This window comes from Parus major, chromosome 2, assembly GCF_001522545.3.
Source record: "Parus major isolate Abel chromosome 2, Parus_major1.1, whole genome shotgun sequence".
Lineage (NCBI taxonomy): Eukaryota > Metazoa > Chordata > Aves > Passeriformes > Paridae > Parus > Parus major.
Genome location: NC_031769.1, coordinates 79,977,106 through 80,086,474, shown reverse-complemented (window position 1 = coordinate 80,086,474; position 109,369 = coordinate 79,977,106). Strand labels below are relative to the sequence as shown.

Genomic DNA, 109,369 nt, shown 5'->3' with positions numbered 1-109,369 from the left:
GATCACTGCTTCAACAGAACCACATCTGTCACTCCAGGAAAATTGCAACCACCATTTAATCAGACTGCTACCAACACTCTTACCAACAGGGTGTATCAGGTCATATTCTGGCTCTGTCAGTAGTTTCTTTTTTTGTACTACTGCATTTTTATTTTAATTCTCCTAGTAAATAATTGTTATTCCTATTCCCATATCTTTGCCTGAGAACCCGTTCATTTCAAAATTATAATAATTCAGAAAGGGGAGGGGTTTACATTTTTCCATTTCAAGTGAAGTTCCTGCCTTCCTTAGCAGACACCTGTCTTTTCAAATCTAGACACCCAGAAATCATACAACCTCATGAAACAGAGGTGATTGACTCTGATCAGCCTGTAGTAACTCTAACCTTTAGACCATAGCTCACTTTCCCCTGGACACTCTTTTTCCTGTTGCTGCAAACACTTGAGAAAAAGTAATGACAAAGTTATTACAAATCTAAGCCCTTCTGTACTTCTTTCCTAGTCAGTGCTGCAGAAGCACAGGTAGTAGCACAGATGCTGTTATGGAACACAATTATAGTGACTATGTGGACCATTCTCCCTAACAGATACATTTTCTTTTTGGCGACATTCATGGTTTTAAATGACATAGAACTGAACTTTGCCCTAGGAAGTTTAATTTAATTTGATTGGCAGTCATAACCTCTAATAACATCTGGAAGGTCAAGATAAAGGTTTCTGGCAAAATAAGATTGTTTCTGTTAAATATTGAGGATAATCTCTAACTGATGTCATCTGCAGGGATATTTTCACAAAATTTTAAAGACACTGGAACCAACATGTCCTCAGAAGCACTTCAGTTATACACAGTCACTTGATGATGGTAATATTTCACATCACACCCTCTATTACCAAGAAGATCAAAGTTCTAGAAGCAGGAAAAAAAATCTTTCTAATCTAATGACACAAATATCTAACTATCTAAAAGGTTCACTTGGTCATGATGAAAGTGTTTTAGGTAAAGAACTGTATAATTCAAATGATATGACAGTTATTAGGAAAGTGATATTCTGAAATACCAGTATAACTTTTTTTTTTTTTTTTTTTTTTTTTTTTTTTTTTTTTAATGCAGGCGGTCTCCACCAAGTAACCGCAGCCACAAAGCTCTGACTCCCAAGTAAATTAATAACAGCCATTTACTCCATTCTCAGCATGACCCAACCTCGGCAGGGTCCCAACCAAACTGATAGGGCCTATGTTTTAAATAGAAAATCCACTGCAACACGTGGAAAGATCCCTGCTGTGCTTAAGAAATATAATTTGTTGAAGCACATTCTACAAATTTTGAAAAGAGCCATGAAGTTCTGCAAATATTTCTTTACTCCATGAAAATGGTTTGTGTTAATTATCCAAGTATTACCTGGGTTCTTGAAATCTAAACATATAAACAGCCTTGACTGTCTTTTCAGTCAGACTCATTAAACAGTAGTATAATTTAGACTGGGTTTTTTACCTCATGTCTCACTTAAAATGCTAGTCAAAATATTTTTTTCTTGGTTGAAATGTTTATAATCCATAGAACAAACCCCAGTGCATAGCCAAGCATCTTCTTCAAAACAGTTTCCAAAATAAACAGGTCTGGAGCCTGTGTCATGGCTGTGTCTGATGGTGCTCAGCCATTATGCCCATCCCTTATGTTTGGTGCAGTACTACTACACATTTCATAGCACAAAACATTAACCACAAATCACATATTCATTCAGGAAATTTGACGCCTCCATTAGCTACTAAGCATAGCCCAGGTTTAGTAAGAAGCAAGCACCATCTGAAGGGAAATACATTGTTCAGTACTTCATATACTGAGGCATCAGAGTCATTATTTAGTACCAGTGCAGCAGCCTGGGCCAATCTCCTGGTGCAGCAGCAAATGTCATTACATTCACAGTACATCTGAGAGTACTTCTCTCCATCTTCATTCCATGAACCTATAGCCATAGCAGCTATCTGCTGGCTAGGGATGGTTCAGGAGATGTCATGGCAGAACAGCCACTGACCAGGAAGCATGTGCTCTAAAGCCACTGCAGTACACAGGGAAGATCCAGGCTGCAGTGTTTTTTATCATGTGTTATTGTAGTCTGCAAACCTCTGTGCTTTCTGATTGTGTCAGGCCAATTTTCTGTGGGCCATACTTTGTGCTACACACTAAAGGGTCTGTTCTGATGGTTTTTCTCCTGCCATGGAAGCTCTGGGCCTTCCTAGTGGTGATGCATTATTTAGGAACTAGATACATGTTCACTCCAAATACTGTTTGGTTTGTCAAGATAAGCTGACATCCACTTGGATTTACTTAAGATAATCCACTATGTTTTCCACATTTTTGCAACTTGCTGTTCGTAACTAACTGAACCAATTTTGTGCTGAGAGTCAGGTGAGAAGCTGAGGGGAAAAAACTAGGATAGCACTGAAAAAAAAACTCCAAAACAACTAGTTAAGAAAACAAATGCACTTTGAAATGTTAATCTACAGAAAAATTGAGAAGCAATAGTTTTTGCTGTTTGGTTTTTTCAACGCTCAGAACTTTCAAAATAACTAAAAATGTATGAGAGTCATTTTTATGAAGCCATTTAAAAATTTTAGGGAAGATGAAAATGTCACAGTACAAATGCTGGATAATTTTCATTTTGCAATTATTATTTTATATTCTCTTAATATAACTCTTGAATAAAAATGCATTATCTAAATGTTTAAGTAATGTAAAACCCAAACAAGACTGTATTGAAAAGAACCTTGTCCTTTTTTCTACTGTTTCTATCTACACTTATAAATATGTCTTTCCTTTTGCCACAACCTTCTGTCATTTAGGGTTATATCTATTACCATCTTCAGTTTACACCTGTACAATTACCATATTTCCTATATTATCTAGATAATAACTTATATGGAACAGATACTTTTTTTTTCAGCATATTTGTTCAGCGCCTGCTGGCAGTAATGCTTGACCTTGTTGAGAGTCAAAACTAACAATAACCTTCTAATGTCTTTCTTTATCAAAAATTAAAAGCCACTTGAGCCATGGATATTTCTTAGGCAAAATACACCGACATATTACTAAATAGACATTAATAACATGTTCACCAAAAACACCAAGGAGGCTTAGAGATGTTTAATTTAATTTAACTTACAATAACATACTATAGGTATTTTTTTTTTATTGTTTAAATTATAATGGTCTGCCTCCAACTCACATTTACTGGTAAGCAATTGCATAGCCCATACTGAAACACTATATATGAACAACATTTTGGGATAAATTCTCTCTAAATGCTGAGAAGATGGTACACATGTAATGTTTGTTAGGTAACTTAAATGGCTGAACAGACTGATATGTACAGGAATGAAATTATTCACTGGCAATATAAAGCGACTCCTTTCAAAAGCTTTAATTGAATTTAAAGAAGCCTCCCATGAGAGACTGAAATTGGAGAATTATATACATTAATCTTGCCATGGTCTTTAATGCGAATTATAATTTAGAGACTTTTATTGACATTTAATTTACATATATCACAGCAGAGTAACAATGACGTAATGAATAATGGTTACATGCTTGGGAAATAAAGAGTGGGAATTAGGAAAAGGCCTGGAAATTGAAATTCTCATTTTCTTGGCTTTTTCTCCTATTTTTTTCCATTGATTTTTCCTTGCTCTGACAAAATTAGTATTACAGCATTTCTCACATTCTCAGTGCTATGGTGGCAGATTTTTAATAATCCAAGATAACTTGGTGACACTGGAGCAAAGTGAGGCTCAAAAATGAGTTTATTTTTAAAATAAACAGCCTTTTTATCTTTTAAATTATAAGTAGGAATTTTCCCACCTTGTCTTTCAGAGCAGAAGGACACAGAAGAGCTGAGTATGGTAGTCTAGCCCAAGAGTATTTTACTGCAGGACTTTACTGTACTTATTCAGCTACTGGAGAACTATATGAAGCCTTCACTTTTTCAATTGTTTTGCGTACACAGGCCAGTATCATACACTACACCAGCTTGAAAAATGTAATTTTGAAGGAACTAATGTGGTTATAGTTTAGGCAAATAGAATTATAAAACTGCAAATTAGGCATGTGCTGCCTCTGCACTCTAAATTCAGACTTGAACAACCAACCACTCTGCTGCTGACACGAAGCCCGAAGGCTGAATGCAAAGGATTTAATGATTGGCTGGACACAAAGGGTCAAACGGTAAAGAGAGCTCAGGGTTGCTATGACAATCAACTAGAGGGGTTGAAATAGCTGCCACAATGGAACGCTAAGTGCACGCATACATTTCATCAGGATGGAATTCCTCTTTACCCTGATTAAAATTAAATTGTTTTCTTCCTTAACAATATTCCTGCCAACTCAGCAGAGCCCGAGCGACATCTCTCAGTGCAAGTACAAAGTTTTAATGTGCACTGCTATGTAGGACAGACAGACATGGAAACATAAATTATTAAGCTGAGAGAATTTTGTGCTTTACCAAGCGGTTTATTCGCTCTGTTGGAATGCCCCAGCTCAGGAAGGCACGGTGAGATTTGACGAACTGCCCAGGTAACCGCTTGATACTAAGGAAGGACGGCTGTTTCCACACATCCCTGATCCCGGGAACACTGACTCTCTCAAAATCTGCTCAATTTCACGTAGGAATGCAGCGTTTCTCTCCGGTTTGGAGAAGAACTTAGAACAGATTTTGGCTACATTTTGTCCGATTCCCGTGGTCTTCCCCGGCCCGACTGCTGCTCTCGGCACGGATGAGCCCGCCCGCTCCCACCCGAGCGGCAGGGCCGGGCCGGGCAGAGCTGTAGGGGCAAGTGCCGGGTCCTGAGCTTCGGTCACAATAACCCCAGGCAGCACTAAAGGCTGGGGGAAGAGTGTCTGGAAAGCGGACCGGAGGAAAAGGTCATGGGGATGTTGGTCAACAGCTGGCTGAACATGAGCCGTGCATCTGTCCAGGTGGCCAAGAAGGCCACCGGGCTTGGATCAGGAATAGTGTGGCCAAAAGGATCAGGGCAGTGATTGTCCCTCTGTACTCGACATTGATGGGGTCACTCCTCTAGTGCTGTGTCCAGCTCTGGGCCCTGTTGCAGTAGTGTCGCAGTGCAGCTGGTCTGGACTGGACAAAGTAAATCTAGCCATAACACAAATTTAATCTAGCTAGCCTAATTCATGTCTGAACCACTGCACACCACTGGCCAGGACGCTGGGCAGGGAGAGAAGTATCAGCCAATGGCTGTCTAGCCCAGGAAATTTGAATTGAGTATTTGAGCTCTGAATAACAAGGCTGTTTTGTCTCATGAACACCTGGAGCACGAGTCGTGGATCTTTGTCTACCCACCTACAACTGTCACGATACAGGGCCCCTCAATTCAGGGAGGATACTGAGGTGCAGGAAAGTGTCTGGAGAGAAACAGTGAAACCAGTGAAAGATCTGTAACACCAGTCCCCTGAGGAGTGGGTGGAGCAGCCAGGGTTATTTAGCCTGGAGGAAAGGTGGCTCAGAATTATCATTCTGTGCAACCACATGGAAGGAGGTTGACATGGTCGGCATCTTCCCAGACAAACAGTGAAGGAGAGAAGATATAGTCGCAAGATGCAGCAGGGAAGGTTCAGATTGGTCATTATGAGGAATTTCTTCACAGGAAGAGTGATTGGGCATTGGAATGGGCTGCCCGGGTAGGTGGTGGAGTCACCGTTCCTGGAGGTGTTTAAGGAAAAGCTGTATGTGGCACTCAGTGCCATGGTCTAGTTGTCATGGAGGTGTTCGTTCACAGGTCGGACCCGATGACCTCGCAGGTCTTTTCCAAGCCAATTGATTCTGTGTTAGCCGAGAGTGGGGCAGTCCCGCAGCAGTGCCCGCCCTGCCCCGTCCCGGGCCCCTCCGGGGCCTCCTTGCCCACGTGCCCGGCAGGCGGCGCTCGCGGCGGGAGAGCGGCGCTCCGTGCCCGCGCGGCGCTCTATGGCCGCGGGCTCGGCGGCGCGGCCGGTCCGTCCGCTTGGCACGCGGCCCCGCCCCCTGCGGTCACACCACCCGCCCGGCCGGCGCTGCGTCAGCCCGGCAAGATGGAGACCGCCGAGGAAGGTACAGCGCTCGCCCCGTCACCGCCGCCACCGCCAGTCACCGTGCGAGGGCTCTGCCGGGGCAGCCTCGGGGAGGGGGGGGGACGCGGGGGGTGTCACTGGACCCCCTGGGCGGGCCGGGGGCTAGTGACACCCCGAGTGGCTTCTCGCACCGGGGTTGCAGGTGCCCGGGCCCCGCGCCTCCTCGCACCGTGCCGTGCCTGCCGTGCCGCGGGGGCCAGGCCAGGCCGGGCCAGGCCGAGGGGGGCAGTGTGTGAGGCGGCGCGCGCGAGTTCCCCTTACATAACCACGGACGGGGGAGGGGGGGAAGGGGGGGCGGTGCCGGCAACACCTGGAGCGGGGCTGGGATGGGCCGTACCTGAGCACTGGGCCTGCCGGAACTTTCCGCTGGCCGCGGCTTTGCCTGGGGAACTGGGAGTCCGGGGGTGAAATGAGAATCCGGGGCGGAAAGCAACAGGTGGATTGCGCACGCTGGAGCAGCGGGAGAAGCGGCGAGGAGGGCACTTACCCGAGCTCACTCCTGGCCGGTCGACCCTGTCGGACCCGGCCGGCCGTGTAGCCCAGGGAGTCATAAATTTCCGCGTTTGGCTGAATAGTAATAGCTGCTCCTTTGACAATACTGACTTTGTTGCGTGTGCTGGGCAGTCTGTTTGAAAAATTCAGATATGCGGGAGTTGACATGTTTCTCCGTCTCTTTTGCAACAGACTAATACATAGTCACTTATCTAACTTAAAAAAAAAAAAGATGTCAAAGATATCATAGTCATGAGAGGGGTTTTATGTGTAGTATTCATTTTTAAGGATATTGCTTTATTTGAGATCAAACATGGATATATTTTGTCAGCACTTTCGTTACGCTTAGATAATCACAAAATCACAGAATTGTTAAGTTGGAAGGGTCCTCTGGAGTTCATCTACTCCAACTCCCCTGCCCAGCCAGGGTCAGCTAGAGTGGGCGACATAGGAATGTGTCCAGGTGGGTTTTGGATGTCCCCAGAGAGGGAGAGGAACTATGTAGTTCAAGCAGGTACTGGAGAATTTTCATAGAACAGCACTTCATATTGTAGCATAAACCAAAGTAAGTAAAGGATGTTTGTTGTGCTATGTTTCTTGCAGTATTTGAGCTTTGCCATCTCAAACATTGAGTGGAAATACATATTGCAGTAGCAAGGCAGTTCCAAGGAAAGCATTTTCCATCTTGGCTTTTGTTACTTTGGCATAATTTTGAATGTAACTTTTTATCAGGTGTCACTTGATTGGATTGAAAAAAAAAAAGTGCTGGAATAACATGAGCCACTGGATGAAATAAGACAGCACTGTTATAGTAGTGTCCTTTGGGTTGTGCTGTAGACATCTTTCATACCCATGATCATTGATGGTTGATCAAAATATTACTCTTTCTTAAATCTGACACTTAAAATTGCTTGGTGCAGCTCTGTATACCAAGTCACTTACACAGATGAAATCAACAACAAACTGAAACTTTGATCGCTTGTTCTCTGGTTGCCCAGAACAAACGGGATTTTTTGCAAACTGTGAAGTGGATACTCTGAAATGACCTCCTGATCCTACACCACTCCAGCTGGTAAATCCATCTCGGTGGATTTAATTCAAACAGCATAGTTGATAATTAGTTACAGGGTGTTACCAGTGGTAGACTTTGTTCATACCTGACTTAAGTAGGTGAACAGAAAGATCATTAAGACAAAGAAGAGAAAGGTTTTAGGTACGTCTTTAAGGCATCATCTTCTTTAACTAAACCTTTGTGTTAAAGTCCACACTTGAAATTTGGACTTTTCTGGTTTTATATATAAAAACACAGAAAGGCACATATATATGCAGCCTTAGATATTATAGTGTGGCCTTACCAATGTTGTCCTCAAAAGTTCCCAGTGGTAGCATGAACGTAACCAGTCTATATACTCACTTTCCATAAATACCACTAGAATGTTACAACTTCTTCTACAGTTTCAAACCTCAGATGTACTATTATAACTTCAAGGGGCTTGCCAGAATACTGAAGAGACTTCTCAAGGTTAGAAAGCTCTGAACACCAGTAGGAACAGGAGCAAAGACTGTGTTAGTGCCTCGAGGAAGAGGAAATATGTTATTATTGTGTGCTTGAACTTCTGCTACTAAGTGTCATATGGACTTTCTGAAATGGTGATTGTCCAGTAACAGTATTATGTCTATTGTGGTTCTGATGGGCTTTGTGCATGACTGAACTGTATTGTGGAGCTAGAAAACTGAACTGCATGGTGAGAGCCTCAATAAGAGAGGCAGTTTGGTGTCATGGTCAGACCTAAGTGGAAGCTGCTTCACCTCAGAATGAATGTGAAAGTTGCTTCTCTGCAGCACTCAAATGGACCAGATACCTGGTTTTGCTGAAGAGAGGTAATTCTGGTTCTTTCTAGATAAATCACTTTGTTGCTAAATAACGTAATCTTAATTTTTTTATATTCCAGTGTTGAATTCAGTTGGAGAAATAATAGGCAGTGAATCATTCTCTGGGGGAACAGGAAAGAACTTATTATTCAAGGTCATTTTTTCCAAAACACATGCATGGAGAACAGAATGCAAAGTGTATGTGTACATAGAAAAACAGTGACTCTTGCATGGTGGAATTACCCTTGACCATGGCTGTGGGTCATAAAGTGCATAGCTTGACATATTGACTCTCAGCAGTGCTTACCGATTTGAAGTTATCGGTTGGTTAACAGTCCAAACAATTACACTCATAATATGTTTATTTGGATTTATAAAACAAGTTGAAATATCTAGAAGTTATCATGGCTTTGAAAAAATAAAATTTAGGTTTATTTTAATAAACTATCAGGCACTTTTTTCTCAAGTAAAGAATTCTTTTGCCCACAGTAATGCAAATTGCTTTTTCCCGAAAGTTTTGACAATAAGTGAGCAGTTTGCTGTGGGAGTCAACACACCATTAAATGAGCAGATTCAAAGAGCAGTGGGCATCTTTCAGGGAACAGTGTGCTTTTAGCTTGCTTTCATTGGTGCCAGAGTATCCTTAAAGCAGTAGTTTTATGTGCTGTCTCATGCTTGTCTGAGCCTTTGTGAGGCTGATCCAGCCTACAAAGTTGTCAACCTGCTGTAGTGAAACAGCTCTGTTGGAAAGTATGAGGGAGGAGGTGGGCATGCCACAGCGAGTGGGTAGGGGCTGCCTGCTAGTTGGAGAGACCTGTCCTGTGCAGTCATCTGGAAGTGATCTCTGGGATAAAAGAATCGTTTGTTAAGAGAAGTAACAGTTCTGGTCATTCTTGTCAGCAGAGGAACCAGGGACTCCTGATGTTTGCAGCAATACTGCAAATCATCGCTGTTCAACATGTCAGTGATGGAAGTGCTCTTTATGTCTTTGTAGCATCACTGATGAGATATTGAACCTGTTTCTGTTACATATAGGTTTTCATGCTGCCTGAATGAATTCACTCAAACAACACTTACATAGATAGGAAATTGTTTGAATTGAATAATCTGAATTCTTACGCTTGATGTGTTAAGCTGTTGTAATACTCTGTTAAACTACGGATATGTTCATAATGCGACCTTTCTTTAAAGTTTTTTCTATAAATTTCTTTATAGAAAAAAAAATCAATCTTTGGTGCCTTTTGGAAGTTTTTGTCAAAAAGCATTAACTTTTGAAGATTTTGGCCAAGAACAAATATAGATGATTCAGACTTGAAATTGCATATTTGCAGTAGTCTCACATCAGTTGGTATTTCTTTGACAAAGATATCTGATAGGCATGTGTTCCACTCTGGTATGTTTGCTGGATAGAGGTTGATAGAGAAATAATTAACAAAACTTACATATTCTATAAAAATGGATATTTTATGTTCATTTCCTTAATAGAAGTAAAAGGAAGAGTCAAGGGAAGATACCATGCATCTGTCAGACAGATAAAACTTGATTTTTATTTCTATTTAATTGTGTGTTTAGAGCTCTGGCTAACTGAATGGTATTTAAAATAGACATGTCTTCTTTAGAGGGATAGGTTTATGCTCCCTTCTTTATCCACAAAACCTCTTGAAACCTCTAGTTGCAAGAAAATGTCAAAAATAGGGAATAAAGAAGGTGCGGAACCTATGGGAATATTAATGAACTTATGAAATAAGAAATAGAAAAAGTGTCTTTTCATGTTGTACAGTAGGCTATGTCCAAACAGGGTAGCAAATTGCAAAATTTCTATGTCTGTTTGTTATTTTGGATTTTTCCCTTTCATCAAGAGCACATCTGTGTTAGGTTCAAGAATAGCAAATTGCTTAAGGACATAATTAAATCTCTTATGTTCAGCCTCTGTTTAACTTTTACCAAACTCAGATGGAATTTTTCTATTTCAAAGTATCCACTTTCAAGAAAATTATCTTTAACAGTTTGTATGTTGTTTTAGTGATAACTCTTTAGGTAGAAGACATATTCTCCTGTAGTTTTACGGTATCTGTTTCCTAGAAATCCTAAAATTTTTTGAGATGTGTTTTGAGTTTATGTAATGTGATCGGACAGATAATGTTCTTCTTGCTCTTTCTGATGATCTCCCAGTCTCCGTCTTCTATCAGATGAAATCTGTCTTTCTTCTTCTTTCAATTTATTCTGGCTTCATTTTGTTACATGGTAAAGTTTCTAGAATGTAATTGAGTAATTTGTCTTGAAAATCTGAGTTCTTTAAGCAGTAGTGTAATAAGATTTTTGTCCTTGTTAGCAGATATATGCAGAGTGTGTCGGTCGGAAGGAACTCCTGAGAAACCCCTCTATCACCCATGTGTGTGTACTGGAAGTATTAAATTTATTCATCAGGAATGGTGAGTGCTGTCTGTGTGTTTCTTAATTTTTTTTACCTAATGAAAATATATAAACATGTTTCTAAAAATACTTTAAGTCTTCAGGTTAACTAGTGAAAAAGATCCAATTTTCAGTAGAAATGTATTAGGAATTTTGATGTTTCTTACATGATAATTCATTACAATTCAAGAAAAATTTAGTACTTATGTATGGAAACAAGGCACTGACAATTATTTGTGTTTGGAACTGTAGTTCTGATTGTATGTCAGCTTTATGAAAACTGAGTAGAAAAATCAATGTGTTTGGGGCTTTTTTTGCCCACTTATAGATGTGAATAGAAAGAACATCAAACCTCACAGGAAAAAAAAAAAAAAAGAAACCCTAGTGCTTTTTAGTCATTTTTAGGTATGTTTGATCACGAAGTGCTAAAGTAAAAACTGTATTTCTGGTCTATATGGTCATTTCTGATAGTATTTTAATAGTCCTTCTTTCACAAATACAGCTGTTCTAAATCTTAGCTGTGTGCATCTATATGTCATATCTTGAAGTATTTATAAGAACTGGTGTCCCTGGTGGATGTCCATGCCAGGATATCTGCTTTGATCAATAACATAGTCAAAAATGTTCTTTACCAACACTGTGACATATGTCACAACTTTTTCTACTGTTTGAAGCTTACTTGATGGCCTAAGTGGACTTAATAAACATGCTAATATAAGTCCTGCTTGATAGTACAAATATCCTGATATAAGTGTGAAAGCACAGAATTGGTGTGTTTTCCTTAATGGAGGGATAGGGCTGAGAGATGTATAGCATGTGTTAATGTGATCACTTTTTATTGCAGCTTAGTTCAGTGGCTTAAACACAGCAGAAAAGAATACTGTGAATTATGTAAGCACAGATTTGCTTTCACACCAAGTAAGTATGCTTTACTTGCTCCTATTTTTTTTCAGAATTTCTCTCACATAGTATCTATGAGGTGATTATTTTTTCCTTCAGTGTTGTAGATCCAAACTTACGGCGTAACTTCTATATTCTTGTTTCAATTGCATTTTTTATGCATGTTGTTGCACACTTAATTGCTTAAATAATGAATAATTTGGTTCTTTTCATAATATTTTCATAATCTTGGTATTTCAGTGATTTTTTAGTTGTTAAGGAAGAAGACTTTTTAGGTTTGTGTGAAAAGAAAAAAGGGAATCAAAAAAGTTTGTAGCATTGGGATCTAGGAAAAGATGATGAGTCATTCTCTAAGCTAAATACACTTCAAATGCGTGTTACTATTGATTAGAGGAAGCTTAGTTACTGTCTTTATTAACAGAGGTGTTCCTGCAGAAGTTAATTCTTTACTGACACTGCTGTTGCCAGTACAGCTTGTAATGTACTTGCAGGTTATGGACAGGAGAGAAAACTTAGTTGAGTTAATATGGCTCATTTTTCATAGAAGCTTTGAAATTTGTAATAAGGAACCACTTTGTTCCTCATGCTGTAGAGTGTATCCTCCACATTCTGCCTCTAATAAAGATCTGCTTTATCCTCTGCTACACACTTGTCACTCCCCTAACTGAGCAGACTCAGCTGATAAGGTTTTCTTCTTGGCTTCCCACATTGCAGTGTGCTTTTTCGACCCGGCTTCACACAGTGGTTAGTATGTTGGGTACCCTGCACAGATTCCTCCTGCCCTTCCTACCCATTGGGTCTTGTTTCATTGTTTCCTTCACACCCAATACTTATGCAGTTAGTTTTCTTATTTTCTCTTATCACTCTTTCTTTGGAAGATAGTGTGGCTGTCCAGTCTGGAAACTGGATCTGCTTGTGGGAGCAGGGAAGGAGTCACCATTGCTGGAGAGAGAATGATAAGGCAGAAAATAAAAGGGTCTTAGGTATATATATATCAGTCATCCCAAGCAATCCCAAGTTGGATCTGGCCTGTAACCATGCCAGGTGTAACACACTTTCAGATAAGTTGATTCACCATGAAATGTAGTCAAATAAACACATGCATGTAATTAATATCTGTGCTCCAGCAGACAAGCACTAATAGTGTAATAGAATATTAGTGCAGCAATACCAGCAACTCTCTCTTGTTTAGCTTGGTTTGCTTGCTCAGGCTGTTGCTGTCATTCTGTCAAAAATGCTAACTTGCTAGTGTAACTTCTTGTGTGTGGAGTATTCATAAACTATTTCTAGTGCATTTATTCTCTAAGTACTGTAACATTTGTGGATTTTTTTAGCACCTGAAGTGCTAGTTTAGTTATTGTTTTGAAGGAAGGAAAAAGGAGAAGATTCAGCTAGTATTTTGGCAGGAGTACAAAGGAACAAATTTTTTTTTAATAATAGCATAATTCTCTAAATGTGTTTAGTCATGTAGGTAAATTACTTGATTTCAAAAATTTTGTATTTTAAAATTAATTCCTCTTCTGCATTTCTACAAGTTAAGAATTAATACAACTATTAAAAAAGGTAGTTTTTGACATTTTTTCATTGTCAAGGTACTTGTTAACTTTTAACTTGTGAGTTTTCTTCCTGAGTTTTTAAAGAGTACCTACTCTGTATTCTTTTCCTCCCCACACATGCGCTTTCTTTTGTCGTGTGCAAGGGTGTGCTTCTATTGATGTTATACTAAACATTCATAAGCACTGACACATTAAAGAAAGTGAGGCTGTATTTCCCAAGAAAATGCAGTTATCAAAAATTCTCTGTTCTGTAGGAGGTAATGTTAACAAAAATACTGTCAAAAACACAAATATAGAAGCAGACTAGGCTGATCTTTGTCTGAGGATTGGGATGGGTTCATTTTTGTGCTTCCTGTGCAGCTTCATTTCTGGTATGTGGTTCATACAATGTCACAAGCTTAGTTAAAACAGACTGTAAAACTAAAGGAAGCTATATGAGTAGAGTGTTCCTTATCATATAATTTAGATATTACATTATTGAAAGATGTATTAAACTGATTTATTTACCTGTTTAAACTTTTAACACAACAGTCCATAGCTTCAGCATTTCTAGAACATCTAATTTGAAAAAATAAACTTCTGGAATAAAATACTACATGCTGGCACAGAATTCAGTGTGTCTTCTGCCAGTTTTAGTGTAGAGTGTACACACAGCTGAGATTTATATGAATGTTATTTCCTGTATTTGTTAGAGCTGTGCTTGCCTGAGAAGGAGTGGAGTTTTTCTTCTTTTACCTTGGTGGTCTGAACCAAAGTCTGCATGTGTTTGAAGGGTATAAAACACAGAAACATAGAATGGTTTGGGTTGGAAGCATCTTTTAAAGATGATCTAGTCTAACCTAAAGAATAACTCACAAGCCCTGTTTTACCAAACAATTCAATTTCACCCAGGCGCTATCAAATATATGTTTTTTACTTATGAGTTACCCAGTCTTATTTCATGATCAGTGCATGACGATGGCTGAGGTGGCATATAAATGGCTTGCAAATCTAGTAGTAAATAAAAAATCCCTGGGTAAGAGGGTTACAAATATGATGATTCTGTGTTACAGGCTAAATGGCAGCTTCTAAAGGTTCCCTTGTGGTTTTCCTGCCTTATTTGTGTAAGAGCATACTTTTGTTATATTGTCTGTTTTGGAGAGGTAAAATTAATGATTGTGTTCCTGGAAAAGTTAAGCTTACAGGAAGGGAGGGGAAGGTAGAACAAAACCCCACCTCCTGAAAACAACCAAACAAAAAAAACCCACTCAATTTTAGAATTCACAACTAAATTAGCAGTTACACTGGTAGTGTAGGTGTGACCTAAGTATCCAAAAAACTTTCTAGTGGCTTTTCCATAACCTGTACAGCTCAAAGAAGTTGAGCTAAACCTATGAAAAACTCAGCCAAAGTCTGTTTGAGTTTTTTGCTGTAATAGAAAAAAAGACAAGCTATTGTTTCAATTGGTCTCTAGTAGAAAGATATTTATTTGGAGGAACTGTGGTAAACAATGCAGGAATTTGGTTTCTCAAACTGTGTTAGGAAAGATTACTGGGATGGAAAGTAAGGGATGGAGGTGTGGTGAGAAGGATGCATGTGCAGAAGCAAATGTGGAGGATGGATGCTGTGGTGGCAGGGGTCAAGGTCTCAGGTCGCTAAGTAGTGGGGAGTGGATAATGGGAGGTCCAGTGTGGACAGAAAATGGCACTGGATGACCGACACAGGTGGGGAGGTAAGCTATGAGAATCACTGTCAGCAAGCTTCTGTGGTGCAGGGTGCTTGCACACCAGGGGTTCCTGTCATGCTAGGAATTCCTGCATTTCATGCACCTAAATGTTGTGGGACATAGAAGGATTTTACCTTATCATCATGGTATAAAGCTTCCAGTGGAAAAAGCTGTACATATTTTGAGGTGTGCACAGGACAGTACACAGGAAAAACAGCTTTCTTCCCACCCTCAGCTTGTGAAATCATCAAAAATCACTAATTTGTTAAAATCTGTGGGCTACAGCTTGTCTTCTGAATACTACCTACATTGTGCTTTTATTTGAAAAAGCTCTATTCAAACACTAAAGCCTCTAAAAAAGTGAGCATGCAAAAATCCTAACTTTTATAAGCACTTTCTGCTTTGAGGTAGAATGTATATTCTTTCTTGCAGTTCCTTGTGTGTATAATTCCTGGAAGATGCATTTTTAATTTTTTTTAAAAAAAAATTCAAACTTTTTCAGTTTAACAACTGGTCTCTAACAAATAAATAATTAATACAAAGTTAATGTTTTCTGTGTAGTCCTTGTTGCAGTGTTGATCAAAATGTATTTTTTTGAAAACAAGAATGTTCTCAGAGTATCTACTGAATTGTCTGAATGGTACCATAAATATTTAACATACATACTCTAAATAGATACTCTTTTGCACCCTTGACAGGTTTTTTGTCTCCTGTGGCAGAAATTTTCCAGAATGTTTGTTCAGTGTGAGCTCAGATCATTAGTTAGACTTCGGCTGGCATTTTCTATGGTTCCAAATTGTGTACTAAATCTGTTTCTGTAACAAGTAAATTGTAAGATCGTGTCAAAATAAGTTTGTGTCCTGCTTTCAATTTACTGCTCTATGTTCTCACAGCTACAGTTCCCTAGTGTTATACTTTTAGTGCTTTCATTAATTCCTGTTCCTTGTCAGATACCTAGTAAATTGCAAGCTTTGAAATTTCCAACCAGTTACTACTTGTCTGAGTACTATTTTGTTGTTACTTTGTGTCAGTTATAATCCACATATTGCTGAAATTCACCAGTCTCTCTCCATTTTTTGACCACTTTGGGATGTTGATACTGTTTGTCTGTGTTCTTGAGTTACCTTTGCAATTCATAATCTGGGGGAAATAGTGGAGAGAAAATTTCTTTCTCCTGCAGAGGCTTCCTCTCTATGACTAGTAAAAGGGTAAAAGGATGATTTGGAATGCAGGTGAAGGGGCTGCAAGTAGATAGCATAAAGCAGTATTTGTTAGACTCTTAAAGGATTGCTCGAAAGGAAATTAAAACTTCTTTCTACTTGTTCTTTCAAAAATTGAGTTTCCTTATGGAGTTCGAAGTATGTAAAGTTTTAAAAGATAGTCCGTAATGTTAAAGTCTTCAAGCACAGATATTTCCAGCATAGCAAACCTCCAGGCAGCAATGTCTTTGTGCAACTCCCGAATATAATTTATCTTCTTTATTCAAATCTGATATTGATACTGTGCATTACTACTTCGAGGTATCCATTTAAGTGTGTAGAAACTATGTAATGAAATTGCTAGATGTTTTCTAATTGTTTGCAAAAGTAGACTTCATCACTTTTTTTCTTGGCTTTTGGGTAGGGATGGGCTTATGCAACATACAGGTGTTGAATTTCAAAAGTCAAGAAGATATAGTATTATGAAAATATCTGTGCAGTATGAGAGATTTGAATTGTGCTCTGTAATAGGAGCACCCTTAGAAGGAATCCTACATGATATGAAACAGATATCTGTTGAAAGTCAGTCATTGTGTGTAAATTTCAATGTCTGTGGATATTTAATGAGTTCTCTTCAATTTTCCTCCCTGTGCTGTTTTTATTTTGCTGGGTTTTTTTTTTTTTTTTTTTTTTTGGTCTGTGCTCTTGGATAGCAAGTAGAATCTAAATTACCTAGCACAAACAAATGGATAGTGTGCAAAATTGGCAATTGCTCTTGTTCCTTGTACCCTTTCCATGAACTAGGTTTATAAATAACAGAGGAATCCTTGAGGTAGTGTTGAATGAGAGTGATACTGATTTTAGAATCTGCTTTTTCTTGAGTTTATTTCTAGATAATTGGAATTTACAGTTTACAAATAAAGCTATTTTAAAAACTTCTCTTAGGTCAAAAACTGGCATGGAGCTTATTAACTTTCCCATTCCACTCAGTACACAATGAAACAAATGTGTTATGTGATTTTTTTCTTCTTTTGTTTGTTTGGAGTAATTTTTGAGAATATAAAATATACTTATTCTTATAGTAACTTTTGTCAGATACAAACAGTTTGTAGTTGGCAGGACTTTTACATAAATGCTTATTTAAAGCACTCTTTTCTACAGTTTATTCCCCAGATATGCCTTCACGGCTTCCAATCCAAGACATCTTTGCTGGACTGGTTACGAGTATTGGCACAGCAATACGATACTGGTTTCATTATACACTTGTGGCCTTTGCATGGTTGGGAGTAGTACCTCTTACTGCATGTAAGTATTAATTTCTGTACATAATACTTATATACACAGGGAAATGTGCCGCTTCCTGCAACAAAGTTTTGTGAGACCATTATTGTTTATTAAAAAAAAATTTCAAAGATGCTTTTTCATTTATTTTGACCCAGAAATTCTACCTGTTTGACTCTTAAACCAGTAGTGCAATTCAGAGAGGTGTTAAGACATAGGAGAAAATGCATGAAAGAGCTTTTAATTGTCTTATTTCAGTAAAATGCCTCAATGATCTTTAAAATCTGCATGGAAGGTTTTATTTTATGCCATTTATTAATATTAGGATAGAAATGTTGTTCTGTTTTTGTTAACCATCTATAAATGAAAGTGCAAGGTTTTTTTTAATGTGAAAAGTAAAATTCATTTACATTCATGGACAAGTAGATTTGTAAAACTCTTAAATCTCAAAATCATGTAAGTAGCAAAGGAATTCAGTGGAAAAGAGAGCACGCATTTAAATTACTCTAGTATCCAGTTTGAAATTTAATTTCCAAATAGAGATAGAAAATGAGCTATGGATGTTTCAACAAGCTAAGAATACACAGAAAATGGAGAAAGGCAGAAGGGGTATAGTGTTCAGTCAAGGAAATAATTGGAAGTGCATCTTTACAAACTACTACACTTCTTGAACAAAAGAGCAAGAAAAATGCATCTCCCCAGACAGTTTCTCAGTATGTTCTGTGTTTCCATTTGTAGCTGGCACAGGTTTAGTTTGAGAATAGCTCAATATTCTCACCTAATTTTCTGAAGTAGACCATATACATTGATGGCCTGCTTTTTAAATACAAGTCATGGTAAAAAGCTAACATTTACTAGCATCAACTATTAATCTATAAAAGAGCTACTTAAAAGAGATGATAAAATGGTGATGATCCTTTGCACATTATACCCTAACACCAGAAGTTTGTACACATTCAAAATATGATTGAGCAAATTAAAGGGAGAAAAATTCTATCAAGGATTAATTAGATGTGAGATACTTTGGTATCGGAAGTGAAGTGTATGAGAATGTACTGAAGAAGTATCACTGCAAGTATCTTTAACCTGCTTCCATATTCTTCCTTAGGCATCCATTACTGTGACCAGTGCTGGACACAGGTCTAGATGAATCTTTGGTCTAATCTAGTATGGCAGTTCTTACACTTTGAATGTGTGCTTTTTAAGATGTGCAGCTAAAATACAGCTTTTTTTCCACTTGGTTGTATATGGTCTTGAGTTCTGTTCATGCACTGAAAGTTGAGATTTTCTTCCATGTCATAAATTTCATTGGACACCAGGTGAAAAGAGGGTACCTGGGGTCCTTTCCAAGTGAAGCTATAGCTAAAATTTAATTTATATCAAGCTTCTGTTTATTCATGCAGGTCGTATCTACAAGTGCTTGTTTACTGGCTCTGTGAGCTCACTACTGACACTGCCATTAGATATTCTGTCCACGTAAGTACTTCAGCAGATTGATGCAAAAACCAGTTTTAGTCAGATTACCCTGAAAAAAGAAACTTTGGAACTTAGTGTCTTTTTCATCCAGTTACACTTATCTTCTACCATCTTAATTAGTAACTGCCCTTTTACCTTTGCACAGCCAGATGTATGGACAACACCATTACAATAGAAATAATTTCATTTTGGAGTTCCATTATTCAGTATCTTTGGAGCTGGAAAACCGACTTTACAAAGCAGGCTCTGTAAAATGAATTATGAAAATTTGTATTTGATGTAAAAAAAACTTAAGCTGCAAAATTACACTTAAGAATGAAAAAAAACTCATTTCCTATGGTTTAAATCAGATACACAGTAGAATATTAAGAAGTGTGTCACTAATAATGTAATTTTCTGTTTTCTTTGTTGCATTTTTATATTTTGAATTTAATTTTATTAATTCTGAGTCTCTTATATGAGAGGGATTATTTTTTTTATCAGATTTCCTTCTAGCTGATACTTGTATTTTTAATGCTTCAATCACCATCTGCTATTGCACATTGTCTTTCTTTGTCCTTTTAAAATCAGTTTTGCCTAAAGAATCAGTAAATACCAAACAACAGATTTTCAAGCTGCCTTTTACTTTCTCATTATCTTGAACGTGAGAAACTGAAACTGAGTTTAACTATAATCACCTGTACATCAAACAAATATGTAATGAATTTTCTCTGTGGTTCAGCTAAGCCATCTCAACTGGGCTATTTGATTTGAGAAATTAGGTCAAGTTGCATTTAACTAATTTTCATTATTGGAGAGGGATGCTTGTTTCTGTTTAATAGCAGTATATTTCCTGTAATCTCTGTAGTGTGGATTCTATTTTTATTTTTTGGGGAAGAATCTGAAGCAACTGAACCTAAGGCACCTCATGTCTATTACAGAGAAAATAGGGGAATGAAGTATTTGTCAGATTTTAATGGTGTGTGAAACTGTTTTGACATCTGTTCCCTTGGCAGAGTCAATTACAGTAGCCTCTTGTGTCATCTTTTCTTTCTGGATTTCATGTCCCTATGGTATTCAGTGTGCTGTGCAAGCACAGGTGTGCAGCTTCAAGGGGGACCAGATAGAAGCTTCTTTGGAGATGGCAGAGTCCTATGGTGCCATGTTTCTTACATGTTTTTAAGAACATATTACAGTTTTCCAAGGAGGTACCTGAAATTAGGGATAAGAATTGCTTAAGATGCTTTTAGATACCTCTTGAATTGCATGAAACTCTAGGTTGGCTGGCTGAACTTTGCTTTGCTGCTGCTATACAATTATATATGACCTGATTAATTAAGATTTTTAAGTTACAGAGATAATATCTGCGGTAAAATGCTACCTGAAATGTGGAGCAGTTGAAGGGAAACCCTACAGTTCCATTCTTCTTGTTCAGGTAGCTCAGCAGATAAAATGCTTAGGTGGATTGGATATTTTGCATTTGGCCATTTAAATAAACCTGTTACTATATCAAACCATTTATGCAGTGACTATTGTGTTTCCTCTGCTGTTCTGGAAGATTGTTTTTTCTAAACTACTGTAGTCTTACCAGCATAATATTGTTTGGGTTTTTTTGTTTTGTTTTGTTTTTTTTCCCAGGGAGAACTTACTGGCTGACTGTTTGCAGGGCTGTTTTGTGGTGACATGCACTCTGTGTGCATTTATCAGCCTTGTATGGTTACGTGAACAGATTGTCCATGGAGGAGCACCACAGTGGTTGGAACAAAATCAACAACAGCCACTCAATGGTGTTGGTCAACAAAATGAGGTAGAACTTACTGCTCATTAGTTCACAATTAATTTTGAAAATGTGGTTTTGGGAATAAGTACTTTATCAGAGCACAACAGTAATGTTATTTTACTTCAGGGTGTCTTTATTTGTTAGCAGAAGTTGAACATTTGTTCCTATATAAACTTGGTGACACTACTGTTCAGTTTTTGAAGTTGTTTATTGTGTAGCATTGCATAGATTATCTCTGTATCTTTACCATATTTTAAGATAATTTTATGCACATAAAGCTGAATTCTCAGGCATAGTCAATGAAGATGCAGCTTGCTTTTATTTTGTCTTTTTCATAAGTATGCTCTTCGTGAGGCAACAATTCACTGCTCTCAAAGCAATTGAAAGTTTTGGTTGACACCACTGAAGTTGAAGCTCCTCTGTCCTCCCACTCCCAACACACATATATGTACTCCTTCAGTGCTTTCAGGAGCCTTTTGAGTGGGAGAAGAGATAATATAAGCAATCCATGCATAGGGAAGAAATAATTAAAAATATTATTTCCTTTTTAGTAAATGTCAGTTTTTAAAAGACAGAGATTCTCATCTTGATGACTGAGTTAGATTGGCCTTGAATTATTATCTTTCTAATGTAATGATAGTTTCCATGACAGAGTTCCCCTCTATTAAGCACTGGTGAGACCACATCTGGAGTGCTGTATCCGGTTTTAGGGTCCTCCAGTACAAAAGAGGCATGGACAGACTGGAGTGAGTGCAGTGAAGAGCCGACAGAAATTATTAAAGCACTCAAACATCTGACATGATGAGAGGCTAAGAGAGTTGGAATTGTTTAGTTTGAAAATGCAAATGCTCAGGGTGAACATTATCAGTCTGTATAAATACCTGATGGAGGGCTATAAAGAAGGCAGAGCCAGAGCTGTCTTGCTGGCATTGAGTGACAGGACCATAGACAGTAGGCTTAAATTAAAATGCAAGAAAATTCCATTTAGATTAATAAAAAAAAAATTGCATTTTGTTTGTGTTGGGTTTGTTTGGTTTTTTTTAGCACTTCTACTGTGATCACCTACTGGGACAGGTTGCTCAGAGAGGTTGTAAAGTTTCTGCACTAACCCTGCCATAGTTGACCCTGCTCTGAGTAGTTGGGCTGGCTAAATGATCTCTAGAGGTCCTTTCCTATCTCAGCTACTTTGTAAAATTATCTGAATGTTTCTTTTCCTGTTTTTAAAGGTTTAGCAGTCCCAAAAGTAATTCTTACCTAGAAAGTATTTTATTGATTTTCTTTAATACAGTTGAGTTTCATATATATATATGTGTATATATATATATATGTATATGTATATGTGTGTGTGTGTGTGTGTATATATGTATGTATGTATATGTATATATACACACAGGATAAAAGCATGAAAAGAGCTTGATCAATTTAACCAGGTACTAAATTCTGTTTTTGTAGGCTCAGGCTGCTGTAAATGGAGGTGTTGAAAATGCTGTGCTTGATCAACCTGCTAACCCAGCTGCTGAGAATGTAGTTGTAGGTGAGAACCCTGAAATTCAAGAGGAACAAGTAGATGAAGAGGAGGAAGATAATGAAGATGAAGAGGATGCTGTAGCAGAAGATGCAGCAGATGCGAACAATGGAGCACAAGGTAACAGGTGACTCACAACGTTAATGTTCTAGTTCTTATTAAGTATAAATTAATTAAATATAGAACTGTTGTAATTGAAGGAAGCTGTGTTAATTCCCACTTCAGCTTATTTATCTTGGCTTTGCAAATTTCCTGCATTTTGAGTGCTGAAGCATCTGCTTGCTGAAAAGCTGTTGGCTATTGATGAATATTATGCACTCAAGTCTTTTTGTTCATTTAGAACATAGCATAGAGTGGTTACATCTTTTGAGCGATCTAACAGCTGAAAAAATGGCCATTGTCTCCTCAGATGACATGAACTGGAATGCTTTGGAATGGGATCGAGCAGCAGAAGAGCTTACTTGGGAGCGAGTGAGTAAGAATCATTTTCTTGAATTTAATTATTCAGCCTCATACTTGAAATGAGTAGTATTGCTGTGTTAAAATGTGTTTGGGACAGATTTGAAAATTATTCTTTTGTAAGAGCCTTTAGTGACCTAGAAAAGTTGTTACATTATAAACAAAATTTTGTTATGTTTCATCTTAACCATCAAAGAAAGTATTTCTTTGATTTTAAGTCTAGTAGTGTCTTATACGTATAAAGTATAGTAGCAGTTTAAAACATGTTTTTGTAGTCTTTTCTGAAGTCTTCCACTTAGTGAGGTGTAGAACTGACTTGCAGCTTGCTTTGAGGACACTGGGCCAAATTACGAGTGCACATATGTTGCATTAGATATAGTTTAATGCTTAATTTTTGTATTCGGGAAAGCATTAGACAAAGGAAAAGAGAAATGGAAGTTTAGGTTTCTTTGCAAAAATCAAATGTGTTTCTCTAAAAATAATGGAGCATTTTAATGTAACATGGTTTCTGTATTGTTTATGGATCTTCCATAACTAGAGCATGACATGCATGTACACTGTAATCATGGAGTAGTGTAGAGGCCCAAGAATTAGGTTTTTGTAGCTAGTCTAGAAGTAGCCAACATCTGAGTTCAAAGCTCACCATATGCAGCAAAATGTGCCTGAAGGTAGGGTGCAGCAACTTCATGTTATTTACCAGCATCATTACTAGGCTGTGCTATAGTTGTTGCCTCAGTTGCAGGGTAGCAGAAATACTTTTCTCCTCATGAGTGGCACATCTTGATATTTGTTTTGTATCTACTGAAAGCTTCTTAGTGTGTTTTGAAAGATATTCAATGAGAAATGACATACAAAAGTTCAGGTTCCTGAACCATTCTGGTTTTTTTTTTCCAGGATGAAAGTGTTGTATTTCTGAACACAATTTATTTACTAGAAAGTGCTGATATATTCCTAACCGATGATATTTTGTTGTCTCTTCATGAATATAGAAGTCAGTTTCAGCATACACTTAGAACCACTTTCAATGTTATGTGCTGACATAGGCAATAGATACATAGTTTACATTTAGTATCAAAATTGGGGTAGGCTCTTTCATTATGTCATCCTGTAAAAATACTATGCAAGTTTTCTGAATTTTCAAACATTTTTGCACCTTGGTTTGATTTGTAAAATATATGTAACTCTTATATCTTGGAACTTAGTGCAAAGTCCTCGTACAAAAGAGTCTTGAACATGGAACTTTACAGCGGTAATTGTGAAGTAGGAGTGTCTGGATTGAAATAGTAAGATAAACTCAAAGTGTGGGGAAAGGAGATTTTTTTATTTTTTTTTTTTTAATAGATGCTTTATTTTTGGCTGCTCTGTGGATGTTTCCTGTAACAGCTGTGCTGGGTGATGAAGTATTTGTTTCCCATCTTCCCTAGCTGTAAAACAATTCTGTTCAAAATAACATACAGTGTATCAAATTATCCTGTAGTAGTTGCTTTTATACATCAAGGATATAACACTAACTTTTCTCAGCACAGCATAAACTGATATTTTGCAAGTAGGATGAAACAAAGATTTGCTCTTGTATTTAAATATTGGGGTGATTAAACATGTACCTAAATAGCCATTCAGTCACTACAATATTTTGTAAATACAAAATCTTTGTCAAAAACTTCAAAGTCTTGAAGAGAAATGGCTTATAAATTAATTGAATATATGCTTGGTTTGACGCATATAGATACACGTGTATTCAGATATTCCACATGTATATCACTGCCTTTGAAAACCTGAGTTTACTGTGTTGAATGAGAATTTAGTTTCTCTTTTTATCTGTAAAAATTTATGTCCTGATACTGTTGGGTGAGCCACAAAAAAAGCATTTGACGTTACTAGACAATAAAAGTCAATACAAAAGAGGCTTATTTTAGATTCAAGTTCCTTAGTTTTTCTGATAAATAAAAATAACTTTCTTATCTTCACAGATGCTTGGACTTGATGGATCTCTGGTTTTCTTAGTAAGTGCAGTCCTGCTTTTCAAGAATTTCTACGGAAGGATTATTTTAAGTGCCTGTATTTTTTAAGATACATAATTGTATTTGGAGTCCTTATTTTCATATAATATATATATTGCTTTAAAAAGAGTTTCATATAATGTTATGTTCAAGCAAACTGGGTTTTTTAGGAATTTCACAAATTATAGTGGGGGGGTGTAGCATAAAAGTGGAATTTCTTAAAAGATGTAGATAACTTTGAATCACTCCACTGTAAATGAAAACTAGACCTTTTAAAAAGTGCACACTGAAAATACATATCTGTTCTAATCTTACGTTTTGCTCTTTATTATAATTAATTAAAATACTGTTCTCATTCAAATACGTTCTATTTGTCCTCATACCACCACTCTTAATATGAAATGTGCAAGTTCTGGTGATAACAGACGGTTGAAAGAAATTGAGATACGAAAATCAAGTCACTTATTTAAAAAACTGACATTTATGTGCTGTTTGCTTGTCATCTTCATTCCTCTTTCCTCCATGCTCCTTACAGGAACATGTCTTTTGGGTGGTGTCTTTAAATACGCTATTCATACTTGTCTTTGGTAAGTATCATTTTCTCTTAGGTTTTAAAATGATCCTTCATTGTGAAGTGATAGTGCAGGTCAGTTTTAAGGCCGTTCTAGAAAAATGAAGAAGTGACATCTGAAAGTAGAAATAAAAATTAACTGGCAAAATAAATCACAAATATTTATTATTTTCTGGTGTTGTCAATTTAAGTGAATAGACTTAAAATAGGAAACCTAACAGAGCCTTAACCAAAGTGTTGCCTTTTTCCCAACCTGGAAATGAAACTCAAGGTAATTTTAGTAAGGAGGCAATGTAAAAGGGGATCTTTATTTTAATACCTTCAAAGGTATTTATGGAAAGGTGTCCATAAAAGCCCACCCCCACTGGGGTGCATACATTTTTATAGGTTTTAGGAAATTGGCATAATTGATAAAAAGCACCAATTAGGAGGATGAGTGGTGATGCAATTCCCCCCATGTCAAGCCCCTTCTCTGGAGCCCCCACTTCAGTATTAACTGTACTTCGTCTGTGAAATGTATCTCAAAGAGTTGTTCTCAGCCTTAGTTTCCAGGAAGAACCAAGATAGGATAGGGGCCTTGTACTTCCCGGTGCTTGGAGCTCTGGAATTCGTTTTGTCTTTCTGGTTAGGGAAAGGCCATGGAAAAGTACTCGGAAAACTAGCCACTAATACAATAGGTGACAGAGTTACAAATAGATGTGTGAAGAATAGAGAGAACAGATTAAAAAAAAGGGCAAAACCCAAACAGCATCAAAAGCATAGAAAATAATATTTATTTCTAATTGTTAAACTCAAGGAGGACTCTCATGGAATTTAATTTGTGAGGAAATGAATATTTTGAGGAATGGCTAAGAAATTTTCTTTTTTTTTGCCTTATAGTTTTTACTAGATAGAGTATTTTTCCATTAAGAATCCATTCTTGGAGCTCAAATTGGAAGGGAGGGAGGTGTACAAGAATGTAGGATTTTAGTGACAAGGTGAAGCATAGTATACACTTTAAGAGATACCAGACAAAAATACAACAAAATTGCACTTGCTCTGAATGATCAGTTTAGAAAATATTTTTTTGTGTTGTTTTGGTGTTTTTAGAGTGGTCTTTTTTGGCAGAAGGGTTTGAGGTTGAAAAACTGAAGTTGTAATGTAGATAAGTCTTTACAGACAAAGTAAAGCTCTCAATACTGAATCAGTGATTTGAGCATCTAGATACTGAAACAGAACAGCAAACCAAAAGAAAATAAACATGACTGTGCTGTATATTTAATTCAAAAGAAACTGTAACTGTTCTAAAATAAGACTTGGAAAATACTTGAGTTATTTTTCTGATAATTATTCTATTTTAATCTGTAGTTATCAGAAATAAATAGGGTTTTTTTAAACTGCTATAATACATAGGCTTTTTTAGTAAGTAGATAATAACCTTGAAATTTCTAAACCATGGACTAAAATTCAATAATAAATGAGTAATAAGAATGATTGATGAGGTTGTCATATAGAAATATTTTCAGTAGCTGCTTTGCTAAGTGGGTAACTCGCAAATAGAGGAGAGAAGAGAATGACTTTCCTAAGCAAGCAGGAGGTCTGGGAATTTAATGCATGCCTCTCAAGCCTATTTCTAGTATCCTTCCTATTAAGTAATGCTTCTTAATTTACAGCTGCCAAATCCCTAGTAATTTTTAATTACAGTACTTGTGAGTTCTGATGTCAGAGGAGGTACTTTATAAAAGAAAAAACAGAAGGAAAGCATTTCTAACCTTAATTAGTGGTCTAGAAATTCTCCTTGGACAAATTAATTTCAACTTAATTAATATTTTTATAGCTCGTTCTTAGTACTCACAGAGGAGTTTTTACTCCTTTGTGCTTTCTTTTTAAGGAATCTATTAAAAAATCTCTTTTAAATAAAGTTAATTAGAAAACATGATAAACTTTCCACTATATTCTCATAAAACGTGAAAAATGCAAATTTTAAGTCATTAGCCCAATATCTCTAGGAGTTGTGAGTGTGGTCTTTTTGATTTCACTTTTCTTTCTCTTGTTCTTACTAGGCAGGGAGAGCTTGGTTCCTCCCTTTATCTTTTACATGTTTGCTCTTTCCAGTAACTGCTGATTTTCCTGAAAGAGACACAAATTAAAACTTTTCTTGTAATTGATTAGGGTAATATGAGTCCTGCTGAATCTTTTCCTGTAGGTTTTTTTTTTGTTTGTTTGATTTTTGGGTTTTGAAGTTGGGATTTTTTTGTATGTTGGTCATACAGAAATGAGGGATTTCCCACAAATCCCTCATTTAAGGGAATGTTTAGTCTATAATAGCTCCCAGAGTAGACTACCATGATGTAGTGAAGACAATATAGGTGAAAATAAAAGTTTGCTTTTTCTACAGCCCCTTTACTTTATACTGATGCCCTCTGCTCCTATAAAAAAATCAGTGTTGAATTCTGTAGTCCTTTGTAACTTGATTGGAAGACAACAGAGTGAGATAAAATAACTAAAAAAATTGATTTTGTTGCAAATATGCAGGTTTCTAAAAATGGGGAAGTGCTGTGTTTTCTAATGCATTTCCCCTGAAACATCAGTCTTGTCAGGAGTGAGTTCTCTGGAATTAACAGTTTTCAGTACATTAATTCAAAGTAAAAGACTTTTCAGTCACTTCTCATCCCTTCACTGGGTGTCATCCTTCTCCCCCTCCTTTCTCTTTGCAAATTTCTGCAGGGCTTGCATTTTTCACATTATTTTAAGTAATCTTAAAGTACTAGAACTGAAGCCTTGCTAAAGCAAGTCCCAGCTCACCAGGCTCTAAACTGGCTACTGGAGTCTTTCAGTGAATGGGGATACCAGCTTAGTACACAACACTGAGAAACTGAATTAATTTGCACACCGCAAGATGAAGTAAGAAGGAAAAGACTATCCTCTTATTCTGTGTAGTTGTATGTTGTTTTAGTCCTTAAGGGCAAATTCTGACGTGATTTTCAGTGTTTGTAAAATTATATAAATCTAACACTTCCAAATACTTGCACAGAAATTAGTTTTTGTCCTTTTTTTTCGTAAAACTTATGAGAAGTAGACTAATACCATGTTACAGTATTCATCCTGCAAATAAGGCTTCATTTAGCAGCTTTCATGGCCTTTTTTTCTCCTTTCTGCTTTACATTATACAGCATTTTGTCCATACCACATTGGTCACTTCTCCATTGTTGGCCTGGGCTTTGAGGAATATGTGAGTACTGTGTTATAATTTCAAAATTAAAAAGAAACTACCACTGTTTATTCAATCATGATATTTTTGAAAAATTTTTCCACTTCTGTTTGTGGTTGCAAAAGTAAGCTGGAGTATGTCTTCTTAGTAGTCCTTCAACCTTTTTGAATCTGTGATTAAAAATGTTGTCCCAATCTTTTCCACTTCCTCCATTACTTACATCTCAAGTGAGGTTTCTTACTGTTTTTAAAAACTGTGTCTTCAGGGTTTTTTTAACAGCCTCTTGTTCCTTGTGTACATTTTTTAATTGTCTACTAATTTTCATAGTGGATGATAATAAGTAGGGGAAATAGGGGATGAATGAAACAGTGTAAGGTGACACTCTTTGTTTCATATATTGAGGTTGTTTTGAGTTTGAAGAAAGTAGTTGTAAATGTAAACATATATTCTTGATGAAGATACAGAAATAGTAGTAGATTATTAAAATATATAAAAACTAGAGAAACTTGGCATTCTTCTTGAAGAGTTGAAGTTTGGAATTTAGATCTCCTTTTTATGTAACTAAGATTCTAAGAGACTCATAAGCTTTCCTCTTTTTTCCTCTTTGCTCTAGGTACAAGCATCTCATTTTGAAGGCCTGATTACAACTATAGTTGGATATGTTCTTCTAGCAGTGACTCTAATTGTTTGTCATGTATCCTTTTGTCAGTAGTTACCTGGTTCTGATTTACATGTAAATAATTTTTATGGCTATGCTTCGAGGAGGTGCGCACATGATGCAGGTGCACTTAACTCAGCATTTTTCTTTGCTCTTTTGGTGAAGTTATAAGGAAAGGTCTCTTCTGTTCTCTTGGATATTTAGAAGTTATCAGTGTGACTGCCAGCTTTCAAATACTTGCACATGCTTAACAATACAATCAAAGGTTTTTATGCTTGCTTGAAGGTCTGTCTGAGGAGAAGAGTGTAGAATTGTTTTTCCTCGCTACCCCTATGCTTCTGCTGTGGACTGTAGTTGCATCAGAGAGATTATAAAAGGGGAGATTATGAAAATATGGGCAGTATGACAGGAAATTTATTCAAATATTTTTGATCCTGCTAGATTTTTTGAATATGGATTATCTTAGTTTCTTTGTTATGTCTCTAAACTACTGAGAGTTTGCAGCAAGAATTTCTTTCTCATTATTACTTTTTTTGAGAAAACTACTTTCACTTAGTTGTAGAAAATAAAATCCTGGAAGCTGGAAGGATTTATTTGGTCAATTTATTTGGTCAGCAAGTAAGAAGGCTGCATTCCAGCTGCATGGCTTTTTACACCGGCTTCAATTTGAAAGAATATACACTTGTTAGCAGTTCTCTGTTCAAAAGTACACAAAGTTAACATCAACTTTCTACATCAGTATACCAATGTGCAGTGCAAGTGTAAAACTTTAATAGATTAGCATGTAGGCCTTGCATCCTAAAAAAAAACCCAAAACAAACTCCCAAAGTGCAATATGCATCCAGCTTTTCTCAGAAAAGGTGAGAACTTGATTTAGGCAGCAGGGAAAGGAAAGCTACTATTTAAAGTAGGTCTTCAGTTTTTAAACATCCTTATTTGTGGCAGATTTTTTCAGAGACAACTATTTATTTCTTGAGAAAACTTCTGGTTGCTTAATTTAAGAAGGGATATATTACTAATAATTATTTACTTAAATTATTATATAATAATTATTTATTTTACTTTTGCATGTTTGGGAGTGTTACCTAGAACACTAGAATGTGACTTCCAGAGTCACAGCCAATTTTGAAAATAGAACTCTGATAAAACACATACTTACTATTTCATTTTTCTCTTTTATAAAATTTCCTGTTGCTAAAAGCAACATAATACACTGATTGATATTAATTAGACTGTTACAAAGTGTTTCCCAGTGGTATTTTCTTGAAAAAGCTATTCAGGGTTTGGCAGCACTTGTTAAATTCCAGCGATCACGTCGTTTACTAGGAGTTTGCTATATTGTTGTCAAGGTAATCCTAATTTTTTGCATGGGGGGAAATAAAATCCTCTAAATTTAATCTGACATTATTTTCTTAGCAATTTTTGTTAAACTAGTGAGATGTTATTTTCTCTCTTTCCCTAAAGGTTTCCTTGTTAGTGGTGGTTGAAATTGGTGTGTTTCCTCTCATTTGTGGCTGGTGGTTGGATATATGCTCCTTGGTAAGAACAGAAAAAAAATACAATGAAATCTTTTGTAACAGTGTTTTTATTTGAAGAAAAAAAAAAAAAAAGTTCTGATGAGAAGAGGATTGTTAATACAAGTTTGAGGGTACTCTTCTGTTTTCATAAGCAGCATTTCCAGAGGGAATGGGTTTCTTAGGTACTGACTGCCTCACTCTAATTTTGGGGTTTTGTATGTTACTAAATACAAATTAACGTGTTGTTACTAAAATAACAAGATCCTAATCCTTTTAAGTGCAGTTACAAGACCACTGTGATAATGAGTTTACTTATAGGCAGACTTGTGTGCTGAATAAACCTCTTTACATAGCCATCTTGTGTGAAATGGTAATGACTTTGTATTTTAAGTTGTCCAGCCTCTTTCTGTTTTGGAAAAGATCCTTGCTGCATTTGCTTGGAATTGAGGACTGTTTTTCTGTCCTGAAAAATACTGATTAATAAATTTATTAATATAAATATTTATAAATTAATTTTTTCCAGCCTTAGTAGAAAGAGAATTTTACTTAGGAATTATTTGCTTCCATCGTAGTGCCACTTTGAATTGATTTATAACTTATGTAGAGTCCGTTAGTGATTGATTGACATATCTCTTTTTCCTGTCAAAAAAATAAATTGATCTTTATTTGCTGTTCTTATCATAAAGTAGTTCCTTTTTTCTCTAATTAAATGGTGTATTTATGTGTTAAAGCAAACATTTAAATTTTGCTTAATAGTTTATAAGAACTAGGGTAAACAAAATGAGAAGTTGCAGATGTTTGCCAAACTCTATTCATATTTACTGCTTACCTTCTAGGAGATGTTTGATGCCACTCTGAAAGACAGAGAATTGAGCTTTCAGTCTGCCCCAGGCACCACAATGTTTCTGCACTGGTTAGTTGGAATGGTTTACGTCTTCTATTTTGCATCCTTCATCCTTTTGCTCAGAGAGGTAAGTCTGCAAAAACAAGATTGTTATTTAACACAGTTTGAGGCTTACATACAGAGCTGTTAAATCTTTCATGTGTGGGTATTGCTGCTAACATTCTTTGTGTGTATGTTGGATTCAGTTTTATGTAAAAAGGGCTGCCATGCTGGTACTTACTGCAGTGGAAAAATCATGATTTTAAGTATATTTTACTTAGAGATTTTTAGTTTACAAATAGCTGTTAAATCTGAGTGTTGCCTTCAAATTCAAATATGTTTTAGTTGTTTAAGATCAGTCAGTACTTGAAAATTAATCTCGTATTTGATTATTGGTTCTCTCCTTCTCTGTGATAATACTTTCTTTGTTCTATTTTGGTGCGATTTTGGTGAATCTTGTTCTAATTCTAATTCCCCTTTTACATTAAAATTTATTTTCTGAAGCAGTGTTTTCCAAAATAATACAAATAAATACAAAGATTATATTCTCCTCATACATTGTTTTCTATTCCGTACTTTAGGTATTGAGACCTGGTGTCTTATGGTTTCTCAGGAATTTGAACGATCCAGACTTCAATCCTGTGCAGGAAATGATTCACTTGCCCATCTATAGACATCTCAGGAGGTTCATCTTATCAGTGGTAAGGATTTGCCAGAAAAATTTCCTTATTTGGAAAGAAAGCTTCATATGCTGTCTTCCACACACAGTACTGTGTACTTTAACATTTTCGCCATGGAACTGAACTGGTACTGGAACAGGTAGCCAACAGAATCCGCATCTTTTGATACTCAAACTCAACTAAGGTTCTGAGCAGCCTGTTGTATCTGGATCTGCTCAGAATAGGAGTTTGGGGAGAGTTGATTGGAGTTCAGGGATCTCTTCTAAACCAAGTATCTTATGCAAAGTCACAGAAAATGTTTATGTACTTGGAAAACAAGTGTTTATTATTATGGATATTGTAAATCACATAATTTTCATGATGCCCTCAAATACTGCAGTAAACATTGTGTGTCCAGTTCACCCAAAATAGTTCAGCAGGGAAGAATAACTTTCTACCTAAATTTAGGATTGGATTCTGCTGCTCTAGCCAGTGGTGTCTGTTTCTAGATTATCATTGTAAGATACTGAAAACAAGGAAAGATTTTTTTCCCTTTACTTGTTTGTCTGAGGTTTGCTGAGCAGGCAGTCAAGCGTCACACATGGACTGTGTAAACTGATGCACCCAAAACATTCTTTGATGTACTTTATTGTTACATCTAAAGTGCTTTGGGCAGTGAAAGCTCAAGAGAGATCCTGGTTCTGTTAGGGAGCCCTTCAGTATCTGAGTGGAGTTGACCTTTCCACCTTTTTGAGCATTTTATCCTTGGATAATTGTAATTCTTCACCTGCCTGAAATTTCGTGGTACATCAGGTGGCCCAAATACAAGCAAAAATCTACTGGTTGCTCTTGGTCTCCCGTTGTCACACTGTGTTGGAAGGGGCGGTTACTTGAACTTTTGATTTGCTTAGCAAATTCAGAACTTTCACTAGCCTCATGCTGGAATATGGGATCCAGAATGGTAATCATTTACCATTTCAAAGAATAAATCACACCTTTGAAGCTCTATTTATTTCTGTGTATTTAAAGAAATGTCTTGCGTATAACATAAACTATTAATTTTCAGGAAAATAGGATTCAGTTTTTCTTTTTGACATAGTTAAACACAATTTTTTTCACGTTTTTACTCTCTAGTGGTGCATTTATATGAAATGTAAGAATGTGTTTTAAATGTATTTAATTTTTCATCTGGTTCCTTAAGGAAACAGGATTCATAAAAGTGCATTGTCTTCAGGCATTTGATGTTCCTACTGAATTTTGGTCTTTCAGCCAATTTGACGTGTGAGGAAATAGGAACTGAAAGGTCTTTTCACGCTTCAGCAAGTTGCTTAAAAAGTCAGCCACCTAGAAAAGAGAGGAATACAAAATAAGTAATCCTGGTGTTGGGGAAAGAAAGAAAGAACACTCTGACATTGCTTTAATGTTGTCAAGAAGGTTATCCTGGTGCTTATTCAGCTGCAGTCCTATTTGGTGAAGGCATCGTAGTGTACCGGTCTGTCTGGGATGGAATGGATTTTCTTCCTACTGGCAAATGTCTTTCTGCACCTTGAATTGGCAGCTGAAACAGCGTTACCAACAGGCCTGTTGGCTATGGCTGGACAGTGCTTGCACAGCATCCAGGCATTTTCTTTGCTGCTCTGCTCTGCTCCCTTACCTCCAGTGAATAAGCTGCAACCTGGGAGGAGGGTATCCCTGGAACAGCTGGCCCAAACTGACCAAAGGAATATGACATTATGCTCAGCAGTAAAAGCTGTGCAAAAGGAGGTTGGGGGGAATCTTCATGGTTATGGTGTTAGTCTTCCTGACTCACTTAGAAATTCCTGATTATCTGTCTGCTGATGGGAAGTAGAATTCTTCTTAATGTTTTAATTGCATGCTTGACGCTTTCTCTATTAAATTGCCATTATCTCAGTCTTGCCTGCCTTCTGTTTTGCATTCCCCTTCAGCTGGAGAGGGGATTGAGCCAGCAGCTGGGTAGGTATTCAGCTGTTTGCCAGGGCTAGCCCACCACATCCAGGAAACATGTCAGATATGGGTGGGAAAATAGGTTTGGTTGTTTCTATTTGGACTAACTTTTTTACTTTCCTATTGCAGATTGTCTTTGGATCAATTGTACTGCTCATGCTCTGGCTTCCTATACGCATTATTAAGTATCTCCTGCCTAACTTTCTTCCATATAATGTTATGCTCTACAGGTGAGCATTTATTTTTAAAAATATTGGGGTTTTTCAGTGTTTCTATAAATGGAAGAAGTGTATTTGCACTCCCTGAGCATTAAAGTGACACTTTTTGTTATGTTGTTTTCAATTAATCTAATCTTCATTGTTCTAAGAGAAGTAAAGGGTAAAGGACATGGCTGCATCATACAGTGTGACAAATGAAAAGCTACTTGAAAAAAAAAGCATTTTGTATTCCTTCCATAAAGATAACTGTACAGGGCTTTACACATTCAAAACACTTCCCATTTCAACTTTCAGATAGTGAAGTTCCTTTTGTGTTTGCCTTTTTAACACACTCATTCCTGATTGTCATTGCTTCAGGAGCAAAATAATATCTGTAACTACTTTTTTTTGAATGATAGCATTTTTTCTCTATTTCTGAATAATAATTCAAACTAATGATAGATGCAAATAGAGAAGAAAACTGTATTCTTAGATACAATCTTTCTCAATGTATTTTTTCCCTTAATTTCTTATATGCCAAAGTGCCTAACGCTCTGCTCAGGGTGGTATATAGGGAAAAACTTGAGCAAAAAACTAAGAATTTTCTTTTTTGGCATCCATTCTATTTTTGTATTGTGGTGGCATTAATAGGATTCACTGTAAAATATTTCTTTTAGAATGTTCCTTATATTTGATTTCCTGCTCTTCCCATTGTTTCCAGTGATGCTCCAGTAAGTGAACTTTCCCTAGAGCTGCTGTTACTTCAGGTGGTGCTTCCAGCTTTGCTAGAGCAAGGACATACAAGACAGTGGTTGAAAGGTCTTGTACGAGCATGGACTGTTACTGCTGGATACTTGCTGTAAGTACAGAAATCCATAATCGGCTACAACCACTGTGCCTAGTTTGGTCTTTAAACATGAAGGCAACTTTCCAGAAATGCAAACAAACAGGTTTAATAGCTCTTCTACAGATTAATACATGGTGAAAAACTTGTATAATGATTGCTTGCTTCTAAGCAGTAAATGTACCTACTTGTGGACTAGCCTTTGACAAGTAATTCTTCTGGTACACTATTAGAGCATTTGCTTAGTGAAGGAGATCAGTTAAAGTATGACTAACATCTTCTTAACTCCCTATTATATGAAAATAAAGAGATAAATGTCAGCAGTGTGTTTCCATGAATCATCTGAATAGAATTCATATTCACTTTTTGCATTTCTTGGTCTATAAGAAGGAAAAAAAAAAGAAAAATTATTTAAAACATTGAGCTGAAGAAGTAAACAACTTTAAATTGGAATTTTAAAGTTAAATGTTCAGACTTCAGAAAAGGATAAAACCAAACCTTTTTCAAATAAAGTAAATTATTGTACTGCCAGGCAGAGTTTGAGCACTTGAAATTATTTTTTAGTTCATCTGTTGTTTGCGAAATTAGTCAAGAAAAAAGTAAGGTTGATTTTGTTTCTGTACGGTTTTCAGTTTAATTTCAAACTATATTGGCATTCTCCCACCATGTTGCACTCTTAGAATCAAGAATTATTCTTTGCCAAGTTATATCTAAAAAACTGAGTGAATGAAAGACTTCAATCTAATCCAAAATATTTATTTATTTATTTGGATAATATTTATGTTTCTCATAAGGAAACTTTCCTTACCCCCTCTTCTCTTAGTTTGCATTTCAAAAAAGTTTTAAATTATTTTCCAAGTTTTGAATGTGTTTAAGTATAGTATAGTATAGTAAGAGTTCTGGAGATGATGATAGAAATGGCTTTTCTTACTCCAGTGTTGCAGCTGTTTTGCAAATTACCTCTTCAGCAATTTTAGTTTAGCACAGATGAAAATCTTTTGCTTTGTTGTTCTCAAAAAGCAAGCTGTGGGGTAGATGTCATTGCTAATAGAATATCTGCACAAATATTACTCTGCTAAAGCTGAGGAAAATGAAGTCCTAAATGTTCATTTTTAATCAGACTCAAATTTTTCTAATTTGTATTTGTGGAAAATATCAACAGAATAATTTTAAAGTGGATTGATTTTTTTTTCTAGGATTGATATTCTTAAAGAGTTGTCAACAGGTTTTGAGCAATTTAGAATCTTCTTGAAAAACTCTGCCTGCCTCTGTACTTCTGACAACGCATCCATAGCAATGCAGCATTGTCCTTGTATGATTTAGGTTTGAAGGCCATTGTTTCCTATAGAGCTTAGTGACAGTATCATAAAAGCTGTTGGTGGAGCTGTGTGCTTACATGAACTGAAATATCCATGCAGTTTTCCTTTCATGTGCACAACACCTTTAATTAGCAGGTGGTGTTTTTAAAGCAGTCAGGCGGATAAGTGATCTTTCCATGTAATTGTATTCCAACTGCATCCACACCAGCATTTTTCTTCTAAATTGTGATTATGATGACATTGAATGCGTTACCAAAAAAGGCTTATTTTACTTCACTAAAATTCTGGCAGTTCTCCTGTGTTAGATTTGTACAACCTGTATGGATTCTGAGTAGGCCTATATTTCTGTGGAATATATGAAAGTTTCTCATTCATATCAAACAGAACAAAACTGAAATTTCAATTGTTACAGGGATCTTCATTCTTACCTACTTGGTGATCAGGAAGAGAATGAAAACAATGCAAATCAGCAACATAACAACCAGCATGCTCGCAATAATAATGCCATTCCCGTTGTGGGAGAAGGTCTCCATGCAGCCCATCAAGCCATACTTCAACAAGGAGGACCTGTGGGTTTCCAGCCTTATCATAGGCCTTTAAAATTCCCACTCAGGGTATGTATACCTAACACATCAAGATGAAAGAAAAAGGCATTCGAGAACTTTCTTTTTTTTTCCTAAGAAAGATTTGGCCCATTGTCGCTGTTGGACGTGAAATGATTCACACAGACACAGCTCAGTGTGTGATAGAAAGAAGAGTGATTTATTCTGTGGTTTCAGTATTTATAGATTCTCGACAATGACCAGGTATTGGATAGTTAGGTTACCACCTTCCCAACCACACTAGTCATAAGAAATGCCCATCAAAAGACATTTCTTTAATGGAATGTATAAACATCTATGTTTATAGTTACTTTCCTGGGAAAGTTGCTAGAAACTATGAAAACAACCTCATAAGGTTTAAAAAGGGCGACAGCCCATTTTATCACAAGTCACCTGCTGGGTACTGTTTTATATGGTTTGCAGCTTTCTAAAAGTTATGCTCAACATTGCAGTTATGCTCACATAAGGTTTTTTTCAGCCTGTAACTTAAGACCTTCAATTACAATTTTATTTACAGACTCCATATATGTTGAGTATTATGTGTCAGTTGATGTCTTGTTTTCTTCACAGTAAGTAATGGAGAGAAAGACAATAAGCCCCTCTCAACAGGTTGTTCAGGTGTGCCTCTAAGAAGGCATGGCTTTCAAGGGGACATACTAATTGTAGCTGAAGTGTATTTTAAACTATTTTGCTTTATTAAGGAAATAAACAGAGAACTTTGTTTGCTTCTGTATTAAACATAGAAAGTCATTATAATAATACTTGAAAGTTCTAAATCCCTAAAATTAGAAAGGAAATTTTATTGGCAAATACCTATATTTCTAGAATAATATACATCTTAAACTAGGTAACTATTTTGTTGTTAGCAGAACTCTGAGTTAAATATAAACTTCACCACAGCTCACTTACTGTGGCATAGCTGAAGAATGGAAGTCACGGCTAACATTAGGTCACTATGGTATTGCTTCTGAAGGTTCCTTCCTTTATACCCAAATGTCAAGGAAAGTGTGTGCTCCAGATTTAACTTTCTTTTGGTAGTCTGTTGGGATAAGGTATTGACTTTCCCATAGCAAGCTTGCTTGTTGTGTGGCTTTGATGATTAGTGAAGCAGAGCTTCATAGGGCCTGGTGCTTGAGAAATATTTAAAGATGTCAAGTATATGGTAATTCTCTGGTAAGATGGAAACCTGACTGAGGAGCAACCAGCTTCACTGTCAGCTTCTGGTCACAGAAACCTGAGTACATCTGGAAGAACTTTGTCAGCAAGGTTTCCTGTATCAAACCATTCCATGCTCATACGGCATACATAGGTAGAAACCTTTTAGGATTATTTGAGAGTCATTCTGCTCAGTGCAGAAATTAAGGGATGATTTTTTTTTTTTTTTTTGTGAGACAACAAAGAACTTTAGTCATTCTGGATTCAAGTGTTACTTTTTATCATTGGAACAGTTGATAGAAAGTCTTAGAAATACACAGCACTGCAGGTGTTCTGCATGTACCGTGGTTAAGTTTCTTTTTGCTGATTTATTTATACAGTGAAACATCAGTTAATATTTGAACATCCTAGTTTAGCTGGCTTTCTAGGATGATGTATTTTTTATACTGGGGTTTGTTGGGGTTTGGCTAAGTAACTTTCTTATTGACTTCTCCTTCTTTTTTTTCCCCTTTTTCAGATATTTCTTTTGATTGTTTTCATGTGCATAACATTACTGATTGCTAGTCTTATCTGCCTTACCTTACCAGGTAAGTCTATTATGATTAACTGTCATTAAAAACAACTCATGCTATGCCCACCCATGGAAGATGTTTTGAAATCATTGTTTGAAGTCAAAAGGCAAAAACATGGAAACTAGTCTCATTTCTAATCATTTGTTATCAAATTGCAATAATCTAAAAGTCGAAATGAAAGAGATTGCCATTCCCTTTTTGCTGTAAATAATTTTCCTGAGGGCTTCAGCTGCTGAGACAATCTCAGTAGTATTGAATGAAAAAGAGAAACTAGCACCTATTTTACTGTTTTGAGAAGGAAAATAAGTAGTTAGTTTTCAGGTCTTCTGTAGTATTTTCTTTAATTAATTATTCTGAAGGTGTCATTATTGAGTACTGTGAGGAGCAAGGGGTTGGACTCAATGATCCTTACGGGTTCCTTCCAACTTGAGATATTCAGTGATTCTGTGATCTTGACACATCACTAGATTTTGTGAAGTGGCATGTATATCACTTTAAAATGTCTGAGTAAGTACTTCAAAAACACTTAGTATTTTTTTTAATAATTTAGAATGAATGTTAACCAGCATAAATTCCATAACCTGCCTGCTGTAATGCCATGTAATTTACACCTTCTTCTATTAATGATACTGTCTTGGTTTGAAAAGACAGGTGTCTGCTAAGGAAGGCAGAAACCTCCCTTGAAATGGAAAAAATGTAGACCACCCCCCCCCCCCCCCCAAATTATTATAAACTTGAAATCAAGATGCTCTCATGCAAAGATATGGGAATAGGAATAACAGTTCTTTACTAAGGAAATTAAATTAAAATAAAAATGCAGTAATACAAAAAAACAAAACAAACAATAAAAAACTATTGACAGAGATTCCAACCTGACACACCCTGTTGATCTGTGTGTTGGTAGCAGTCCAATTAAATGGGAGCTGCAGTCCTCCTGGAGTGGCAGATGTGGTTCTGTTAAAGCAATGATCCTGTAGAAGGTTGTCGTCTTCCTCTGAAGATCCAGTGATGCAGTTGGGTCCACTCTTTCCTCTGGAAGGAAGTGGAGAAAGGCTGCTTGTGGTGTTCTAAATCTCAGATTATATTCAAGTAGGAAGGCTTGGCTCCTCCCCTTGGGTGGAGCATCTCACAATGGGGTGATGTAATTTTATCAGTCATGCAGTAAGACTCAATGGCCCATTAACGGAGGCTATCCCTCTGGAGGGAAGAGATAAAGAGCACTGCTCTACCTGGTTGTAACAGCTGGTAATAGAATACATACTTTTGGCTACATCTTGCATTGCAACCCAAGATAGATATTAAAGTCATTAATGTGTTGAGATCAAAGTTATAAATTCCGTGATCGTTTTAGTTGTAGGACATAAAATAATTCCACTCAAATACTAGGGAAATGAAAACACTACTAAAAAATTAACTGTAGCAAATCGGTCTCCCATTTTTGTCAGAGAACTTCAGAAGCCTCATCAGTAAGTCTTATAAAATTATACGAGGCAGTGAAACAACCCAAAGTTAGTTCATATAATTTAAGTTCAAGCTTACACACTAATATATGATTGCAGTTCTGGAGATCAGTGTTTAGGCTCTGAACAGTTCAGTGCTTTGTTTTGCTGTAGCTCAGGTCCCATTGCTGCCATAATGAAAATTTAGGTGGAAAAGGATTTCTATGTGTTTATTTGGCATCATATCTGAAAGTGTTTGCATAGTGCTTCACACATTTATGTGTTACGGGTATAGTATCAAAATAACTATTTCATGTTGAATAATATTTATGTAGGGATATTTAATATAAATTCGCTAAGTATTTTTTTAATAGGCATCCTTCCCTAATATGTCCAGAAGCATTACTGTATTTAATAGTGCTTGTGTTTTCAGTGTTCGCTGGCCGGTGGTTAATGTCATTTTGGACGGGGACTGCCAAAATCCATGAACTGTACACAGCTGCCTGTGGTCTTTATGTCTGTTGGCTGACTATCCGAGCAGTGACAGTGCTGGTTGCCTGGATGCCACAGGGTCGTCGAGTCATTTTCCAGAAGGTCAAAGAATGGTCTCTCATGGTGAGTCTTGAGAAAAAGTTCTACTGAATTATCAGAGAATTAGCTAATGGAACTTGTTTCATTTTTTGCTTGCAGGCTTTACTCTGTCATGTATATTTCATATTGCTTTTCAGACCATTTTGAAGCTTTTGCAGCTTGCATTCCCATTGCATAGACTATTTTTGAAGGCAATCAATGTAAATATGCTTGTGTGTATATATGTTTAAATACATATATATATGTATCTATTTTTCTATTTTCCTTTAAAAGTGAACATACTGCATTATTATCCTATGTGTTACATGTTCTCAAAGACATTTACTTTTTATATAAGTCTGGAAGCTTAACTATTTACTTGTTTAGTTACATGTAATTTTCAAATGGAAAAACCTTATAAAGCTGATAGATGATGACAATGTCTCTACAAAGTAGCTTGATGCATGTTTTCAGAAAGATCTTTATCAGCTGTTGAATTTATATTGTTCAAATAAAAGATATTTTCCTCAAAAATACAAATTTTGAGGAATTGAGGTTCTCAGCATGAAAGCAAATTTATACCCCACCTTTTTATCTTGGTTTTGTTTTTGAGGATTTCTGTAGTAGATTTCTTGCCAGTTCCTTTAAACATCTATAGCATAAATGGTATCCTGTCCTGCACATTTTAATGTACTTATTGCGTTGTTACACTGTACATGCTCTTCATGTCCTAATTACCATGTTTCCCAAATACCTCATCCATCATTTTAAGATCTTAGCTTCTTCAAGTAAATTCAGAGCTAAAGCATAATTTCTACTTGCTCTTTGACCCTTCTCCGTATCATGCTAATTAGGTCAGGCTAGTTTTTTATGACGCAGTTAAATTGAGAATTTCAGAATAAATAAAGATCCAAGCACAGTGTTCTGAGTCCTCCATGTTTAACTCAAATATTCCATAATGACAGAATTTTTAAGGTTTGTTTTGCACCAGAGAAAATTTGGCAGTTTTGGAAAAATTCTTCAATTTCCCAACATATGAGCATATGCAATGTATTGAAGTGCCATTGGATAGTATTCCCTATTGATAACAGTCAGTATGATGTTATGATTTAGAACTATATGAATACTAGAAGATACAGTCATGTTTTTTTTCTGGAATTCCTATTCCTATGGAATAGGACCCAATCTTGAAAACTTGCATTGCAAAACAAGCAATAGCAAAAATTATTTCTAGGGGTGTATATGTGTGAAATAGAGGTCTCTGTAGCTTTGGAGTTTTTTCACCAGGACTGTGTGTTTATGTAGTTCAAGTTATATTTTTGTGTTTAAAAAAGAATCCTCTAGTAAACATACTAATTAAATGTCTTGTTTTTTTTTAGATAATGAAGACACTGATAGTGGCTATACTGCTTGCTGGAGTGGTTCCACTTTTGCTTGGTCTTCTGTTTGAACTGGTCATCGTTGCACCTTTGAGAGTTCCTTTGGATCAAACACCTCTCTTCTATCCTTGGCAGGTCAGTTGCTCCCATTCTTTTGCTGCTGTTGATGTAAGGAGTATGGGCTGCCTTGTTTCATGTGATTTTGGTGCTTCAGCATATTTTCCACAAATATGTTTGTATGTGGCAGAGAAAAGCCAGTTTGGATGTGAGGATTATTTGAACCAAAAGGATATGCTGAGGAATTTAAACTGTGAAAAGCTGAACTGTTGTGAGATGACCTCAAAGGCTGCGTTTCAGTGATCAGCTGCTTTTCCAGTAACATAATTGTAAGGATATGTAAGAAGTTAGTATCTCTCTATGTATGCACAGATGTACATACTCTTAATAGTTTTGAAAAGCTTTTTGCATACAGTTATGCAGGAAGAGGTTAAATTTTTGGTTTTTTTTTTCCTTGTAAGATTTTAATTCAGTGATGAGGCACATTATAAATGTAATTTTTTTATGATTTAGGATCATGCTGATTTTGGGCTGAGTTGTCAAATCACTAATGCAAAATTCTGAGGTAGTTGTGATTTATTGCTCTTCAGTCAAATATCACAGGCTGAGTGCAAATTTCTGTCCTGCAAGTTGGGAGACAATGTGAAGATGCATTAGATTGACTGACAAATGCTTCCATCACTTAGGCTGAATTATGAAAGAGGTCATAACTCAAAGAAACTCAACTGAGGGGACCATAAATCAAAACATCTAGAATGCCATTACTAAATAACAAGAAAGTGTGACAGTGACTTTCTAAGGTGCCCTAAGCTTTCGTTTACTTTCAGTATCCAAATGTTTAAAGCCATAATGCAAGGAAGAATTTGGCTATTAATTTAATTATTCTATTACTTTAAAATCCAAGTATATTTTTGAGCTGAGTAGATGACCAGAAAATCAGGACATCATATAATTACAGTGGTAGAAGATTATGCTTTCCAAACAGTTGTGGAAAGAATTTGTAATGCTAGAGTTTATAAAAATTCTTTACTATTGCATATTAATTCTTTAAAAGTTTTAAAATAAGTATACTGAAAACCTTCATTTTCATGTAGCAGAATTTCTTCAAAATTTAAGATAAGTGGGATTTTTTACTTATTCTAAATCAACAAGAAGCTATCAAAATTGAGACTAATTTCTATTTTTCCCAAAAGAGAAGAGGGTTATACAAAGGTTACATGCTTAAATAAACATGAATAAACTTTAACTGGTGCTTTTTTGTAACAATTTTAAATTTTTTTTAGAATTTGTTAACAAAAGTTGTCTTTTTAAGTAATTGATGAAAGAAAATGTACTTCCCCAGCACTTTTAGAAACGTTATTAGTCTGTGATGTCCCAAGTATTACCAGTTCTCAGCTGTTTATTCTACTTTATCAGCCTATGTTTTGCATTCTATTTTTGATGGATTTTATTGAAAATCTCTTAGAAATATCTGTAATACAGAAAGACTGGACTTAGGATGTGAAGTGTTTACTAGAAGCCAGTAGTTATTGTGGCAAATTCCATGCCATATTAATTGCAGTTTATGTTAAAACATACATTTTCCTCCGAATAGTATGACTTTTTTTGTGAAGAGCATTGCCTTGCTTTAAGCTTCTCTTACATCAGGTAGAGTTTGGGGAATAATTAAACTTCAGAAGAAGGAAAGGAATTTGTTTCCTGATGCATGTGAACATCTTTGTATCTTTTTTCTATTATTTTGTAAAGGAAGGAAATTTACTTCCTTTTGTGTAAATTAGTTGTACCAGAATGTTAGTCAATTGCTTTAAGTCTGATTTTTTTTTTTTTTATTTGCCTTTGGTTTAATAGTAGTAGTGATTTTCCAGGTCCCAGGAAGCTAAATTTACAGATGCCAGCTAATCTTGAGAGCATCCTCTTTCTCACAGGAATGTGCAGATGATGTTGTCTTTTTGAAGCAATGTCACATGTAAATGGAAAAGTAATTATATTTTCACTTATAAGTAATATTAACACATTTCTCTTAAAGCTTTTGGTTATCTGACTTTTTAAAGATATGTTAATGCTAACACTGTAAATTTTTACAAAATTAGGATTGGGCTCTTGGAGTTCTGCATGCCAAAATAATTGCTGCCATAACATTGATGGGTCCCCAGTGGTGGCTGAAAACTGTTATTGAACAGGTAGGGAAAAATTGTCCATGTGAATTATCTGAATAATACATTTTTTATGTTTCTGATTGTGTGTCAGAAAACAGTTTTACTCGTGCAGTAATGGAGTAATCAAGTAAAATTCAACTATTATTGTAAAAACCTTTTAAATATTAAGTCTAATCCATTAAGGTACACATAACAGTAAAACAAAAACTCAGAAATCTGAATTTAAGAAAATGCTTTGTATACATACACGCATTTTTATCAGTTTTGTAATAAAGTAAGAAAGAAACATGATTGTTTCTTCAGATGAAGTCAATGTGTCCAAATACTTGTCTGAATATTGAACAGTATTTACACCCACAACTCAAAACCACAGAATTTTGCTTTCTCTGTGGCTGTAGGCATTACCCCATTCATAGATCAGACGAGATGAAAGACAGCATTTCTGTTCCCCTTTGAGATTATTAAGCAACATGGAACAGTTTCTCTGAGCAGTTCAGAATCACGTCGCCTATTGCTTTGTCAGAAGTATTTTTTCTTGGTTATAACCATTAAATTCCATGGTTGTCATCTCAGTGAAGTATCTCAATTGTTTGTCAGAAGGTAATTTTTCAGCCCTGCACTGTATGTGATGCCTGTGGTGCATGTGTCAAACCTTGTATACAAGGTGCCTCTCGTGGTTAAGTCTAGCACATGGTCCCAGTTATTAGATCACTTCAGCTGTCACACTGCAGAAATATTTTCTTAGTCTGGGAGTATGTTTTGATGTATACCACGGCTCCCTCTTCCATTCTGAATGCTCTCCATGGGCCTTTTCCACACTCTCCTGAACCTTCCAGGCTGTAGGACAGAGGCCATTGTTTAAGCTGCAGCTGATAGCCATTCAAAACTGGTCTTTTCCCATGCTTAATCTGGTAATGTTTTGACATTAGCTTCTGCAGAAGCTTAAGAATTGTGGAGGCCTTTTTTTTCAGGTATAGACTCTACATACAGAGGCTCTGGTCTGCCCCAGCAAGTACAAAATTGGATCCTATTTTCTGCCCATTACAAAATCTATTAATTTATTCTATTAGCATATACAGGATCCTCTTCTAGGAAGTTAACAGCGCAAAATGATCCCAGGTCACCCACAAAACCATTGTCCACAGCTCTATTAAATGATCTTTCAGAAGGTCTCTTGCATTCCTGCAACTGAATCACAACTCTGTTCCAGATTAAATTGGTCTCTTGGGTATTGTTTAAATGATTTCCTGGAACCCTCATGATGTAAATTGGCAGAGAGTTTTTCCTTCAGCTGTGGTCATGGGAACACCCATTTCCTTTCATAAGGAGAATTGTGTAAAACCTTGTAATTAGTGCTGTAAGTACAAAGCAAGGCTTTCTTGATTGATCTGTTCTACTTCTAACTTATTCCATTTTAGGTATATGCAAATGGGATTCGTAACATTGACTTACACTTCATCATCCGTAAACTGGCAGCACCCGTAATCTCTGTCCTCTTACTTTCCCTGTGTGTGCCGTACATCATAGCTTCTGGTGTTGTACCTTTACTGGGTATGTATGCATTCAGAACATCTGTTTGTCATCTCATGGTTTACAACAGTGTAAGTATGTTTGTGGAAATAAAACTTCAAGCCCTAGTTTATAAAAAAACCAACACAACAAACAAAACAAAACAGTCAAATTACTTCTCTTCTGCTGACAAAAGTAAATGTTTAAAGACTTCCAAGAGTCACACCATGTTCCAGTAATATTGACCGAATGCTTCTTGAACCCTGTCAGGCTTGGTGCTGTGACCACTTCCCTGGGCAGCGCGTGCCAGTGCCCAAACATCCTCTGGGTGATCCACCTTTTTCTAATACCCAACACAAACCCTTCTCTAACACAGTTTGAGGCTGCTCCTTGGGTCTTGTCCCAAGGACACCACAGAAAAGATTTGGTCAAGGTTCACCACAGAAAAGAAATCAGTGTCTGCCCCTCCCCTTACCCAAGGGGAGGAGCAGACACTGATTTCTTCTCTGTACATTTTAAGTATCTAGGTAGTTTGGGAAAGGAATGCTTAATTAATTTCTTCTTTGGACAATCAGCCTTTGATTTTAGTCACTCTAGGAGCTATACTGAGCTGAGGCCATCTTTTCTGACTTGTCAGATTCTAAATGAAGCTTATAACAGGTGAAAATCCTGGGTTTCTTTTGAGGTTTTAATAGTATTAAAATGTAAATTTTAAATAATATAGGGTTTTTTCAGACTTTCCTATCTTCTCATAATTAAGGTAAATCATTTGATTAGAACCAGGATAGATAAGCTTTTTCATCGACTTGTCTTTTACTAGTTAGTTTTGATACTAACATGTTCAAGAAGTCCCATTTTATTCTGCAGTCTCACTTGAATGCAGACTTTTATTGTGTTGACTTTTTGATACAAGGAGAAGTCAGTAAGCAGATGAACAGAAGTTAAACAGGCAAAAAGAACTGATAAGCCCTTTTTTTTCCTACTGTGGATTTTCAGTCTGTTAATGGAAAACATTTTGCTCGTAGTGCTTCAGATTAAAAAGAACAGCAGCTGTCATGTTGGATCTCTGATGTAAACGGATGTGTAATTTATTTCACTGTTCTATTGAAGTTACAGTAGAACTAAAAGTATGGAAGCACAAGTAGAGGAGCAGAAATATGTGAGTTAGTTCAGCAGTATTAGAATGTCGAAGGATTGTATCTTGTTTTGTAGGAGTTACTGCTGAAATGCAGAACCTCGTTCAGCGACGGATTTATCCTTTTCTGCTTATGGTGGTGGTTTTGATGGGAATTCTGTCATTCCAAGTCCGCCAGTTCAAGCGCCTTTATGAACATATTAAAAATGACAAGTGAGTATATAGAGGGGTTTTTTTTTTCCCTTTATATATATCTGTATATGTTTGATTACTTCAGGTTGTATTCAGATGTTGTAGATACTTAGGACTAAAATGGTTTTTAATAAGTTTTCTAGACAAATGACTCTTTAAGACAAACTGTTCTTGGCAATTGTTTCATCTGTGATTCCAGTAGATAAACACAGGAATAGACTCCATAAAGGGAAGACACTCCCCCATGTCTAACATGAATGTGTTTTCCCACAAATGAAGCTGACTGTCTCATCTGTAGTCTTGAATGACAAGTGAATGTCATGACTTACAATATACCTGGAAGTTAAAGTCATGTCTCAAGCTGCTGCTTATAAAACCAGTTCTTCAGCCTTTTCTGCATAATGGTTTTCTTACTCTTACTCTTCCTACTCCTTAGTCCAACTAACCTGTTAAAGAATATTCAGTTGATTTGATAGTTTATCCTTACCAAATTTTGTGTGGTTTTCTGATGTTTTCAGTAATTATTACTCTGTTTTGCTCAGATGCCTAATGAATATAATTTTCCTGTTATTTTCTTGTTGTCTTGCTTAGTTTAACCTTTTTTTTGGTGTTGTTACATTATTTTTGGTGTTACCCTAGTTACCTTTTTTGTGGGTTATTAAGAAGATTAGCAACTAATCTTGCTAGGCTTCTTTTGCATTGAAAATGAATAAATTAGTTTTGTTCTGTTCATATCCTGAGTTTCCCCATAAGAGTTTTGCTTTCCAATAACTACAAAAGGAGTCAAACCTAAAATAGGCTTCTTTGAATATTAAATATTAAGAAGCGACTGAAAAGCTGTAAGTGAAAATTAGTTTGGTATTAAAAAAGGTTATTAAATGTTGTAACATCCTTGCAGACAAGAAATTTGTATGACTTAATTTTCTCATTTCAGGAAGTAAGCAGACAGTCATGCCAGCCAGTAGAGATCTATGCTTTAGAAATATGTGTAATTACATCTTTTCATGTAACAAATTTTAAAAGCATATACAAGTGTTTGTGACATTCTATAATGTACAAAGTGCATGATGGTTGTTGGTTATGGTACCATGAGAAAAGGAGCAAAGTGAAAAGGTTTCTAAAGGAAATGACAGATCTCAGGGGAAGAATTCATAGGTGTATAGGGCTCTTGTATACACATGACATGCAAATAGGAAATATGAAAAGGAATTTGGGTGGCAAAAAGTGTGGATCAATTATATAGAGGAAGAAAGCAATAATGTGAAAGGCACGAAAACTGTTAAGGTGCTGAGATAGTTAAATTCTGTTTCAATATCACACTCAAGGAGTCTTGTACCCCTTAAGCTTTCCATGGAGTAGCATCAGGATATTTTCTCTCCCTTTAAGAAAGATTAAGCAGCAGCTAAAGCTCTTCCTTTACAATTTATATAATAATTTTTTATTGAAATGAATAAACTACTTTGGTAGCAAAGGAGATCAGAGTGGATTTGTGTTACAAAATAGAATTACATTGTGTTAATTTCTGGTTTTACTGTGATCCCAGGTACCTTGTTGGACAACGTCTTGTGAATTACGAACGGAAGTCTGGTAAACCAGGCACATCAACAACTCCACCTCAGTCTTCACAAGAATAGATGGTCATATTAAACATCTTGACCTTCCCTTTGCCTTTACATGTCCTTTTTTCATTGACTTTTCTCCTCTTTCGATATCTCTCCCAATAATACTCTCAGCAGTGTTTTGGCTTCTGTTGGTAGCATCCAGATAGCAGTTAAGGCTCTGTCTCTTATCTGCATTTTCTGATGTTGTAAATGCTGTCTGAGGTCTGTATATGTGTATATAGAAGTGTCCTGACACCCTAAATCCTTGGATTAAAAGGAATGTGCATTGTACATCTTTTAAAAGTATATTAATTTATTAAATCTAGTTGTCACTTTATTTTGGACTGCTGTTCTGTTGACAATGTGCCACAAAGCAATAGTGTGAAGAGGCAAGATGTTTTTATAAAATTTGGAGCTTACTTTATGGTGTTCATAAAAGCTCTTATTGTTGTAATACAGTATGATTTTTCATGAGTGGTAAGAACACGTAGAGAATATGAAAAGTAAATAACTGTCTTAGTCAGCAATGAAGTTGCTGTGTTGAGAACATAATGAACTATGTATCTTGCTGTCCAGTCTTTTTTTTATTATTTTGTATAACACCAAAGCTGTTGTACATTTTTCTATTGCCTGATTGTTTTTCATGTGTCAGAGTTTGTAATATTGTACAGTTGCTGTTAAATCAAGAAAACATTTCCTCTTCTGAGAATTCAGATGTACTTGTTGAAGCTCAGCTGGATTTTTCTATTTGGTTGAAGGGGGTAAGTGGGTGTTTGCTTTGGGATCAGGATTTCACTAATTGAAACAGTAAGTAAAAATGTACTAAGGCTAGATGATGGAAGTACTTAAAGGTACCGAGAAAAATTAGATAGGTTCACAACTTGTAGCAAATTTCTTGTCAATATTAGAATTTTTCAGGATCTCAAGAAAAGGGATTAACCTTAACTGATGTGCTTACACAGCAGAAAGAGCATAGTGTAAGCAATGTCCTGAACTGATCCTTAGTTAAAGACCTTGATATCTTTTTTTCTGTAAGTTACCAAAGTTGAAAATTGTCGTATGAATTTTATATTGCACAATTACTTTTTACAAAACCAAACCAAAAAAAATCTCTGAATTAGTCACTGCAAATTTTTATGGGAATAATACTGAGGGATAATACTGATTTATCATGTACCATTTATGGCCTGATGGGCAGGGGAATACATATCTTATTTAAACAGGCAAGGAAAAGTTAGCAGATTTCTTTGCAAGAACACAGTCAAACAAGAGCCACCAAGTCAAGTCTCTGTTATTTCTATATGTAGATAGATTTCTTTTGCAGTAATGTTTGGGGGTGGTAGTTATGTAGATAAAGAAAATGCATAACAGTATCACAAAGCTTTAAGTAGCATCAGATCACATTCTTAGATTGCAGTATCTTTCCTGGACCAGTGTGGAAAATATGAATATCCATTGCAGTATTGAGAAAAGTGATGGAACATTGGATGAACATTTAATTTGCTATTCAGTACACTCTCCTTCAGTATTCTGTACTTTACTATGTGTGTATGTAATTAATCCTTGAGAATCTGGCAGGTACTTTTAAAGTGTCATCTCCTTGTATTGATGTTGCATCTCTGATCTTACCTGGTATGAACTAATGTGGTCCCGGCTGTGAAGGTGGTAGCTCATTCTTCTGGTGTCTGGACTTATGTTCTAAGGCAGCGAGCACAAGCCAAATGCATCTGAATCTAGTGGCAGGAAGATTGGGCTCAAATCTCTCAAATCCATACTATTTTACAGAATTACTGTTGTCCTGATGGTTTTGAACCACAAATATTGCCCTTCAGAGTGATTTATTAGGAAATTTCCAATGAAATGAAATAATAGAAAATAGTCAAAATATTTCTTTCATTTTCTGTGGCTGATTTAATGCTCAACTGAGTATATATTCACCCCATATATTTTTGATGTGCATAAATATTGCATTTGAATATTTACAGTGGTGTACATTGTGGGACAGATATATTTTCACAATAATAAATTCACTGGTAACATACATTCTTACTTATGCCAAGATTCTGTTTTTGACATACCTTTCACAAACAGTTCCAAAATGTCTTACTACTCAAATGTTGTCAGCACTACTGTGCATCATGCAGAATTTGCAGTAGTGTGGTACTTGTAACTGCATTTTTATCCAGACAAACTGCTCTTAATATTAAAATTTATTAAGAAAAAGCCTTTGTGCTGTTTCTTACTACTGGTATTTTACAAGTCATGAAAGAAAATAGCAAATCAGGCCAGTCATGCAATGTGAACTGCAGCTGTTTTGATGTTGCTTACATTATCTGTATTTGGTTTTTTGGGTTTTTTTTAATGGAAAATGGTTTCAAATCCAACTGTTGTGCTGGCATTTGCACTGCTTCACAGATCCCAGGTGAAGTTTGTTTCCAGAACTGTCCATTGTGAACTCTTCAGAAATCTCATGTCCTCATCTCCTTATTTTTACACATTTTTTGAAAGAATATGGAGGTTGTAGAGAATAGGGATTAACAGTACTTTATAAATTGTTTTAAATTTCAGTGGTTTGCTTTATTGTGTGCTATATGCTCCCCTGGCATAGAAACTTGATAAATAAGCTTGTAAGTTAAGTGGCTGTTTCTGAGACAGCTGATGAGCACTGTACCAGTAGTTTCCATCTGTGCTGGAGTGATGCAGAGTTCTGTGGACTCCTCTTACTTTTCAAGTGGGAAAGAATCTGTGCATGTGTGTGTGTTTGTATGTATGTGTGTGTACACACTCTTCCACCACAATTTGTGTTGACCTTGGTCTTGACTGGAGGGGTTGGTGGTGTGTGCTGGCTCAATTTTATCCCCTTTGTCTGTTGAGAATCTAATGCTGTTAGTTCTACAGGTCTTCATCCAAGAATTGTCAGATGGCTCTGTAGCTATCTTGTGTATATTGAAAGAAGTTAATTGCAGCATGGCTTTGACTGTTTTTATACAGATTCTTCTATATTGATTAAAAATATTTAGAACTCTGCATTTTTTCTGTCAGCCCCTTCTCAATTATTGAGTGAAGCTGAAGCTAGTTGATTTTGTTTCTGAGGGCCCTTCCGTACCTGTAACTGCTTTGTGTCTGACTTCTCCAGTAAGATGCCAACTACAACCTATTACAGTGCTCACATCACTTTGCAGCTGAGTGCATTCTTTCCTTGCCTTCTCCTATGCTTGCATAAGGTCTTCATAAAAATCTTCACAGCAGCTGCACTGTTGTTCAGAAAACCATGAAAAGCTTCACAAGATTCTGTACCTCACAAAGCACAAATGACTGGGGTTTGATTGCCTAGCATGCTGATCAGCATCATTTTGTTTCCTTGGACATCATTGTCCATTTTTTTACATCTAGATTAGAAAGGGTTTGTGGTAGGGTCAGTGTTCTTGTTCTGTTGCCTTGGGAATAAAGACTGCTGTACAACCTGGGCAATGAGTGAGGTTCTTGGAAGAAATTATGATACACAAATAGTAAAAACATTAAACAAGGAATTGATTCTTGGTAGTGTAATGAAGTTCAGTATGCAAAATAAAATAAGCTGTTCTCTGAAACAGATGAGGAAACAACTTTTACAAAACACAATGGTAAGTTACAGCCATCTTACTCTGGTATTTCAGTTCTTAATTAGGTAGCAAACTAAAGAATTGCACAGTTAACAGCAATTTTTTTAAGCTGTGCTTTTTGTTTTAATTTCTTCATTAAGATGTCACCATAAATTGAGAAATGATATGGTGAAATCAAAGTTACTTAGTAATGGAAAATTTTAAAATATTGTATTTCCAGAGGTCAAATAGTTTCAAAATAAATGGAATGTTTTTACTTCAGTATAATACTGAGAGATGGAGCAATAGGAAGATTATTTCACAGCTCTGCATATGAATTTTTCTGCTTACCTGCTATTATTACCTTTTACCTCATGAGTACTGACCAACACCAAAGCTGCAGAAGCATTTTCCCCTATATAAGGCAACGTCAAACATCTGAAGATGTCTAACATTAGGTGTGGGAGAAGGGGGTGGTATTTAACATTACTTGCCTTTCAAGGACTGTTTGTGTTTCTGGAAAAGGACATTAGTTTTACTTAGAATTCCTTCTTGCTTACAAAAACAGAACACTGCAAAGCTGAATAGAGTATTCAATATAGAGTTTCTGTATTAGAACCTAAATAGTGCACTGGAGTGCCATGTTTAGCAGATACAAATTGCGTAAGTGGCTTGCTAGAGTTAGGTGAGGAATGTGATGAATCTAAATATTGCTGGATTAGAATGGACAGTCCATGAAATATTTTGACTAGTTGTGAGCGGGAGTCACGGAAGTAGGAAGCAGCAGGAATTCTAATCTGTGTTGCTATACAGCAGCATTTCTGGCAGTGCTGCTGTAAAGCAACAATTACATTCGTGGATATACTTTTAAATGTTCTTTATATACAAGACCTGGTATTATACAATGGGAGCAAATACTTCTAGGAAGCAGCACAGATTCATATAAAGAGAGTATTTACAAGAGCATGTAGTGACAGGACAAGGGGGAATGACTTCAAACTGAAATAGTTTAAGATTAGCTGTTAGGAAGACAGTCTTTATTGTGAGGGTGATGAAACACTGGAACAGGTTGCCCAGAAAAGATGTGGATGCCCATCACTGTAGATGTTAAAGGTCAGGTTGGATGGAGCTCAGTAGCCTGGTCTAGTGAAAGTGCTCATGCCTTACAGGTGATCTGCAAGGTCCAACCCATGGACCTTTCAGATTTTCTATGAAAATACATTTCATTAAATATAGAAAAATATTCCACCTACATGCTGCTGTTCCCCATAAATACCGTGTGGCAGCTTTATCCATTATTTCACTGCACTGGACCAAATAGCTAGAAGAATTAAGAGTATGACATTTACATTTTGAGCGTTTTAAGGATATTTTCAAGTGTGTGCAAGGATCACAGATAAGAGGTAATACGGATCTTGTTTATCTGTTATCACTAGACGCCTTTGAAAAACTGCACTGTGAAATCACTTTAATTGAATCATATTCTGTAAACTCCTGCAGGATAATGTTTGTTTCATGTTTTTCTTGCTATAGTGTTCTTAAATGAGTAGATGTTTTAAAATAGCTAAAGGATAGAAATGTATGTAATTATATGTCAGAAGTTTGCTTTTTCATTAGTTACAGGAATCTGCAAAGTATTTTGAGGCCAAATAATTAGCCTGTTGCTTATATGCTAAGTATTCATGTTTTATGAAAGATTAAACTGTTAAAATGTGTGCTTAATGCTTTCTGGAGCCCACATTTTATCTTTGTCCTGTGTGGCCTTGCATGTTCATCAATGGGGACATAATTTGGATTAAAAGGCCTGACTTCAAATAAGATTGTGTGCTTCTGCAGTAACTGCTTGGCCTGTTTCAAGCATGCAGCACCCAAGTTTCTTTGGAGCAACAGCTTGTGAAGGCTTTCTAAAATGAATAATCCTATTACCAAGTTGATTTGAGTGCTCAGGCTATGTACAGTCCATGTTAGAAGGTACAAGAGGGCTATTGCTTTGTAACCAAGAGATGCACTGGTGTGTTTACAGAGGATGTCAGTCAGATTACCTCTGATGCTGTTTTTATCTGCAGGGCAAAGAAGACTTGTAGCTGTCCACCAAGACTTTATGGTAGAGAGGGCAGTTTGGTTCCTCACATTCTGGAGCAGTGGGAGAGCCCATGCTGCCTTGTGGTGTCAGTTTGGACCATCAGGTGCTGAGAAGCAGCTGGCACTGGCTGTGCTGCTCAGTGGTGGCAGACTCTCAGTGGTGCTGCTATTCTGAATGTCCAGGACTGTGGAGCCTGATCAGCAGAGGTTGCTTGTGGCTGAGCTGTCCTTGGAAGCAGTAGCTGCTATGAGTAAAGAGAATTTTTGGGGATACATTGCCCTATCTTTTTTTCCAGCTCAATCAGTATTTCTCCACTTTTCATCCAAGCCAGGAAAGGAGGTACAAGAATGCCAAAGGCAAGATGGACATGCCACCGTAACACTGCTCACCCAGTAGAGTATCCTTGTGGCCAGGGGACCCAGGAGCCCAGGAACCAGCTTCCCTGCCATGGGCTTTGCCAATAATATGGTGCTAAGACGTTCACAGAATCACAGAATCAATTAAGTTGGAAAAGATCTCTGAGATTAAGACCAGCCTATGACCAAACACCACCCTAGCAACTAGACCATGGCACTAAATGCCACGTGCATTCTTTCCTTCAACACCAACAGGGATGGTGATTCCACTGCCTCACTGGATTAACCCTTCCACTACCCCTTATGTGAAGAAATTCTTCTTAATGTCCAACCTAAATGTCTGAATGTCCCCTAGCACAGCTAAAACTATGCCCTCTTACTCTGTCACTGGGTGGGAAAAGATGCTGACCCTTTCCTGCCTACACCTTCCTTTTAGGAAATTGTAGAGAGCAATAAGTGATTCTTCTTTTCCAGGCTAAACAACCCCAGCTTCCCTGGCTGGACTTGTGCTACAGGCCCTTCACCAGCTTTGTTACCCTTACCTGCACTCCCTCCAGAACACTCTGGTTCTTCCCCGAACTGAGAGGACTCAGGATTCGTGGTGTAGCCTCACCAGGGCCGCATAGAGGGGAAGAATCCCCTCTTCCCTCATCCTGTTGGCCACGCTACTGCTGACACAGGCTGGGATGCCACTGACCTTTTTGGCCTCCTGGGCCCACTGCTGGCTCACGTTCAGCCGCTGTATCCGACCCACCTTGAGGCTGTCTGTGCATTTACTAATGTAGACTCAGTCCTCTCATCCATGGTTTGGGCCTTTTCAAAAGTTTGTACAAAACAGGCGCTGTTCTTGCCCTTTAAACCTCGCCGCCATTAAGTTTTTCCCCCGCCCAGCGCCCGGACCGCCCGCCGCGGCCCGTCCCTCCGCGTTGCCAGGGCAGCGGAGCCGTGGAGCGGGGCAGGTGAGGGGGCGTGCCCGGGCCTTCCCCGAGCCCGTGGGCGGCTGCCGCGGGGGTGTCCGGGGGGCGCTGGAACCGTGGGGCGGCCCTGCGGCTCCCTCCGGCCTGCGAGGGGCCGCGCCGGGGCCGGTGCCCGCCCGCGCTGCATCCCCACAGCTCGGGGCGGATGGGCTTCGGGCACTCGCGACTCTGCCAATCCCACCTGCGTGCGGACACGCTTTGGCCTTTTTTCCTGAACACCTGGGGCTGGCTTGGGGCTGGGATGCGTGAAAGGAAAATAACAGAAAATAAGAGCTAACAGGAAGTGAAAGTTAGGAGCTCACCTTTGTCTCTAGCGAGAGTAACCCAAGACAGAGTAACAACGGTGAAGGGGTGCAGGAGCTGCCTGACCTAGCTGTGCTTTTCGTTGATCACTAGGTGTGTGTGTGTATATATATGTACAGGATGTTCTCTCTGAACAAGAAACCCTTTTTCCCTGTGTGAAAAACGAGGTTCACTTTTTTAATATAAAATTTAAAAAGTTTAATAGACAATTAGGAGATACAAATAAAGCGAAATGTACAAATATGGCCGGGTGTCTCTGCATTCAGCCAAGAGAGCACACCTTACTAACAAAGGATTGTCCCTTAAAAACAGAACCCTATTACATATTCACAAATTCTTATACATGATTCAAACATTCCTCTTAAGTTTTAGAGGTTCCTTTGTTTAGCTTAACTCCTCTCTCCCCATAGATCAATCTTCTTGGCTCTGTTGAGTCTCACACTCCCTGATAATGGAGGTTCAATAAATTCCTTCCTTGGAGCACTGGTCACTGCTGTCTTCATCTAGATAAGATAATCTAAGAATGCAGGGGGCATTTCTGACTATCTTTTCAGTCTCTGAGTTATATGAACAAAAGCAGGGTTTTTTTTATTTTAATACTATGCTACAACCTTTATCAATAACAGAAATAAAAGAAACTATATTAATACAGCAAAGTTTTCCAACATTATACATATAACTTTCGTTTTAATATTTGTGAAAAGCCAATAATATAATATGTATCTATAACACCTGTGAGGGTGACCAAGCGCTGGTGCAGGTTGCCCAGGGGAGTGTAGACTCTCCATCCTTGGGAGATTCTTGAAACACACCTGGACATGGATATTTGGCAACCTGCTCATAGGTTGTGCAGGGGTTCAGACCAGCTGACCTCCATGAAGTCTCTGCCAACCTCTGCCCTTCTGTGAGACTCCGTGACTAATGGCTTACTGTAGAAAAGCAGCTCTTGAACTGTATTTTTCTTTTGTGATTATATTTTTAGTCTTTTATTTGACTGCTTCCCAAGGGTACACACACACAGACACACCTGTATTCCTTCCTCCAAGTTTTTCTGTTGTCCTGAAATTCTCAGCTAGCTTCAGTTCCTTGGCTAGAGCTGTGTTTTTGAATCACTACTGAAAAAACATAACCAATGTGGTAATTAAATGTGCACTTTCAAGTCTGTTCCTGATGCAAATTGGCTGCATTGGAGTGGTGAAGATTCTGTACCCTGTCTACATTTCTCCATAAGTAAAGTTCTAAGTATGGTTTGATCCTCAAAGGAGCCTTGAGTCACAGCAGTTTCATCACTCTGTTGCTGGCTTTTATTTTTTTTCTTTTCCACAACAGGAAAATTCACATAAGAAAACCACCTGCCAGGTACTCTTGCTTTTATCTTAAAAATTAAAAAAGTCTAAATTGATAGAGGATTCTGTTACATTGATTCCTTTCTTAATGCTGTTGTTTTTACTGCTCCTCCTTTCTGCAAATAACTAACCATTTTAGGTTCTTGTTGCTAAATCAACTTAAGTATGCCATAGTTTGTCCTGGAAATGATGAGGAGAGTTCCTCACCAAATATGCCCCATTGCTATCATGGGAGAAGGACCATACAATAGCCTATCTCTGTCCTTTCTTTCGGATGCTGGGGAACAGGTTTCCTTGCAACAAATTAATTACATCCTGAATGAGAGAAACACACCTGTAGAGCTGTATGAGCATGTGTGCTTGCAGCACACATGAATATTTTGTTCATCACAATATTTTGTTTGATATGAAGTCTGTCACAAACACAAATTGGTAACTTTTTGGCTACAGAATTTTTGAATACATAAACATAAACCAAGTAGAAACTTGGTCATCTGCATGCTCTGGCATCTGTACAAAAATGCCAAGATTTTCCTTGGCATGCAGTAGTGAGTTGTCAATGTAGATACCTTTCATGTTGGCATGTGTGGTGTGACTTGTCTGGACTACCTATTTTACAAATTTTTGTTGTAGGTTTGAGGACAAAAATTAGCTTAAAACTATCTGAAGTCACCTGTTAAAGTAGTAGTTCTCACTGAGCTGTGATTGGTGCCCAAGCTGCCCTGTCTTATTTGGTGTAGCAACAAAGTTTTTTAGAGCCATGCAGGGCTTGTCTGTTTACCTTTCCAAGTCTGTCAGCTCTGCAGTAGCCCCAGCTATTTGAGTAGGACAGGAGGGAATTTGGGGATATGCACTGTTCACTCCCATGTGCACACACAGTTTTTCATTCACATTCTGCATGTGTGAACTGCTGTTTTATTTCTTTCAGGTCTTTGTGACTGGACACCATGCCTCTTCCAGAAACCATGTTCTGTGCCCAGCAGATCAAAATCCCTCCAGAGCTACCCGACATTCTGAAGCAATTTACTAAAGCTGCTATTAGGACTCAGCCTTATGATGTTTTGCAGTGGGCAGCTGCGTAAGTATGATGTTCACCTAACAACAGAGAGCTATACATATGGAACCTCAAAACCTCACTCTCTTCTTTATTGTATAGTGGACATAGCTTTGAATATTATACCAGCATGTACATTGCATATATGCTTCTGTGTATTAATGCAGCATGCAAGCCTTTTAAAAATAGTGTGGTATTTTATTTATTTTCTGTTTCCTTGAGGCTTAGGGCTGGCTTACTTCTGAAATAGCTAGATTTCCATACACAAAATGCATCTTTATTTTCTTTTTGTTATTTGCTTTTCTATCTGAAAGACCAACTATTTTATCTTTTAGTTTGGCTTGGTTTTTCTTCTTTCATCTGTGATTCAATTCTTGGAATTTAAAGGAAAAATTAGACGTTAGCTTTCTAATTCTTAAGCTTGATTAGGTTTCTCTTTTTTCTTTCTGGGAAAAGTGCCTGAAAATTTGCACCTTTGACGTGATAATCTGCATAATAAATCTCTCACCATAAAGTTGATTTAGATGTTTAATTGTTTCTCCTTTAACATAGATTTTTTTTTCTTTTACTTCAACTGCTCACTATAATTTTTTCCTGTCCTATGTTTTGTGTGGGCATGTGTACATGTGGGAGGGGAAGCTGCTAACAAAGCCAGGCTGGAGTCTGGCTTGTCTGTTAAAAAGAAAATAATCTGAAGCTGAATTGTTACCGCTGCAGTGCTGGAGAAAGCCAGCAGGACCACCTTAAAATGGTGCGGCGTTTCTAAGAATTTGATGGAAGTGAGGTGCGGCTACCTCTGTAGCTTGAGCCTGCTGGGATGCGGGGCTGGTGAGAGCAGGGGCAGCCCGGCAGTGCCAAGGTCATGCCAGCAGCCAGCCCCCGACCTCTGCCTAAGCACTGCAGCAGCTCGGCGGAGGAGCCGCGCAGCTGGGTGGGCGGCTGCTGCTGACCGCACACCCCTCTTTCTGGAGCATTCTCTGGTGTACCTTGTAGGGCAAGATCTGTACCTGGGAGTTGTGAAAAGCAGAACGAGGCTGTGGGTTCACACGTGCTGCCGGTATTGTAGTGCTTATCCCTGTGAATAATCAGATGAGGAAATAGATCTGGCTGAAAAATAGTGCGGTTGTTATATTTACGTACATACTGTGCATCCATTTCTATGGATATAGTCACGCTAATTCAGTTCTGGAGTGCTGCCTGCTGTGTATTTTAGCACATATGTGCACAGTATGGGATAGCCTGGACATGGACCTGGGTGAGCAGGACAGATGAGGCAGGACAAGTGTCGTGGTTTTAAACTAGTAACTAAAGAAATTACTTATTTCTTGTTGTGAGACATGGATTAGAACAAGAGCAAAACAGGCTTAAAACTTAAAAGGAAAAAAGACAGTTTATTAACAAACTACAAGAATAAGAACACTAGAGTAAATTTCCAGAAAAACCCTTCACCTTTTACATTTTGATCATTTCTTTGTACACATGACATGATAACATAGAGACAAATAACTTTAGAACTTTGGTGGTTAAAAAACAGTCTCAATTTTTGTTAGTCTTTTCATCAGTCTTTGTAGAGAAACAGAAGTCTCTTTCTGCTAATCTATGGAGTTTCTCACGAGAAAACTATTTTTGTCATAGTTTTCTATTTCTCTAATGCCAGCTGCCCGGAAATCTGTCATTAGATCTTCTCCTCCCATCTCACATCTCTCCGAGGTGTGCATGGGTCAATAAAGTCGAGGGATTTAATTTTTAAGGATGAGTTATTCAAAGGCAGAAGTCCTCTTCATCTGTTTCTGTGAGCTCTCCTGGAAAACAGTTTTCTCTTTGCCCCCAAGACTTCAAAATCTTCACTCTATTTAATCCCAGCAACTCACAGTATCCCAAGTACTTTCTCTTTTGCTCAAAACCTACACTTTGAATACTCTATTCCTCCCAATACTCTTATCATGAATTAAAGGAGTCTTTTATACGATTATTGTCCATCTCCATAGCTTTAACAAAAATATATTTCAGCTATTAAGCATCTTCTTATTCTCTCTCTCTTATTTAAAACTTAACTCTTTTCCTCACTGTTGCATTGGTGGTTCTATGATGTCTTCTTTATGTTAATTATCTCTCTCTCTCTCTGTCGTTCTGAGAGAAGGAGTAATCTGTATGTTTACTCAGGTAGTAAAAGAATTAGAAGCTTAAAAAGCTACAAGAGTATGTTCATAGTATCAGGTTTCAGTCCAGCAGCAACAACTAAAAACCAAGCTCGCTGACCAACGCTGCTTCTCCCCCCCCCCCCCCCCACCCCGTGGCCTTGTCGGCCTGGAGGGGGGGGGAGAGACCAAAACAGAGTCTTGTTACCTTGCCAAAAGCCGGAAGCGAAAGAGGACAAGAGAACTCTGTCTGTACTTCTTAAGGGGGTGTTTACAAGTTGAATTCACTTTTTAATGGTCAGATCTGCTGTCAATTCTTGGAAATGACTGATAATTGCTCAGGAGGAAGAACTCTTATCAGCCATCAGCAGCTTCAACTTCCCCTCTTTCCTCAGCTGTCTTAAAGGTAAAGCCTTTCTCCATGACATGGAGAAACTTGTAAATTAGATGCACCTGAATAAAAACTGGAGTTTTCCTTGCACAATGCAGATTGCTGGGCAGTTAAGGTGAGGTAGCTCTTAAGGCTGTGGCAGCCTTATAATTAAAAGGATGTGCATCCAATGCCTTTTAAAGTAGAACTTTAAGAGTTCTACTTCAAAATTTTATTTTGGAACAGACAGAAATAGCAGAAATTCTGAGGAGAGAGTTGCAATGTGAATAGGCAGATGTACATTTTGGGTAGTGCATGAGGAGAATGTTAAACAGATGAGTCCTCAGGTTCATCAGTCAAAAGAGCTGAATATATCATGCACAAAATAAGTGAAATTCGTTAAGAATTATTAGAGTGTCATGAAAGGTGCAAGTAAAGTCTAAAGATTATGGTTTCTGGGCACAGGAGGATGGGAGTTGTGCATGTAGGCAGCTTGCCAGGTGCTGCTGCTCCTGTGGGGGAGCTTGCAGATTCTTACACTGAACTGCAAGAGCATTTACTTCTGTGCAGTTTGTAATGGCCATGGGCATTGAGATGTGTTGCTCTTCCCATTCACTTAGGTATTTTTCAGCCTTGTCTAAAGGTGAACCCCTTCCTGTGAAGGAGAGGATCGAAATACCTTTAGCAACAGAGAAAAAAGATGCTGGTTTGACCCCAGGACTCCTTAAGGTCTTGCACAAACAGGTACAAGCTGTTATTTATCAAATGCACAATGCTATTGAGGGATGCTGATGTGTTGGAGATGGTTGGGGAGAGAGACTGTCAAGTATTTGAAGTATTCAAATATTGAAGTATTTTGGGGAGACACTCTGTTCTTAAATTCATTCTGGTTTTCAGAGTTTTTATTGAGGTACCATGTTTTTGTTCAAAGCTTTCTTCCAAAGGCATGGTGACCTTTGCAGAACTGAGTGATAAATGGAAGCATTTGGGCTTGCCAGAGAAGCAGCTGGAAGCTATCCTGCAACTGGACAGTTTTGGAGAGAAGGTGGAATGGATGAAGTTTCTGGCACTTGGGTGCAGCGTGCTTGGTGGGGTACGTTCACAGCAGGAGCCCTCATATCCAAACACAAATGCTTGTCTAAGATCCATATATAAGATAGACCATAGAACAATTAATGCAGATGGATTTGGGGAATGGTGATTGCTTTTGCAGCAGCTGGCAAAGTGGCTTGCATGTTTACTTCTCTTGCCCATCAGATTTTGGTCTGGGGAACTTAACCAGAAGGATAGCTAAATCCTCAGTTTACTGGAGTGGCAATAGAAGAGCAAGCGTGTGTGCAGGGACCTCATACTGTGTGAAAGGATGATGGAGGAATGATGCTGATGGTGTCAGTGTAAATATCCATGAAGGAGAACTGAAGGGAGAAATTAAAGAACCAATTTTTAAATTATGGTGTAGCAAATTAAATTTTCTTAGCAGCATTTAATGCTACTACAGCTACAATTCTTTTAATGTCAGTAATGAAATCTCAGCAGAGCATTTCAACAGAATGAAAGATTATAAAATGCGTTCTGCTGATATTCTTATAAAGTATACTACTTCTAATGATTTCTACAGTAGGGAAGAAGAGGTACTAACCAGAAAATGTATGTGAAACAATATTTTGTGAATGTTGCAGTATCTGGAAGCCCTGAATGTTAACCTGGTCTGGTGATACAATTGTGCAATTGTCTGTCTTGCTGTCTGTCTGTCTGTCTTTCTTGAAATATTTCAAATTTGTTTTTCTTCATGCCAGTCTCTCTCCCAAAATGATCTCATAGTTTGGTCTCTTTTCTTAATTTAAAAATAGTATCAGCAACACTACTTATCTAGAAAACAACAACCCCTGTCTCCCCGCTAAAAGACCCCAAACAAACCAAAACCAAAAATGGAGTTACAGGAGCATTATTCTGATGGAGCCAGACAGACTAAATTTCACCATCTCACCATGCTTTTGGATATTAAGTGAATAATTTGATTTCAGTACTACATAATGAAACCTAAACCTTGGTTTCCTAAACCAGAGAGAAAGACACACACGAAATTTACATTAATTTTCTGCATCTGTAAATTGTGTTTACAGTCAAACAGGGTTACAGTGAGATACAAGAGTAGACAAGTATGAACTTCTTAAGAGCACCAGTCTGAAGTATCTTCTTCTAAAGCACCAATGCATTTTTACAAAAGGCTTGGAAAAATGACCACATATATGGCCTGTTAAATTGTCTTTCCAAGTTGGCAAAATGGATATGAATAACTTTGTTGTGTTGTGAGAGAGACACTGCTGCAGTTAGGGATGGCAGGACCAGAAGGGGAAGTAGAGGGGTAGCCAAATGTAAAATGTAAAGCTGGCCATAGAGTCAGCTGCCTCTCTTTCCCTTGAGAAGCCTCCCAGGGGAGGAGATATATTGAGTAAAATTGTTAAAGGATAATAAGATGACACTTCTCTGGCCTGTGTTCTAGATCTTAAATAGATACTGTGTTTATTTTAAGTATTGCTATTCTACTGTTAGGAAAGACTATCTTTTTACACAGATATGTTTCTTGCTGGTTAATGAAAATATAAATTTTGAAAAAGTTGCAGAGAAAAATAGTAAGACTTAGGTTGAAGAAATCCTATGTGGGTTTGGTTTTCTGCTTTTATATTGCATGTGTGGCTTTATTTGTTTCTTTGATGGCATTCAACCAGTCTTTGGCTGAATGAAACTCAGTGCTGAATTTTTCCACACTCTTCCCCATATAACTCAGCATGCATAGGGCACTGGATTATTAACACCATATTAAAGGAAGGATTTTTTCAAAGTATATTTGGAACTAATAATTTGAGGCATGTTTTTAAAGGTAACTCGGATGTTTTTTGTCTTTGACTAAACTGAAATATTCTTTAAATGCTTTTTGCCTCAGTGCTTTTTCTACTATCTATTCAAATGGAACTTGCATAGAGATAGGGGAAACAGTAAATATCAGCCAAAATATAATCTAAAAATTAAATAATACCATATAATAATAAAATCACCAAACCTATATTAATTTTCTGGGGGTTGTAGATTTGTCTGTCTTAACTGCTGCTGAGAATTAATTTAGAACCATTGAGGTAATATACACACACACAGGGAGATCTTTTACTGGATACAGTGATGTTGGAGCTTTTACAGTAGCAAAACAGAGCAATTTGGCCCTAATGGAGAGAGAGCTCAGATTACCCTATGCGATCTTTAACCATCACAAGATTCTGGTAATTTTTACTCCTTTCCCTACTACAACTACATTATTATTTCCATCCTTGGACCTGCACTAGAGAGTAAATTTGGGGTTTAAAGCTAGGCAATAATGATATCACCTTCATCTCATTTACCCTCCTTTATAATGGCTTATACTGTGGATTTTTTCATGCAAGGATGTTCATGGCTCTGATACTTTTCCTTTCATTTCTTGCTGGAACCCCCTGCAGTCCTTACTGAGTTCAATGAAACAGGCCTGCGAGATCCTAACAAGAGACCCAGAAGGCGGAGCAGCTCGCATTCCCTTCGAAACATTCTCATTCCTTTATTCATATTTGGCCAGTATTGATGGAGAGATATCAGAGACAGAAACTAAAGCATTTCTCCAGGGAATTAAAGAACAAGCGTAAGTAAAAATCTGTGCAAGGAATTTTAATGTATCAATTGTCTCTAGGTTCTCCATAAGCCTTTAATTTAAGGTGAATAGTCCATCTTTTTTTGGGAATAGCCATAATAGCAGGAGTAAGGAGTGACTAAGATTGTATTAAAAGTATACAGAGTTACTTTTTGTCAACTTCAACATTTACACTGTTAAAAGATAAATTGTTATTTATCCATCCTGAAATACTGAAGTCTCCATAGGGTGGTACAATTTTCCCTATAGGAAGCTATTATATCCAGGCTGTAACACCTGCATATTACTGCTTCTGGAACCAGCAGCATCTTCTGAGCTGTTCCTTTGATTTAACATAGATCATAAACCAAAGAGAGGGACTGGAAGTTCTCTCATTGTATCCATAGTCACACGTAGGTCACACAAAATGCATTTGCACCAATTAAAGAACATCTGTAACAGGCTTGTCCTCCATGTGCTGCCTGAGTAGAATGTTTGCATACAGACAACTTTACTGTTCCTGTCAGCTCTCTGGAATTGTTCTTTCTGTGCTTGGTGGGGCTGACACCTCAGAAGCACTACTGTTGCTGCTGTGCTCAACCCTACCAATAGCGGGTCTGTCCTGGAGCTGTCTGGCATTGGCTCTGTAGAACATGGAGAAAGCTTCTCTCAGAAGCTCACAGAAGGCACTGTGATCCCCACCTCTCCCCAAAAATATTGCTATGCAAACTCCATATACTGTCTTTGATTGCCACCAGCTCCAAGTTCATGGGAGCTCCAAAACAAGAGCATACTAATGAACTGTTTCATCATCAGCTACCAGATTGACATTTTTAGTAAGAACCAGAATTAAAGAATTAAAAAATCATGCCACTTTTGCTTGCATTTCATATAGCCCTAAATTGTATCTTATCCAACACCCTAGGATTTACTATGTAAAAGTGTCATTTAAAAAATTTGGTTTATTCCTTTCCAGGGACAAACACTCTGGCATGGTGTTGATCAGACACTTCCTGCCATACTCCTTTGTATTTTATTGATCAACCCTACTCTTCAGCATGAGGTGAGAGGGAAAAAAAAAAGGAAGGAATAAATAAATTCAATTATTTGTGTTCAAAGTACTGTAATTTGCACATTTCAGAACATGATCCTCTTCTCTGGCATTTCCTTTTCTTTGTCCTACTCTTGAGATGGCCCTTCAGGAGATGTTAATTGAATACATGGTTATGTTGTTCTCTTGCATCTCAAATAATGATGGCCACCCCTTCATTCATCTGCTTATACTGAGCAAAAATTGTTTTGTTACTGAGCTTCCTAACTCCATTTGATAAAGTGATTGTTATGCAAAACATGGAATTCAGTTAAGCTTCGGCAGCTGTAACTGGAGTATTTCTCATTATGTTTCTGGTAGCTTCTGACTTCATTTTGACTCTGGCACAAATATGCTGGTCCTTTGACTATCTTGTCTACTGGACATCCTCTATTTAAACAAACTTTTTGTTTTACCAGCCCTACTGAAAGAACTTAATGAGCTGGTAGAACTGTGGTAGAGCTGGTAGACAAAACCAATGCAAGGACTGCAATGGTTCCATATTATTTTCCTTCTAATTAGAACCCTTTCAGAATTTCAATATATTTTTTCATTTTTGGATAAACTTGTGTAAATAAAGATGTTTTAAAATAAAGCTTGTTTTATGACAAAACAAAAGGAAAAGTTACTGCATTTGTCACATAGGTAAGGAATACCTGACAGAGAGTTGTTTGGTTAGACTGCTTAGCAGAAAGCTACATAGAAGCCTAAATCCATCAAAACTAGACCAAATATTCAGTGACAGATAATCACACTTAATTGCAGAAACAACTGAAGTAGTACCCACTTTCATAAGGGCTACAATAAAACTGGAAAGGTTCCCTTTCACCAAGAAGGCCACAACCAGGAGCAACATCGAGTACTCTCTCCTGGCACATTGATCAAACAGAAGCAGTTTAGGAAAGATGGATGTACAAGCTTTTTCTCTTATAATTGCTTACTTGGTTGAGGCAAGAAGCTTGGCTGATGGTGACTGACCTTGCTGAATGTCACAATATTGTCACAATACAGCTGGCCTGGACTGGACAAACACAAATCCAATTCAACTAGCCTAGTTCATGCCTGAACAAGTTCCTGGATAAGTTACAGGGGACCCCCAGCCACCCCTGTTCATGATTAGTAGGAAGCACATCCCTGGCCAGAGATCTGGGCGGAGAGAGATCCCAGCCAATAAGCTATGTGAGCTGGGAGTTTCCAGTCGAATATATAAATGAGCTCTGAACAATATACGAGGATGTTTTATCTGATAAGCTCTGGATCTTGAGTTGTGGATTTCGTCTCTCCACCCATGGCACGTAACATGTGGCGACCCTATGAAGATACAGGCATTCCCGCAAGCAGAGCAGGAGGGAAGATAGAGTGTGGAGAGCCTATCCAAAACAGTGGGAAAAGCTGAAAAAAACAGCACCAAAAAGCTGAAGTAATAGGCGTGCAGAAAAAGTCTGAAAATAAATGGGGGAGAGCTGTTTGTGGTGGAAAATCGCTCAAAATCTGGAATATTTTTGGATTTAGCCTTAAAAGTAGAAGAAAATAATCATCAGAGCCACAGGAAGTTGGATGTCAACCCAACCACATCCAGTTTTGAAGGTACTGTCACTTCTTTTACAAGAATGGCAGGAAGAATATGATAAAGATGCATTATTAGCTTTAATAACGTGGACAAAGAACCATGAATTGGACACAAAGAGGCTGCCCTTGATATAAATATTTGGGAACGACAATATACTTAGGGCAGCCTCCAGGGGAGACGAAAACGCGATAAAAGTTTTAAAGCCCCGGAGATTTATTTTTGCCTTAATGAGACAGAAAAATACTGGACTGCAGGGCGAGAATGGGGCTAAGGAGGGGACGGAGGGAGGTTGGGACCCCATTCCAAGCCCACGGAGGGGGAGTGGGACAAAATGGCTTCCCCATGAAGCCGTGCCACCTTGAACGGGCCCCTCACCCCAATACTGCCTTTTAGCGAGCCGTTTCCTGCAACTCCACCATGCTGGAGAACACAGGCAGTGGGCAGTGGACAGGCTGCAGCGTGCGGCAATGAGCCAAATTGCGCAATCCCGCCATGTGGCTGGGTCCCGCTGGGGAGCGGAACCCCGAGCTACGATGACACTGCCGCAGCTGAGAGGAGCTCGACAAGCAGTGAAGGCGTGGCTGCACCAAGGGCGTGCTGCAGTGCAGTTGCACAACGCCCAGTAGCCGCCCCAAAGTTGTGCCGCACGGAGCTGCTGTGCCGGAACAGTGTACTGCCATTTCGGCGACGCAGCCCGTGACCATAACGCAGCCGCAAGCCACGCCCCCACCACCACCACCGCCCACGCCGCTCGGCACCATGGAAACGCCTGGACCCGCCCCTGCCCAGAGCTGATTGGCTCAGTCCAGAAGCCGCGCCCGCCGTCCCGCCTCTGCTGGCCACGCCTGCCTGCCGCTGCTGGGGGGCGGGGCCCGAGCTGATGCGGTATCTAGTGCCCGGATTCCTACCCGGGAAGCAGCATTCCAGTGCCGGACCCCGGTCGTGGTCCCACACCCAGAGCAGCCCCAGCTTCAACGCAGCTGCAGCTAAGGCTCCAGCAACCCAATGGAACCACATCGCTGATGGAAACACGAGATCCCCACGGAGGAAAACAAAAGTCTTCACCTTACTACCAGCTCCAGAGGACAAGCCCCTATAATCTTGCTGTCAGCAGCTCCAAACCAGTTTATGTTCAGAGCAGCAATCATCCCCACCCGAGACCCGCTGATCTTTTGGATGGAGGTAAAAGAAAAAACAATTAAAAGCAGGGATATAGAGGGTGCTGAACTGATTTCTGCACCCATGTCCTTACCTGTGGTGGTACGTTTTTATTTTTTATTGTTTAATTGTTTTTACCAACGGTTGACCCCGAGTACCTTTCCCCCCTGAAATTGAATGGTTTCTTCATAAATTCTCCCCGCAGGGTTGACCAAACTTATCATCACAGAGGGCTGGCAGCAGGGAGGGGGAGCAATTGTGTGAGGTAATGGCACACCCCCAATAAATACATGCCCTTTAGCTGGCAAATCCTTTCAGAGCTCAACATGGATTAGGGTTGCCTGCTGCAAATATACTTAGATTTGTAACTGCTAATGAATTAACTCCCTATGATAAATGAAGTGTATTGAAAAATTAATTTGTACTTCAGTGCAGTATATGATGTTTGAAACAGCCTGAAGATTCTATGCAGAGGACCAGGAGTTGAAAAATTCAAGAGCTTCACAGTAGGACCCATGCTTTGGGGCAGGGATTCCTCAACTCATGGGATTACACCCCATGGAAGATCCAGGCACATTTGAATTTTGCAATCCTAGCCCAAGTGAAGGACTTAGCAATGCGGGCTCTAACAAAAATTACAGACTTGTCTGTGACAGCCCAAAGCTATTCAGTCATCAACCAAACTATATATGCAATTCATGGAATGTTTGCAGGATGCTATGGAAAAGCAGATCGCAAACAGCAAAGCAAGGGGTCAATTAATGCTACAATTGATGTGAGATAATGCAAACCAAGACTGTAGAATAATTATAGATGTATTACCTAAAGAGAATCCATCTCTAAAATAAAGGATAAATGCCTGTATTAAGGTTGAGACTAGATCTCATAACATGGATATATTAGCTAATTCTATTATAGCTGCTGTTAAACTAACACCCCAGTGCTACAAGTGTGGATTACAAGGCCACGTGAAGATAAACTGTCCACACAAGTCCATTCCACAGGGGACTTCTCAGTGGCAAAACAGTGGTAATGCTAGCTGCAACCAATGTGGGAAAGTTGGACATATGGCCAAGGTATGCTGGTCCAAATTTCATGTTAACAGACAATCTCTCAAAGACCAGGGAAATGGGAAGCCCAAAATGAAGGGGAAATGCATGACGACACACATATTTTCCCATCCTCCAACACAAGCCTGTGTGACCAGCTCATAGCAAGGACAAGAGGATCAGCTGGTATGGATGTTTACACTTCAATCCCAATAACCATAAACTCATTACAGGTACATCAAGTCCCTCTCAAGGCCCAGGGGCCCATAGGGAAAGGACTGAGTGCACTGCTAATAGGGAGATCCAGTGTAACTTTGCAAGGTATCTTGGTGCACCAGGTGTTATTGATGCTGATTTTACAAGATAAATACAAGCCATGATGTCAATCCTTACTGCCCCTGTGATTATCCCTGCTAAGATATGGTTCATACTGTTACGATGCCTCAGGCGAGGCCCTCACAGATAAAGGTCAGTGGTATGATTGACACAGGGGCAGACATCACCATTGTTTCTGCCAACACATGGCCTTAATCATGACCTACCACACCTGCAGGATCTGCCGTTGCTGGCCTCGGGCGGATGACACAGAGCTGCTTGAATAGCAATCCTGTGTTGATCAAAAATCCAGAAGGCCACATAGCTACAGTTTGACCTCACATCACTGCAGCATCACTGAACCTGTGGGGGAGGGATGTTCTGTCTGCATGGGGAGTCAGAGTGGGAACAGATTTTTGATGGGTACCAGTGTATTGTTGGGCATAAGCTATCCCACACCAGCCCTGAAATGGCTAACAAGTCAGCCTGTGTGGGTACCACAGTGGTCCCTTGAAAAGGAGAAGCTAACAATGCCCTAAAATCATTAGTACAAGAACAGCTAGCTCAAAGACACATAGAGCCATCTATGAGCCCTTGGAATGCTCCAGTATTTGTCATAAAAAAGAATTCTGGTAAATAGAGATTTCTTCATTGTTGCATCTGGGTCTGGGAGTCTCTTTGACCCCCAGCTCTGCCAACAACAAATCCCAGATAGGTCCTGTCCCAGGAAAGAGCCACTGTCTGGGGGGTTCCAGGCAGTTTCCAGACAGGAGTAACCCTTAGGAGCATGGGCAGAGGCTTCAAGTGATCAGCTCTCTTAGAAGTGCTCTTGCAGTGATCAGCTCAGATTAGACCAGCCAGCTCTGTTCATGGGTTACCCCTGCCGCACGTAGATGAGAGATGGGAGGCTGCGTAGCGTTCTGCAGGACTTCTTTATTGCAGGCTTCAGCAAGGGAGGGCCAGTGATGATCTACCACTGAACAGGGCAAAACCTGGTTTTTTTTATAGGGAAGGGAAGAATTGGGAAGGGAACCAATGGTCTGAGACTGGGATAAAATGACCAATAGTTAACAGGGAGATAACATGGGGTCCCGAAGCAGGAAGGGGTCCACAGCTTAGTCATCGTGACTAGGTGCTTTTGTCTTATCTTAGGGGACAGATCTTCAGGATGGGAGCCTGTCAGAAGAATGGGCTTCCTCCACACTTCATGTGAAAAACGAGGTTCACATAATTTTTATAGAATTTAAAAGTTTAATAAAAAAAAAAGACAATTAGGAGAAAAAAATAAAGTATACAGATACGGCCAGGTGTCTCTGCATTCAGCCAAGAGAGCACACCTTACTGACAAAGGATTGCCCCTTAAAAACAGAACCCTACTACATATCCATAAATTCTCATACATTCTTCTTAGGATTTTTGGTGTTCTTCTGTTTAGTTTTCTCTTGCCCCCTTCCCAATAGATCAATCTTCTTGGCACCATCGAGATTTACATTCCCTGATACCAGAAATGCAATAAATTCCTCCCCCTAGCATTCTGGTCACTGCTGTTTTCATCTGGATAAGATAGTTTACAAAAGGAAAAAAAAAAAGGGTCTCCACCTATCTTTTTCAGTCTTTGGGTTATACAGACAAAAGTAGTTTTTGTTTTAATGCTATGTCATAGCTTAACATATATGTATTATACCACTGTTTCTCTAAGTTTCATCAATAACAGAAATAAAGAAAACTATATTAATACAGCAAATATTTCCATTCTTATACACATAACATTCATTTTAATATTTGCAAAAAGCCAACAATATATGTATCTATAACACTTCATGACATAAGAAAAATCAATTCTGTAATGAAGAGCATGGGCACATTGCAAGATGGTATGCCATCTCCTACAATGATACCTACCTCCTGGGACATTCTGATAGTGGACTTGAAAGACTTTTTTCACTATTCCACTGCTCCCAGATGATACTCTAAAGTTTGCTTTTACAGTGCCTTCCATTAATAACACAGCACCAGTGCAACGTTATCAATGGAGAGTACTTCCCCAAGGTATGAAAAACTGTCCCACAATTTGCCAGTGGTACATTGCACAGGAACTCTCATCAGTGAGAGAGCAATTTCCCAGGGCATGCTGTTATCATTACATGGATGACATTCTGATTGCAACCTGTAGTAGTTTAGATTCACCAATTTGTGTTTCCCGGCCAACGCACCAAATAATGTGGTGGTTTTAAAGCACTGGCTAAAAATCACCAGAAAACTTACTCATCTCTTGCTGTGAGATATGCATTAGGAGAGGGGCAAAAAAGGCTTAAAACTTAAAAGGAATAAGGAAAGTTTATTAACAGAACTACAAGAATAAGAAACCTGAATAAAACCTCCAGAAACCCTTCCTCCTCACCACCCAACTTTTCCCTTGTCCAGCTGACAACATAGAGACAGAACCTGGTGGCTAAAGCGGTACCAACTATACAATAGTCTTTTCATCAGTCTTTGTAGAGAAAGGAGCTGTCGTTTGTGATTCCATGGAGAGTTCTCCACAAGAGAACAGTTTTCTCATGGCTTTTCTTTCCCATGATTGGCAGCCACTTGGAAAAATCTCTGCCATCAATGCCCTCCTCCCATTTTCACACCATTCTGAGGTGTGTTCATGGGCCATGAACTCAAGGGGTATTATTTTAAGGATGAGTTATTCAAAAGCAAAGGTGTTCTTCATCTGTTTCTATAATCATCTCTGGGAATGGAGGTTTTCTCTTTTTTCTCCCTGAGGGCCAAGGGTCTTCATCAACTCTCACTTCTCTCTCTCTGATCCAGCATCGCATGAGATCACAACTACTCCACCATCTGTTCAGCTTCATCAATGGGTACCTTTGCTCAGATCTACACTTTGAAATACTTCATTCCCCCCAAATACTCTTTAATGAAGAGGTTTTCAGAACATTATTGTCCATCTCCATGGCCTAACCAAAAGAATATTCCAGTTTATTAAAGCATCTCCTCATTCTCTTTCCATCTGAGGCTAGACTCCTTCTTTTATTGACTTTGACGGTTTATATTGTCTCTTTACATGTTGATCACCCTCACTTTCCTCTCTCTGGAAAGGGATTAAATCTGCAGGTCTCATCTGGGTAGTGAAAGGGTTAAAACGTGGCCCAAACCACAGCAGGTACTCATGGTGTTGGATTTCAGTTTGGCAGCCCCAGGGAAGGCAGTGAAGGGTTTTCAGCTGCTTTTCAGCCTGGAGCTGTCTTTGCAGGCCATGGGGGGGCATACCTTTGAGATGTCAGCAGCCATGGCCCAGCACAGCCTAGGGCTGCTGTGCCCCCAGGAAAGGCTTCAGCCACCCTGCTGGAATAAAACCCAGATTTCCCAGGAGGACTGCAGCAGAGCCTGGCCCTGGCCTGGGGTGGGCATCCCCGAAGGCTCCATCCCTGGCTAGGCCGTATGGGCCTGGGAGGCAGGAGGGAATGGGGGCCAGCCAGAGTTCTGTTGTCTTTCAAAGCCAGAAACAAAGAGAGACAGAAGTTCTCAGGCTTAGGTTTAAAAGGTGGTATTCACAAAGGTAATCTTACTTTTCAATGGTCTACAATACTGTCAATTCTCAGAAATGACTGGCTACTGGCCAGGTCTCAAGCAGAGAAGAAACTCCCAGCAGCCTCTCTCAGAGCCCTCACTTCTGTGGGTGTTCCTCACTTTTTTTTTTCTTAAATGCCAATCCATCACACAACCCAAACAAAAAAGAGCTCTGAGAGATTCAGACAAGCCTTCAGCAAGCGTTAAAAAAATTTGTGCTGCAGGTACCACCAGAGAACGTGCAGCTGCAAGCACCCTGGAAATATTTGGGATTCAATGAAGCAGACTATACAGACACAAACAATTCAGTTTTCAACACCAACTGAGTCAGACCTTATTTAGGATTGACCCACTCACAATTAGCACCTTTATTTGACCTCCTAAAAGGTGCTCCAGAGTTAACTTCCCCCGGAAAATTAACACTAGAGGCAAAAGCTGCTCTCAAAACAGTAGAGTAAGCTCTCTGAAACAGACAAGTCCACTGGATATGCCCAGAGGTGTCTATCACTGTATTTGTTATTGTAAATCTTCACCCTACTGGTATTATAGGGCAGTGGAACACTCACTGGCCTGATCCTCTACACATCATAGAGTGGATGTTTTTACCTCATCAACCAAAAAAGACTGCATCTACAGTATTTGAGCTAATTGCAGAATTATTTATCAAATGTTGTCACAGGAGTTTACAATTGAATGCAAAGGATTCTTCACAAATTATTATACCTGTGACACAAGAACACATTGAATGTTTTGCTAACAGTTCAGCCTTGCAAAGTGCCCTGTAAAACTTGACATGACAAATCACTTACCATTTACCAAACCTGAAGGATTGCGACCTCGCCTGCCAGCTCCTGGGAGTGAATGCTACAAATTCCAGTCACTACAAGAGATTGCTGACTGAGGGGAACTGTTTGTCAAATTAAGTGGAACACCTCATACAAATTAAATCCATGCTGTCTTCTGTGACTCTGTCTGCAGTGGGCCACTGCAGGTAGGATAACACGGAGCATTTTAAGTATTTTAAATTTAACCAAACTGGGTGAATTGTCACAATATTGTCACAGTACAGCTGGCCTTGACTGGACAAGGTAAATCTGACCATAACACAAATCCAATTCAGCCAGCCTAGTTCATGCCTGAACAAGTCCCCAGGTAAGTTACAGGGGACAGATACAGATAAGATACAGCCATCTGGGGCTCTCAGGACCCTCAGCCATCCCTGTTCAATATTAGTAGGAAACACATTACTGGCCAGAGATCTAGGCAGAGAGAGATCCCAGCCAATGAACTATGTGAGCCTAGGAGTTTTGAATTGAGTACATAAGTGAGCTCTGAACAATAAACAAGGCTGTTTTGTCTGATGAGCTCTGGATCTTGAATTGTGGATTTCGTCTCCCCAGCCACCACCATAACAGCTGAAGTAGATTGTGTGAGGAATTAATAGAACTGCACATCCTTAATATCTGTCTACAGGTTTTACGTCTGTTTTATCAACCTCTATCACAAATATTTGTATGTTAGTCCACAGGATAGGAAGTCTTCCTAGTTATTGCTGGAAGGAAATGTGCCTGGTGTTGGAGTATGGTACTCAGCAATATTCCAAGTGTCCTTGGTGCCTCCCCCCAGTGGAGAGCTTGAGAGCTACATTCTCATCACCTTTGCCAGATTATAGTGATCTGAATTTTCTTTGAGCATGAGCTTGGGAGTACTAACATGTGTTATTGTCCATTTAACATCAGCTGCAGTTGAAGATATTTTATCCTGTTGGAGAACTCTGAAATATGCACTCTGGTACATGCTGTAAGCTAGGCAATGTTACCTAGAGATGAGTCTTAGGTAGGAGGGGGAGCTCTTTTCATGCCTTCCCTGTTTGTAACTGATCTGGACTCCACGGATTCAGCTCTTAAATCTTTATATATCTTATATATCCAGTGGGCCAGTAAGTACAACTGCTCAAAGATTTTATTCTTCAGCCTTGTCAGACTAAACTACTCGAATACATGATATCAATATAATTTATTAACAGGTGTATAAATGTTACAAAATTACACATTTTCTGAAATATACTGCTTCCATCCTCACAAACCTTAGCACTTTTTTTGTCTCCAAAGCAGCACAGGTGTGAAGCAACACCAATATTATGTGGGCAACTTTACTGTCTCGAGCAAAACAACAGTAATAATAGTTCTTGTGGAAGTTATGTTTTGAACAGCTGATGAACAAAATAATCAGGTTATTGTTTCTACTTTCTTCTTTTATGGTTGTGGTATTTGTCTTCATCCCTGAAAAAGAAACATAAACATTATGTGGGCTGTTTGGCTCAGAGTGACAGAGTCCAAAGAGAAAAAATAACTTGGAAAATGGAAAGCTTTCATTAAATGTAGTCATGTCCTCTAAGAAAGGAAAAGAAAGTAAACTACTTTTAGACAGTTTATTTTCCATGCTGCATTTGCATTGCCATGCAGTGCCAAAGTGGCAATTAGTTTAAGATGAATGGCATCACAGTGTAACAAAGCCAGCTTTGAGACAAGCAATCACTGCTATCCACGCAGTTACGTAATGCATTTACCCAAACATGAAGGGCAAGGCAGCATTTCTTCTGCACAAGAGTCCTCATGTCTGCTCAAACACAGGTCCCACACACCTGTGGTCCTGCAGATGCAAATATGTCCTTGTTGATGTCTCCCTAGGCAGACTCTTCAAGTACTAGAAGGTGTGGCCTAGATTTGTTTTCTTTTGCTAAACTGTGTGTCCAGAAGTACAGAAGAGCAACAGCATTGTTTTGAGGCATCTAATACAGAATGTCTAGTGTATGCATATTAGTGAAATAAATAATACTATTTATTAAGGTCTAGAGCAAACTAGAGCAGAAACCAGCATTAGAGATGACAGGCACTTAGCTGTGGATAAGAAACATACTGTCTATTTAAACCATTTAACAAGGACAAAAATCAATAACCTGTTACAGTACTGTTGCAGTCCTATAGGGTGCTGCGGAAACTATCACTTTTCAGATGTGACAGTAAATTCTGAAGTCTGGATCACAATTTATTATCTCACAGAATGTTTTGTTTAGTATTAGAAGCCTCATGCCATTGGCTTGTCATACTGCACAAAGCTTTTTAATTGGACTAGATATCCTCAACATCTGCACTAAATTCTCATAGCAAATGGCTACAGCTGTCTGATTCAGAAGCAGGAGTCAGCTGTCATTGTTTCTGCTCACCTCTCTCTTTTTCTCCAAGAATCTCTGTCTTTGCCTCTCTCACGACTCCTTCTTCGTTTACTTGGACTCCTGCTGGTGTCTCTCCTGTGTCTCGAGCCCTCCGTATCCCTACTGCTTCCCCCAGACTGCTGCGAGTCCACTGAAGCCGACCGCCTGTCTTCCCTTATGAAAATAAACTTAAGTGATTTTAATCAATAAAAATAATTTCACAGTCACTTTTTCCAGTACTAGTTTTATAATGACTTACTGTTGATATAAGACAGACAACATATCTTTTATCAAGCCTCTCTAAGAAATACGATACCTCCAAAAAGAGGCTCTAAGTTCATGCGCATATCACAGCACACTATTTAATCCAATTATTTCAAATAAACACTGCTCCTCAGTCTTAACACCTCTGCTTGTGAAACAGGAGGCAGTAGAACAGACTTGCTCTGTTTTGCTTTGTATCTTTAATTCTTCATAACCACCTGCTTTAAGCTGCAAACTACAGCTGGAGTACCTAACTCCTAATCTGACAGAATCATAAAATTGTCAGGGTTGGAAGGGACCTCTGGAAATATTCTACACCACTGCCCTTGCCAAGGCAGGGTCACCTACAGCAGGTTACACAGGAACGTGTCCAGTGGGTTTTGAATGTCTCTAGACAGGGAAACTCCAGGACCTCCCTAGGCAGACTCTTCAAGTGCTCTGCCACCCATTCATCTTCAATTTAATGCTGGGAACAAAGTGTCACTTTCTAGTGTGTTTCAAATATATTGTCCTCTCAAAGACCTGCTGAAGAGGCACAGATAGGTAATCACTAGCTCATGACTCCACGTTACTTCAGTGACAAACGTTTGGAAGGGTCTGCAGTGTTGCTTGACACAGCAGAAATATGTACAGCTAAAACACACTCCCAATTAGCAGAGCAGCATTTGCAGGGATAAGAACTGTAAAGCTTCCCCATATTTATTATGTTATGGAAACCTTTACTCTGAGGTGTAATATATCATGTCATGAGGTAGGGAAGGGTAAGAAATTGTGTATTTGTATTTCCAAGTGTCCTGCACCCAACTACTACGTATATACACTTCTGGGTACAGAGGGAGCACTATGCATCCCCCAGCTCCACCAGAAACTCCCTGATCAGCTCAATCACTTGTTACTTACCTCTGAACGAAAGATCCTTATTAATTTTTCTCCATCCTTCATGCAGGCAGAGCTTCTCAAGCATGACTTAACAGAATTAGTATAAAATAAACCATGTATATGACTCAGATAAGGTTGGTATGTGCTATTAGAAGAAGGTGGTAAGATCAAATTACAGTCTGCTGCAAGCCTGAAGAAGCTGTCAGCTGTGGCATACCTTCCTGAGGACTTCAACTTCTCTCCTTCACATATCTCTGCATTATGCAACCTGTTCTCCTGCCACTGATTGCCGAGTTCTTCCATATGCACACCAATTACATCCCGAATCACCTGGATATTAAAGTATGTTGAAAACAGACATGTCATGGTCATGCCTGAACTAGCACGAGACAAACTGTAAACATCTCAAAAAAACCCAAACCCCACAAAAATCTCCCCCAAACCCTGTATATCAGATGTCTGAATGGAAAGTCTTATTTAGAGGAAAATGTTTCAACATGAATTTAAATAGCACCATTTTATGATAGTGAGCTATATTTTGCTGGCATTTTCACATTCAGAAGTTAGCAGTTAGAAATGCTTGTTATTTGTAACTTGCTGCAACAAACCAAAAACCTTCCTCTACAGTTTGCAACCATAATAAAGCAGGATACAAGAAGCAGAGAAAGACAAATATTATTTGTCTTTGAAAGAGTATATACTTGTTTATGCTGACATATAATAAGCAATTTTGTGCAAAAAGCCTTTTTTTTTATCTCACCTCAGTGTAGGACTTCTTCGTTATATGAACATTCTTAGCTCTGTATGACTGCCGCCGCCTTTTGTAATCTCGCATTTCAGCCAAAATTTCAAGATGGGACTTCGGACCTTTCTGACTATCATCTAGCAAAAAAATGGGGAATAAAACAGTCATTGGAAGGACATTTCCACCTGCAGGTATGCAGGATTCATACGTTCAGGAACATAAAATAATCGTGTTCTATCTCAAGTTCCTCCTGTATTTAGTAACTATGGTGAATCTATCTCAAGCTTCCTCCCCAATCTTCCTGCTGGCTGTTTACGCACAAGTTAAAAGCCACCAAGAAACACTGTTATGCGATCTCAGTCTCCAGACTGTGATCCAAACCAATATATGATCCAAACACCTTCTAAATATGGGTCACGTTTTCAAAGTCAGTATTGCAGTAAGACACAAAATGAGAAAGCCACATTCTTTAAAAAATTTAGCTGTGTAGATGACAAGCACTGTCACACCTCCTAAGCACAGCATGGCCTGCAGGGTGACACAGATGCTTTTGCTGTACTTGGTAGTTATAAACTGGCATGACTCAAGAGGGATGAGAGGTCCCAGACTAACACCAAAGTACATTGCTCAAGAGCTCCACTTAGATGACTGCAAACCTCTCCTGTTCAGCTTTTAAGTGATCTTTAATCTCATCATGTCTTACAGCAAAAAACTGTTCCAAGCTGCACAGCACACTGGCAACATTAGGAAACCTGGAATCAGCTGTAGCAAAGACAGAAGATCCATCCACTGAGATACACACAATATGTGTGAGCAGAGCACTAAAGCTTTCCCAGAAGAAAAACATCATGAAAGAACACCAAACTAGCATTTTGTGATGCCAGGTCTTTGCTGCAGCTTTTAAGAACAGTATGCTCTCCACTAAAAACAAAACAAACAAACAAAAAAAAAAGGGTAGCAATGTATCTGAACAACTTGGGCCATAATGTGCTCCAGCCAAACCGTCTGTAGAATTTATAAGACCCTCTTGTCGAGATTGCTGAAACATAAATTGCTCTAAAATAAGAATGAAAAAGCTGAAAAACAGCAAAACAGAAAAACAAGAACCAGATAACAGGAAGCCATCAAACACCTAGACTATGACCAATCACATATCTTGAGAAGTGTGTGCTGAACACATGGACAAAATAAAGGCCACCAATCAAAAAATGTGTGATCAGCACATGCAGTAGTTTTAGAATCTATAAATAAGTGTATCATGTAAATAATAAACAGCTTCTGTGTAATCATATTAGTTTGTTGTTCACAGGTCCTGAGCTCCTGCAAATAGCATAATCAATTCTGTTCGGCTTTCAACAAAACTCATGTAACTGGACAAACTGAACGTTCTGAGACATAAATTCAACAACAGATCAATCATTCTTCAAACCTTGGGTGATTTTTGCTGCTAAATCCACAAAGAGATCGCTATCATTTTCCGTTATCTGGGATCTAGACCTCTGTTTCTTTGTTTCCTCAACAACATAATCATAAAGAGCAAGACGGTCAGCTTGGGTCAGGTCACAGATGAAATGCTTGTGGTTTTGAGGAACTTCTACAGGCAGTAATGAATAAGATCCTGGAGGTTGGACAGAGAGCTGTTACTTGTAAAGTAGCATAATTATGCAGGAAAATATGAAGCAGCTCAACAAACAAACAATGCAGTAAATAAACTTCCAGGCTGTTTTCATCTTTCCCCTATGCATCTGTAAGAAGTTTCAACCTTCTTAATTTGAAAAGATAAAAACTGCTCAAAGATCCCTCCCAAGCCCCACGCAGGCTGTATAACCTTCCTTACTGCTTACACAGATAGTTTTCATGTGCCATGAAGGAATTGTACTAGATTAGATCAAAATGACACTCTCTAATTTCCCATGAGTTTCAGCTCTTAGCTTACAAACTAAATCAGGAAAAGCTGCAACTCTAACTTGTGGGTTTATTTTTCTCCCAAAATGTCAGGTAAAGTACTAGCTGCAAAATACTTGTTTCTGCCAACAAGAATAAAAGCTTCTAGGAGACTAGATAACCCAGCACTGTGTAAATCAGTCTCACTCACACTGTCACCATCTCTAAAGAGGTTTTATTATAGACTGACACAGGAATTTATAGCTAAAAGGACTACAAAGGCACTTTCAAAGTGCTCCAGGTCAGCTCAGATAACTGACTTAAAGTTATGGAAACATATGCATTGCCAGCACACTCCTTTTTTCCAGTCCCCAGTTAACACATATGCCTCCAAACAAATCAGTCCATTCTCAATCCATTGCAACAGCAGTTAAGTGACTTCCCCAAAGATACAAGATGCAGTACTCTAGGACATTGCCAGCAAAAAAACATTTCAGTCAAAAACTTTCAATTTTCCAGCAACCATTGATCTCACCTCCATAATCCTGCTCCCCCCAGCACAATCCCACACATGTTCAGGCAGACAGAAGAGCCAACACATAAAAAGGATGTATGCAACACCCTCCTCAACAGCAAACCTAGAGCTCCTCCAGATTATTCAGCTCTTAATGGAAGCTGAGAAATCTTTCACTTCCTACTATCACTAAAGACACCAAAGAAGAGGAAGAGAAACCATAATAACTGTAAACAAACCTAAAGTGCAAGATTTCATCCTTACTGTACTTGGAACCTAAGCCAGAACCATTCTAACATGAACAAATGGATTTAAACACAAAACCTAGTTTTTCTTTAAAATGCACTGTTCTTACAGCATCACAGAAGTCCATAAAAATGCACTGATAATTACATGCTTGTGATTTTACAAGAATTACACAACTTGTGGGTATGATTAGTTTTCCTTTTCAACAATGTAGCTATGCTAATGTTCTAAATATGGCTAGAATTGGAAAAAAAAAGAAAACAAAGAATATCACTTCCTTTGAGACAGTGAGTCAAAAGGAGATTTACAATGAAAAATTAATTTTCATTTGTTTCTGTTGCCAAAGACTAAATTGAACAAATAAGTCAGTAAATCTTAAAATGGGTCGAGTTGCCACAATGAAAACCACCGATCCAGTTTTAGTGTTATCCTCAGAAAAATGTAAACTTGTGGGGAAATCTGGGCAGTGAACACTGGCATCTAGTGGCTCACTGGTGCACCTTTGCAATGAATCCCTCCACAAAGGGTTTATCTGCTGCTTCTCTACTTGGATGTGCTTGTGTCAAATTAATGAGTTCCCACTTCCCTTCAGAGGAAATGCACCTGACATACTCAAAACACCGTGCTCATCCCAGGAAATCTCCTTTCCAAGCAATTCTCCATTAAGCCTCTATTTGCTATGCCAGAGAAACAAAGAAAACATAAAAAAACTGTCTGAGCAAGTGCTGCTGTATTTCAATGTCAGAAAACTTTCAGTGTCACTTCTGTTCATATATGTTTAACAAAACAGTCTACAGAGAGCAAATGTTCTTTCATGTGTTGTAGTAATTTCTTAACCATACACTAAAGCTCTACAGATTCCACAGGGAGGTCTATTATTCTACTTTGTCTAAGTCTGAACTCTCAAAGACTCCATCCTAGCCTGGTCCCCTGGCTGGTTACAAAACCCACCAAAAAAGGAAACATAAAGGAATTTGTGGGCTTGAAGCAGTGACAAAGGACAACATCACATTTGCAAATATGCCAGCATAATTCTTACACAACTTCTTAGTTCAGTCTTAAAACAGTCCAACATAGTAACACACACATGTTGTTTGGTTTTTTTGGTCCTGAAGATATTAGAGGTTTGAGCACAACAGACTCAGAGTCTCTCATCTAGTTGCCCCAAGTATAGAAAGTAATCATGCTCCAACATATGCAGGGGAAGGCACATTAAAAATAAATGAAATTAAATTTCTCACAGCAGTTCTCAGTGGAATGAAGGAAGGAGGGAGACAAGAGCAGCTGTTCACAGGAGGCTAGTGAAGTCACGACACTATTTGCTTGCTCCTTACCTTCGCTGTAGCCTGCACCTTCCTTTGCACTTTGGGCTCTAGCCTGCTTAACAATGTGAAACTGCAGATCTTTATCTGCAGGCAAAGAAGAAAATAAAATCATACAACTTTTACATCAAGTTCTCAGGTACCTGGCTGAATTAGTCTTTATTCACTAACCTCTATTATGAGACTTAGAGCATGGTACAGAACATCATGGTTTCATTCATGTATAAGGGGACATTCGAACTTAAAATGCAATTTTCAGCTATGATATATTGGAAATGAGGGGAGAAAATTAAGGAAAAAAAAATGTATTTCTGGGTTACAGATATGAAAAAAGAAATGTATGTATATTGCTCTCTGTACCATAGCTTTATCTCCAAATTCCACAGACAGTTTCCCCACCTTCTAAGCATGCATTTTAATACACTCTCTGCATTTGATGCAAGAGTGGGGACTGAGAACATAGGAAGAAACTCCTAAGATAAAAAAAAACCGGATCCTCCTTGGATTTTAAGATGAAAACATATGTGACCTACAGAGTAGCATTACACAGTGGAAGAAGCATAAAAACGGTAAATTAAGGCAAATTGCAAATTACAATTTGAGAAAACTAACACTCAAGATTTTTAGGAGGTCTTGGGAAGTTTACAGCTGCCAAGGCAGTGGGGTTGTGGTACCGTGAGGACCCGGACTACTTAGTCCCACAGGTCTGCCCTCACCCCCACCCAGGATCTCCCCCCAGCCCCTCATCCTCTACACCTCCCCGAGTAGGTCTCTCCTCAGTCCCAGCCCTATGTGCCGCCCCGTCAGGCGGAGCACCCGCTGCCGCTCACCCATGGCGACAGTAGGAACCTTCAGGTTTTCGTAGAAAAAGCTGGAGTCATACATCTCGGCCTGCGGGACCAAAGGGCTCGGTCAAGGCTCGCGGCCGTCAAGCAGCGCCAGCCGGCGCGTCCAGAGCAGCAGCGCCTGTCCCGCGCCCCGCTTCCCGAGCCGCGCTCCCACCTCCTCCTCGGCGGAGTATCCCATCCTGCGGAGCCGGCAGGACGCCGCGTGCCTCTCCAAGGACGCGCGGGGGACACGGTGATGGACGTCGTAGGGGCACAGCACCCACTCCACCTGCGAGAGGACACGGATCGGATCGGATCGGATCGGATCGGATCGGATCGGATCGGATCGGATCGGATCGGATCGGCCCCACCGCCCTACCCCGCGCAGGTCCCGCCGCCTCACCGGGTCCCCGCCGAGCCACACGGCGCTGGGCGCCGCCATTGCTGCGCTGGACGGCCCCGTGACTGCGGAGGGGTGGGGCCGCCGCCACGTTCGCTGAGAACGCTCCCGCCTCAGAGGGGGCGGCTGCGAGCCCTGGCGGGTATGCTGAGGGTCTGAGTCAAGCTTTGGCTTTTGTGTTTTCAGACGAGTAGTAGATAGCTGGGCAGTTACGATTAATCAGTTGCATTGTGACCATCGGATGCGTGATTACAATTTCAAGGAATAGGTAAGACAATCCCAAATTGGATGTGCTGTCCGGACGAGAGCCACCAGGAGCGAAGTCAGCTGGGCTGAGCAGTAACTGGAGAATGGTAATACCGGCAGTGGGCGATCGCGTCCAGAACGGACTCCAGGCTCAAATGGAGGGAAGGACCGCGCCCGCGGGCTGATTAATAACATGAGAAGCTAGAGACACAGCCAGCAAGTGGGGGTTGAGTAGTAATTAACGCAAAAGTTACGTAATTTGCAACCTATGAATGCTGATGCCCTTGTTTGTTGAAATGTGTAAATAGGGTGAAGTTTCGGTAAGGCTCTGTAGGGCAGTCTTGCGCGGGTCACCCTCACTTGACTGCCCGGCGCGAACGGGAATGCCGGGGTGCCTGAGCGGCGCGGGCGCCGCCTGCCGGCGGGAGGCCGCGGGGACATGCCCGCCGCGCTCGGGACGGGACGCGCCCTGCCCCGAGGGACAGCGGGCTTTCCCTGCACATTGACGTGAATGCTCGCCAGGCTTACCGTGGGTTGCTCTCCTGGGTGCAGGGTGTGCCTGCCTGGGCTCCCCAGAGCGTCCAAAGCGCTCCCCCTGATCGTGGCGTCAGCATCAGCCGCCCCGTCGCCATCGAGACGCTGAGGCACGATTCCCTTTTGCAACATGAGGAATGCGGTGCGAGATGATAACAGTCCCTCCAGCAGGCTTCTGCCGCAGGATCCGTGAGAGCATCCCTAAGGAGCATGATATGGGGAGCAGAACCGCGATGGGTTTCTCCCCTCGTGGAGCACAGAGGTCTTATCTGTGGAGGGAGCTGTACATGGCTGTACAGGGATACCCCAGTAGTCCAGTCCAGTACTTGGCCTTAATTTTGAGAGCATTTCCCTGGGGGTCTGAGGGAGCAATAGGGCTCAATTAGACTCTAAGGCAGGATGAGGAAAGGACTATCCTAAGGGAGATATTTCACATGACTGAGATTTGTGCTTGCCTATTTCTGTCGTCTCTGAAAAGCACACGACTGGATGGGTCTATCAAGGCAGGGTGGGGGAGAGGCAGCATGACAGATGCAGCTGCCAGAATGACTTTTGTACATCTGCTTTTCTATAGCAGATTACAGCCCTTTCCTGCACAGTGAATTGGAAACTTAGCTGGGATTTTAGCCTTTTGAGAGATTTGGTGTCTCTAGGTACATTTGCCTGGGGATCTTTGACATCACATTATATAGAATACTTGTTGGGAAGAATTCCCAGCTACCCTTGCATTTTCATCTATGCTGTACTGAAATACACTCAGTAACATTAGCACTTTTTATCAAAAGAGTTTTAAGAAAAGCTCTGCAAAACTGCTTTGACCATCTCCACTGGAAAAAAAATTCTTCAAAGTTATGAAAGTCAAGTTCAACAAAGTATCCAAGCAGATTTTTTTTTTAAGATTAAAGATTAAACAAAAATTTGATTTTGTTTACTTATAAATTAAATGGGTAAGAACTAGGATAGATGTTTTGTTCTGCTAAACAACAACATTTTGAATGATTCAAAATTGTCATATGCATTTCTTTTCCTCTCAATAACCCTGGTTCCTGTGGCTACAGGCTTTCCAGGAGAAAACTGACTGGATGGGACAAAAAGATCATCAGTTTACAAAAGTTTATAGCACCACTTTTCCTTCCAGGTGAAATCACACTTAGATAGGCTTCCCATCAAACAAAGAGGGGGACTGTCAGACTCTTTCAGCTAAAACTCTTTCCCAGCTGTTGTCTCCAGTCTGTGGCACACCCTCTTTTCCTGCATCCAGCACTGTGCTGCTGCTGTCCAGCAGTGTCATGACTGTCATCAGAGATCGTGGTTAATAATGTAAATTTAACACACTCAGTCTTCTTATAGTCCCTTCTGAGAAGGAGAGAGGAAACTCCACAGCTGCATTTCCCCAGGAGGGAATGATGCCTGGCTGCAGCATCCTGCAACAGGGGTACTTGAGTATGGTCCAGCACCTTTGCAGAGCTGCAATTCATGCCAAGTAGTGTGGTGCTTTTGTAGATGCTATTTTTGGACAATGTTGATCTGTTGAGAAGGTCTCTGGAAATCAGCCCCAAATAACCTTAGGACAGTGCAGCAGAACCATCCTAAACTGTGGGACAAGCAGAAGGTACAACAGGGAATTGGTGTATACATGGAGCCAACATAAAGACCATACAGCACTTCTGGAGAACTCTTTAAATGTACCACTTTGTGTCTTCCTCCAGATGGAATTTATATTGCTAGATACTCCAGCTGTTGGCACATCAGGAACCACCAAGTTTAGGACCATACCTTGGGGCACAAAGCTTAATCTAGGTAGAATGATCCCAACCCAATGAAGTCATTTGGTACCTCCAACAGTGCCAGGTTGAAACCACACTGAAATTACACTGCTCTTAAGGTCCAAACCTTTCTAATGGGTGTGCAAGAGGAGTGGGAGGCTCATACTGAGCAGCAAACCCCTTCCCCACACAGCTGACTCAGGAAGGAGTATCCCATGGCTTGTGTTAGTTTTTTCCTCCACTACTAAAAAAATGTTGCAGACTTTCTGCAGCCAAATACTTATTTAGAAGTATAGTGAATTTTTCTCTAACATTAAAGACATTTTTCATATTTAGCACTCTTTCTATTCCCTAGATTCAAAGCACTACTTACAGTTTTATTGTGTTAAATTGTGTTATTGGTAAATTGTGTTACCGCTGGAAACAAGGGAGAAAAAGTGAAAGCTCAATTTATTAATTTTTAAAGCATGCTCTGGGTGAAGAGAAATAAAATAAGCTTTGCAACGGTTTTCTCTATCCTTACCACATTCAACATGCACATTTCTGGGTGGGAAAAGGGCCATGGAGCAAGGCAAAACAAGCTGTAGAGCGAATAGAAACCTCTTGGGACTACCCAAAAGCCAAAATGGAAGCAGCCTGATTTATGTCCTCAGATAGCCTATGCAGGCCTGGGAGATGGAAAAGACAGCTTTTGACCTCCAACTATGAGAGATTTTTGCTGGTTCTGATGCCTTAAGAGGATACCTGGAACAGATGCTGGATAGAGTTACAGGGATAAAGTAGGTATTTATTAAAATGCCTTTAAGGGATACACCTTGGGCCGTACAAGACCCTGGCCATGGCTACACACAAGATGAACCCAAGATGGGTGACCAGTCATGAGTTTTCACAGTCTTACAAGTTTTGGTCTATTTACATATTGGGGTTAATGGTCCAATTACAGCTTCAGGTTATCAAGTCCCATCCTCCCAGTTTGTTGTCCTCAGTTTGCTGTTGTTTATACTTTTGGGCCTGAAGCTGCAACTGTGTCCTTTGTTCTTGGGCTGGAAAAGGATTGTTTTGTCTAACTAAGCTGTGAAAAGAATTTTCTAACTGTTGGAATCCAAAATAAAAGCCTCTCTGAGCTCCTCAGAGAGAGAAAATAATTAAAATATATTAAACCATAGATATAGAGTAGAAGTGTAAATTTGAGTTTTAAGTAGGTAAAAATGTAGCTTAAGTACCATAAGAATCTGTGTTAGCTAGTGAAAAGCCTTATTACCCAGTTCAAAGTTCAGTGGTAATACCCTTCACAGATTCAACTTAGACATGATGAAAATACAGTTTGCATTCTTGGAGAAGAACAGATAGAATTATTCACGTAAACAGATAATACCCTATACGTAAAATTTAGGTAAAAAGAACATTGCTTTTGCATGTTAGAATTAAGTTCAGATTGATGTAGAAAGTATTGTTTTAGAAGTGTGTTTTTAGCTGATTGGATGATTTATGAATTAAATCCACTGTATTGAGGATAGGAGAGAAATATCCGAAGAAGAAGGACAGCAGCTCCATCATCATCACCAACTGCTTTTGCAGCCCAGGACAACAGAACTCCACGCTGAGAAGCTGCTGCCCTGAATATCAGGACCTTATACCAGAGAGTGCTGCTCAGAACTCAGGACTTTATGCCAAAGCTTTAGTAAGGACTGTAACTTTCTGAACTCTTTGCCTTTGAGTCTAATGCTTTTATACAATAAAAACCTTTCTAGCCACTGCTGGAGTCTGAGACACAGAGTGTGTGCACTTCTTTCTGATGCTTAACTCTAAGAACCAGAAAAACACTGAATTTCATACAACATGAAATTCATGAGCATGTTTTCATGGTGATACTTGAAAACAACTGTTAAAGTTAGATAGAAAAAGCTAAAAGTGTGAGTGTAGATTAGAGAGTTTTCTTAAGTCACTGTTTGAAAAAGTTAGTTTAGAGTTTAAGTTAGTTTAGAAAGCCAGAAGGCAAGATGGAAGATTTAGAATGTTTCTTTTCCTTCTTTCTTCTTCATGTTCTTCTTCTAGACGTTTTTGGGTAATAGTGAGTGATTGGTTAGAAAATGCCGCAGTGCAGCACACAGGTGTTGGATCATTGGGTCATTAAGAAAAATAATATACGTGTCTATTGTTAATTGGATAAGAATAAGTATAAAGATAAAAGAACTGCATAGTTTGGGGCCATTTTGTGCTTTCAAAGCCAATGTTAGCCACAAAGTGAGCCACAAGGCCGTTCTGTACCATCAGAAGAAAATGAATCAGATTGCAGTGAATTGAACTTGTGCAGATAGTCTGGAGAGACCTGCCAAGTTTTGTGATAACATCCTAATAAACATGAGAAACAAGATCCTAATAAGCTTTAGAGTTTTTGTCCTGACCCAGAGGACTGTGATAAGCAGGACTTCCCATGAAAGAGTATCCCAAAGGAGCTCAGCTCAGAGGAGACTGAGAAATCCAGGAGTGAAAAAAAAGTACAGAAGTGCAGCAGAATCAGAAAGAGAAAAAAGAAACAAAAAAGAATTTTTTAGAAAAGTTACAAATGGTGCCCCATGTGAGGAATGGTGCCCTGTGAGTGTCAGAAAGAGTTCACAAAAGCCTCAATCAACTGCCTGGATCAGAGCAGCCAGTTCCTGAAACAAATCCATCTGGAGAAAAACATCTGCTATCAAATTCCAGAGTTCCAAGGGCCTGGGACTCAAGGAACATCGGATTCTGCTGGTCAGTAATCTGAAGATAGCCAACAGGTCTGGTAAGTTGTGTCCAGTCTAGATAATGGGATTGAGTATCTCTTGGAGGAATTGTTTGAACCCAGGATATGGGAGGAGGTAAATATGAGGTTTAAAGAGTTAGGAACCCTGAGAATATGGGTAGATGAACTGCCCTTTCTGAAAGCACAGGAAACCCAGAAATTCCCCAGTGGCATGGTCCTTCCTGCGCCCATCCCTTCAGAGGAAAAAGGGGAGGAGGGAAGAATGCAAGGAGAGGCTGAACACCAGGAGTTTTTCGTGATAATTTCAGAACGCAGAGTGAGCAGTTTGTTATATTGTTGGAGGTTAAAAAATTGCATGGAGGGACATGATGGGTTGTATGGAGTCTTTCTGGAATCTTTATATTCTGAGCAAATCGCGGGGGGGTGGGGGGGTGGGGAACGTGTGTGAAGAAAATGCTAGAAAAAATCCACGCTGTTTCTAAAACCATGTCTTTAGAACAGCCCCCTACCCCGCACTCTCCATGCAGGTCAGAGGAGCCAGAGCGAGGGAGGGAACCAACCCCGCCCTCTGACGATTTTGACCACCTAGAGGTGGTGTCAAAAAAGGCTGGTGAAGGTGTGTCCGCCCAGGAGGAGGGCACAGGGGTATTTGCCCAGCATGCAACCCCAGAGATGCCTGCCCATCAGGCAGGGCCAGGGGCACTCCAAGGGGCAGACCCAGAGGCTGCCCAAGAGTAGGAGCCACAAGGAGTGGTGGGATACGGCAGGATGGCCGAGACGTGGAGTGACCCCGAGAAAAGGGGGGAGACATTAGAAGCAATATTAGAATGCTGCCATAGACAGGAAGTGAAAGCTAAGGGGCTGAGCAAAGTTACAGCAACCATGAACTGCTCGTGTCTCTTTGAGACCTGGAAATAGTCCTGGAATCCCTGTTGAAGCGTCAACAGCTAACACTTTATATGAAGTTCAGAGTCACACACTAAGATATTATAGAATCTGAAAAATATGAAAGCTAAAACTTATGGTATCAGTTCCACCCCAGCATTTTTGGCGAAGTTACAAGATCTCTGCGTCCTGGTGAAGGGTATGGAGTAAGCAGCCAGCACTCTCCCAGGACATATGCTGTGCAGATCCCTAGGGCAGTTTAAACTGCAACTGCTTCATTAAGACTCACCCCTTGGACTGCAGGAGCAGGGGATGTTGAACGGGAAGGTGGGGGATCCCACCTGGGTCCCACCCTGGTGCTACGATTGACTGTACTCATCTCAGAGCATCTCTGGCAGTTGCCACCTCTTTTCCTTGTCCTTGAAGTCTGCATGCCAACCCCATTTTCTCCAGGGAAGGAGTTGCAATACCCAGGCTGATAGCATCAGTGTCACTGTCATGGTTTTAAACCATTAGCTAAAAAATCACTAGAAAACTTACTCATTTCTTGCTGTGAGGTATGGATTAGGAGGAGGGCAAAACAGGCTTAAAAGGAATAAAGTAAGTTTATTAACAAAACTACAAGAATAAGAAACCAGAATAAAACCTCCAGAAAAACCCTTTTTCCCCACCACCCAACCATTCCCTTGTTTAATTGACAACATAGAGACAAAACCTGGTGGTTAAAACAGTCTCAACTTTGCTGTAGTCTTTTCATCAGTCTTTGTAGAGAAAAAGAAGTTCTCTTTTGTCAATCTATGGAGTTTTTCACAAGAAAACCATTTTCTCATGGCTTTCTATTTCTCTGATGCCAGCCACCCGGAAAACTGCCATCAATCCTTTCCTCCCATTTCACACCACCCTGAGGTGTGCTCGTGGGCCATGGTTCAAGGGGTGTCATTTTAAGGATGAGTTATTCAAAGGCAAAAGTTCTCTTCATCTCTCTCTCTGATCATTTCTGGAAATAGATGTTTTCTCTTTGTCTCTTAAGGGCCACAAATCTTCAACAACTCTCACTTCTCTTTTCTGTTCCAGCATCTCATAAGATCACAACTACTTCACCATTTGCTTAGATCCATACTCCATTCCCCCCAAAATACTCTGACATGAATTAAAGGAATTTTTTTCAGAATATTATTGTCCATCTCCATAGCTTTAACTAAAGAATATTTCAGCTTATTAGTATATCTCCTTATTCTTTCCCCATCTGAAGCTTAATTCCTTTCTTCTCTGTCTTTGGTAGTTTACGTTGTCCCCTTACATGTTGAACACTCCCTCTCTCTTCCCCTCTCTCTGGAAAAAGGATTGATCCGTAAGTCTCATCTGAGAGGTGAAAGGGTTAAAATCTGGCTCAAGCCACAGCAGGTGTTCATGATGCTGGGTTTCAGCTCAGCAGGGCTTAGAGCTGGGGACCCCCCAGGGAAAGCTTCAGCCACCCCAGAGGCTTTCTGGGAAGCTGCAGCAGAGCTGGGCCCGGCCTGGGGCTGAGGGAAGCCCGGCAAGGCTCCATCTCCTGCCCGGGGACTGTGGCAGGCCCAGCCCAGCCCCCCGCCTGGGCCGTATGACCTGGGGAGGGGACAGGAGTCAGCTGGAGTTCTGTTACCTTTCAAAACCAGAAACCAAAGAGAGAGAAACTCCTGGGCTTAGGTTTTAAAGGGTGGTGTTCACAGGTTGATCTCACTTTTCAGTGGTCAAAACCAGTGTCAGTTCTCAGAAATGACCAGTTATTGGCCAGGAGAAAAAACTCCCATCAGCCTCCAGCGGCCTTAACTTCCTTAGCTGTTTCCCTTTGTTTCTTGAATGCCAATCTATTACAGTCACTCTGTAAAAATGAGAGAGATTTGATGAAGGTGAAGCACACAGACACTTGAATTTCATTCATTTTGGTCACTGTTGCTTTTACTTTCTTCTTCCTTAGACTTCAGCGAAAATGCCACATTCAAAATCTGTAGCCTCAATTCAGCTGAACCAGCTTTGTTATCTATAGGGACATGAGGTGAACTTCTCTAGCACATAAAAATCAATTTATTGAAGTATCCTTTATGCCATAGGCATATTTTACAAAATTTCCTTTGCCAGACTACTGGGAAGAGTTTAATTTTTATCTTTTGCTGTTCACGTTCTAATTTAGCTGCTCTCCAGCTCATCCCAAAGTGCCAGTGTGAAGCAGTACAGGTGCTGATGATAGCCAGAGAACTCCAAGAATGTTCAGACAGCATTGCTTCCTCTGCTGGTTTCTGTAGCTGATTTATTCCTTCATCTGTGTACCACTCAGAGCCTGCTGCAACTCCTTAGCTCCTGGATGTTTATTCCTTTGTAACTTAGTCCAGTTCACAATTACAACCTGTGGTGTATTTTATGAACTGCAGTGCACCAGACATTTCCAAATTGATTTGCAGGCATCAGCTCTAGCATCTATTAATGCTTTATTGATTCTTCACTCTGTATCTCTCTGTGATTTCTCATGCATTCATCAGATTTAGATCAGTTTAATCAGTCTAGTATCATTCTCAACTGCTGCCTCAGAATGAGGTGTAGCGACCCGGTTCGTGGGCGACATGACAGCTAAACTTAGCTAACTGGGCTAATCACACGCTAACACCAATGTGGTGGACGGTGAAGAGCGTTTATTTCCAGTGCGCAGGCATTTATATAACCGAGATATGATGACGTAATCAATGTGACATTATGGGTTATGGAACTTGGGAGAAAGAGGGGCGAGATCTTCCGATCGGCGTTCCCTATCTGACCGCATCATCTCCCCCCCTCTCCATGAACAGACCTTTACAACTGAGTGACTTATGTAATTAACAACAAACCGTGAATTTTTTAGTAATAAACGTGAAACAAAACCGCAGTGTGTTAGTACGAACTATCATGTGAACTCAGGTTAACTGTCTCTGTTCTAAATATAAAATGTCTATCTTATCTAAACAGGTTTTTATAAACTGGGCTAACTTATTAAGGAGACAAGGACCAAAAATAAGTACGAACACAACAACGATAACTGGTCCTGCTAACGTGGAAACAAGGGTAATAATCCATGGGGATTGGTTGAACATTGAACTAAACCAGTTTTGCTGAGAGCGTTGCTGGCTACGCTGTTCAAGTCTTTGTTGTAGCTCTGCCATGGACTGCTTGATTGGCCCTGAATAATTGGCATAGAAACAACACTTCTCGTCCAAGGCAGCACACAGACCTCCTTGGTGCATGAGTAAGATGTCCAGTCCTCGTCTGTTCTGCAGCACGACCTCTGCAAGGGAGTTGAGGGATCGCTCCAAGTTGGAGATAGACTCTTGGATTCTGTGCAGGTCTTCATTGACTGTTGTCTGCAGTTGGGCTAGACCTCAGTTTTGAGTCACCAGGGCTGTGACACCTGTCACTGCGCCTGTTGCTCCTAGACCTAACAGTACTGCAAGGCTGACGGCAGTAAGGAGTTCTCGTTTTTGGCGTGGGAAACCTCTCTCCTGGTGGTAAGGTAGTTCGTCTCCAGGGAAGTAAAGGACCCTAGGGATAATAACCACTTGGACACAGAAATCGTTAGTTTCATCAAAGTGTTTGATGGAAATACATGGGGTGATACCTGTGGAGCTACAGGCCCAGATTCCCGAGGTTGCTGGAATTACCCAGGACTCGGTCTTATCTAGAGTCACAGGAGTGCCACAAATCTCTTCATGGCATTGTATTGCCTGTTGCCTATGCAAACACCTTTTCCCGAAACTTGCTCTAGTGTGATTCCCTTGCGAGGGGTGTTCCACAAGCTTCGCTTGGGGTCATTCGCTCTAGAGTAGCTGAACATGGCATTAAGGGCTACCCCTTCGTAAAAGGGTGGGTAGGCATCATAGCAAAGCCAACAAGAACAGGTAAGGTCTGGCTGTGTTGCATTTAGCGATAGAAATGCGGCATTTAGCATGCGATGAAAGAGGGCATGAGACGTCAGTTCGAGCGCACCATGAAGTGCTGATGTGGCACTAGTGAGGCTAGGTGTGGGATTGCTGTTTATGTGATTGTATTGTTGGGCTACAACTCTGTTGGATCCAAGAGTGGTGTGGTGCGGTGGTGAAGCTCTGATAATTTGAACGATTGTGTTCGGATCTGTATCCCAACTATGAGGGAATACTGACCACTTTCGTCCTAGTGACCAGTTGGTGTCTTGAGGTTGCAGGACTGTTACATTTAGGTGGGAACAGCTTCCTTTAGCAATGATCATACCGCTCTTTCCAAACATGGGCCGCTTGCAGCCTTTGGGCCAGAAACCCACGTCTAGGAAACTATCTCTCTTAGCTAGTGTCCACTGGTTACTGGTAACGATGGTTTCACAACCCCAATACCCACAAAACCCGTACCCAGGATAGGTGCAATAGCTTTTACTGGGGTTGACACTAGGGCACCAGTATGTTCCCCAATAAATGTAGGAAAAAGGTTTTCCCTGACTAGGGTCAATTCCTATTCCATCGGTGTTAAATATATCACTAATGTGAACGATGAAGCTAGGGGCATTAGACACAGTTTGGGCAATTACTCTACCGTCCAAGGGATTGTGAAGAGTCCAGGTGCACGGCTGGTAAGGATGCACATCCAGTTCTCCCTGTCCAATGCGAGGCAGGCTTAGAAACAGGAAAACACAAAGGCACAGACGCTGTCGTGAAACTGCCGATGTCCATGTTGAGGACGAGAAGCGAGGTCGACGTGGAGGATTATAGTGGTAGACCTGTTAAAAGAAACTCTGAGGTTTCATTTGTTAAGTTATACAGCACAGGCTTTATTGATTTTAATGGACACCACTTAATAATGTTATCTTTCTCCACTGCGGCATACCCCCGACCTGTCAAGACCAATTTCCACCCTGATTCCCAATCTCCCAATTCATTTCTAATTTTAACTGGTGGGCCTTCTTTCAGTGCTTCGGTGGCCCAATGCTTTTGGGAAGGGGTTTGTGCTTGATCTCCCCTGGGGAACTGGTTCAACGCTAGCATGGCAGTGGCTAGCAAGTGTGACTTTTCTGGCGGAGGGATGTTATTGGTAAACCCTTCTGCTCTGGCTAAGGTTTCTAACTTAGATTTCTAGGTTTGGTTCGCTCTTTCCACGATGGCTTGACCCGTGCTGTTGTACGGAATACCCTGTTTTAAGGTGATGTTCCACTTAGTCACGAACTCTTGAGTTGACTTGGCAATAAAGTTTGTGCCATTGTCTGTTTTGATTTGTTTTGGAATGCCAGGCCATGCCATAGCTGTTAGCCAATGCTGAATTGTTGCCTTGGAACTTGTCTTTGCATGTTGGGTTGCAACGATCATGCCACTGTATGTGTCTACTGTTACAGCGAGCCAAGCTCGAGGCTTCAATATTTGGCAGAGGGTAAAATCTGATTGCCAGATCTCAGAGGCCTTGAGGCCTCTGGGATTGATCCCACTAGACCACAAGGGTGCTTTCTGACAATGAGGACAAGCAGCCACTATGTGCCTGGCGTCTGCTATTGAGATGTTGCATTTCTTGACCAGTGCCTTGGCTCCAACATGGAGTGACTCATGTAGTTGTCACACATCTTATAAAGTCCAAAGCCCTTTCGCTGCAGCATCAGCCTTGTCATTGTGATTTGAAAAAATCCCTTAATGGGGTTATGGCTGTTGACGTGTATCACAGATACGGTGCCCTGGCGTGAGAAAAGTGCTTTTTCTATCATGGCAGCGGCAGAGGATGCTGAAATGCCTGGTACAGACATTGCTTGACAGAGCCTGGCAATGAACATGGAGTCTGTTACAATGTTAAGGTGCTCTGATGGGAACAATCCGCATGTCAATACCACAGCGGAGGCTTCCAGGAGTTGGACAGACAGCGACTTGTCCCTCATTTTTACGCATTGCCATCGTTCTTGTGTCTGCCACACCACTGCTGCAGTAGAGGTGGCTGAGGATGCATCGGTGAAAATGGTTGGTCCAGGGAGTGTCCGGACCATGACCTTCTGTGGGAGGTCAACATCTGCTATTGCTAGCAGAAACCATGGAGGTTTCACGGTGTAGCAGAGCTCTCATGCAAATCCGAAAAGTGCCAAAGCAAGATGTTCTGAGATTGCTACCGACGATGTCGAGATCTGCTTCCGGAAAGGCAAGTATATTTTTGCAGGCTCGAGACCTAGGCAGTTCAGGGCAAGCCTTCTGCCCTTCATGATGAGACTTCCGAGACATTCCACTCCCAGGGTAAACACGCGTGAGGCTCTTCTGAGAGTCACCCATTGTACCGGTCGCGCTTTATCAGGAGGTCCTTGTGCCAATGCTCCTACTCCCCCCTCTCTGGTAAAATGTACGTATAAGTCCAAAGATAGATTTGGGTTCCATCTAGAGAGAACTGTCGTGGACAACTGCCGTTCAATGAAATCGAGTGAGCGCATGGCTTCGTTTGAGAGGGTCTTGGGTTCCCATGGATGCTTGCCTTGAAGAAGCGTGTACAGTGGAGACATGACTTCTGGTGGGATAAGGATGACATTTCTCAACCATTGTAAGGATCCTACTAACTGTTGCACATCATGCAGCGTCTTGAGGTTGCAATGAATTTTGACTGCTGGGGGTGTCACATAGGAGCTGGTGATTTTCACGCCTAAGAATGTGACTGAAGGACCTTTCTTTATTTTTGCCTCTGCTATTTCAAAGCCGTTGGTCTTTAGAACTTCGGAGATGGCTGACACAAGATTGTCCACATGGTCTGGCGTCGGCGCTGCAACAAGGATGTCATCCATATATTGGATGATAGTGGCTTCTGGGTTCGTGGATCGAATGGGTGCTAGGGCTCAGCTCACAATGATCTGGCATATGGTTGGAGAGTTGATCATTCCCTGAGGAAGGACCGTCCAGTGGAAGCGCAGATTGGGCTGTTGACCATTAGGGAACACGACAGAAAAGGCAAATTGTTCTTTGTCTTGGTCATGCAAGGGAATGGAAAAGAAGCAGTCTTTGATATCGAGTACTGCACATGGTTGATCCGTTGGGACAAAAGAGTTAGCAGGTAGTCGTGTCTGTACAGGACCCATAGGTTTGTGGGATAACAGTCACATCGGCACCTGTGTCTATCAGGAAAGGGACGCTGATCGCGAGGCGGTTCAGTGGATTTTTCCAGGAGCCTGTCATGGAGCGATGAGTAAGCTGTTGGCAGAGTCCCCATACTACTGGGGCGCTGTTGCATTCCACTGCCAGGGCCACCCAAGGGTTCTTTTCTCTGCACTGCTCTGTTGTTCCATGGGCATGGCTGATCCTTGTGCGATGGGCACTGGCTGAGGCCAGTTGGTTGCTTCTCGTGGAGGCATTGGGTTCGGAAGGTGTTCGCCCCATTTGGGGTTCCCATAAGTGGGCTGCCGAATGTCCCAACTAGGAGGGGCCCTTGCGCAGCCCATTGGTCCCCTCCCCTGCCCGTTTCCCTGCTTCCTAGACTTACACTCTCTGGCAACGTGTCCTTTTTTGCCACAGACCCAACACGGTCCTCTGAGTTTGCCTTGCAGTGATGGGCCAGAGGTTGGCTGGTTGCGGTTGTGTTGGCTCTGAACAGCCATGACCTCTGCTACAGCGGCATGGACTGAACCTAGGCGTTCTTCCCTTGCTACATGTTTAATCATCGCCGCAATACTCGAGTCGGGTGACAGTGAGCGCAAAATTTCTTTGGTTGCTAGATTACATTGCTGGTGCAGACAGTCGGCGACGACTGGGCCTTTGGCTTCTGCCAGCAGGTTGGAAGCATCTATGGCAGCCTGAAGCCGGTCTACAAATTGAGTAAAACTTTCACTCTGTTTCTGCCTCATTGTAGATCATGGGGCAGGTTTGGCAACTACCCTGCAGACCATATGAATGGCTTCTCGGGCTGCACGAGTTGTGGCTGCGACCTCTGGGGCTCTCAAGTTCTTGGCTTGAGCTTGAGGTGTGACCATTGTTGGATCCCTGCCTGCCAGTCGTTGTAAGCTGGACCCCTGTAGCGGATGGTTGTCCCCTGCTATTTTTGCTAGCTCTTTTGTGCAATTGTCTTCCCACTCTTGTTTAAATACTATCATTCCAGCACCATCAAAAATCATCCTGCATGTCTGTTTGATATCAAAGGGCAACATGTCGTCGTTACCAAAGAGCCCATCAATTAAAGTAGAAACCATAGCAGAATTTATTCCTTTTTCTGAAATGGCTTTAACAATTGCTTGCACATCCTTGGGGTTAACAGGGGAATAGGTCTTTTGACCATTCACTTCTCTCACTGGAAATACTAGCACTGTGGGAGAAGCCCATTTAGCACATGCCATTTGGATCTCCTTCCAGTCTGTGAGTGGCATGGACTCTCGTGGGATGTCACAGATCTTTTAGGCTTAGTGAAATTTATTTGCATGTTTTCAAAGTCCGAGTCAGAGCTCGAGCTGGATGCATGTCTAAATGCGCGCCGCTCTGTCTCCCGCGCATGCCATCGGTGGCCCCAGTCCCTTTCCGAATCAGTGGAGGAAGCTGAGTGGTAGTGGGCTTCCGGGCTGCAGTGCTTTTTGGTAGGACTCCACCCTCTCCCTTTCCCAGGGACTGGATTTTCTCCTCCCTTTCTCCGCCTTCTTTCCAGCGGGTTCTCCTCCTTATAAGGAGATACTCTAGGGCACGATCCCTGATTGGACTGTGAGCTCTCCTCCCCTTCACCCTCGGCGCTGTCCTCCCTCTTCCCGTTAGGCTCCCGATCGCGTATATCCACGCGCGTTAGACACACTTCGCTCCGCCCCTTGCTCCTTACCCCAGCACAATTTCACGGTGCGTATGATGGAGGCCTTTCTCCGACATCTCCAGGGCCTGCGGTGTCGGGCATGCCCCGTGACTCCGCGGCATCGGTACACCCTGGCGGCAAAGTGTGTTCCACAGCCAAACCCGCGTTAGAGCTGGGCAGGCGGGACGGCGACTCGGGTCGCCCGTCATCATTAGATGGCCACTTAGAATCGGTGGGGCAATCAGCAAACGTGGTCTGAGTGGCAGCTCCTACCCCCACCCGTGGTGTAACCTTTAAACAGCTTTGAGCTGCCTTCCAAGTTTCTTGTTCCTGAAGCGCTCTTTGCAGCGCTTGCGTAACTCTTGCCCAGCTTTTAAGGTACTTGCTGGACCTGAAGCACAACACGTCATCCGTGAGTGCCTTAGTACACCTAACCCAGCAATCTGGGTGTAATATATCTACAGGATCATTGATAACAGATAATTCTAACAATCTGACAACCACGCATTCAAAATCCTTTGATTGGCAGTCTATACCCCACTGCCTGTGCAGTTGCAAAACTACCTTCCCAAGTGACTGCATCTCGGCGGTATGGGAGCGTCCTCCCCGCTGAAGTCGGTCCTGCCGCTCCAGCCGTCCCTCAGCGTCCGGCGAGACTCCCGAAATCCGGCCACTTGAACCCATTTATTGGGGAGCGGTCCCGGGTTTCGGCATCACTTGCTGCCTCAGAATGAGGTGTAGCGACCCGGTTCGTGGGCGACACGACAGCTAAACTTACAGGCCTGTTGGGCTAATCACACGCTAACACCAATGTGGTGGACGGTGAAGAGCGTTTATTTCCGGTGCACAGGCATTTATATAACTGAGATATGATGACGTAATCACTGTGACATTATGGGTTATGGAACTTGGGAGAAAGAGGGGCCCTATCTTCCCGTACAACGCGAGATCTTCCGATTGGTGTTCCCTATCTGACCGCATCACTCAACTTTAAAGATAAAGCATGGTGTTCTCACTTGATGGAGCTGGGAGTTCACTGCTAAACAACCAGAAGTAAATCCAATGCCATCTTGCACACTCAAGTTTTAACATGTGTGTTTTGAAGCATTCATGGATTTTTCTCTTTAAGCCCTTCATAGTTTCTGCACTGAAACTCTTGCTTCTTTGCCTGCTCTCTTCTCTGCCCTTTCCTTGCTGTGAGCTTTCCCACAAGCCAGTACTTGCCACCTGCTTGGATACAGGGTTCATCCCTTGCCTTTTCCTTCTTGGCTGTTAATGCTCTGGTGGGCATCATTATTTATTTAATTAATTTTTCATTTCATTAACACCCATTGTGATTAAATATAATCGCTATGAAGAACAAAAGCCTCTTCCATACCTTTTGTCACAAATACTGCTGAGAAGGAAACCAGCTAAACTAAAATGTGGCCATAACTGTGGAAAGTGGCAATATCTGGCAGGTGACTTGGCCCCTGTTTTTGCTTAGCTGTGCCAGTGCCCTGCTTGCCACAAACATGGAGACCCTTCCAGCACTGGCCTCCTTGTGTTCTTTGCCAGGAAGCACAGAAGAGCTCATGGTTTTCTTTTAAAAGCATGCTATTGATTTCTAATTGATGTCTGCTTGAAATGCCACACAAGGGAGATGAAACAGCACAGACCTTGTCACGGTCTCAGCACTTGCATTACTTGGAAAGCTTTACAGCAACACAGAAGTCCTGTGCCAACTGCATGTTTCAGCTGGTGCCAAAGTTCCCCTTGCATTTATCATGTGGGCATATCTTAAATGTACCTTATTTTGCACTGGTCCAGGGAACTTCATCTCTGTTGGGGCCTCAGTGTATCCCTTAAGGGGGATCCTTGGCATGAGGCTGATGGTCAATGTTCAGACACATGGATCCAGCCACCTACATTTGCTGCATCTGCAGCCTTGTGCAGCCTTAGAAGTCACTTCAAAAATGTGGCCTCTCGTGTTTAGCAGTGTTAGTGCAGTGAATGATAGCTGTCCCTGGATGCTGCCATTTCTTCTCATAAGCGTGTGTGAAACAAACAATATTACTTTTACCTAAAGCAATATTTCTAAGTAAGTCCATAGGAAGGAGGAATTTATGCACAACAATTTCCTTGGAAATGAGTCAGCAGATGCAAGGTCAGGCATTATAGGCGTTATAACAAGCTTAATATTTGGGTGTGTATCTGCAAGTGCTGCCTACAAGCATCCTTCCTCTTCCAAGGGGATTAGCATAGGGGATTACAGAGAATCTTCAAGGAGATTGGCATATGCTCAAATGGTCACACACTGCTGCTTCCCAAGCTCATGGGGGCAGGGAGGAGAAAGCAAGTAAAGGGGAGAAACAGATCCTGCTCAATAATTGCCAGTGGGGAGAACACACAGTCGCTTTAGCTCTCATAGGAACTCATAATTCAAGATCACCATATTTGCTGAGCTCATCAGTGATAGCATTTCATCAGCACAAGTTCTTGTACCCCAGTATCATCACGTTTGGAAGTTGAACCTCTCATCTGAGACACAAAGCCAAAGTGGTGCTTGTTTGTGATCAGAAATGGTCCTCAAGCACTTGTGAATGCCTCAATTACAATGTCAAATACTACCCCTTGGCAAGTTTCTCTTGACTCTGCACACACACAAGTCTACTTTTTTGCAGTTAAAGTACTTCACTCACCACAGACACTGTGGTTTCCACATTTCTCTGTTCCCTGGTGTGAAAAATGAGGTTCACTGTTCTGGTAAATTTTAAGAGGTTGTTGAGGGTTAGGTGTCCTTTTTTTTGTTTTGTCCTTCTGGCCTGCCCAGGGAATTTTTTACCCATTATGTGCTGAGACAACCTAACTACCGGTACTTAGGAGTGCTCACAACAGACAAAGAGTGCCCGGGCCCAGGGGAGGAGGGAAAGGGAGCAGAAAAAGAGGGTGAGAACAGTTTTTTAGCTGGGCTTTCTTCGGCCTTGGGGAAGGATGTTGGTGTGCTGGGTCGCAAAGCTGCTGCAGTGGAGAGAAGGGAATTTCGCCATCACCCAGAAGGAGCGGCTGCTTCTTCTCCTTCTCCCCTCTTTGTTGGCGGCCTCGCACCCCCTGTCCTGCCGGGACGTGTGGCAGTGCCAGCCACCACCGCGGAGCTGCTGATGCACCTCAGCCACCGGCCCAGGATCTCGGCTCATCCCTGCTGTTTCCAGCCGATTGTTCCTCGGAGCCCTGCAGGAGCACCGGGACTGACTGCCCGAGGGGTTTGTGAAAACAAAGCCTCTCCTCCATCCCATCTCAGCCAAGAAAACTGTCCCGGGGTCCCTGGTTCTGTATTCTTGTTATTGCTGTAGTTATTGTTGTTTGTTTGCCTGGTTATACTAGTAAAGAACTGTTATTCCTATCCCCAGATCTCTGCCTGAAAACCCCTTGATTTCAAATTTATAATAATTCGGAGAGAGGGGGTCTACATTCTTTCATCCCAAGAGAGGCTCCTGCTCTCCCTAGCAGACACCTGTCTTCTAGAACCAAGACAGAGGTTTAATAAAAACAAAGAAACAACAGGACACAAAGACAATAAAGCAAAGAGTAAAAATGCTTGAGTGCTTGACTCTCTGCCAAGAGCACACCTGGTGCTTTGGAAACACCCTTTATTTACCATTTCTATTGCATAGGCTTTATGCATATTCAAACTTTTCTAGGAACTATTTTGCATGGCCACTCCTTGGATCCACCTTTTAAGAGCATGTGTGTCTCTTGGCTTGTGGTTTTAATTCCTTTCTTAATATCTTTTAATTTGGGCTTTGGGTCCTTCTTTCCACAGGTGGTAAGCATTGTTAGCAGCCTGGCCCCCATAATCTATTCACTGGAGGTTATCCTAACCAAGCAGACAGTTCAAACATACTATATCAAATATTACAGCAAAGCCATTTTAACATTATACGTATAATATTCATTTTAATACTTGCAAAAAAGCCAGCATCATAATATGCATTTATAACACCAGGTGCAGGTTTCTTTCCCTCTTGTTACTTCTTTGCAGGCTTTCCCCCATTTCCTCCCCAGACAGACCTGTGGTTTTGCAAGCATCCCCACCCATTATGTCAGAAGCTGCACAATCCCAGGTCTTTATGACTCTGTTCACTGATACCCAAAACCTTTATTGAAAACCATTTTGTTCAGTGTATCTGTAAATCTGACCTGTCCTGCTGCCTGTCCCCAGCACATGCTTTGTCTGTCACAGCTCAGCCTTGCCAAGGCAAACAGCAGCCTGGCTGCAATGCAAAGGAAAAGCACCCTCCCTCACCTACTTCTCCAGGTACATCTTCTATCCCAGTGCACACAGCAGCCTGGCACATACTTCCCTACAAGTGTGCAAGAAGAATTAGGTTATTTTCTTTGAGTACTTGTTTATTCCACTTTCCAGACTTTCAGGCAGAACTTTGCACATGTTGTTCTCCATGCCTATCAAACTACTGTGCAGTTGTCTTGGTTTAAAAAGACAGCAAGACGTCTGCTTAGGAAGGCAGAAACATCTCTTGAAATGGAAAAAATGTAAACCACCCACCTTTCCAAATTATTATAATTTTGAAACCAAGGGGCTCTCAGGCAAAGATATGGGAACAGGAATAACAATTCTTTACTAGGAAAATTAAAATAAAAATGCAGTAATAAAAAAAACCAAACCAAAACAAACAAAGCCTACTGACAGAGTCAGAATACACCCTGTTGGTCAGGGTGCAGATTAAATGGTGGCTGCAGTCCTCCTGGAGTGAGAGATGTGGTTCTGTGAAGCAATGGTCCTGTAGAAGGGTGTTGTTTTCTTCAGAAGGTCTAGTGGTGGTGTAGATGGGTCCAGTCTCCTGGGAGTGCAGTGGAGAAAGGCTGCTTGTGGCGTTCTGTATCTCAGATTATATTCAGATAGGAATGCTTGGCTGCTCCTCCTGGGTGGAGCATGTCACAATGGGATGATGTAATTTTATCAGTCATGCAGTGAGACTCAATGGCCCATTAACAGAAGATAACCCCCTGGAGGGAAGATGGGTAGGGGAAGAGATAAAGACACCACCACACCTGGTTTTAACAGCTGGCCTATTAACATATCTATTAACAGAAGATATCCCCCTGGAGTTATGAGGGATGGGTCATGGAAGAGATAAACAGCATTGCCTCACTTGGTTTTAACAGATGGTAGTAGAATACATACTTTTGGTTACATCTTGCATTGCAACCCAAGACAGCAGTGAAGTGTCTTGCTGCAGATCTATCTCTCACCCACCAGTGTAGAAGGAATATAGAAGCACTAATAGGGCTTATCTTGCAAAGGAAGCAAGCAGCTCCACTCCAATCAGCAAAAAGCTGTTAGCAAAGCCAAAGCATGTCAATAATCAATCCAGAGTCTACCTATTAAAAACGAGATTCACTTGATAAATTATAAAAAGAATTTAATATAAATAAAAAGACAATTAGGAGACAAAAGAAATAAAGCAAAGGGTTAAAACGGCCGGGTGCCCCTGGTGGGGTTGCCAGGAACACACCTGGTATCCCAGGAACTCTCCCTTTTATCCCCCCCTGCTATGAAGGTTCACTGCATATTCAAAGCATCCCCTCCCTGGTTCCGCCTTCTTAGATCATGCTTTTGTACAATTTTTATTTTCTGCTGGTCAGCATTTATTTTGCTGGTCAGCATTATTCTGGCTGGTCAGCATTATTTTGGAGTTTGGTTTCCTTTCTTCTGCAGATGGTCAGGGCAGATAACCATCCGGGCCCCTCATCCTTTTCCTGAGGGCAGCTGGGCTTCATATCTTCCGCTGATAACAGTTTGGCTTCTATTGTTCTCCTGATAACAGCCTGGGCCCCAGTGTCCTTGCCCTCTGGGGTTTCCTTGCCTTGTACCTAGGAAATTCTTTTAAACTTAAAACTTGTTAGCAAGAAAAAGGTACATACATAGCTAAAAAGTATTTAATATATAATATTCATCTGCGAAAGCCAATATCATAATACAAATTTATAACACTACCTAATACACACACAGAGTCATAAACTGTGTAAAAAGAGCTGGTTTAAAACTACACGATTTAAGCTGCAAACTTCAGTGTAGGAAAAGTTCTATCTGTAGCTGAGAGCCCACAGGCAGTGCTGATGGCTCTCCCACCTACAGCACGCATGCAGAACACTGCCTTGGTGGGTGGGTAGCAGATCGTACCAGTACATATTGCATAAGGCAATGCCTGGCAGAATGAGCTGAGTTAAGATCACACACACATGGCTGTGAATTACAAAACTCTCTGTAAGGATGCTGGGCACCAGGATTACTCTGGTCTATTTCTGGCTCTGGCAGTAGAGTCTTAATGGGTACAGCCATGATTAGAAACGGGATAAGCAGGAGCCTACAGCTGAAAGGGCTCTCTCTGACAATCTTCATGGGGGGTAACCGTGGGGATTTGAGGCTGTTCTGTAAGGCATACCTCCCACCCTAAACCTGTCCTGCTAAAGAGAGAGCGGAAGAATATTTACAGATCTTATAGGAATGGAGATACAGCCAGGAAAGTCAGAATACCTCAGCTCAGTCTTGCCTTTCTCTGTCTGTAGGTGGCTACACAGGGAACCAGATGAGGAGTTGGGTATAAACACTGATTTAGAGACAGATACTAGTACAAAGTATAGTAGCATTATCTCTGCTCTGAAAATTCCTCACTCAGTGTGATAAATATAGCATTGGATAAAAATTCATGAAGGAGAATAAAGAATTATATGCTATATTTTAATACTGTAAAGATACAAAATGCAAAATAATCCAAAGATTCCTTCCCGAGTCGGGCAGTAACGATCGACAGTGACGCTTATTAGCACGAAATAAAGAGCAGGACACAGGCAATCAAACCGGACAATAAGAGTAGTCCGGTCGAGATATCCATCTACTCCGCACCCAAACTGGCCACTCCACCCGGGGAGATGCAATCAGAAGACACTCAGAGCCATTCGCATGTGAAAGGACTCTGCCCCGTCGACTGTTGACTCAGCTCCACAGATCCGGGAAGTCTGTTCACCCACACATCCAGACTCTTTGTTGGACTATGCCCATTCCGGGTTTTGCCTCAGGATACAAAAATCCCTATAAAAACCCCGGACCACAGTCCCTTCTTCGTGGATTTGGGAAGTCGGTACCTCTGGGTACAGACCCCTGTCCACCCGGCGCTGCGCTGATTTATTTATTGTGGTTTTTCTCTCGTTGTTTGTGATTGAAATTGTTTTATAATAAACCGCTTTTTTATATTAACCCTATTTTGCCATTGCATTTATAACACTCAGTATTGGGAAAAAACCCAACTGCTACTGTGTACCAATGAAAAAAGAAATATCCTCCAAGCCAGGATTTATTTTTTGGTTGCAGACATGTACTCCAGAGCTGAAGATTCAGGATCCTGTTCCCTGATACCTGGGTTTTCCCCTGGCACCTCACGGGGTTGCTCAGCTGCAGTCACCCAGACAGGAGCTTCAGGGTGGGATTCAGAGAGCTCCTGTGTCCTCAGCCTGGGGTCTGCAGGGGCAGCAGGGCAGCAAGTTGTAAATACACACTTACTAAAAAAAAGCCTTTAGCTGTGACTGCTCTTGCCAACAGAAAGCAAGTCTGATTAGCTGCAGTGGTGCATTTGTTTTACCACATGAGCCAGCAACACGCTCGGGGTATCACCTGGGGCTAGTCACTGCTCACAGCCTGGTCACACTGATAAATGAGAAGGCCATCACCAACAGGGCAGATGGAAAGCTAGAAAGTGTCAGGTACCAAAGCTGCTCCTTTGGTAAGGCAAGGGGCAGAGCGACCACAGGCAGGAGGCGGTGGTACTTACCAGGCACCCCGGGAGGCATTCACGGGGAAGCAGTTTTGTGCTTTGGGATAGGAGCAGCTTTGGAAACTCTTCCCTGCGGCGGCCCGACACCAGGTGGAGCTATGGAAAGCAGCGAAGTCTCGCACACCGGCCGGCATCGGGAACACGGAGGACTTACTGTCTCCAGACAGTCCACAGCTTTGCCTTGCGACCCTGGACCTTCCTTGTCGCATCCACGCCTGCTGCAGGTAGTGACACCTCGCTGCCAGGGATGGCACAGCATCACGGACGCAGTGATATTTCAGTGATGGAACGGCTGCACGAAGCCTTTCCTTTAGCTCCTAGAGCAGGCTGGTGTCTTTTACATCACGTGGGGAAGTGCTCACACTCCTGCCATTATAAACCTGGAGCACATCCTTCACGCTGCCTTTCCCCCATTTTATTCGGGGCTTTTCTTTACCAACCCCACAAAGAATCCTGTGAACCTCCCCTCTCCCATCAGCAGCTCAGTCCTCTCTCATTCTCCACTGTCCCCGGGGCTCGCATCGGCTCCAAAAGCAGGCAAGGACAGCGGAGGCCAGGGCTTCAGGCTGGTACTTGTGATCCATCTGCAGGAGTGTGGGCAGGGGAGACAGAGCAATTCTCCTGAGCCTCCCTGCCAACCCAAGCCATGCAGTGCCCCGCTCCCAGCCAAAGTGGAAAGGCTTCCAGGCTGACATTTTACCTGCATTTTTCCTCCATGGGGCTATGAAATAAAAGATACAAGAAAATTTCAACTGGAGAAGCTTGTGCCAAGCTCAAACTGAAGGCATCACAAGACAGACAGAATTATTGCAGTCAGACAAAGCCCACAGCAAAAACATGCCATGAGCAGTTCTGCAAAACCCATTTCCTGCAGCCAGCGAGAGGACTGTGCTTTCAAAGGTAACATCTCAAATTAAGATTGCTCCTATACTTCACAATAGTGTAGCCTATTGCAACACTGTTGCAAAAACACAGATGATATTAGAATTTGTCTGCCCACCCCAATCTGAAATTAGATTTATTTAAAACCCAAAGGATCCCGCAGGATTCTGTTCATTATGACAAAATTACATGGGAAGTGAGAGAGGGTTCCTCCAGCTTGACATTGCCCTGCTTCTGAACTATTGCTTCCAAAATCCTCCCCCCAGCAGCAATTCCCCATTCCACCATTCTCTAACTCTTGCTCAGAGTCTGAAATTATATGTTAAAAAAACCAACCCAACACATAATTTCCAGAAGCAAAAGAGGCCTTCATGTTCATCTGTCTGGAGATATATTTCAAGAGGCTTCTAGGAATTTTCTAGTATCTCTTCATTCCCCTTCTATTTCTCCAGCCTCCCTCATGATCTCTGTGAATTGGAAGTCAGAAATTTTTAAATTAAAGAAAAAAATCCTCAAGGAAGTGAGATAGATATTTTTTTTATTACACACGCATATAAATGTATATTTATACATTATATATTATTTATTTATTTATAGGATTGAAAGGTCAACAGTGTTTATATATACATATATATATTCATGAATATCTGCACAGATATACATAAAAGGTCAACAGTATGATTAAAGTGTCAAAAATTTTAGCTTTTTTTTTCTATTCCTTTCTCATATTTTTAGATTTTTTTCATTACTGTCTTCTGCAGGTTTTATAGGCTTACCTGCAGAAATCCTCCAGCTTTGGAGAAAATCCCCACAGAATCTTTTTCCACCAAGCCTGGTAAATTCAACAACATTCTTCATCATGGAATGTTTTCCATATAATTGTGGGGAGACAAAGGGGGTGGGACAGGGACAGCACACACATGACACAACCGCAGATTATAGTATGTTCTTCTCTAAACTACCCTAATTGAAATGAACTAAAGGGCCTGTGTAAAACCAATCAGGGAGAGAAAAAGAAGTGAGTGCATAACATATGGTCCCACTGATAGAGAAAGCTATGAAATGAACTCAACTGGACTAAGCCATCAGAGGCTTCCAAACAAACAGGCAAAAATAACTGCTGCTAATACCAGAATCATTATCAAATATACAAATATATCTGTAAATGGTGTTTCTGCTAAAAACAAGGCTAAAAAGTACAACCTCCTTATTCTGCAAATTTACTATGAGTGCCTTTATGAAAAGCATGAATTTCTGTTCAAGCACCAATAGTGAACTTATGTAACACTACTGAGGTCTGTCAACACAGGTGTATAAACAAGAAATGCTTGGCTTGTCCTTCTTACTAGAAGATAGGAAAATCTGGTTGCAGTTCATCTTACTTGTATTCCTGTGTGGATATCTCATCTAAAGAATAAGGCCCTGATCTAGCAAAGCAGAAATGCACACTCAGCTTTCAGCAGACCTAGCTTTATAGTTCAAATCAATGGAAAGAGACACATCCTAACAGCAGATGCTGGAGCACAGCTGGGTGCAGTCCACCAAATTCTCATGTTCCAAGATACTTGGGAGAGATTTGGGCTGCATGGGCAACCAAGAACAAAAACAGGATTCAGCTATGACTGATTGTGATGGAGGGCACAACTTTTGGTTGAAGTTTGTAGTCACTACTTTTCCTTCCTACTAATGTAGGACAGTCAGTGTAACATGCCAAGTCTTGAATTCTCTTCTTGTTGAAATTTTTACCAGTTTCCTAAGGATGTGAGGTTAATGTTACCCTATTCAGTATATCACTGATTTTACCTCTTTCCTACAAATATACTAGAGGCAGAACTTGATGTTCAGAAAGTTCAGAAAACTGGAGGAACACACAGTAAAAAAAAAAAAAAAAAAAAAAAAAAAAAAAAAA

At 40.1% G+C, this 109,369-nt stretch overlaps 3 protein-coding genes and 2 long non-coding RNA genes across 14 annotated transcripts; 3 read left to right on the top strand and 2 right to left on the bottom strand.

Annotated features, from left to right (window-relative positions):
- The first annotated feature begins 5,994 nt into the window (after positions 1–5,994).
- On the top strand, positions 5,995–51,143 carry MARCHF6 (membrane associated ring-CH-type finger 6). Of its 6 annotated transcripts, none has more exons than XM_033512150.1 (26): positions 5,995–6,094; positions 10,814–10,910; positions 11,735–11,808; positions 17,412–17,555; positions 18,935–19,007; positions 20,625–20,793; positions 22,219–22,411; positions 22,701–22,762; positions 24,721–24,753; positions 25,286–25,337; positions 28,474–28,532; positions 29,125–29,205; positions 30,450–30,518; positions 30,634–30,708; positions 31,523–31,657; positions 32,151–32,270; positions 34,323–34,423; positions 35,112–35,249; positions 36,966–37,167; positions 38,828–38,897; positions 40,740–40,936; positions 42,271–42,405; positions 44,418–44,507; positions 45,902–46,034; positions 47,205–47,340; positions 48,863–49,257. In XM_033512150.1, exons 1-26 carry the CDS (start codon positions 6,076–6,078, stop codon positions 48,951–48,953), a joined length of 2,748 nt encoding a protein of 915 aa, XP_033368041.1. In that variant the 5' UTR covers positions 5,995–6,075; the 3' UTR covers positions 48,954–49,257. The 6 variants fall into 6 exon arrangements, with proteins under 6 accessions (XP_033368041.1, XP_015470343.1, XP_033368043.1 ...); XM_015614857.3 differs by having other exon boundaries at positions 5,996–6,094; positions 40,755–40,936; positions 48,863–51,143; XM_033512149.1 differs by having other exon boundaries at positions 6,014–6,094; positions 10,811–10,910.
- A 306-nt stretch (positions 51,144–51,449) lies between these two features.
- On the top strand, positions 51,450–65,881 carry ROPN1L (rhophilin associated tail protein 1 like). 3 transcript variants are annotated; one of them, XM_015614970.3, is made up of 6 exons: positions 51,450–55,899; positions 58,495–58,644; positions 61,749–61,872; positions 62,060–62,221; positions 64,620–64,795; positions 65,760–65,881. In XM_015614970.3, the coding sequence occupies exons 2-6, from the start codon at positions 58,514–58,516 to the stop codon at positions 65,821–65,823; spliced, it is 657 nt and encodes a 218-aa protein (XP_015470456.1). In that variant the 5' UTR covers positions 51,450–55,899; positions 58,495–58,513; the 3' UTR covers positions 65,824–65,881. The 3 variants fall into 3 exon arrangements, with proteins under 3 accessions (XP_015470456.1, XP_015470465.1, XP_015470484.1); XM_015614979.3 differs by lacking the exon at positions 51,450–55,899 and adding an exon at positions 56,037–56,313; XM_015614998.2 differs by lacking the exons at positions 51,450–55,899; positions 58,495–58,644 and adding an exon at positions 61,112–61,264.
- On the bottom strand, positions 60,256–61,042 carry LOC117243921. Its single transcript, XR_004496010.1, has 2 exons — positions 60,967–61,042; positions 60,256–60,422 (listed from the first exon to the last, which is right to left on the bottom strand). It is a non-coding gene; the product is annotated as an uncharacterized LOC117243921 (long non-coding RNA).
- Positions 65,882–71,704: 5,823 nt separating the features above from the next.
- Positions 71,705–76,979, top strand: LOC117243919. Its single transcript, XR_004496008.1, has 2 exons — positions 71,705–74,529; positions 76,784–76,979. It is a non-coding gene; the product is annotated as an uncharacterized LOC117243919 (long non-coding RNA).
- On the bottom strand, positions 75,536–84,405 carry SNRNP48 (small nuclear ribonucleoprotein U11/U12 subunit 48). 3 transcript variants are annotated; one of them, XM_015614892.3, is made up of 10 exons: positions 83,837–84,405; positions 83,609–83,722; positions 83,437–83,497; positions 82,619–82,693; positions 80,070–80,258; positions 78,656–78,777; positions 78,113–78,225; positions 76,765–76,926; positions 76,108–76,190; positions 75,538–75,820 (listed from the first exon to the last, which is right to left on the bottom strand). In XM_015614892.3, the coding sequence occupies exons 1-10, from the start codon at positions 83,873–83,875 to the stop codon at positions 75,576–75,578; spliced, it is 1,203 nt and encodes a 400-aa protein (XP_015470378.1). In that variant the 5' UTR covers positions 83,876–84,405; the 3' UTR covers positions 75,538–75,575. The 3 variants fall into 3 exon arrangements, with proteins under 3 accessions (XP_015470411.1, XP_018860841.1, XP_015470378.1); XM_015614925.3 differs by lacking the exon at positions 76,108–76,190 and having other exon boundaries at positions 75,536–75,820; positions 83,837–84,401; XM_019005296.2 differs by lacking the exon at positions 76,108–76,190 and having other exon boundaries at positions 75,536–75,820; positions 83,813–83,890.
- Positions 84,406–109,369: the final 24,964 nt, after the last annotated feature.

Excerpts from the sequence above, each read along its gene's own strand:
- MARCHF6 (XM_033512149.1), top strand. Across the intron at positions 24,754-25,285 it reads ATGGATCTCTGGTTTTCTTA|GAACATGTCTTTTGGGTGGT; the intron begins GTAAGTGCAGTC and ends TGCTCCTTACAG. Across the intron at positions 30,709-31,522 it reads GGTTGGATATATGCTCCTTG|GAGATGTTTGATGCCACTCT; the intron begins GTAAGAACAGAA and ends CTTACCTTCTAG.
- ROPN1L (XM_015614970.3), top strand. The coding sequence starts at position 58,514 with ATGCCTCTTCCAGAAACCATGTTCTGTGCCCAGCAGATCAAAATCCCT. Across the intron at positions 58,645-61,748 it reads GTTTTGCAGTGGGCAGCTGC|GTATTTTTCAGCCTTGTCTA; the intron begins GTAAGTATGATG and ends CCATTCACTTAG. Across the intron at positions 62,222-64,619 it reads GGTGCAGCGTGCTTGGTGGG|TCCTTACTGAGTTCAATGAA; the intron begins GTACGTTCACAG and ends AACCCCCTGCAG.
- SNRNP48 (XM_015614892.3), bottom strand. The coding sequence starts at position 83,875 with ATGGCGGCGCCCAGCGCCGTGTGGCTCGGCGGGGACCCG. Across the intron at positions 80,259-82,618 it reads AGGTGCAGGCTACAGCGAAG|GATCTTATTCATTACTGCCT; the intron begins GTAAGGAGCAAG and ends TCCAACCTCCAG. Across the intron at positions 78,226-78,655 it reads CGAAGAAGTCCTACACTGAG|GTGATTCGGGATGTAATTGG; the intron begins GTGAGATAAAAA and ends TTTAATATCCAG.